This window comes from Ostrinia nubilalis, chromosome 8, assembly GCF_963855985.1.
Source record: "Ostrinia nubilalis chromosome 8, ilOstNubi1.1, whole genome shotgun sequence".
NCBI classification, from domain to species: Eukaryota; Metazoa; Arthropoda; class Insecta; order Lepidoptera; family Crambidae; genus Ostrinia; species Ostrinia nubilalis.
The window spans coordinates 5,084,295-5,205,796 of NC_087095.1; the positions used below are offsets into that span (position 1 = coordinate 5,084,295).

At 38.1% G+C, this 121,502-nt stretch overlaps 6 protein-coding genes across 6 annotated transcripts; 2 read left to right on the top strand and 4 right to left on the bottom strand.

Moving 5' to 3' along the window:
- The first annotated feature begins 308 nt into the window (after positions 1–308).
- LOC135073775 (membrane-associated protein Hem) lies at positions 309–6,050 on the top strand. Its single transcript, XM_063967946.1, has 2 exons — positions 309–502; positions 764–6,050. The coding sequence occupies exon 2, from the start codon at positions 765–767 to the stop codon at positions 4,140–4,142; it is 3,378 nt and encodes a 1,125-aa protein (XP_063824016.1). The 5' UTR covers positions 309–502; position 764; the 3' UTR covers positions 4,143–6,050.
- Positions 6,051–6,125: 75 nt separating this feature from the next.
- LOC135073794 (disintegrin and metalloproteinase domain-containing protein 10) lies at positions 6,126–75,811 on the bottom strand. The gene is made up of 17 exons (XM_063967973.1): positions 75,308–75,811; positions 53,196–53,395; positions 51,568–51,634; positions 39,776–39,967; positions 29,600–29,777; positions 28,293–28,452; positions 26,264–26,428; positions 25,460–25,631; positions 23,198–23,409; positions 22,074–22,234; positions 19,197–19,388; positions 17,471–17,640; positions 16,738–17,003; positions 14,280–14,512; positions 12,185–12,354; positions 10,836–10,927; positions 6,126–10,050 (listed from the first exon to the last, which is right to left on the bottom strand). Exons 1-17 carry the CDS (start codon positions 75,366–75,368, stop codon positions 10,045–10,047), a joined length of 2,697 nt encoding a protein of 898 aa, XP_063824043.1. The 5' UTR covers positions 75,369–75,811; the 3' UTR covers positions 6,126–10,044.
- Positions 75,812–81,758: 5,947 nt separating this feature from the next.
- On the bottom strand, positions 81,759–87,791 carry LOC135073776 (methylthioribose-1-phosphate isomerase). The gene is made up of 8 exons (XM_063967947.1): positions 87,744–87,791; positions 87,373–87,520; positions 87,134–87,232; positions 86,824–86,960; positions 86,315–86,523; positions 85,761–85,924; positions 84,333–84,534; positions 81,759–83,307 (listed from the first exon to the last, which is right to left on the bottom strand). Exons 2-8 carry the CDS (start codon positions 87,502–87,504, stop codon positions 83,171–83,173), a joined length of 1,080 nt encoding a protein of 359 aa, XP_063824017.1. The 5' UTR covers positions 87,505–87,520; positions 87,744–87,791; the 3' UTR covers positions 81,759–83,170.
- Positions 87,792–91,659: 3,868 nt separating this feature from the next.
- On the bottom strand, positions 91,660–95,871 carry LOC135073777 (uncharacterized). The gene is made up of 6 exons (XM_063967948.1): positions 95,122–95,871; positions 94,643–94,887; positions 94,368–94,421; positions 93,801–93,953; positions 93,243–93,329; positions 91,660–93,124 (listed from the first exon to the last, which is right to left on the bottom strand). Exons 1-6 carry the CDS (start codon positions 95,220–95,222, stop codon positions 92,826–92,828), a joined length of 939 nt encoding a protein of 312 aa, XP_063824018.1. The 5' UTR covers positions 95,223–95,871; the 3' UTR covers positions 91,660–92,825.
- A 2,483-nt stretch (positions 95,872–98,354) lies between these two features.
- On the top strand, positions 98,355–99,842 carry LOC135073778 (peptidyl-prolyl cis-trans isomerase-like). The gene is made up of 2 exons (XM_063967949.1): positions 98,355–98,528; positions 99,060–99,842. The coding sequence occupies exons 1-2, from the start codon at positions 98,460–98,462 to the stop codon at positions 99,486–99,488; spliced, it is 498 nt and encodes a 165-aa protein (XP_063824019.1). The 5' UTR covers positions 98,355–98,459; the 3' UTR covers positions 99,489–99,842.
- Positions 99,843–105,534: 5,692 nt separating this feature from the next.
- Positions 105,535–107,445, bottom strand: LOC135073779 (uncharacterized). Its single transcript, XM_063967950.1, has 3 exons — positions 107,381–107,445; positions 106,587–106,765; positions 105,535–106,160 (listed from the first exon to the last, which is right to left on the bottom strand). The coding sequence occupies exons 1-3, from the start codon at positions 107,421–107,423 to the stop codon at positions 105,915–105,917; spliced, it is 468 nt and encodes a 155-aa protein (XP_063824020.1). The 5' UTR covers positions 107,424–107,445; the 3' UTR covers positions 105,535–105,914.
- Between the last annotated feature and the right edge of the window lie 14,057 nt (positions 107,446–121,502).

Here is a 121,502-nt window from a genome sequence, read left to right on the forward strand (position 1 = left end):
CGTTACAAAACTTCGTTTTACTTACACATAGTATAAAATAAAAATAGTAATCATTAAAATATTGAAGGTTCCTATACTAGATATCGATATGCAATTACAACCCTAGCAAAGTATCGATAATCGATAAGTTATTACGAACGTCACTAATACTGTCAGAAAATAAGGCATTATGTTGGTAGCTCCGCCTGTAGTTTGTGCGGTTGGTAAAGATTTGCGGGTCGTTCTCTAAAATGCATATGTGTGCGTGAGCTCAAAAAATATCTATGGAGTGCCGTCTCTTACTCTTTTATGCTCTTTGCTGCCAACTGCAGAAAACTAAACGTCAATTAAGTGGTGAATGGCGTTTCGCAGGCACTCCCATTTGATAATTTAGTAATTTACCAAATAAATCTGCTTTTGTGCTTCTACATTGTAATATAATGAATATTACATCGAATTGATATATTGTGCCTAAATTATGAACAGTCTTGCATAGTGTGAGATTGCTGTTTATCCATTGAAGGTATGAATCAGGGCAGTGCAACATTTACTTTATTTATCGCTCTTTAATCGTGTTTTTGATGATTTCATACATTCTTGAAATAAGACAACACGTCGAAGACTTTATGTCGATACTAAATAACAAGAATTTTATGCTCATAGGGAGATATTCAAGGATATTGCGGATATTGCAAAATGCTATCCGACATGTACCGGGAATTCACAATTACGCATATCCTTGCCTTAAATAAATTGTTTACAAATGTATTCTGTTGCTTTTCAGAATGTCTACGATGTCGAGGTCTGTCCACATCAGCCAGCAGAAGCTGGCTGAGAAACTGATCATATTGAATGACCGGGGTATTGGGATGCTTACTAGGATTTACAATATCAAGAAGGCGTGTGGCGATGCGAAGTCGAAGCCCGCTTTTTTGTCCGACAAGGCCTTGGAGTCATCAATCAAACACATTGTAAGAAGATTTCCCAACATTGATGTCAAAGGACTCCAAGCTATCAACAACATAAGAAATGAAATAATCAAGTCCCTTTCACTGTATTACTATACTTTTGTTGATTTGTTGGACTTCAAAGACAATGTTGTTGAACTTTTAAATATTATTAATGCTTGCCAGGTAACATTAGATCTAACTTTGAATTTTGAACTTACAAAAAACTATTTAGATTTGGTCACAACTTATGTTTCTTTGATGATTTTGCTGTCCCGGGTTGAGGACCGGAAAGCAGTGCTGGGGCTTTTCAATGCTGCACATGAAATGGTTCATAACCAGATAGATCAAAGTTTCCCCCGTTTGGGTCAGCTGATCGTTGACTATGATGCACCACTCAAGAAGCTCTCTGAAGAATTTATACCCCACCAGAAGATATTGACCACTGCCTTGAACTCCCTGTGGCATGTGTATCCAGCTAGGAATTTGACTGCTGAACATTGGAGATCAGAGCAGAAGTTAAGTTTAGTGAGCAACCCTGCTCAGCTCCCTAAACCTTCTGAAACAAATACAATGTCATGTGAATACATCTCACTAGAATGTCTTGAGAGATATGTCATTTTTGGCCTAGCCCTTTGTCACCAGATGCTGCAACAAGAACATGCAAACAAAATGTGGGTCAGTGCTTTGGAGTCAGGGTGGGTGGTTGCTTTGTTTAGAGATGAAGTCATTTACATACACAGTTATATACAGGGCTTTTTTGATGGAATTAAGGGTTATGGTAAAAGAATATCTGAGGTAAAGGATTGCTACCATCATGCTGTGCAGAAAGCTGGATACAAACATAGAGAAAGGAGAAAATTCTTGAGAACAGCATTGAAAGAGCTGGGGCTTATCCTGTCTGATCAGCCTGGATTGATGGGCCCTAAAGCTTTGCTGGTGTTCATTGGGCTCTGCTATGCAAGGGATGAAGTATTCTGGCTCCTACGGCACAATGATAATCCACCCCAAAAAGTGAAAGGAAAAGCAGCTGAAGACCTAGTGGACCGTCAGCTACCTGAACTTCTGTTTCACATGGAAGAGTTGAGAGCTCTTGTTCGCAAATATACCCAAGTAATGCAGAGATACTATGTTCAATATTTATCTGGTTATGATGCTGTTGCATTGAACCTTATGATACAAAATCTGCAAGTGTGCCCAGAGGACGAGAGTGTTATTCTTTCTTCACTCTGTAACACTGCTGCTAATTTAAGTGTGAAGCAAGTGGAGGACAGTGAAATTTTTGATTTTAGAGCATTCCGCTTGGATTGGTTCAGATTGCAAGCATACACTTCACTTGCCAAAGCTCCATTAAATCTGGTGGACCAACGAGAGCTGGCACAGTACATTGATAAAATGGTCTTCCATACCAAAATGATTGACAACCTCGATGAAATGATGGTTGAAACATCAGATTTGTCCCTCTTTTGTTTTTATAGCAAGATATTTGAAAGCCAATTCCATTTGTGCCTAGAGTTTCCAGCACAAAACAGATACATAATTGCATTCCCCCTGATTTGCAGTCACTTCCAAAATTGTACTCATGAGTTATGTCCTGAGGAAAGACACCACATTCGGGAAAGAAGCCTGTCTGTTGTGAATATATTCTTAGAGGAAATGGCTAAAGAGGCAAAGAACATTATCACAACAATATGTGATGAACAATGCACAATGAGTGATAAACTGCTTCCTAAACATTGTGCACAAACTATTGCCCATTTGGCCAACAGAAAAAAGAAAGATAAGAATAAGAAAAATACCATAGACTTTGTTAAGCCAGGAGCTGAGAGTTACAGAAAGACAAGAGAAGAACTGACTACAATGGATAAACTACACATGGCACTAACAGAACTTTGCTATGCCATCAATTACTGCCAAACTGTCAATGTGTGGGAGTATACATTTGCACCCCGTGAATATTTACATCAGCATTTGGAAACTAGATTTTCAAAGGCCTTGGTGGGAATGGTTATGTTTAACCAAGATACAAGTGAAATTGCCAAACCATCTGAACTTCTAGTAAGTGTCAGAGCTTACATGAATGTGCTTCAGAGTGTTGAGAACTATGTTCACATAGACATCACAAGAGTCTTCAATAATTGTCTGTTACAACAAACACAAAGCATTGACAGCTATGGTGAAAAAACCATAGCATCCCTGTACACCCAATGGTACTCTGAAATATTACTTCGAAGAGTAAGTGCAGGAAGCATTTGCTTTTCAATGAATCAAAAAGCATTTGTGAGTCTCACAGCTGAAGGGGCAATCCCATTCAATGCTGAAGAATATTCAGACATCAATGAACTTCGCGCACTTGCTGAATTGATTGGCCCATATGGAATGAAATCTTTGAGTGAAACATTAATGTGGCATATATCTAGCCAAGTGCAAGAGCTCAAAAAGTTGGTAGTTCAAAACAAGGAAGTACTTCAGATGCTACGCACCAACTTTGATAAACCAGAGATAATGAGAGAGCAATTTAAAAGATTGCAGCATGTGGACAATGTGCTCCAAAGGATGACAATAATTGGTGTTATTTTGAGCTTCCGTCAAATAGCACAAGAATCTCTTTTAGATGTGTTGGAGAGAAGAATTCCATTCTTGATCAGTTCCATCAAAGATTTCCAACAGCAACTGCCTAGTGGAGACCCGATGCGCGTTATTTCAGAGATGTGCTCAGCCGCAGGACTGTCGTGCAAGGTCGACCCGACCTTAGCATCGGCGCTACGGCAACACAAAGCAGAAGCAGAGGAAGAGGAACATCTGGTTGTTTGCTTACTAATGGTGTTTGTCGCTGTTTCTCTACCCAGGCTGGCTCGCAGTGAAAGCTCGTTCTATAGACCATCTCTGGAAGGTCATGCCAATAACATACATTGCATTGCACCAGCTATCAATCATATATTTGGTGCGTTGTTCACGATATGCGGGCAGGGTGATATTGAGGACCGAATGAAGGAGTTTCTGGCTTTAGCGTCGTCTTCTTTGCTGCGCCTCGGTCAGGAAACTGATAAAGAAGCAATAAAAAACAGAGAATCGGTGTACTTGCTGCTAGATTTAATTGTACAAGAATCTCCATTCCTTACAATGGACTTGCTGGAATCATGCTTTCCATATGTTTTAATACGTAATGCTTATCACGAAGTTTATAAGCAGGAACAGATGCTTTTGCATTCATAATTAACTGTAAAGAGCAAAAAAAGACAGGATATTAATTGTCATTATTTGTAATTGATTTTAATAATGTTAATTTTATATCCATGTATGTATAGACACATTTCCAATGTAGTTATTAAGATGATTTATTTTCGACGAAAATGCATTTGAGATTAATATTGAAATATTGTTCTTCTCGTACGTACATACTATGTTATATAGACAACTAATTTGAATTCAACACAGTATTGTATTCCAAAAACATTTATGTAGGTTTAATGAGACTGGTAGAATATTCCGTTAAAAATATGAGATGATCCAAAACTTGTGAAAAACTAAATATCAAAGTACCTAAAGAAATGCTTTGTTTTATGGAAATAAACAATGTTTATGAAATTATGTTATAAGGAATTTATTTTGTATAAGAGTTTATAATATGTTTCCATTTATTGCGTTAGATATGAAATATTTTACCGACACACGTGAGCGCGATTAGCGCTGCGTGTGGTCTTGACTATTTAGGGCACCTTTGTCACATTTTATTACTAACATTAATCTAAAGTTATTTATAACCCACCTTTTATAGATTCAAGCCTCCTTACCAAAGACCTGCAGTTTAACAGAGTCGGTTCTTCTAATGAGCCTGCTGAATAAATGGCGTTTAGGGAGCGTATGATAACGTGCTTACGACCTTGATGACCCCTGCCGCAACGAGTAGTTTATCTGAAATTCGACTCTGTTAAAGCAGTAGGCCTTTATAACCTTGTTTATCGAATATGAGTAGCTGTGCGGGGTTATTTTCATTCAGCTATTCTTCCGATAAGCAATGATTATTCATAATGGGATATTTAAATGTATCGTAGGTTAATAAAAAGTACATTTTAGGAAAGATAATTTTTAGTTAAATACTATTAAGTCTATTAAAGTTTTTTTAAGCAAGCTAGATGTAGAATGGAAGTATTTTATGTGCGAGATTATTATATTCACGACCTAAGTGCAAAATATTGGATTTGTAATCTAATGTTTGCTATTGAATTCAATAAGTAGTTATTAATAGAACACATTGTCATAAAGGAGATGTGCTTGACTCATATAAAACTATATTCCATATCATTAATGATGAAATGTTTTCAATTTAAATAAGTTTATGTATGAGTAATATTATTTATACTTTGCTTGTAAGTACATTATGAGTTTGTCTAAGCAACACACAACAACTTATTACAATAAAGAATATTTATGTGAAACTACCATTTCACTTTTGTTAATGTCTATTGAGTCACCGAAGGTGTTAATTACTGTTGTCTCAATTATTTATGCTTCAAATACAACTAAGAATTATTTATATCAGTGGATGTCCAATTCGTCCCCACCATAAGCAAAATTGAAAAGAAGGGTTTTTTCGCTCTCTGCAGACAATAACATCTATTAGGTTGCAGGTTTTCACATTGTAATCCGTGGTTGTTGATTTCAATTAACACTATTACAACGACAATACACAATATAGAATTTTATACGAGCTACCTAAACTTTTTTGCATAAAATATGCTTTGTTAAGAGCTCTAGCATGCTGATTGATATAACGAAGTGTCCCGTTAAGCCTAGTCGCAGGTTACCGACTTTTAGTTGGCCGATAGTTGGGTCGAGCTGTTGATCAGTATGGAGATGTATGAAAATGCGCACATTATACACCGATTGGTATCGGCCGATTCTTCATGCAAATTCGAATCGGGCCCATCTATCGGACAACTAAAAGTTGGTGGTCTGCGGCTAAAGCAAAACTTCGCGCTCAGTTCACAACGATGCAATGTGTGTAGTGTGCTGAATGAATTTTGCAAAAAAAATGTGTGCTGGAGCCCTTAGATAGTGTATTATTTTGTACCTTGTATATATGAATACCACCTACGCATTTAATAAAATCATTTAATATAACACTGTTTCACTATTTTTTCCCTATAGTATTCCATAGTCAGCTCACAAGGGTAAATGACAAATGAAACTTCAGTGTTCATGTAAAATTTATTGTTTTTTTATTATTTTGAAATCACATGTTGTAACATTCATCTTGTTAATTAAAAATATTCACATTGTCATTTAAATAATCTATAACGGTAATCTAGCTTACACTTAGGAGAAATAATGCCATTGAGTACTATTAACGATGGAAATAAATGCAATCCATCAATTACACGATTGGTCAAGTCGCTCTACAACGGAAACATTACCCTCTCGGTTTACATACAAATATACATTATAGTACAGTTACGAGAATTTGCGTATTGTTTCAACATTCACTAATAAAATGGCATTAATATGGTATACTTATAAGATCCGACCCTTAACGTTAAATGTATAGAAATAATAAAAATACATCATGCTCTTTGGCTTGCACGACGGAAAGTAACTCTACGTAGTTGATTCATAATAAAAAATATCATTACTTATCAAAGAGATCAATTCAGCAGAACCGTACAACAAAATATTCGTCCGATATACATAATACAGGAGTTTTGTGATATGCAACTTTGTGTTCAAAACAAATATTTGTAAATTCAAATAAACAACAATATTTGTATTTGAGCCATCTCTACGCACAAAACTCATACACACAACTACAAAATAAAAAATGCATATTACAAAATTTCATTATTAGCAAGATTGAAAGATTTTTCTCAGTCTAATTTACATTTGATCATTTGGCAATACTGTTAAAATTTCGTATTTAATTACATAATACTTAAGATAAGTTTAAATAAAGTTTAATTAATTCAAAAAGTACATTAGCTGTCGTAGGAAGACTAAATGTAATTTTAAATGAATGTATTTTGAGCCCATACATTTACTAATACAAAGTTTATGGAAAGATTACAATGCGTTTTCTAATATCAAACTGAAAAGAGGACAAAACAAAGGAACAGGAATACAAATTGGTATAATGGCACCTCGACATTCCACTTACGTTAATATTAAATATGTTTAAAAATAAATTTATATAAAAATTATTACACTTACAGAGATTCGAATAAAACAATGCAGTATTTATACAGTACTCTAACATCGGTATGAACGATTACTTTTGTATGATATTTTTACATTGTAGCCTTTGTATACCTCTTCATTTATATACAAAAATATACATAAATGTCCGGTCGTAAGAGCAACACATTTATTTATTGAGTTATTCTCACTAGTTCGCGTGAACAGCATGCCGTCTCTAAAAGTATTTCCCGCTTCCGTAATATAAAAATAATTAATTTTATAGAACACCATATCGCTCGCCGGCAGCGGGCGTCGCGCTCGGCACTTTAGTATCGGATCGATTATTACTTTTTATTCGATTGAGCAAATAATTTATTATCTCTTAAAAACGTAATTACTGTATTCGTCGAATTCGGTGAACTTATTAGACATGTTGCGTGAATTACGTATGCAACAACCAGCAAATCTAAGTGCATTTAGAACTACTAACGACTGAGTCTGTAATGGTTTACACATCATCATTGGTAAATCATAAAAGCACTGACATCATAATTTGAATGTAGAAAATTTATGTTATTCGATTATGGAATGCTTGCCCGTCTATCCGAGTAAATGCTATATTTCTCTTGAGTCGTCTAATCTTTACGTAGTATGCGCTAGTCAGGAGACACCCTGAACCCATCGAAATAATAAAAACCGACGATGCAGAGCGCTACTCACTTCCAAACGATGTCAGTATTTTAAATATCCATCTGTATGTCGCTTACACTTGAGAGAAATGTACGTAATAGATGGAACTACTAAAATACGGATATCGTTGTAGAGAAGCCTTCATCACATACTTATACATGAGAACCTAGGCTCGAAAGTAGCTGTATCGAGTCGTGGATTATTCGAGAACTTAAATAAAATAACAATTCCCAATATAAATTGCTACGGTACATTTCAGCTATTTTTATTAGTCATTGATTTTAGTAAATCTAATACTATTATAATACTTCTTGGCAGTGCCGGCCCACCCCTAAGGGTTAGTAATCGTCGAAATAACGTCGAATTTATTTCAAGTATTATTTTCAACATGCTATGTTTTATTTGCCGTATCGTTATCTGGAATTTCCTATTATTAAAAATACTTTCATGAAATAGATCTTGAATATAGTCTGGAATCGACCGAATTCTACTATCACTTGTGCGTCTAGGTACGACATCGAAAACCGGTTAAGCATGAGCCGTATAATTTGATGACACAACTACCTATTTGTCGAAAGACATCAATTATACAAATACAGACAAAACAATATTGAAACTCTGGTCCTATTTTTACAATATTCATGGTATGTAATATAAACCTGCTATATCGATCGCACCAATAATGTAATTAGCTATCAAACACGTAGCTGTATGGAATTGTATTGTGATATGGCAGTGTCTCAGCTCTATGTCAACCATTGATCAACCATTTCATCAAGGTATTCGACAATCGCGTCGTCAGTTTCTCCTTTTGATATATTGTCAGTCTACTCTGTGATCATATACGAGTATGCTGACGTCAGAGCATTGTGTATATCCGTTATGGATCGTCTTTGTAGGCTTTATAGGGGAGGCACAGTTGACGTTATATTAAAACATAAAGTAGGTAGTAAGTTACGAGAAGACTAGCATAATGATGAAGCCGATCACTGTCACGCTATGGGTAAAAATACGTCATAGAAAGGGAGTATTAATAGTTCCTGTAAGTTTCTTGAAGGTTTTCAGAGCTCTACTACGCGATAACGACACGAGCTTGATAATGCTTATTCACAGTCACATGCTGGAACCTACACCTTGAGCTAGCCGATACATTAGTCTTTCAACATCAGGGAGGATACTAAAAGTGACCACTCTTCACTGGTCAGCTAGAGCAGTCACTGACTGCCGATGGATTGCAGAGATGTGACGCGTTAAAAAAACAATTGCACCGCACTGCTTACGGCGGGCGGCTACAAGCACTAGTCGCAGCGTGGCGTGGTGTGCTGACCGATAATAAGAGCCGCGGGCGCGCGAATTCCTTGCGGAGTTGCCTATGTCACATGCAGGAAATGTACGACGCTGATTATGGCTGTATCATCGAAGTGATCAACCTTGAGCTAGCCTTTAGTCTTTCAAAATCAGGGACGATACTAAAAGTGATCACTGTTCACCAGTTGTTGGGCTCCAGAGGCGTTAAAACAATTGTATTGCGCTGCTCACGGCTAGGAGCTGTCGCGGCGCGCGTGCAGCGTGAGCGTGGTCTGTGAGGCGACGGAGGCGCATGAATCCAGGGTAGAGGCACGCCCGCCGTATCCTTGAGCTATCCAACTTCAACATTGGGGACGATACTAAAAATGATCACTGTTCACCACTTAGTGTTTCGACTGTCGATGGGTTCTTACAGGCGTTAAGACAGTTGCATCATGGATGGCTAGGAGCTGTCGCGGCGCGCGTGCAGCGTGAGCGTGGTCTGTGAGGCGACGGAGGCGCGCGGGCGCACGTACAACGACGAAATAATTCTTGAGCTAGCCGATCCATTAGTCTTTCAAAATCAGGGACAATACTAAAAATGATCACTGTTCACCAGTCAGGTAGAACCGATGGGTTCCAGAAATGTGGCGGCGCGTTAAGACAGCAGCATCACGGTTATGAGCTATCGGCGCGCCCGCACTTGAGCTAGCCGAGTCATTAGTCTTTCAACAGGGACTGTTTTTGTGTTTACCAGTCATGCGCGACTACGATGGGTTCCAGAGGTGTCACGGGCGTTAAAACAATTGTATTGCGCTGCTCACGGCTAGGAGCTGTCGCGGCGCGCGTGCAGCGTGAGCGTGGTCTGTGAGGCGACGGAGGCGCGCGGGCGCACGTATCCTAATAGCAGCGGCACGCCCGGCGCGAGCGCGACCAGCTCCAGCGAGCCGCCCGCGCAGTACTCGTACTGTCAGACCTGCGTAATGGATATTAGTATTAATCGCGAGGCGGTAAGACTTAAATTACTGCGAGGAAAGTAGCGGGCCTCTATCTAAGAGCCTCCGCTAAAGCTCGGTCTATTCCACTTTGATCACCTGGCTTTGATGACCCAGGTGACCAAAGTGGACTTCCAGCAATAATTTAGTGTCCTTTGATCACCCACGGATACGATTCCCTGGGTAATCAAAGTGGACTCCAGTTAAATTATTATTTTAGTGTCCTTTGATCACCTACAAACAAATCACATCTCCTCTTAATAGTCACATGTCCTACTTTTCGACACACATCCTCCTAAGCGCCCGCGCGAGTATTAGCTCAGACTCTAAACTGGAAAACTATTTGTATTATGAATTCAATTGAAATATAGGACAGTGATATAAAATTACGACATTATTAGTCCAATTTAGAGCATACGCTAAAACTTGCACAAGCGCACACAGACGTGTCTGTATCGACAAATAATATGCAGAGTGGCGCGGATGCATGTACGGGTTTCAACACGCGTCACAGGGGCCATCCGCTCCGTGCAAAGTTTTAGCATAGGCCCTTATCAGACGCTTAGGGCGGCCCAACACATATTATGTCCAGATCGTGACGTCACTTGTTGCATATAAGTCGCGCTCGCACACTCACTGCGGGCGCCCATCGCTCAGTCGCGACAGCAATATAATTATGCGCGAGCGAAAAAGATGGGTAGCTTGGGGTCATTGGACAAAATTCTACGTGCTCACGGACCAGGCTTTAAAAGAAAAAGGAGCTTACCTTCTGCGCGGGTCGCATCTCGTACGACTGTGGATATGCGTTCGCGTATGGTTCACCTCGTGACCGCCCGCTCGGCCCGGGCGGGGCTGACGCTGTAAAGGATGAAATCGTTTAGTATAATAGCAACTGACTAATGATCAGTCTAGGAATATTACCTAATACTGAATTGGGTAACCAACACCAATAACGTCAAGACACAACTTCTTTAAAAAAACACTTCAATCAATCATCAATTTGTTACATAATTCGACTCTAAAATAGTTTGAAATCAATAACTAGTTAACCAATTCAGTTGAATTCAGCTAGTATAAAGTGACTAAATAATTCAGAAATGCTATACAATTGGTGCAATTTTACAATTCATTAAGTATAAATTGACAGTTGACAACAAACTTTATAACGTAGGGGGTGGGGTCGAGAAAGGGGCGCCTTAATCTTTATGACGTAGGGTAGGGGGCTGGTTCAAGACAGGGACGAGGCAACCTTTAAAATGCAGATGTAAAAAAAAAGAGGCGCGATAATTTTTGACGTAGGGGGTGGGGTCAAGAAAGGAGCTAGGTAAGCTGAATAATAACGCAGGAGGTCAAAAGGGCCTAAGTAATATTTATAGCGTAGAGCAGTGGTTCCCAAACTTATTTATTCTACTGCCCACTTTGAGAATAAATTATTTTTTGCGCCCCCCATTTTTGTAGTCAAGAGTCGAGCTCAGTCGGTGTCTAAGAGTCCTCCTAGTAGATGACGCCTCCCAAGCCTCTACACAACGTCCCGATTTTTTTTCTGGGTCTCTTACCGCCCCCCTTCAAGCCTGCAGCGCCCACAAGGGGGCGTTATCGCCCACTTTGGGAAAGACTGGCGTAGAGGGTAGGGTCAATAAAGGGGCGTGGTCAACTCACCGGGCGCGTCCCTATGCGCGTACGCAAGCGGCGCGGCGTATCCTTTATGCGTCCCTCTGCGCGTGACCCGTGGGATGCCGCATCCTCGCAGTGTGTTCAGGGGGCGTTATCGCCCACTTTGGGAAAGACTGGCGTAGAGGGTAAGGTCAATAAAGGGGCGTGGCAAACTCACCGGGCGCGTCCCTATGCGCGTACGCCGCCACTGTAGAGTAGGGACATGTCAATCGCCAGTGGTGATAACTGTTAAGTATAAAATCGATGGCCTAGCTTGACAAACTAGAGGTCTGTGCAACAATAAAGGGCGTGGTCAACTCACCAGGCGCGTCCCTATGCGCGTACGCCGCCACTGTAGAGTAGGGACATGTCAATTGCCAGTGGTGATAACTTTTAAGTATAAAATCGATGGCCTAGACAAACTAGAGGTCTGTTCAAGAACAAGGGGCGTGGCAAACTCACCGGGCGCGTCCCTATGCGCGTACGCAAGCGGCGCGGCGTATCCTTTGTGCGGGCGCGCGCGGCGGTGGCCGGGCCGCGGCGCCGCGCGTGCGTCCCTCTGCGCGTGACCGGTGGGATGCCGCATCCTTCGGAGTGTGTTCATCGGCCTTCGGAGCGTTTCGGATAGCCGTCTGTGGATAGATGATTGGATTATTATGCTGGAGGTACCGAGAGATAAGACTAAACATTACTTCTGGGTTGCAGCGCAGATTCAGCTTCACCTATGAAGCTAAATCTGCGTTTTCATGGCGATATACGACACAGTAGTAAACTAATTTACGTGTATAGCGCCATCTGTACCTACTTTGTCTCAATTTTGTTAATTGCAATTAAGTTTTAAACAAAACTTGTAGATGACGCTACTGTACAGAAACCGAGGGCTCAAAAACTGAACTCCGACAAACGTCGGAGTTCAGTTTTTGGATAGGCAGGCAGGCTTCGACACTACACTACTTAGACAAAGGCGAAGGATATTCGCCTTTGTCTAAGTAGTGTAGTGTCGAAGTAAAGTCATGTCGATATTCAGTAGTGTCGGAGTAACGTAATGTCGAAGTAACGTTTGTCGGAGTTCAGTTTTTGAGCCGAAACTGAGATCTGTATTATCCGCGACGACTGTGATAATATAATAATACAGCTCTTCAATGGTGTTACGAGCTCTGCAGTCTACTTTTAACGTCGATTGACGACAACAATATACAACTTTCAATACCGATCTTGAGTTTTTTATTCTCCTGTAAGTTCTAAATCACAATAGCGTCTTTAGAGCGTAGTCATCTAGCTATGGCCCGTACAACATCGACGCAGCGCTGGCTCAGTACAGGCGCTGGTGAATCGATGACGTAAGACGCTAGTGTGGGGGAGTCGTTGAGACTTTTATGACAATCTTGAGTATTCGATTCTTCTCCAAGTTTTGCAACTTGTTCCATGGTTGATCTTTCACCGACCTGGCCGGCGGCCGCTTGGGGTTGGACGAGGGCGTGTGCACGGCGCAGCACTTGACGAAGGCGCCGCAGCACACCACCAGCAGCACGCACCACGCCTGCACCGTCCCTCCCACACTGTGTCTATGGTGACCGCACCGACCTGGCCGGCGGCCGCTTGGGGTTGGACGAGGGCGTGTGCACGGCGCAGCACTTGACGAAGGCGCCGCAGCACACCACCAGCAGCACGCACCACGCCTGCACCGTCCCTCCCACACTGTGTCTATGGTGACCGCACCGACCTGGCCGGCGGCCGCTTGGGGTTGGACGAGGGCGTGTGCACGGCGCAGCACTTGACGAAGGCGCCGCAGCACACCACCAGCAGCACGCACCACGCCTGCACCGTCCCTCCCACACTGTGTCTATGGTGACCGCACCGACCTGGCCGGCGGCCGCTTGGGGTTGGACGAGGGCGTGTGCACGGCGCAGCACTTGACGAAGGCGCCGCAGCACACCACCAGCAGCACGCACCACGCCTGCACCGTCCCTCCCACACTGTGTCTATGGTGACCGCACCGACCTGGCCGGCGGCCGCTTGGGGTTGGACGAGGGCGTGTGCACGGCGCAGCACTTGACGAAGGCGCCGCAGCACACCACCAGCAGCACGCACCACGCCTGCACCGTCCCTCCCACACTGTGTCTATGGTGACCGCACCGACCTGGCCGGCGGCCGCTTGGGGTTGGACGAGGGCGTGTGCACGGCGCAGCACTTGACGAAGGCGCCGCAGCACACCACCAGCAGCACGCACCACGCCTGCACCGTCCCTCCCACACTGTGTCTATGGTGACCGCACCGACCTGGCCGGCGGCCGCTTGGGGTTGGACGAGGGCGTGTGCACGGCGCAGCACTTGACGAAGGCGCCGCAGCACACCACCAGCAGCACGCACCACGCCTGCACCGTCCCTCCCACACTGTGTCTATGGTGACCGCACCGACCTGGCCGGCGGCCGCTTGGGGTTGGACGAGGGCGTGTGCACGGCGCAGCACTTGACGAAGGCGCCGCAGCACACCACCAGCAGCACGCACCACGCCTGCACCGTCCCTCCCACACTGTGTCTATGGTGACCGCACCGACCTGGCCGGCGGCCGCTTGGGGTTGGACGAGGGCGTGTGCACGGCGCAGCACTTGACGAAGGCGCCGCAGCACACCACCAGCGCCACGCCGCCCAGCAGCACGCACCACCACTGCTCCGTCACCCACGCCTGCACCGTCTGCAGCGTGGCGCGGTTGAGGAGCAGGTTCTTGAGTCGGGCCAGCGGGCCTTCAGCGTCCACCGCGCGGCATTTGAGGAACACGTCGCAGTAGCCCTGGAAAAGAAAAGTTGTTCTTAGTTCTAGATTTGATTGAGAGATGGCGCTGTTAGGTCTTACATCGCGATATTACAAGGCTAAAAACAGTCATTAGTTTTCAACCGTATCTTCACAGCATAAAGTTCAAATTATCCAAGGCCTGGTTAAGGGATAATTAGATTTCAAACACAATTATTCGCCGTGGTTGTTGAATTCAAACTCAAATGGTTGTAAAATGTAGGCTACTTTTAACGTCCCAAATATAGCTTGTCCTAACACCACTTCGAGACAACATTATCAGCCAATACTGAGAAGTAGTCAACTTTTTTTAACTCATTATTTAACGTTCATAATTTAAAATAAAACATTTCATTCCACTTCATTTCAAAAGCTGAAGGAACTCATTCACCTTTAAAAGTAGCCCTACACACTTACTACCCGTTCGCGCTAAGTTTGCCGGTCCGTGGAATGCGCGTCCCCTCCTCCAACCGCGATTAAACGTAAATAATTATTCATAAAACGTAATTGAGTATTTTATTTTACTCAAATGCACAATTTTGATCCATATTAAAAAAAAATTTTTTTTTTTTTTTTCAATATAGTTTGCTAAAGTTATAGACGCATTCCTTCGAGTGACGTCATATCGCCAGCGGCAAACTTATCGCGAACGGATAGTACCTGGAAGTTATCACACGGCGACCCGGTCCGCAGGCTGATCCCGCCCGCGGGCAGCCCGACTCTTGCGCGAAGTCCGCGGTACTCTGACAGGAGTCCGGTCCAGGCCCGGTCTGACACGCAAGTTGACATGACGCTCGCCGGTCAACTATAGATTGTGTGACGCCGTCACCCGCACGTGTGGGCGAGAATTATAGGGAGCTATCTTCCTATCCGTCACCTTAGAAGTAACTATGTAGATACTAACCTGGAAGTTGTCACACGGCGATCCGGGCCGCAGGCTGATCCCGCCCGCGGGAAGCCCCACTCTATGCGCGAAGTCCGCCGTACTCCGACACGAGTCCGGTCCAGGCCCGGTCTGACACGCAAGTTGACATAACGCTCGACGATCCACCACGGACTGTGTGACCCTGTCCCCAGCACGTGTGGGCGAGGATTATAGGGAGCTATCTTCCTATCCGTCACCTTAGAAGTAGCCATCTAGAAGCTATCTTCCTATCAGTCACCTTAGAAGTAGCCATGTAGACACTAACCTGGAAGTTATCACACGGCGATCCCGGCCGCAGGCTGATCCCGCCCGCGGGAAGCCCCACTCTATGCGCGAAGTCCGCGGTACTCCGGCACGAGTCCGGTCCAGGTCCGGTCTGGCACGCAAGTTGACATAACGCTCGGCGATCCACCACGGATTGTGTGACGCCGTCGCCCGCACGTGTTGGTGAGGATTTTAGGGAGCTATCTTCCTATCCGTCACCTTAGAAGTAGCCATGTAGAAGATACTAACCTGGAAGTTATCACACGGCGACCCGGGCCGCAGGCTAATCCCGCCCGCGGGCAGCCCGACTCTATGCGCGAAGTCCGCGGTACTCCTGCACGAGTCCGGTCCGGGCCCAGTTTGACACGCAAGTTGACATAGCGCTCGCCGGTCCACTACAGATTGTGTGACCTAATCGCCGGAACGTGTGGGCGAGGATTATAGGGAGCTATCGTCCTATCAGTCACCTTAGAAGTAGCCATGTAGATACCAACCTGGAAGTTATCACACGGCGACCCGGGCCGCAGGCTGATCCCGACCGCGGGAAGCCCGACCCTATGCGCGAAGTCCGCGGTACTCCGGCACGAGTCCGGTCCAGGCCCGGTCTGACACGCAAGTTGACATAACGCTCGACGATCCACTACGGACTGTAACGTGTGACGCCGTCACCCGCACGTGTGGGCGAGGATTATAGGGAGCTATCTTCCTATCCTCCACCTTAAAAGTAGCCATGTAGATACTAACCTGGAAGTTATCACACGGCGATCCGGGCCGCAGGCTGATCCCGCCCGCGGGAAGCCCCACTCTATGCGCGAAGTCCGCGGTACTCCGGCACGAGTCCGGTCCAGGCCCGGTCTGACACGCAAGTTGACATAACGCCCGCCGGTCCACTACGGATTGTGTGACGCCGTCACCCGCACGTGTTGGCGAGGATTATAGGGAGCTATCTTCCTATCCGTCACCTTAGAAGTAGCCATGTAGAAGCTATCTTCCTATCAGTCACCTTCGAAGTAGCCATGTAGATACTATTACTAACCTGGAAGTTATCACACGGCGATCCGGGCCGCAGGCTGATCCCGCCCGCGGGAAGACCGACTCTATGCGCGAAGTCCGCAGTACTCCGACACGAGTCCGGTCCGGGCCCGGTCTGGCACGCAAGTTGACATAGCGCCCGGCGATCCACCACGGATTGTGTGACGCCGTCACCCGCACGTGTTGGTGATGACGATAGGAAGCATTCCTTCATGTTCCATGCCAAACAGATGGAGCCGCTGCACTCGCCGTTTATGCAGAGTTGCGTGCCTGAAACACAAGCAAAGAAAGTGATTAGATCGATCGACTAATTCCCCGTCAGTTTTGATCATAGCAATAAGATTATGATTGTAGTTTTAGAAAATGAGTCAAGTCAGGCGCTTTTGTCGTAGAACATCAATGTTCAATGTTGAGACTAGAGTTGCAATCACACAACAGAATACAGATGATATAATGTAACAAGCTGATTTTCAACAATATGCAAAGTTATTGCAAGACCAGTTAAGAGTTCATATCCAAAATAGAATAATGCTTTTCCTTCGTCTGCTAATTTCGTTATGGGTCCAATGACAATTTGACAATCCCTGAGGTGACCTTGCTGTCACTGGTTGGGTTTAAAGTCAATTTGTAACTTTTGGTTGGGCATGGCTTTTAATGTTCACCAAGAAAACACTGCTTAATCAAACCCACAAAATTATTCGCTTGTTTTTGTCGACGTCATAAAGCCCCTTACTCACCGTTATTACACTTGGTGTGGTTCGGCATGGCTCGCGGCTCAGGACACTCGGCGGAGGCGCCGGAGCAAAATGCCGCGTGACTACACTCGGTGGCTTCCCGGCACGTGACATTCGCACGCGCGTGCGTGAACTGGCACGTCTGCGACTGGCAGCACGGGCCTTGTGACGGACTGGGAAAGAAGATAATGATAAGTTACGAGGCTTGCGACGGGCTGAGGGGAAAAGTAATGATGTGGTAAGAGAGAATAACATCAGCAAGGACTTCTTCTAGTACATAGTATCATTTCAACCTCATGCCGTCCAATGCTGGACAAAGCCTCAAGGATTTTCACAATAACAAGTCCTACATTGAACCAGATTTGCACTGACCGGTCTAAGAAGTACACTCACTCACAGAACAAGAAGCTGCAGAATTCCGGGTGAAGCTCACTTCGGCCTGATCATCACTTTCTAAGATGTGAGATGAAGGCCAAGAGCTTTTCAGTTGTGGATAAAAACAAATGAAATAGAGGCTGTACCTAAGGTGACCGGTACCTAATGTAACTTCAAATCACTTACGCAAACTTACGCTTAAATAATGACGACGCTTTTATCGGTCTCATTAAACAATATCTGCGCTAAGAGCAATATCCTAGTTCAATAGTCTAGTAGTACCACAGAATAATAATAAGTACTTCGTACAGAAGTTTTACTTCGCGAAGGTATTTAAAAAAAATTATGCTCAATGTCATTAACAATACGGTGTAATTTAGCCTGTGTCAAGAGTCAAGCACCATTTTGTTGACAAACGTCAGTGATCGGCAGTAATTCGGCACTGCGCCGAAGCTATAGGGCTGACTTCGGTAAAATGATGTGACGTGTGGTGCCAAACTGCGGAAAATGGCGGAGGAAATACATGATTTAGTATGAATTAACATGAATAATATTAACTACTTATTTACCTCTCAGTGTCTTTAGGCAACTTAAAAAAGTACATTCTGTGTTTTTATTATTATTTAGGCAGTTAATTTTCTTTATTTTCTTCCATCATACACAAGAATACGCGTGCGTGAGTCAATGTTCGCTCGTATGTGAGGCCTTGTCGAATAGTATCCTGTAGGTGGGCCATCGTGCGTGATTTGTTTTCGATGTAAACTCGCGGAGATGAACAGGCCTGGTAGTACTTAGAAGTCTTTGCTCACATAGAATATACATGCGAGTATAATCTTACGCTATTGGGTAAATCAAAGTCACAATATAGCAAAAACCAGACTGGCAAACATACCTGCACTGAGTGTTAGCCTTCCTCGTGCCCCCTTTGGCAGTGACATTCTTCTCCTTATCAAACGAGCTGAGCTGGCGCGGGTAGCAGCAATGGTCCTTGCAGTCCTGCTCGTCGTACACAGTCGCTATCCTCGCTGACCTCAAGTTCAGTGATTGATTTGTACAATAAATCAATCACTGAACCAGTCACCACGTTTCTGAAGCACTATTATGTAACTGTGAGCAAACCTACCTGCACTGAGTGTTTGCCTTCCTCGTGCAGCCTTTGGCAGTGATATTCTTCTCTTTGTCGAAGGAGCTGAGCTGGCGCGGGTAGCAGCAGTGGTCCTTGCACTCCAGCTCGTCGTACACAGTCGCTATCCTCGCTGACCTCAAGTTCAGTGATTGATTTGTAGAATAAATCAATCACTGAACCAGTCACCACGTTTCTGGAGCACTATTATGTAACAGTGAGCAAACCTACCTGCACTGAGTGTTAGCTTTCCTCGTGCAGCCCTTGGCAGTGATGTTCTTCTCCTTGTCGAAGGAGCTGAGCTGGCGCGGGTAGCAGCAGTGGTCCTTGCACTCCAGCTCGTCATACCCGCAGTCGCACTCCTCGCCGACCTCCACGATTTTGTTGCCGCAAAATGCGCCCGCGCTCGCCGTGAGGCAGTTCCTTTTTTGAAAAAGAAATATTTTTTAATTTTTCTTTCATACTTTGCTGTGGAGTTATGGTTTCTGAGGATTTAAGATACCGATTGACATGATTTGGCATATAATCTGTCACTTAGCCGTTAGTTAATTAGTGTAGTTTATTTACTACACTGCACCGTCCCACCCGTGTAATTGACAGGAGGCGCCACCGTCAATACAGGATCGCTGGTTCCGATTTTCGCCACGTGGGAAACACTGAATTAATGTCACTTACAGGACGGCGCTGCTATCAAATTACTTAAATGTTATTCTGAGCTTTGTTACGTCTTGTTTGAATAGTGTAATTGGTACTACCGTTCTATTCATGAATAAATAAATAAAAAATAAATAAATCAATGCCGGGTTACTATTTCCGAACTTGGCCATTTGACGATTCAAAATCGTTCAACTATAACAATACTTATAAATAATCAATTTTCTTTATTAATGACCTCAATATTCGAAGCACACTGGCGCCAATATCGAGTAAATAAATATGATTTATTATGTGGTTTTAATAATAGCAGCATTTATGCGCATGGTTTAACTGTTATGCCAATTTGCATTGCCAAACAAAAATAGTCTTTAATTTCTACTGCCAAACATAAATTCAATTTTTAATAACCTAACTTCTAACAAGCATTACAATTAGCTAAGCTATTACATTTATAGCTTGCGGTTTACGAGCTGGGCTATAAAAACAAACTGGTTAGCAAAGGAAATATCTTTAGTCATGACCCCGTGTGGGGACCCGCGTATTAACGGCGACAGGTCGCTCAAAGGGCAGGCACTAACTGCCGATAATTACTTCCTGTTTTGACATAGAGCTTCCCGGTGGAACTGGAAAGATTTAGTGGGTAGAAAGTTGACGTTTTGTTGATGCGGGATTCATTGACTAACAACAGTAACAATAATTCAGACGCATGGAGACATTGTCCATTTCTTTGAGTTAAATTTATATACCGCTTTAGAAGAAATATGACCTTAGAAACTAATAGATAGTTAGATACCCCACAGACTAAAGATTTTTAGTCGGCCGATTGTTAGGCCGGGCTGTTAATCAGTATGAACATGTATAGAAGTGCGCAACACTACACCGATTTGGTATCGCTCGATTAAAAGTCTGCAGTCTAGTGTGAATTGTCCGGTGATTTCTCGTGGGCGTGATATCACGGCATACATAGATGCAACATTAATGCGACGAGCAAGCAGCATTATAAACTTTGCCGCGCCTAAGGAACCCCCTACACTAGCATCTTTCGACGTTCAGTTTTTCGCAAGTAACAAAACCCTCTCATCCCGCTGTGCTCAGCGTCGAATCAACGCTGCGCAGGCGCTAGCAAGACGACGCGCGAAAGACGCTAGTATCTTTGTCTTCGTCGCTAGACTCTTGGCAGAGTGGTCGTGGTCGTCACACCTGGTTTGGTGGCAAACTTCACAATCCGTCACCATTCCTCCTTCGTCGTAGCCTTTCTTGTACACTCGTGGAGTGGACCATTCATTGCGGTTTTGACCTGATCGGTCCAGCGTATGGGCAACCTGCCGCGCGCTCTTGTGCCTTCAACCTTCCCCTGCACGACAATTTGTTCAACAAGACGCTAGTATGAGAGAGGTCTAATAAATCCTTCCGATGAGGTGCCCTGAAGTTTTTCCCTAGTTAATAAAGGTATACCTCTTGCGGCCGTCGCGCACGGCGTCCAGCACGGCGCTGATGTTGCCGACGGGACGGTTAATGAGTACCACGTATATACTATACGTGGCACTCCCTGCCTCCTGCTGAATGCGCCCCCACCCGTTGTCAGTTACCTCACAGTTACAGAATGACAAGGACGAAGCAGCCGCTATGTATTGCAGGCAAGAAGGTTTCTTGCGTCCTGCCCTGCATAGAGTACGGCGGTCCTCATGGCGACATAGGTTGTAATGTCATGAGGACGTTAAGAATTAGTAATGAATGTAATACGTATGTTATCCCTACATTAAAATACAATGTTTATAAAAGCGGAACGTGGATCGTGTGTTACGCCTCCTTTAGACGTGATTAGAAAAGGTGGTGCAACGCCAAACCCTAAAATGTCATATCTCACTCACGCAAGCATGGTACGCGTTCGCCTGCACAAGCTTTATGACTGTGCTTACAACGCATTTCATACGAACTGTCGCGACCGCGAGTAGCGTCCGAGGTGTGGTTAAGTAGTAATAATAATAATAATAAATCTTTATTTCGTTACCAGAGGTTTGCTTATAATTAATAGTGATCGATGCCTCCTTTTAAGCTTAAAGAAGCCTGTGCCAAGAGACATCGCTCTTCCTTGGAATATTATGTGTGCTTAGATACAATATGTACTAAAATGTACTTATACAAAAATAAAAGTAAGCACTAATACTACATAAATATCAACGATACTAAGTTTTACTCTTTGTTTTTATATCTGCAGTAACTAAGTAGGGATGGGGCGCGCGTAGTGAGTGAAAGTATGTGTGAGTGAGTGTATGTGTGAGTGAGTGTATGTGTGTGTGTGTATGTGTGAGTGAGTGAGTGTATGTGTGAGTGTGTTTTTCTTTTTTAGTTTAGCTTAAGATTGTCTCAATGTCGTCATAAGATTTTGGTTTCAGTCATTTCATTAAAAGTTTTTTGCACTCGAAGTAAGTGTAGTAAGTAGTGGCATACCTCTTGCGGCCGTCGCGCACGGCGTCCAGCACGGCGCTGATGTTGCCGACGGAGCAGGACGAGAAGCGGCTGTTGTTGGGCCGGTCGCCGGAGGTCGCCGACGCGAACATTATGTAGTTGCCCGCCGCGCCGCCCGGCCGGCACTCAGATGGGTAGTCGTGCTGTACAACAATACATAATCTATATTATATCCTAGACTACATCTCACTCAACATCAGGTGCGATTGCGGTTAAATACCTGCCTTGTCTTGCATAAAAATATGTTTAAAAGTGAAAGTCACTGAATGACTGACTCACTCATCACGAAATCTCAGAAACTACAAGAGCGAGGAGTCTCCATGGAGGTTCCTTTTAGAACGTAGTTGCTCACTAAGAACGGATTTTACGAAACTCCACCCCTAAGAGGTTAAAATGGGATCCACGCGTACGTGGCCGCCAGTCGTTTATTATCGACTTTGTGGATATGAGGACCTGTTGTTGGTAGCGGTCTGCATCCAGCGCCATCATGCTACCTTTATGATGTCATCGGTCCACTTTGTGGAAGGACGTCCTACGCTGCGCATTCCGGTACATCGAGGCCTCACTCCAGAACCTTGACAACAACCGGACATTATGGAAATCATTGGGCTCTCCCAGGCCTCTGGGGCCTCTAGGCCTCTGCCTATCTTCAGCAGTGGACGTCCTATGGCTGAAATGATGATGAATATAAGAAAATTACAATCGCAATAAAAATACTTGACAGCTTAAGAACTAGCGCGGCGTAGCGTACGCGTATTCGCTTACGTTCTATTTCGCGTACGTAATGTTGCATCTCCGTAGACAGTGATCCATTGTTTCGAATGTAAGCTGCAAGTAGGCGTACGTCAAGTGTACAATGTCGCGTACGCATCGAGTACGTTACCGTGGACAGTGTCGCTTATTAAATATTTGGTGAGGTAGATTTCGATTATTTATTAATTGCTTTAAAATTAATAAACAGTTTGCTACGCGCAAAATGAGAGATTTCATTATGTGATACGTCTAAATATTGAACATCAAAGACAAGAGTCAAAGCAAGTATTGTTTCTTGATACTAATCGCAATCTATGTATGCAAAGTGCCCTGTTCTCAGCATAACAACTTACCGGTGATCCAAAGTTGTGTCCAATCTCGTGAGCCAACGTCAGCTGGCTCACTTTGGGCGGCACACGGCTGTTGTAGTTCACAAACGTTATGATGCCAGTGTTCAGAGAACGTTTGGTGCTCTGGTACATGCCGCCGATCGTCTCAGTGTAGGTTTTGTACTTCTCGCAAATGCCACCCGAAGCACCGCTTGCACTGGCCACCCATGCTAAGCCTTTAAAGAAATAATAAATAAGTATCAATATTGAAACACGGGATTAATCCCAACACTGCAACTCCTGTACAGCCAGGATCTACAGTTTGGTCTCCAGTGAAACAAAATCAGTGAAGGATAGTAGTCCTGGAGATAGCTTACTGTCTATCCAGAAATGATGCTAGGGTACATTGAACTTCTAACGTACTTATTATAAAATATTGCCAACAGTTTTTCTTAATGCAAATAAGGTCATTGAATTAATGATATTATTGTTCCATTGACATTTTAAGATAAAGAAAACAATAGTATTTCAATTAATTAAACGTATAGGAACCTCACACAACATGATTCATGTTACCCCCAAGTAAATGATAAGTAATTCCATTAAGGAAATAAATATTATTATCTTTAATGCATATTATATAACATAACTTTAATCTGAGTTTGTTCCGGCGTTTCTTCTCAGCACTTGCCATATGTTTGTCTCGAAGCGCTGGTAGGGCCCAAAAGATAAGGAGACATGTAAAGTGCCCCATAAGGGCTACCTTTTCTTTTTTTATTATTTTCTATTGACGTTCATAAGTGCCACTTGTGGTCTAAACTGAATAAATATTTTTGATTGATTGATTGATATGTATTTATTTAGACACGTTAGAGTAAACATTGTTGATAAAAACCCTTCAGTTTTTTAAACATTCGCTCTGAAGTACGCCCTTCGACCTTCGTAATGTTTATAAAAATACAATGCGATCGTTATTAAAATAATGGTCGTATGTGAAAAAAATATCCATTCTCGTATCGCTGTCTGCGCCATATCTCGAGTTGGAGCTATGACTCATGCCTTGGACTTCACGCGTTGAATCACTAAACAAGTTTATGCATAGGTGCCCCGTCAAGATGTAATCATACGTCTTATTGCACGGCACGACTCGCTATGAAACCTTAGCCATGTTATTATGACAGTTAATTTTAGCATTGTACAGGAAAAAGATAAGTAAGGATTTATAAAGGAGTTATACTCGTAGAAAAATACTATGTTTGTACTTTATTCACAAAAAAGTGACACAGTCATTGAAGATATACAAAATCGAAACAGCAATATTTAGGCGGTCTTATAGCTAGGAATCTCTTCCAAACAACCCAGAGATAGAGCAATTGTGTAAGGGGAAGATATAGCTAAAATAAATTATAGCTAAAGTACATACTTTAGCGTTTATTCTTTGCACTGAGACACTAACCGATATCTTGTCTGAACGCACTAAGAGGGTAAAAAGTAATGGCCCGTATGAGTTTAATGGCTCTTATCATAATGGACATGAGGGTAAACACAGCAAGCTATTTTGTTTTACAAATGCTGTATTTTAGATAGCACAATACATTACTCCCTCATAAATAGTGGCAATAAATTGGACCCTTTTTGTTAAGGCCTATAACGATCGAGTTATGAGAAAATATATTTTTCATCATCCAACTTATAGAAAATTTATATCTTGATTTTAATTATTTTAATTTTCATACAAATCGGATTTTATAAAATTTATTTTGTATGAAAATTAAAAATTTAAAATGATATTAAATTTCTGACTTCACCATACCATTTATATGCCTATGTTAACATGGGCTAGTGTCGGCTCATATACCCATTTACCTAACACCCTGTATAGATTAACAAAATTTGTGTAATTTTACATGCAATAGACCCAAGCCAAAGTAACAGAAGTGACAGTTATAATTCTGAAGTGGCTTTGCTCCGGCTATTTTACGTAGTTACTTCGCTCAGTGGAGCGATTTCCAAATTGCATTTTGTCAGAAATTTTACTTTGTCTATGGTGTCTAGTTATTATCTATCGACTGTAACAAAGAGAATTACATGCCACTTATACCACTTAGAGTAGGCGCACACTGTTGATTTTTCGTCGGCCGATAGTTTAGTCGGGCAGTTGATGAGTATGGGCATGTATGGGAGTGCGCACACTACGCCGATTCGATTTGGCCGATTCTTCATACAATTCAAAATCGGGCACAACTATCGGTAAACTAAAAATCAACGGTGTGCGCGCCTACTTACCGAGAGTGCCTCCAGTGAAGTCTCTGTATGTGAACACGTAAGCGAGGCAAAAATCCTCGTGGTTTCCCAGCGAGTGGAGATTCAGGAAGTTTGACACATCGATGTTCTCGAGACAGAACTGGTTGGTCTCAGTCGCGAAGTGAACCGAGTTGCACATGGAGTCATCGTCGATCTGTTTGGAAAAAAATACAAATAATCATTTTTTCTTTCTTTCTTTTTCAAATAATTAGTGAAAGAGAAACTGAAGAGGAAATACAGGTAAAGTCATTGTTGAAACAGACTTCCTAATTTGGAACCTTGACAATGGTGTATTGTTTATACACACATTTCGTATTTAAAATATATCACGGCCATTGTCATTCAATTAATTACGGCATGTCCGTGAATGCGTCTCGTTCCAAATAATGCACATGGTAATGACACCAAATTAAATATGTGGACCGCAGCCATATTTATTGCGAGCATAAAATAAACCAAAACGACATACGGGATTTGACACCACCAATCAATTTACGTGCTTTTTATGAGCTGTCAAAACGAGATTCTACCACAGCTTTTATATGGCAATACAAGCTAATGACGTAATTTTACCGACTCAATTGACTACTTTTTTTGCAATTGCAAAGCAATATAAAACGTAGATTCACCGTTCTTTGAAACCAGGATTATATGTTTAGAAAAGTTTTACATAAATACCCAATTTGAAATAGTAAGCTTTTAAAAATAATAACAAACATAATAAAACTTAGCATTTTACATTCGTTAGTCGTTCTCTCGGACATCGGTTGGAGTTAGCGTACGAACCTTGATCCTCTGGACCTCAAACTTAATGTTCCTGTGCTCCATGCGGCCGTCGAACTTGGTATCCCGGTAAATGTAGTTCACAGCTGTCACGTGATGCGAGATGAGGGACAGGATCTCTTCGCGAGTCTTCATGTCCACTTCGCTCTTTTTTGACGGGTCCCGGTGCTGCAAGACCAATGTTTTTTGTAAATGTACAGATAAAAAATCTACATATCGAAAAGTCATATTTCATTACTTGATTTAAACCTTTTATCACATAAAACTTGCAAGAGTTTTATAATAATTATGTATTGTAGTCATATTGATTGACATTAATTTGCTTCCTAAGCGCGTAACATCAAACCAGGTTAATCAAATATAAAAAATAATGACGAATGAAATATAGTTGGTAGGTAAAAACAGATTTGGCCATCAGATAAGTAATGTAACTTTCACTAAATCTCTCTCAGTTTATTATATTTGTTGGAGCAAACTCGAAATAAAATTCTAGATTAAGTAGGTAATTAATGCTACTTTTACTTGACTTCTAGACAAAGCTATTAAAGTAAATTGCTTATCCTTCGCACTAAGTATTTCTTTTAAGCGTCACTGAAAGCTCTTATTCGCTTAAACGTTATTGTAGCTGCCATAGAAAATACACGTTACTTAAACCGTTTTCCAGAAGACTAAACATACAATATTGAGCCGAGCCAACCGCTGGAAACTAAACAATGCATTATGAACCGTGCCCAGCCCCGGGCGACAACTCTCAGCGAGCGCAAACACTCACAATTGATACAATTAAAACCCGCTGCCTGCTTATTGACGTTTAATTTGCCAATTAGCCCCACTCGATACAAATGTGGGGCCTCCCTTCACGAGTCAAACGTCTTTGCGTATATTTCATGCTTAAAAACATACCCTTTGAGAATTAAGGACACCGAGTAATATTATTTATACATCGAGGCTCATATCTTGATGAAATACATTAGACGTGTGTGCGTTATGTTCTGAGCAATAAGGCACATGATCGTGCGCGGTCCCTTATTTCATTTCGGCAGGCACATACACGTGACTGGCCGCTTTTCAGCTGTCTTCCTGTTCGGACGATGGCCAAAGCCGAGGGTCGAGAGCAGGCGCCTAAGGCCCATTCCGATTTACCCCGATCCGTCCCACTAGAATTGGGCTCTGCGGCGCTTCTACATTCAGGGCACGCTTCTAGTTGAGTTTGCCTTTTGGTGGGGTGCCATAAGCACTCGACACGGCTCGATCCGCGCCCATTAATATTTGGTCCGACGGAAAAGAGTCGTGAAGTAAGGTTGGCAAGTAAGTACCCGAAAGTTATAGGACCCACATACAAAGAAATAGATTTATTTTCACCAATCTGAACCGTTTACGTTAAACTTTTAAGCTACGGATTGTTAGCTTTAAACAATTAAACCACGCCTTATTATAACATGCGACCCGACTAAAATTAACCACCACGGTTCCACTAAACACTACACATTTTATTCTTTGAACTATAACCTACATGCAAACCGTTCAATACTAGGATTGGGAAAGCCCTAACGCGGCGCAATATTCCCATGTCCCTAGCTGTCGCTACTATACTGTTGCGGTTATCCAGAGTCGTGCGTGCAAATATTCGCGGTTTTCTATAGATAAGTTACTGTTCCTGTACATTTGTAGAACTGCCAGTTTCTAGTGTTACAAAATGACATTCCCAACCGGCCTAATGCGTAGGTGCACTGAGTTACTGACTACAGCAATCGTAATAGCTGATTTGCACAAGTTTATCATATACATTTCCTAGTGACAAATGATAAAACATAATATAAACCTAACACATCTAGGTGACTAGGTTGAGAACTTGAGACACTGAAAAACGTGATCAGTCTACGCTACAGAGTTTCTAAAGCTATAATGTTACAAAAACAATTCGAGACAAAGGTCAAATTAGTGCCTAGGCGAACTAAATTACTAGTTAGATACTGGCCGTAACAAATCCTGTAGACTAATAATCCGCATTGGTGGAGCGTTCGATACTTACGTCGGGAAAGCCCTCTCTAACGTGCCGCCAAATGAGCGGGTCTGTTTGTATGTACAGCGAACACGTGTTGCGGTTGTCCAGTGTGGCCGTTGCGCGGCGAGCGCGCGAATGCTCGCCCGTGTTCGCCGCACGCGTGTACTTGTTGTGGAAATCCCAGTGCCTGTGAAATTGGAACGATTTGTTAGAATATTGCGACAGATAGTTCACGTGCTCGTTCGTTTTTGGAGCTGATCTAGTATCAAATCTACTAAGGCAAAAAAGTTGTGGTGGGGCAAATTGGTAACTAATATTTAATGATTTCTTTACATAAAAATAATCTCTACTAAACTTCACTTTTGGACAGTAACTTTGTAAGAGGTGGCAATTTTAAAGGGGTAATAGGCACTCGGGGCAATAAAAAATAGTCCAACCAAACTGAAAATAGCCCCTTTTTAACAGACGCCCCTCAAATGATATAATAATATGACATTTTCTATACTGTCAATAAATGTTAAGAAACAAAACAATCATCATCCAGCATCGTTGCTTTCAGACAACAGTATTTTTCTTTTCGACGCTGTTTTAAGATTCTTGAGTGATAGACACCTGGATGCGTTCAGCGCAGGACCGGCCGTTGTGGAAATCCTTGGGGAGGCCTTTGTCCAGCAGTGGACGTCATTTGGCTGGAACGATGAAGGTAAGTAAACTAATCCATGGGGGAGGCCTTTGTCCAGCAGTGGACGTCATTTGGCTGGAACGATGAAGGTAAGTAAACTAATCCATGGGGGAGGCCTTTGTCCAGCAGTGGACGTCATTTGGCTGGAACGATGGAGGTAGGTAAACTAATCCATGGGGGAGGCCTTTGTCCAGCAGTGGACGTCATTTGGCTGGAACGATGAAGGTAAGTAAACTAATCCATGGGGGAGGCCTTTGTCCAGCAGTGGACGTCATTTGGCTGGAACGATGGAGGTAGGTAAACTAATCCATGGGGGAGGCCTTTGTCCAGCAGTGGACGTCATTTGGCTGGAACGATGAAGGTAGGTAAACTGATCCATGGAGGAGGCCTTTGTCCAGCAGTGGACGTCATTTGGCTGGAACGATGAAGGTAGGTAAACTAATCCATGGGGGAGGCCTTTGTCCAGCAGTGGACGTCATTTGGCTGGAACGATGAAGGTAGGTAAACTAATCCATGGGGGAGGCCTTTGTGCAGCAGTGGACGTCATTTGGCTGGAACGATGAAGGTAGGTAAACTAATCCATGGGGGAGGCCTTTGTCTAGCAGTGGACGTCATTTGGCTGGAACGATGAAGGTAGGTAAACTTAGCTCACCTAGGCGGATCTTCCCTCAAGCTATTCGGGTGCGGTGGCGGCGAATGATGCGCGTGCGGCGCGGACGGCGGAGGGGGCGACGCGGGTGTGGTGGGGGGCTCCTCATCCACGCCCGAGTTCTGAATACGCTCCATCCACTGCACCACCTCGTCTGTGATACCACAGCCGCCTACGTGACCTGGACAATAGATAGACTCTTCAATAAAAGGCTTAAGATCCTGTTTATACTTTCTTTTTCTTCTTAACGTGACGACAACAAACCTACACAGTGTTAGCCAGTTAGGGATTTAGGTGATTCAAAAATGAATGGGCGATTAGATTGTGAGCCAGGCCCCTAGATCTCGAATGTCATACATATCTAAGGAGGTTTTTAGGAATACAGCGGAGAATCAATGTTCATTAACAATTCTGCGCTAACGTTACCTTTAAACGCTTAAGTGAGGAATTTTATCAAGCAAAAAACTAGTATTCTAAAGACATAACTTAAATTGTTAATGATAAATGATCGATAATCACGCAAAAAATATTATCGAAGGTTGCAATTCGCAATATTAATTATTTAAACAAGTTAATATTTACTCGTGCGCATTTGAAATAAATAGTTATCATAATAAATTATGAAGGTAAAATACACAACATCGTAAATTATCTTCAAATAGAAAATATTCAGAGATATCTTCACTTCCATCAAAACCGCAAAACTGTATCAATGGTAGGTAACAGATGCCCCGGCCCTAGATATCCTGCGGTCGCCCAGTAAGCCATTTAACAACCAATGGGCTAACTTTCAAGGGTACTTCGAATGGCAGCGATGGGGGACGAATAAAGTCGACCCATTGCATCGAGATGAAAAAAACTTCGACAAAGTGCTTAAGCGATGCGCTGCCAACTAAAACGTTCATAGCAATGGACGAAAGTTAGCACTCAAAAGAAGCACACTTGCACAATTCGTTAGTTCTAATATTAGCTAGACACTGATATTCAAGAATTATCAAGATTCGTATAGCGCGACTATGGTCAATGGTGTAAAGTTGTAACGGTGTAATACCCTATTTCCTGTAATAAATAAGTCTGACAAAAGTGTCTGAGTTTCTTCCGCCACTTCTCAGAATCAGCTGATAGGTTGTCCAGAAGTGTAGGTAACCTACCTATACAGGCTATACATATTTGGGACGTGGATATGGGACAAGGAATTTGAACAAAGAAATAAACGAACCTATTCATCAATAAGCATAACATTTTTTATTCGTCATTCAGTCAGAGGTCATTACAGTACCTAGGACGTCCATTCCGTGCAATACGTTCTGGTACCATACATTACTTGGATTACAATGATCCAGTAGCATCACACAATACCAAATAACGTCGTACGTGATACGAATACAATGAGACGATTTAGCGAGATTTATAATCCGCACGTACCTTCGGAATAAAGAATTAATTCTGTATGCCGTTTTTGTAAGACGGGTTAAGCAAATCTCCCGTAATAAATCATGGAATAAGTCGTGTGCGAGACAAAAGAGAGGTCTTAAGAATTCGAGCAGGTAAATAGATACATACGTCTCGACAATGAAAATTATTCATAAATAAGCATAAGGATTTCATAGTTTTCTTATCATAAGACACAGTTACCGATACCACTTTCGTAGTATGGACAAGTTATGCCACTAAAGAAAAAGCTCTGAACGATTGATCTACATCTAAATTCACCTAAATGTTATTTCAAGTATCGAAGAAAGGTTCAAATATTCTGAATAATAATATTGGATCTGATGATATTTTAAATTATTCATGACAAATTCCAAGTTGGCTACGAGTTAGCAAGTTGGGAGAAAAGAAAAATAGGAGGGCAACGTTCGAAGTTCGAAGCACTAGAGGTTGAATAAACAGCAACGCTGACGTCGCCTCGCTCCGTCAAGTTTCTGCTGTACTCGCTATGTGTTCGCAAGTTTGTTAAAATCTTGCATTTTCCATACAATTCACATTATTCATATTCAAAACAAGCATTAATTTGGTGACTTAGTCATGATTTTTAACTCGCTCATTTACAGCAAATTCGCACGCACATTCATCACTTCTTAAAGCGTACAGAAGAATGTTTTATATTACAATTAAAGCTCGCAGAAAAAGCGTAATGGCGCATAGAAAAGCACAATACAACCGAGGCGGTGGATTCTAAAATTAAAATACTGAATGGCAGGGGTGGTATTTTTCCCGTGTGTCGTGTAGAGCACATTGGTGCGCCCCGCATCCGTTGCGCTGCATTTTAACGAAGCCCGACTCCTGTGCCACCGACCGCCAGATAACGGAAATTACCGGCTGACGTTCACTATACCACATACACCACCACACTGATACCGCTAATGTGGACTCTATCACGCAGACTCAAGGCACACCAAGACTGCACAACAGCACCGTGCTTGCAAACATCTCGCAGCGCTAATACCTAACAACCATTCATATCTGATATTACGGGTTTAGGTTGAGACGGTAATTTGAAATTTTAATAGCTATCATTATGGAGAACATTTTCCGCAATACTAATCAATAAACAGTATTAAACAGCTCACTGAAAACTTACATCAATTGGTAAGTCCCAGTGTAATATAAATCAGTTTAAAAGACGATAACGTGTAATTGATACAATTATTGTAAAACTAATTACGCTTTTTATATCAATTACATGGAAACATGAAGGTATGACTTGGATCTGAGATTCTTTCATTATGATCATGATATAATTGAATTAGGTATTTCTGTTGTGGCAATTTATATTTTAGGATTAAATGGAGGAAAAATCTTTTAATTCGATATGTAGGTAGGTGGGCAAACAATTTCTGATATCATACTGGATTTACCATTAACGTAGGCAGGCTTATTTGTTTCTTTGAATATTTTACCTACTTTTACTTCCTGTCACATTTGGTTTATCCTGTTATGACAGTGAAATGTTGTAAATAAATAATAGTAAAATGACAGAGTTACTTTCTTAGTCTGTTTACTTTTGACACATACCCCCAGAACTGCTAATTTATTTATTTATTGATGCAAAACACTTGTAAGATTACAGAGCAATACAACTTTAATTGTGGTTGAGAAAGATAGATGGAAGATAGGTATTATTACAGACCAAATTAATATTTTAAATTGAGTCATATGAACAAAAGTTCTTACGGGAAACCCACAATTTATAACAGACCAAAACACGCAGACCATGCCGCGTGCAGGAGCCTAATGCAGGTTCCTTTACTCTAATCTAGTTTCTATAATTAATGCGGAATTCATTCCGCTAGCAGGTACATAAAACGAATGACAATTAGTCCAGCCTCCAATACCAATGGCGCGTACGCAATGTAATGTAGAGGGAAAGGCCAGCGAGCGACAAGTTCCAACAAGGGCCAGCCCAGATGAAATATGGCCTTAATTACCAACTCGGCGACACCCTAAAACACTCTGCATAGTTCACAGCATCGAGAACATGCCAGGTGGCAATGATAAACTGCTATTAATCTGCCATTTAATTATTTTCCAATACCTTCTACTTTTTGACTAAAGAAGAAAAGCAGGTTTTTGTATGTCTCTAAGTACACCGACATTTGCGTCGATTGCTTATACTTTTTGGCTGAGTTAAAAAGAAGAAAAGCAGGTTGTTGTATCTTTCTATGATCACCGATATTTTTCGTACCCTATCATTCGATTCGTAGACTCGTAGTACAGATTAGTTCTATTTATGATAATACAAAAATGCTGACTCTACATGTAAAATTAAGATTAGATTTCTTATTTATCAACATCATTACAGAAATCTCATGTGGCTGGCTAAAATAAAACCTAACGTAAACCGTAATGATGACAGTGCTGGATAAGTTTGATAAATCTGAAAGCTAACGATGTGTATTGAAGCTCTATTCCGAAGTTATTTATCTTAAAAAGAATTCTCCACAGGAGTCTGAAGAACATCTACTGAACCATCATAACATACGTTTGTGTAGTTAGTTACAATAATAAATGATAAGTATCTTGAGCAATTTAGTTTTATACTACACAAAATAATATTTACTTTGAGCGCGACTCTACCTAATAAAATCATGAAATGTATTGCTATTGATTTTCGACGTTGTTTCACTTTGTTAAATCTATTGTTACACGATAAAGGATGCTTGTTAGATATAAAATTGGAAAACGAATACGATAAAGGCATCAATGCAAAATTGCAAGGGTAATTGACTTCGCATAATATTCAATATTCGCTATGCAAAGCCGTCTAGTCGAAGCGTGCCGACAGTGAACTCTGCGGAGCACCTACTAAGCTACCTCCTGTTTGCATAGAACATGGCAGTGTTATCGAAGCAGTGCGGTTCCGGGACTTCTTGCTGAGTAAACAACCGCTAACGACGTCATTTTATTTTTCTTTTCACGGAGTTATAGTGCGGACTCTCGACAATTTTTCACGGTATTAAACGTTTTGGAGAGGGCGCGCCCGGGGAACTTGGCATTCTGCTACACATACGTGCATGAAGCGCCTAAATGAGATTGTATACGATTGTAATTTACGTTCGCATAACGGTACGCGAAGTTCGCGAGCACCAGCAAATTAATTTAGACATCCTGCACGCAGATTTCGTGGAAGATTGAAGTGTTCTGCTTGAAGTTGCTTTGCTTATTGAAACAACAAAATATCTCATCGCCCTTCTCACAACAGAGACTAATAACATTCGTGAATCCACTCGTCTAGACTAAATTGGATATCCTAACGACTGTAAGGATCAATTATAATAAATAACGAATAAAGCCACCGCAAATACGATTTGTTTGATAGTACTTAGGTTCGTACATAAATGATATTGTATTCGTAAAAATGTATTTGTTTGCCGTGGCCTGTATTGTCAGATTACTAAGTAGGTATGCTACGGGGAAGGGTCATAACAATAGCTAAGTCGGGGATATTTCCGGACAGCATAAATAAAACATGTGGAAGTTAGCGAATTAAACCGTGTGAGGTGGGCGTATCGTTTGTAACGGGAGTTCGGGCGCGACGCGACGCTGTAAATCTAAACTCCGCTGTGGGTAAAACCTACATACATTTATTACGAACTAGATTTCCGCCCGCGGCTTCGCCCGCGTGGAATTTTGTCTGTCACAGAAAAACTTTATCGCGCGCGTCCCTGTTTCAAAAACCGGGATAAAAACTATCCTATGTTCTTTCCCGGGACTCAAACTATCTCTATGCCAAATTTCATCAAAATCGGTTGCGAGGTTTAAGCGGGAAAGCGTAACAGACAGACAGACAGACAGAGTTACTTTCGCATTTATAATATTAGTTGGGATAGAACTAGAAAGCTTTGAACTCTTTTTTATATCGTTCAGTATTTTATTTGATGTGGGAGCAACTGGTCATCAAAATGACTAATGTTATTACAACGAAACCAATGAAATCTAATGAAATTGTTTTAATAACGAAATTAACATTGTAACATGTAAAATCTGTATAACATTACCATAAATCAGTTTAGATTACCCTAAATCCTAAGTTATTTACAACAACATTATTGTAATTCATCAATGTGGAATAATATTCTAATAATATATACTCAATTGTGAACTAAATACATAATGACAAAGCGAGGAGTAACAATGTTATCTTATTCGATTTACAATATGAATGGACCTTCACGTCTGTCGCAGGCAGCTAAATAAGTTATCTACTTTATAAGAAGCTAAGTTATTTCATATTCAAATAAAGGCCCCATAGAGACGCGTATAAAAGGGACCCACCCCCGTACGACTGTTCAATAACTCGTAATGAAAACAAATGTAGCTACGAACGCGACCCTTCCTGTTTACCAAAGCCTGCCTACCTATTTATTTCTTTTCGATCAAACGTAATTTTCGAAACAACAACCGAAGCAGACACAGCATAAATAAAAACATGACTTTATTAGGTATACTCTCGTATATTAAAGTTTCAATGTGTTCCCAACGTAATGTTGCGTTACAAACAACGCGAACGAATGTATGTACGAGTAACACAAAAGAAAAAGCTTTCGCTACCTGTTCTATTTCTGAAGTAGGATTAATAAAAATACAGCTTCAATTTTCGTAGTCGTCCTTATTTACATATTGTTTTGTTCGTATAACGAAAATAGTAAATATTATGAAAAAGCTATCAGCGTTGGCCTGGTATCTTGGTGGAGCTCGCTTAACAGGAAAGGAGATTGTATTTATGCAATTCAGCCGAGTCGTGTATTCAGGTGGATCGTTGTTGCTGCGGGTCGCGCACGGCGGAATTGCATCTACTACGGCGCGGTTGTAACGACAAAAATGCTAACACGGCAAGCGGGGGCGTGTTGTTGACGCGAAATTACCATTCCGGCCCGGCCTACGGACGAATGAATATGTAACATGGAATTTGGACTGGTTTGATGACATTGCGAACCGCGCTAAATTCCGCACACAGATATTCCATCGCTTCGTAAACAACGCTAAGATAAAGTATTTTAGGTCATTCACGGCGTCAATTGCGACAAACGATACGACGAGTCGAATGAGAATTGACAGCTGAGTAATGAATTTATGACAGTTGCGGCGGACAATAAACGGTCTGCGCGGTCTGTGATAAATTTGTGCGAATTTTCCGATGCAAGCGATGTTGCAATCAGCCGGTGACAGCACACGGAGCAAATGGGATTAAACTTTGTTAAACGACCTTGCGTTGCAATCCATTTGCCGCGCGACACGCTGCGGCGAAACTTCCACGCGAGATGCCTTCCATTCGCCCGGCTCGCCGGTTCCTGTCTACAAACTGTGCGCACTAAATTCTATAGATAATTCTGTTATTGCATGTCAGCAAGGCAAATTTAATCGCGGACCGTAATGAGATTACGCTGAGCAACTGGATTGCTCGTTTTGTACAATACGAAGCTTATTATGTAATTACTGGGCACAAATTAGACGACGTAATTGTAGTTCGTGATGGGAAAATCAATGTAACAACCGGATTATTACTGTCTTCGATCTATTTAATTGGCGTGTACAACTTGACGTCTTTATTATTGAAAAACTTATTACCTACTTACTTTACTTAAGTTAATAAATGTAGAGCTATGTTAATTTCTTTTGTTTCCTTTACTTACTAGACTGAAATGACAACCGACGCGATGACGTGAATAAGAAAAGACTCATCATTAAAATTTATTTTAGGCACAGAACATAGAAAGAGGTTCTATGTTACTTCTGTGATCTTAGGTATCTCAAAAACTGAAACACAAAAATCTCGCAATGATGGCTGTCGTATTGTTGATACACTCATATATTATTTAATTTACTGTAAAGCAACTTAGCAAGTTAAAGTTTATAGACAGGACATGTAACGCAAACAACCGATGGCCGATAGGGAGAAATAATCTCGAGTAGTGGTGACTCAAGGACAGCGTGTGACCACCGGCCGTTAGTTGGGCCTGGTAATGGCTCCCGATCGCAGGCTAGATAACAATCTATGGTCAGTTGCACGACCAGAATGTTGATGAAGGCTGTTAATAACGGCCAAATGGGGAATCAATTATCATCACGTTTAATGTAGTGCAGAGTTACAAATTCTCGTGCCGAAGAAGGCTGAATAGGAATCAGAGTGTGGCAGTAGTGCCACTACTTACATAACATAATGAAAATGCCAGCAATTCATTTTAGAAAAGGCACATTTCAAGAAAGGGTGTCTTTCTAAAGTGGAAATTTCATAGGACTTTCTAAAACCGATGTGTATTAAAGGAAAGGGACCTAAAGGAATATTTGACGGACAAAACTTTATAACCGAATTGACATTTTATCTTGCTGAATTTTGTATGGCCTGACTTATTACGTGAATTTATTCTCTTAGACATGGTAAATAATTGTAATTTAATTTCTCTTTGACATATACTAACTTTTTATTTTATAAGACATCTTGTAGCGTTGCAGTTTTGGCTGTTTTTCACAAATTGATTTTCTTTCTCGATATTTGGATTTAGGATACCACTAGCGACATCTATTGGCGTGATTTAGAATTAATTTGCAATAGATGGCGCTTTTTGCTCAGTCAATTCAAATATATTTTATTGAAACATTTCCTAATGTTTTTATTGTGATTATTCTATTTTTTAATAGAATATTTTCAGTGTTCAGGAGATTGTTTTCATCATGGTTTTTATTAGTATTTGTTTTTTTTTAATGGGCGGCGAAACGGAACCTCTCGCGACATCTCTATGAATCGCGGCTGTCAGTTGAGCTGTCAAATCACTTTGGAATTTTGGTCGATCTTGCGCAACCGCAATTTTATTGTTTTCTGGGATGTAGTTCCCTGTGTTTCAAATCGTGGAATGCAGAATGCATCCACGATAATTTCTTAATATATTTTTAAAATGATCACACATGAGGTAAGTTCCCGTCGGAGAATTTATTTATTTTTCGTGATTGATAATTTTCGTATTCCAGTACGTGGTATTTCATGTCATCGTTTCTTTCAGAAATTCCCTGAATCCTGTTCAGATGAGGGTATTGGGATGCTGGAGACTGTGAGTGAAGCTCAGATTAGCGAACGGTCTTCGTAAGTATTTCTTTCCCATTGCGGTTTTTTTTCATAACCTAATGCCACGTTCCACATGTGATCCTGACACTCGTGTTTTTCGTTTCAGATGCGGGAATTTCAGATTTTACAATATTTTGTAGTTTATACAATTTCATATTTTACGATTTTACATTTCATATTTTAGATATTTCAATATTTCATATTGATTTCTATAATTATTACTCCTTTCTGAACTGCTGATCTCTTCGCATTTCCTCCTTGTCATCAAACCTCTGTCTCTGCAAGAGTTTGAACGCTTACCTGTCAAAGAGATGCAAGAGCTTCACCTGGCACTGCGCGCTTGAGGCCGTGGAGGACGCTGCTTGTAACCTAAAAGTGTGCGAGACCCGTTGGACCCCGGAAGAAGAGAGGAACGTTCAGGGTAACGGCTTATAACCGCATGGCTTCCAAGGTACCCACTTTTCCATCCTTCAAGTAGGAGTCTTTCCGACCTGACATCGCGCAGTTATCTTAACTAGTAGAGTCTTTTAATATTTAGGCTGAGTTTTAAGAAATTTGTAGTGGCGATAATATTCACCAAACCGAACCTAATTAACGACCCTGAATCCCTTGAGATTGGCACTATTACAGTAGTTATTATAATATCGTAATTGTTAACCATATAGGAGCATACGAGATAAAAATAAATGGTGTCAATTGAGAGGGAGCTGTTTTATTTACATTTTCTAATTTCACACAAGGAACGGTAACTTATATAAATTTCTGCAAGCCGGACAACCTCTTTTTCACGTGCAGACAACTCACCATCTTCTCAGTCTGCACCGGTGGCGGTTCAATTCCAGTCACCAAGCCGCCAGGAAAAAATCCATTTTCTTGCAATCTAATAATATTTAATTGATTTTTGTTAACTCTCAATTCTATGAAATTTGTTTCTGAATTGTATTTAAATTTGTATGTCTGAAAGGACTAAAAGTGCGATTATAATATTGTTCATATTTTCATCCTTTGTTACCACTTTTTAAGCAAATAAATTATTTCTATTTCTATTTCAAGGTTTTCCATGATTAGCAAGTTCCTATTGTAGTCTTTCTTACCATGTTGTCTCCGGAGGACATAGGCCGGTGACGTCACCGTCTCGGTAGATGACGGAATGGGCGTGCGCATGTCATTGGGCAGAAAATATCTTCTCGGGAATAGCTATACAAGTCTCAATCAAACTTCGATGGATAGGTGTTGTATAATAGTTACATTTTGGGGAAGGGACATTTCAGGAAAGCGAATTATTGGGAAATGAACCTTTCTGGAAGGGTTGATTTTGTGAAACGGCTACATTAGGAAAAGGGAAACCTGAAGGTTTTGCTAGAAAGTTGGTCAGTATCAACTTACCATGTCTCCGGTGCGCGTAGGGGTCGGTGACGTCACCGTCCCGGTAGATCACGGAGTGGATGCGCGTGCGCAAGCCTTTGGTTGAGCGGATAGTAGCAATACTAGTTGCACAAAAACAGGGAATAGCCACAGACGTTACGTTCAAATATCGATGGATGGTTGTTTTACGATAGGTCCTACATTTCGAGACAAAGTCCTACATTTTGAAACTTTTTCTTATCTTGACTTACCATGTCTCCGGTGCGCGTAGGGGTCGGTGACGTCACCGTCCCGGTAGATGACAGAGTGGATGCGCGTGCGCGTGCCATTGGGCGGGAAGTAGCGGCGCGCGTGCTCCACGTAGAACGCGCCGTCGTGCGCGATGATCTTCCCCTCGAAAACGCCGTCCGTCACCGAACCGAACACCTTTGATTGTGGGTCGTCTGTGAAAAGAATTTGGGTTTAGTATACGTTGAAGTTTGGGCGGATAGTGTGTGTGAAAGGTCTTTAAAGCCTGCATCATGAGAGATGTAGGTATTCAAGGATATGAGTGCAAGTCTTCTGGAAAAAAGTTTACTGATAATAATAAATTGCCATTAAATTATACATTTTCCCAGCCTTGTGAGTGTCCATTCTCAATACTTAAAATATGATTTGAATTTTTGAACTCTCTAACTACCCTATCTAATCAACCAAAGCAAGCTTTATTTTTAAGCTTGTAAGCCTTGGACTTGCTCTGTAAGCTTCTCTACAAATAAATAAGTAAATAGGGTTTCTTTGTTATTCTGGGAATCAAACTCAGAAACTCTCCGAAAAGTCAGCAGATAGTTTTTTGGAACTCTATATTTTGATTGTCATCTTTCTACCCCTTTCTATATTATTCACGGCAAATTTCCACCCGATTGTCGCAATGTACACTACGAGACGTCCAAGATAGTTAGGGCGCTTGATGAAGTTTGCAATCCTACCAGCAATTTTAATCCGAAGGATTACTATAAACTATTGACTTAAAGAAAAGGGGTGGCGTGAACTTTAGAAATGAAATGCAAAGCGTACTTTACGACAACCAAGTGAGTTACGAGCAGTAAAATGGATATCGCACCACTTACTCATTTTACTGGTTATTTATTCGACTGTTGGCTTCGGTCTGTGATTTTGACGTGTCGGGGGCTGATAATAAATGTTTAAGACGCATTATGGGGGTTTATGTAGCTGTGTCAATCCATATTGAAATTGAAATTAGCAGTATTTTTTATATGTGAATAAAAACAATAAAAGTCTAACTTTTATTCTGTATCGAGGGATGTGTAATATAGCGACAGACACGGCGAATAGTAGGGAATTTAGTGCAAGAACCCCTCCACTTTGGTATAGAAGGGTCATTTTTGCACCAGTTGTTCTTTGGGTGCTCCTGAGTAGATTTCCGTCGGTAGACATCGGGAGCCCCCCCTGTGGTAGCAGGGGGAGGGGGGGCAAGTTTCCTTCTGCCGCGCTTCACTTTAAGGCCCATATCTTCAAAACTATGGGTATTAGGGCAAGTGTGGTGTCATTTTCGGATAATTAAAGGATGGCGAATTCATTTCTAGAACAAACTTTTTGCCTTTTCATACAAAAAAATAGAAATATGGAGTAAAATTCACAAAAACCAAAAAGTACTTTTTTAAATAAACGTCGTTTACTTTTAAACCACTGGAGATAATCTAATAAAAAAAATATGTCCTGAAAGCTACATTTATCAGGATTATAAATATGTACCATTGTATGGTACTTTTTTTTAAAAAAGTAGGTGAAAAAAATTTTTTCTTCAGGACACAGCGGGCGAATTTTAATGCGCGTCGGAAAAAAATATTTATTTTATCCATGAATTCATACTATTTGGTTCATAAGCAAGTAAAGATTATAATTTTAGAATTTATTTAGAGTTCCTGGCACATCATGCTACCATGATTTGTATTTTTTCTTCAATAAATTTTGAACTCTATGTGTAAGACATAAGGTTGAAAATAGTTTAATTACATTGTTTTAATGAAAATATCATAAGAAGAAAGCACTAAATAAAGAACTTTAATTTGTCTAAACGTCTAATGATTATTATTATTATTTTAATTAACATTTTTATTTCTACATACTATTGTACCAGTGATAACGGAAAGGTAAGTGTGAGGAAAGTGAGGATTGATTATTATCATAGTACGGGAGATTATTTTTAACACAAAGGCTACGGCTGAGACCATTATAGTTGTTTTTTCAGACAGCACCAGCTTCTGCACTACTTCTTGCACTTACATCTCACCATTTCCAGGCAAGCTTCGGCAGCTACGGGCAAATCGGTCCATGTAGGCTCCATGTTGCTATAGACTCTGGTCCACACCCAACCAGTCGGATAAAGGGAAGACTGAGTCGGTTGCTTGCAACTGATCCTATACGCGAACCCTTTGAATTACTGCCAGTAGCCAATGCTGATACAAAGCTGTCTGGGTTATTTTATGTAGGGTCACACCTAAGCGTAGTCCACAGCGACCCATTAGGATCTTTATTCTCCCTTTTTTATTCTTGGATTTGGATGATAGATCCAAAAAAATCCTATCCATTAGTAAAGTGAATTAAGCGTTTGAGTGAAAGCCACCTAATAGTCTTCTGATGCCGGATATGCTGACCCAAGCAGACCCATCCTTACAGTATTAAGTGTTTCATGGACTCCACATTGTATTCCACATGCTCGAGAGCTTCTGTTGTTAGGCCCATTTTTTGGGACATGTGATTCGTTCCATAATGCCCAGTTTGCGTACCTGTAATTGCTTGGGCATACCTTTGAAAAGTTTTCATGACCCTGTATTTCCCTTTAGGAATGATTTGGAGAGGCTTATATCGTTGGGAGCTTTCCCATTCAGCCCTGTTATTCTTGGATATGGCCATATTATGGCCATGAGGTACCTAAGCTTTTAGATAAAGGTACTATCAGTTCTGACCCAATAGGTATCGTCTCTGACCCTTGTCTCGCTAGACTGTCGGCTCTCTCATTGCATTCGATCCGTGTATGTCCAGGTATCCCACATTAGGGACACTTTGTCATGCCTTCAGAGTTTGTTCATCTTTAAGATTGCATCTAGAATACCTAATTCTAGACTCAACCTTCACTGAGGCGATGGTTTTGTTTGAGTGCTGCCTGGCTGTGGCTAAGGATGTAAATATTGCGTTTCTTACGCCCCTGTTTTTAATGCACACATAATTATAGCGTAGAATTCAGCTTGAAATACTGTAGCAAACCTCCTTAAACGTTCACTGTGTTTATTACTACATGCTTGACTATGAACGAGTGCTGTAAGTGCCCACCGACCTAGGCAGTTTTGTATCAGTATATCAAGGGCAGTAATTATGTCCTTATGATTTTTTCAAATTATTTAAAATTTAGTTGGTTCAAGGGGTTCGCGTATAGGGTCAGTTGCAACTTGCAAGCAACCGACTCAGTCTTCCCTTTACCCGACTGGTTGGGGGTGGACCAGAATCGATAGCAACATGGAGCCTACATGGACCAATTGCCTGTAGCTGCCGAAGTTTGCCTGGAAAGAAGTAGCGCAGAAGCTGGTGCTGTCTGAAAAAAAAAACAACTATAATGGTCACAGCCGTAGCCTTTGTGCTAAAAATAATCTCCCGTACTATGATAATATCAATCCTCTCTTTCTTCACACTTACCTTTCCGTTATCACTGGTATAATAGTATGTAGAAATAAAAATGTTAATTAAAATAACAATAATAATCATTAGACGTTTAGACAAATTCAAGTTCTTTATTTAGTGCTTTCTTCTTATGATATTTTCAATAATAAAATGTATTTAAACTATTTTCAACCTTATGTCTTACACATAGAGTTCAAAATTTATTGAAGAAAAAATACAAATCATGGTAGCATGATGTGCCAGGAACTCTAAATAAATTCTAAAATAATAATCTTAACTTGCTTATGAACCAAATAGTATGAATTCATGGATAAAATAAATATTTTTTTCCGACGCGCATTAAAATTCGCCCGCTGTGTCCTGAAGAAAAAATTTTTTTCACCTACTTTTTTAAAAAAAAGTACCATACAATGGTACATATTTATAATCCTGATAAATGTAGCTTTCAGGACATATTTTTTTTATTAGATTATCTCCAGTGGTTTAAAAGTAAACGACGTTTATTTAAAAAAGTACTTTTTGGTTTTTGTGAATTTTACTCCATATTTCTATTTTTTTGTATGAAAAGGCAAAAAGTTTGTTCTAGAAATGAATTCGCCATCCTTTAATTATCCGAAAATGACACCACACTTGCCCTAATACCCATAGTTTTGAAGATATGGGCCTTAAAGTGAAGCGCGGCAGAAGGAAACTTGCCCCCCCTCCCCCTGCTACCACAGGGGGGGCTCCCGATGTCTACCGACGGAAATCTACTCAGGAGCACCCAAAGAACAACTGGTGCAAAAATGAGCCTTCTATACCAAAGTGGAGGGGTCTCCATACAAATCATTGCACTAAATTCCCTACTAGAAATCTAAGGTAGAGCCGTAAGCTAAAATCAGTTCCGCGTTGCATAAAACGCATGAAATCATGAATAAACTCGCGATAGGTCGAAAATTAACGCGGGCGTAGCCGCGGGCAGAAGCTAGTTAGGTAGATAGTGTATTTTGGTTTATGACAAATGGTATGTTCATGATTATAATTCACCGCACTTTATACGAATAAATACAACTTATTTATATGTTAGTAATAATTTATTGAATAAATATTCATGTTTATTTATTACTCAAGAATATTGTTACGGTCTCATTCACCTAAATTATAGTTGTTACAATACAACGTTATTATTTATTTATCGTTTGTAATTAAGGAAGACAGAATGACGATTTAAATTAATATGGTTTACTAATAAACCCACTTGCTCATTAATAGAACTAAAACTAATATCAATAAGTAATAAATCAAACGATAAATCAGCGCCGTACTAATTCAGAATTTCATTTTACTAACACTATTTCGTCGTAATATTATTAGGAATTTAGGTCTCAAACTTTAGTTGTACAAACGACACGGGCGTATCAAGCTAAATACTGTAGCATCTTATGTAGTGATAATAAATGTGATTTTGCAACAAAACTGTCAAAAACAATAAAGCCGCAGTTCCTAAAACAGAAAACAATATACAATCGAGTTGTTCGCAATATCCCCAACACGTGTTGAGCTGGTCCGAGGTTCCATACTTATTGGTCGGCGGGGGCATGTCAGTGACGTGTTGATTAAACGTGGCCTATGCCTGCACTGGATGGGCAACTAAGCTCAGCTCGTGTTCTTAATTCTTGTAGAGCTTAGTGCACAACTACATCGGCCGCCCGTATTCACAAACGATACTTGTTTAAATGAAGCAGCAAATCGAACGCACAGTGTTGAATATAGCTCTGTGATTGGTTCGTGTGTCACCCTGTGCATCCACGCGCACTCAGTGTGAACTGTGAGACCTCATAGTAATGTTTACGGGCGTTAGTTTCTATCGCAAATACAATGTTGATTCAACTAAACGTGGCCTATTCCTGCACTGGATGGGCAGCTAAGCTCAGATCGAGTTCTTAATTCTTGTAGAGCTTAGTTCACAACCACAGACGCATGTCGAATTGGTACATTGAGGGCAGGGCCCTTTCCCACGACAATCCAGTTTTGTCGGATCCCGTAGTGCCGTAATTAGGGAGCTGCAGGATTATGCAAAATTGGACAGTCGTGTGAACACACAAGAGTATGTTTGAAATTCGAATTCCAAATCGAATTTTTGCAGGACACTACAAACGGGATGTTCATGTATAAACGGGATCCTGCAAAAACGGTATGTCTTCATGGGAAAGAGCCCTTAGTACACAACCACATTAGCTGCAAGTCGAATTGGTGAAGTATACTTAGGTTTCTATCGCAACCATACCTAGTCACATGCTCAAACATTACACGCACTGCATTCGTGAATAATTGATTTACAACTGTATAAATCAATTACGTAATCTGGGGGCACGGCAGTGCCCCCACCAAGTCGAGCAAAAAAGCGGCACGGCCGTACCATCCTTTTCTCGAAGCAATTCAGGCCATTTTCGACCGCCTGTAACTTCGTTGTGGATAAAACTAGAAGGCTGAATTTTCATTAGCTACGCAGGCATTGTAAAGACACGGTATATTTAAAATTTCATTCAATTTGAACCAGTAGTTTAAGAATTATAACGGGTCAAAGTTACTTAATTTTGTCACTCACTGACTGACTCACTGACTCACCGATCATCAAAACTCTAAGGCACTTCTAGCAGACCTAGAAGCTTCAAATTTGGAATATAAGTAGTGTTTGGTGTATGAATCAAGGAAAAACTAAAATATTTGGGGGCACGGTAGTGCAACCGCCAAGTCGAGTAAAATTTTTCAATTTCGGTCCAGTTTTCTAGATACATAACTGCTGTCTACAAAATACAAAAAGAAATGAGATTTGGGGGCACGGTAGTGCAACCGCCAAGTCGAGTAAAATTTTTCAATTTCGGTCCAGTTTTCTAGATACATAACTGCTGTCTACAAAATACAAAAATAAATGAGATCCCATCAAAAACAATACTTGTCAAAAAAACCAAGTCTCGCAACTCAGTTGTTCTACGGTAAAAAGTTGTGAGATCCATGTAATACCAAGTCCAGGCCAGGAAATCTTTAACGTTTTACATAAATATATTGACTTGGTCATCGCATGAAAACACGTGTAAATAAAATTATTTAGTGCGATGGCCAAGTCAATAATTTATGTAAAACGTTAAAGATTTCCTGGCCTGGACTTGGTATTACATGGATCTCACAACTTTTTACCGTAGAACAACTGAGTTGCGAGACTTGGTTTTTTTGACAAGTAGTATTGTTTTTGATGGGATTTTCTTTACGAGTTCATAATTGTTGTGATTCATTTTCTTCGTTTGAAACTTGATTTCAAGATTTTACTTGTAACTAAAATTCAGTCTTCAAAACTTTACGATTAGAAATAGTTTTATCAGCTGACTGTTAGTTTCTTGTTGTTCATGCCCGCAAACATAAAGTTAACTACAAATTTCTTAAAAGTTCTGAAAATTAAGTTTTCTTTTATGGAATCCTTCATACAAAACGGCGAATTCATAATCATAAAAACACTTACAAAATTTATTTGCACGAAATACAAAGGGCTGCGCTTTTGTTCAACTCTACTCAACTGAAGTTTTATTGAGTTTACAAGTCACATTAAATTGTTATTTAAACTTTAAAACTTAAAGACTTCGGTATCACGCTCTGGGAGAACTTCGAATAATTTCTCGTCAAACGTTCAAAGGCTAAATGGAAGCCGTTTTGCGCAAGATCGAAACAATAAGGTCACGTGAAGGGTCACATTGTTGTAGTTTAATCAGATTTTTTTATCAAACAATCGTTCGGGGACGCTTTCCATTGTCAATGTTATTCGACTGCCTAAGGATAAGTAATTACGAGGCGTTCAAGATATTTGAGTTGGCTGGCTGGTAAGTAAGCTGATAATAAAATTGTTTTGCGATAGGAAATTTTGATTATAATGATGGCTTCCTTGTTTGCGTGGAGCTTTTGTAAGCGTTACTCAAATTGATAACAAGCAGGAAATGGGTGTAAGTTTTGTGTGGTAGTAAAACCGTTATAGAATTTAATGACGATGTCGTGCGGCAATGTGGGGTTAATAAAAGTAATGATTGTGACTCATTTGGTTGTTAGGCACTTAGGCAGGTGACGGGGACAGGGGAACAGTCGGGGAACTATCAGCTGAGCGCGGAACTTGTAATGCATTGGAAGCGGAGAGCACGTGTGAGCTCACACGCGTGGCGCCGATGCATTATTCACGCTTCGATCAAGCTCAATGTAAACTAATTCATGCGGCAAAACGCTGTAATACGTCAGTTATCATCAACTGAGGAAAAACCTAGACATTTTAATAGATAACATCTAATGAACTATACCCGTTTGATGAGATTTCATCAAGTTGTTTTGACGTGAAATTCCAATTACACTGGAAAATTGTACTCTGACAGATAGATATAGGGTTTTCCTCAATCAAGTTTCCTGGGATGTTTACACCCAAATCTGTTATGAAAATCCCTGGCAAGTTCAATATAACATGGGAACTTCTACATGCCAGATTTTACGAATTAAACATAGTTATAATAGCTATGTAACCCAAGAAATTGTAAGCAATATCGACGAGAAAGTAACGTAACGTGGTGATAAGAGCACGTGAACATTTTGCACGGGAAAGTCGAGCTTATTATTTAAAAATCACGCACGAGTTGTTGCATGATTCATTAATTGCATTTGGTATAAATGTTGCTTGATGCATTATGGAAACTATTTTTAGTGATGAGATGGTGTAAGATTTTTTTGCGTAGGTTTTTACGGAGTGATAATAATTATACATTACATCATCTTGGTCTATCCAATTCCCAGGTTTATGCTACGATTGCGCCTCATTGATCTTACGTCTGTCTTTTAGATAGATAAACTAATATCGTTGTTCCTTCGAATTTTACGTTACCCCATAACTATTAGCTCGCCATTCGTATTGTGCGAGACAATTTGTTCGAATGACAATGGCTGGCGTCGATATTGTCGAGGCCACCGCTCCGAGAATGTCGAAACGGCGAGCAAGAGCTCAATAAATTTGCACCTGCTTGTCATTATATTATTCGACGAAAGAGACGACGATTGCTTGCCCATTGTTCCTACTAAACCATTTTATAAACGAGAATTAACAACGAGCGATTTGTTAATCCTGTGGTCTATCCCTGGTCCCTACATAATATTTATAATATCAGATCCAAAATTACGAAGGTATGGCAAGTAAAATAGGAAAGAGACGTGAAATGTTTTCCGCACAAACCGCAGGGCCCGAAAATGTTTTCAGTAAAATTTAAGAGCGGTGGCAGAAAAATTCGCGTACATTTTCTGAAGTCAAGAGAGCCGGCAGTCGGCGTACCTACTTTATTTTATCATTGAGTAATTTTATTTACCTCGCCGATGTACTGAAGAATTTACGGGAAACGTATTTATTTTACATCCCCGATACTCTGTGAGTGATATGCGTGTGCTAACAGAAAATAAATTCGACGTTTTATCTATTTCTATTTTGTAAAACAGGATAATTTAACGTTTAACCCGAGGTTTACTTTACTCACTAATGCTTTACGTTTACGTGCGCTTGAAGCTTGAAAGCATAGATGCGTAAACAAAGCGTGCATCGAAATGTTTAGAGAGGGTTTATCGACGATCAACAAACTGTGAAATTAGATCAGGTGCGAGACTCGTGAGCTTTTATGATTTTCATATCAAAAACAGACCAATGTGTGTTACCTATACTCCAGTGGAGAATTTTCCGTACATTTTCATCCGTTTATTGAACAAAAATCGTAAACGCTCAATTAATTACAAAATATGTATAGGCTCAATATTTTTCACAACAGATTCTTAAAAATAAGTACACAATATTTTTGGTATAAAAGTACGAACCTACGTTCGAAAATTTTTATTACACAATCAATGTATACAATTTCGTATGCTTGGAGAGCAGTTTTTAGCTTTTTCTGTATCCATAAAAAGTTTGAAGTTTAACTCGCGGTTGCGACCTTCCCAACCAATATCAAGCCTGAAAACATCCCTAAGGTATGGTAAATAACATTTTCTGGATCGTTGGTTCGAATGGTAAACCCCGACAATTACATTTGCAGTGTTTTACCCATTCTGGTGGCGAATGGCGAGTCCACGGTAAGTCGGTAAGTGCATCCATCGCTGGCCGCGCGCGTAAGTAGGGCGACGAACTGCGATCGATGCGCCCGCCCTCCGTACAACTTTATCCATTTACACTGTACCAAACTTTAGCGATCATAACAGCCGATGTATTCCGACAGTATCACAATACGCACCATTGGTGATGTATCAAGTATAACAATATTCAATTTAACTTGGTATTTTTCTTCGCAGAAAACTTTGCTGGTGCCAGTCGGCGAGGAGTTCGTAATAACGAACCGACTCCAAGACGCGGACGGTCTACTTATTATCAACCGACTTCAAAAAAGGAGGAGGTTCTCAATTCGACCCGTATGTTTTTTTTTTTTTTCTATGTTTGTTACGCGATAACTCCGCCAATTATGAACCGATTTGAACAAATCTTTTTTCGGCGTATAGGTAATACCTCAAGGGTGGTCCCATTTAAATTTAATAATAAAAAAAACAACCCCCAAGGGTGGAAAACTGGGGATGAACTTTTTTATACGCAATATCTCCGCCGATTAAAAACCAATTTGAACGATTATTTTTTTGTTGAATAGGTATTATCAAAAGGGTGGTTTCATGCGAATTTGAAGAAAATATTTCACCCCCAAGGGTGGAAAATTGGGGATGAACTTTTTTATACGCAATATCTCCGCCGATTATGAACCAATTTTTTTTGGTCTCAGTGTACTGCCTACCTTCAGTGGTAACATCAAGGTAATAATTAGTTAACTAAAAAGCAAGAAATAAGTAAAATTTTATAAAAAAAAATAAAACCGACTCCAAAAAACCTACACTAAAACGTAGAAAAATAATTACTAATTACCTACTTATTTATTAGGACGAATTATTAATATTTATGTAGGTATACCATGATTGATACTTTTGGAGTCGGTGCAGGCAAACTTTACATGTTTCATAATCTTGGCACCGACTCCAGAAGTATCAATCATGGTATACCTACATAAATATTAATAATTCGTCCTAATAAATAAGTAGGTAATTAGTAATTATTTTTCTACGTTTTAGTGTAGGTTTTTTGGAGTCGGTTTTATTTTTTTTTATTTTCATTTTAAACTTTTTCAGCCAACCAGACTGCAAGGGTTATCTCTGATATAAACTCCGGTTTCCGACAATCATTCATTTCTCTTCACTTCAATACAGAGTCGAGGATGCTTTGTAAGCGCAATGCCGACGCGAGCCGTAAACAAAATGTTATGAATCTTTTCCATGATTTACATATTTCGCGAATCAAGAATGCTGTGTAAATTTCCAACGCAGTAATTATTTACATTGCACCGAGCAGGCGAGCGGCGGGCGGGCGGCCCGCGCCCTCCGTCGACGTTAAAAGTCGAGTGGCCGCCGAAAGCTCCCAATTAGCTGGGACTTTGACGCCAGTAATTGCGAAAAGAAATATGTTTTAGTGCTCTCGAGGAATTATTAATGTTGACAAGAGGATCGTCCAGTCCTCCCCAGTCCCCATTCGCTGTCGACCAAACGCGAGGCGGGAGCGTTTAGCCCTGTTTGATTAAAGAGAAACACAATCGCCGTCGACATACCCGGAGCGGGGACTTATTAAATTTCCCCCCGGGCAAACAATGGCGGTCTATCTTGGGTGTAGATAACAGCGATGTTCCTAAGGGTACAATGGGTGCCGAGTTGCGGGTGCCAGTCTGCCGTGGGCTCGTCTGTCTTGTTGGGACGAGCACTCAGTTCTAAACTGTTCGAGCGCTACCTCCACTTTAAGTTATTTTCCACAGTACCTCAATTCATTTGCCGCTAACCAAAACCATAACACGCTCTGTTGTTTTGCAATTACCGCAAATTGTTGCTAAGGTCCGGTTCTGTCTAGACGAGTTAGATAAATGTTGTTCTTAGGCTATGACCTCAGAAGCTTGAATGGCTCAATTAACTATTGTATTTCTAAAATATGAGGGTAGTTGTAGTTGAAATAAGTGAAAATTTTCTCAACCAGTACAATTTTCATTAAAATTGTAATCTTAAAAAGTCGCAGTTTTACACCTCTAATCTTCTCATTCTAAAAGCAACACGCACGAAGTACTTGGTAAACATTGCATTTATAATTAAGTCTGACTTTCAGCATCGCTGTAAGCTAAGCTTTTCATTAAATCTAGATACTTTAAAAAATCTCTGCGCTAGATTAAATAAGCCCTTAATAAATACAGTCATAGAGGTTAATAAACTTACAAACAGTGTAATAAAATACATAGTCTCTTTTGCTTACCAGCCAATTCGCCGTGATAGAGATGTGACGTATCGACATCGTGGAGCTGACCTTGTGTGCCTTCGACCTGTGAAAAAGATTTAATTAGCAGTCAAACAACATAAATGGAGGCACTACGTTATTTTTTGATTACAACGTTTGGACTTTGTGGCCTCAAATCGTATCACCAGTAATCATATTAAGGAAAACAGTAATCAGCCGTACCACAGGCCGTACTCGGGGCAAAATAAATTCATGAAATGTTTTAAAAATAAAGCACACGTTTTAATTAATTGGGTGTTTCACTGCTATTATTTAAAAAATAACACATTCCAATTTCATTTATTCGAATGTTAATGAATTTTATTACTGTTAAATTAAACTTCTGATAATTAATAAATCTGTACATTAATAAAGTGAGGAGAGGCTAATTAATAGATAAAATTTTGGGATGAATTATGGATCTAAGTTTCTTGGAATCCAAACAAAGGGTAGAAAATGAACTCAGTATGTATTAAAATATTATCACATTGATTAAATGCTGAGTAAGTACGTATTTTTGTTTTACAATATTACCCATAGTTAAGATAATACCATTTTCTATTAGATAGGAGATAAAATTGCGTAGCGAGTTGCGACGCGCCATCGTGATGTCTACAGGTATTTTGTGATTGTATGTGAATTTTATGTTTTTAGATGTATAGTAATGAAAAGGGACAGCTGTTCATTCAACTTATCAACAAGATTCTTGCGAAAAACAATATTCGAGTTCAATTGGGTACATTTAGATACCGAGCTGAACTCTCAGTTTAAATTAAAACAGATGGGCGACTGTGGTTTTCTTTGTATGTAGTATCCTGTTAAAGTCGCCGCAAAAATCACACACGTCCCTCGGAAATCGTAAATAGAAGCACAGAGGTGCACGTCCGATGAGACGTGACCGCAAGTACCACTCCTCGTTCCTCACATCTGTGGTCACCCGCCCAGACTTACTCTGCATAGGGATTACCAAATCCACCTATTGCTCGCTACTCGATTTTAGGATTGAGTAATTATTCCACTTTGTTCACCTGGATGATATCACCTGGGAGAAGAAAGTAGATTTTTAGTGTCCTCATGTCACCTCGGAACCTTATGCTTCATTTTCCAGGTGAATTGAGTCGATTAAAGCGGTCGCCATTGTTCAACTAGGAATTAATTTACCCAGGTGAACATATGCGAAAACATGAGTGCAATAATTCCTAGGTGAACAAAGGCTACTTACTGCTTTAGTCAAATCAATTCACCTGGGTGAAATGGTTCCGAGGTGAAATGAATACACTAAAAATTCCAATTTCTTCACCCTTCACCTGGGCTAACCAGGTGATATCACCCAGGTGAACAAAGTGGAATAATCGAGTGTAGAGCAGATAAGTCAAATAGCAAACAATAAGGTCTGCATGCTCTTAGCACACAGTAAGAATTTCAGGTAGAGTCGACAAACTGCGAGCAGAAGCACCAACGTCACCTCATGCGATTATACAACGCATCCCAATAGCATACGGCCATTTGCATGCGTTACGGCATTTTTCTTTCTCTGTGTCGTCTACGGCTTACGCTCACCTTTGCCTTTACTTTGAAAACGCGTAGCTATAACATGGAAATCTTACCTTAAAGTCGTCTGTGAAAGCTGATAGGTCCCTTCGCAACCGTAGGTGGAACCTTCTGCTGTGCGCTCGGAAATGGAGATGCAGGTCAGCTGGCGCGTCTGTGGAGCGCCGCGTTCGCAAGTGCTGCTCGTGTATCGCTCGCGAGTCATAGTCGAGCGGCTCGTAGTGGCGGATGTATTCGTTTAGCTCACGGTATGATGCTGCAACAAAGGAGACAAGGACTTTAGTATGAGCAAAACGTATGACTACATTTTGTAATGTAACAGAGCTCAATCATAATATCATCCATATAGTATAAGCGCTAGTCAAGATACAAATTATAATAGACACTAGAAAATACATATTTTGTTGGTAAAAGAAAGGTTCAAAGCCCACTAAATACAGCAGATTTTTCAAGTGAATAAATCGAAATTAAGATCGGCCGGGTTCAGAGTTCAACGACCAGTTATAAATTAATATTTATGATATTCGTAATACCTATCATTTACGTTTGAGATGTCTGAGTTTATATCAAATAAACTCAATTTACTTTTAAATGAGTACCTAAAGTTATTCACGATGAGCTTTACGGCGAAAAGGTCTTAATCTGTGTAGATGGCAAAAGCAGCTTCTATTATAAGCAAGAATAAAAAGACTGAGATAAAGGTGATGCGGATGAATTAGAACAAAGGATCCCCTTACAAACACACGAAACCTCTGAAAAATACGACCAACTTTTCTTTCCAACTCCAACAGAAAATGCAATTCCATTTCTTAGGATAATAAATAGATCTCGGAACGGACATCGATCGAGTGTTTTTATACAAGTAGGCCAATTTGAACGCCACTAAATCTTAATTCGATTCAGGCCACGCCACGGGATTGGCAGAATCTTTTTCAATGTCAATCGGTAGAGGTTGAAAGCGTAAAAACCCAATACTTTACAAAACTTCCGAATATCTGAAATAGATACTTTCAGTTTCATAAAAATGAAAACAACAAAATCAGAAATTCAACCGTACCATAAAAGAAAATATCAAAAGTTTATTCGTGGAATCAATCCTCTGGAGTAATAAATAGAGCTATCTATTTCTTCCTACAGCACTTGTCCCGAATACATAAAAGCGGTATGAATATTATGCTAATGGGGTTTATAAAGTCATCACGGTGCTCAGAAGTCGAACGGACCGGCAAGCCACTGCACCAAAACTCAATTTTCAGACTGTAAATCTTGAGTTTGATTAAACGACACTTGAGCAGAATTCGATTTTCTCAGTTCGAATTTTTCCGTAACGTTAATTATAAACTTTCCGGGACCCAAAATGACATTCAAGTCGGGGACAATGGGCGTAACTTTGTCGAACTCAAATTCATTGGTACGGTAACAGTTGCCGTTTCACACTTCATTCATCTCAAATCTAAATATCATTGGGACCGAGAAAAAAACGAAAGGAAGTCACATGGCGAGACGAAATGCAAGTGTGCACCACGTGTTGTATTTTACACTTGCAGTTGCCATGTTGATGTGTTTGCTGAACAGTCTTCAATAAAATATTAAATTGGACCGCACGAACTAGTTTCTTAGTAGAGGAAGGCTTCGTGAATTTATTGTGTGCGAGGTGTCCAGTAGCAAATATGAAAGTAGTTACGTGGCGAGCGCGCCAAGCACGTAACCCAAGCCCGAACAAATAAATAGCCCATTTATTCTAGTTAGGCCTTCGTTCCAAGAAAATGCAGCATGAGGAAATGATAGCGCGGCGTTGTATGGAAGAGATTAAAACCCGCTGCAATACTGACTCGGGTGGATAGTGATGTGCAGCGGGACATAAGTTACGACACAGCTGCAGTTGAATGCAATCCGAATGCGCGAGACGGGAACCGAGGCTGATTTATTTAACATGCCATTTGAAACTGATTCCCTTATTCGAGATCTCAAATAAAATATGCAACTGGTAGAGTTTTAACGCTAAACGCCAGGGTATACAGAAAATACGCATTTAATACATATTTATAAAACAGGTTAATAATATGAGAATATAATCAGCGATAAATGAATGAAATATGAATGCAGCTCAACCCCTTCCTATTTATGCAGTATTCTACATATTGCAAGCAAATTAAAATAATAACACAGCTTTGATATGCATACTATTTAAATTGGCGTGTTATTTTAATCAGCTGAATACTTGTATTTTTAGATTATATTTTTATTAATATAAGGTCGAGTTTATCACAGCGCCTACGCATAAATCATGGCGAGCTTGAAAAAAATAAATCATCCGATTTTAAAATGGCCGTAGTCGAGGCCGTAGTCCAATAAGTTATCAATCATTCATCGCAGCCTGTTCTGCCTCGGCAGCATTTGCGGCGACTCTCGGCTGGATTATTTACACATCCACGTTTATTTGTTCGGTCATACAGAGGGGTTTTTGCTATGAGCGCGTGTCAGTGGGTCAGTGGGACAGGACCACCCCCACCCCATCCGAAAGTAGTCACAAAGCCAGGCTTAATGCCAGCGCAATGTACAGGTTCTTTTAACTAACTAGCCAGTTAAGTGCATTTGCTTTCGCAAGTTGCTTAGTCGGGCAATAAATAGAAAATCTGCATAATCGTTCTTGTGATACTGCCCCGATGCCTTAAATACTGTATTTGCTTCGTGAGTGAATACCCCGATTGTTTATTGAAGCGTTTAGCTAACCGCAATTTAGGTCTAGGTTAATTAATGTGCTTTGCTGTAAATTACATTGTGTTAACTAACAATTTTACGTAACTAACAGGTAAACAATGTAAATACACGAGATGGGTAATTGTTTAATGATTGTTTGCGCGAAACAAAGAATAGTTGATGTGGTATGGATTACTTTGGTACTTGATGATGCCTTTTAGTGCCAGCAATAATAAAGGGGTCCGTGAGCACAATGCCTGACACCGACGAGGGTCAAAAGCAATTTAATTAGTCAAGTGTAGTTTAGCAGCACCAAATGAGGAGACGGCGGAGTGGAGACTTCTCGCAAACTTTAACAATGTCCTCTTGCGTTAGGCAACTTGTCGATGCTCAGACATGCCCAAACAACTCTTACTGGCACGTTGTAACTTACCGAAATTCATTGGATTAATTATCACATGCTACCAATACGTTGTTAGGTAATTGAAATTAATTTAGCAAATGTCTTTATTTGTAATTTGGTTTTACCTCTAAAGCTCTATGAAGCAAAAGGGTAACTGCAAGGCGAGTTAAGAGAAGCTAAGTTTTGGTAAAATATAATACCCTAATGATACTTGAAAAAGTTTACAAGACAGGGGGATCGATTAGGAAAAGTCTATGTATTATGTTATTTAGATAAAAATCGCATTCACCATCATACAAATGATAGATTTATTCCCCGTGTCGTTTTTGATCAACAAATCCCATTATAATGCTATGTGCTGTGATGCAATTAACATCCTTCAGAGTCCCATGTTTTGCGATTAATTACTGAATAAGTAGTAAACTAGAAATTATTGTTAAAATAAAATGTCCCACAATCTTTTAAAGTTACAATAAACACTAACCGCAAACGAAAGATTAAACATCACTTGACGTCACTGAATGCAGAGTTCACTGCGGTTTCCCTTGGGTACAGTGGTCGGCATATCAGCTGAGATAACTTCATTTATGGCATGTATGACGTGGTGATAAGAGCCGTAAGTCACCTCCAATGTTACACCCGACACGTTCCCTGTCTGTACCTGAAACTGTACGTGACGACCCAATGTTTGGAAGTGAGAGCGAGCAGGACTCCCAAAGGGATTAGGGATTACCCGGCTGTCCCTCGGGATTGCAAACTTTGTTCAGTGCGAGGGTTTTAACTTTTCTTGTTGTTCTGAAATCGCTCATAATTACATGTTTTCAAAGTTTATTATACTTAAAATAAGAACACCGCACAGGCACAGCACGCGCATCTTTGTTTATTTTATGTTACTAATAATTTTATTTGATGCGATTTTTTGCGACAATCCTGAACGGTTTAGTGCACATCACCGAACAAAGCAGACCCATTTAATTAAACTACGGGTTTCTGAGCACGAAGGGTTATAAATAGTTAATTTTATCTGAACTAAGATAAACATCCACTGTTTAATACAATCCTGGGTAATGAAACGCCACTCAAGTAGCGTAGTGTCCTTTTCGTCGCTTCAATAACACTAACTTTAGACAAGTTTTGAAAGGGTTGACTGTTTTATACTGTTTCCAACAGATTGTAAGTGGATAAAGAAATGTAATTAGTTGGCAGTGAACAGAAAGTGTTTACGCCATCACAAACCGAGCCGGAGCGAAAAGTACCCAAGGGACGGTGGCAATTACTTAGCGACCAGTTACGATACAAGCTTTCCCTCCAAGAAGCCACTTCTATATTAACCATCCTTTCTATTGACTGGTATCACACAAAAACGACATCGATACATGTTATTTATTGAACGGGATTTGAGCTTTAAACACTGATTACACACTTTCAAAAACTCGTAGTACCTACCTAAATTGAAAGAAATGAAAACAGTTTTATGAATAGAAATCACGAAATCGGGTTTAAAAATATTGACTTCACACGTGCAGTTACACAATACACTGAAACCTAATCCAGTTTGTTGCGATTGCATTCTTGACTATAACATCTACCAGAATTTCGGAATCAGCGTAAACAACATTGCTGTTTAAAATAAAAATATTGTACCTAACCTACCTACGTCACCATTTCAGAAGCGCAGTGGTATACAATACGATTCGAGGGAAGTGAGTACCAGAATTGCTCAATCGGCGAACAACAAATACTGATAGAAAGCAACGACCGTGCCATACGACCTAATTGATATACTGTGTACAGAACGTAGCGAATTTGAACTGCTGCTCATCCAATTAAACTGACGTAAAACCAATCCCAAGAGCCGCTGCTACTAGCCTCCCCGTTTTATTTGTTAAAAGTTTGTTTAAACAACGCTCCTAGCTCAGCTCCCAGTTGTTACAGCTTTTAATTATTTTTATTGTAGGGAGCAAATTATTTTCAGACCAACGCTTGTGAACAAGGAACTTATTAATTTTGTCTAACATTATTAAAGCGAAAGTTTGTGCGGACGTATGTTTGTAACTACATTTCATGCTTGAACTACTGAACATTTGCGTTGATAGGGATAAGGATAAGTAATCACATCACACATTTTATAAAAATGAAAGAATTTTAAATATATGCCGTATTTCGTTATCTCAAACACCAGCTGTTATTAAATAGGTAATCATACCTTACATGCAATGAACACAAAGGTATTCTCTTCCATAATTATTATGCATGGAAAATGCTGTAACAAACCCTTGGTCGAAGGGGGAGCCAGGCAATTGAAGAGAACTGATGAACTGAGCTGACTCAGCTGGGTACACAAATTATGTTTTACAATATTTGCTTTTGTGTTTGAAGACTGAAGGAATTACAAAATCCATCACGTCCACATAATTTTCTGCACCATCGACATCGAGTGCATATTAGATTGACAGCGATAAGTTAGTGTTGAGCAGTCGTTCTAGATTACAAACTACCTAATGGGTTCTTACATCGCACAGTTGGTTAGCTGGCAAGATTACCCGGGTAATTTTAAGCGGTAAGCGAGAGTACAATATAGGCATTTACAAGTGGCGAAGTTTCTTACTTTGTCATTGCAGAAACGATCGTGTGTCGATAATATTGTTGTGCGCTTCAGAAAGCGTATGGTGTAAAGTCACTTCGTTCGTTTCGCAAGGACACAGTGTCGACATGTGTCGCTAATTGCCCCGCAGCTCTTGGGCAGAGCGTCCCGCGACTTACACGCGAACATTGTCCTTAAGTAAATTGCTTTCGTTGGCGAAACTGTGCTTTATTGCGCCGATGTGTTACGTGTAATGGCTTGCATTTACTTACAGTCAGTTGTGAACACGTAAAGAATAGGTTCGTTTAATCATACCTTCTCGCACAGGTGTTTTAAATGAGCTTAAGGAAGAATAGTAAATTGTTTTTAATACAAGAGACTGTCGGCTGTATTCGAGTAAACCCTCGCATCGCAGGTCAAAATTGGTATAATCGTAAGATTCTAATTCTGACGTATGGGCAGTTGGGCACAGAATGGTGTGGGTTGGAAGTTGCAACAAATGAAGTCGCTTACATTGAGTTGAGTCACATTATACCATATTCGTCGGTACCAGATATTCTTCGGTACCAGACACAAATAAGCTTTTAATTATCACAATAAATGAAGATCTCAATAACTGTTACAAATGGTGTCAGCCAAATCCGAAACTGATTTTTTACAGCTGCGAATAACTAAAACCGTATGTGAAAAATCCAAAAAGATAATCTCATATTTAACGTTGTCGTGAAACGCGATGCGGCGTCAATGTGATACCGCGCTTTTCATCTCGGAACACGTTTTAAAGCGACTGCGAAAGAATCCGATATTACATATGTAAGGGAGGTGGTGCCATTGTGCGCGCCAGATAGTGCGGGATTGTACGGAACCAGGAAGCGCTGATCTCGAGCCGCTCAGCTCTAGTGACCCAATTATTCTTACAACGCTTTAGATAAAAATAAATCTCTTATAACCTGAGTTCTATCACTATGTTACGTGGTTGAACCAATTTGCTGTATTTTACAGCCCGAAACAAATTTTATTATTAGTCTCTTATTCAATTATGTAGGAACAATTTGAAGAAATGTCTGCTAAAGTTAATATAACTCAGAAGACAGACAGTATTGAACTACAAATTGGAATAAATAAAGTATGGACTTGGTAATAGTAAATATTTTCCATTGTAAAGTCTTTTGTTTGTATTAGAGGCTCAAAGAGAAGCAATTTTACACAAAGCTTAATGGACTAGTCATTTAAACTAAAATTCGGTCAAAATTGTTCCAATAAAACTATCAAACAACATTTTCGCTGTATAATCTGTACATAATATCGAAATTTATTATTTTAAGCTTTATTGCAGAACGTGCTCCGATCCGATCGACTCAATAATTTATGTAAAACAAAATTTGCTGACTTAACTAATACTTACATTATCCGAATATTTAGAAAGAAAGAAAGAAAGAGTTAGTGTCAGTGTGAGTAATTAATTAGTTTCAAGTGCTTAAATTGTGTCTTAATGAGGTCATTTAACAAAGAAATCTAAGGTAGATACATAAGTATGTGATTATTAACGACTCCATAATGTTTGCTAAGCGTTTATATTGGTAATCGCGACTAAGTTAAAAAGTAACGATTCAGCACAGCCACCGAATCGTTTGTTTATGTTTACATGCGCGCCTAAACGCGCCGCTGCCCGCCCACGGACAACGGGCGGGCGGGGTCATCGACCGCGCACCACCTATGTATCTATTTGTATGTATTGTTACGGTCAAAGTGATAAATGTGAAAATTATGAATAATCGCCGGTTATTATGAATAATTACCGCATGATTTGGTAAATGTGATTAATATGAGGTCATTTATGTGTGTATAAAACTAAATAGGCGGCTTAGGGGTGGCCCAAGGGCCACCCCCGCCGCACCTTAACTTATTTTTCACTTTAAATCAAAACATTATGTTATAGGCATCATGGAAAAGTAATATTATGCAAGAAACATTCCAAACTCATTATGCCAAATTATATTAATATATGATATCAAAACGTTCAAAAGTTTGGCTGTACACGAGCACGTACACAATATGTTGTTGTCTTTTATGAAATTTGTTAGTACTAAAGTTGAATTATTAAATAATCACTGTTAAATGTGATTAATTTATCACTTTTACCGCGGCTGTTGGTAATTATTCATAATAACCGGTTATTATTAATAATTTTCAATTTATCACATTAACCGTAACATGTATACTCTTGATTTCATCTCGCGCATACATAGATCGATCAGCAAACGCAGTTGAATCCGCGGTCTATACAACCCCATCAGCCAAATAATGTTCATGTAATGTTGATTGGTTAATTTAAAGCAAGAAAAACTTTCCTATTACTACAGCAATAAAACAGCGACTCGAGCTACCAAGAAGAAACTACTTAAACTTATTGTCAAGCTATCAAATAAAAACTGAGTGCGATTGTAATAAATAAGCAAGAGAAACTCAGTAATGGCATGTTTATAAACAGGACACAACGAAGAATTGATTGAACCGTACTTACGATTGATATCGCATTCATTAATAGCCGTTGAAAGTTCCTAGAAATGTGATAACAATGTTTTATTAACATTTACAAATGCAATAAATAATAACGTACTATTCATCTCCATTCAATAACCTCTATCAAGACAAAGAAAAGAAACGCTATTATTTCGCTCTCCAGTTAAACAACGCTTCAAACAGTTTATTCAGTGGATTATGGGATCATAATTTTTAACAACATCGTTTAGCTGAAAACAGAATGTAGAAAGAAATAATGGAAGGCGTCTCAACGCCAAGTGACATCGCATTTGTGTGCAAACTTCATTATAAAGTTGCATAATGGTGCCGTTAGAGGTCTGGCTTGCTGTGCTGCCAAGATGAGTTTCTAAGACAGAAAAATTGCGTGAGTCAATAGCTTTATTATCATAAGCCGGTGACCGAGACGTCTGTGCGTCGTGTGCCGTCTCGGATTCTCATTCAGTGCATTTAATATGAGTGACAGTATCCGTTGTCACAGTCACTGTGGCTTATTGCCACTGCCCATTATAACTCGAGCTACCAACTGCCCGGCCCCTCAACTTCGTAATTAGTCCCCCGCCCGGTTTAATGGCCAGAGATTGCAGACCTGCATCTACGGCTTGAAGGTTCAATCTTGCAGGTTGACTAAGATGACTCACATGCAGTTTATTTAAGACGCCGACTCTACAATTTGTCAAGTGAGCTTTATATTCTCACTCGAATTTAGAATTTATGTTAAAGGACAGAATACACCTAGCATAATATCTTTTTCATTCGAATTGAACATTAAATCAGTCATCAAGTTTAATTGCGACAGATGCTCCATAAATCTCGACTGGAGACAAGCGAAACCCTCTGTAAACTAAACTTAGCGAGCGGAAATTGACAAGATTGGTGGCAGTTGATGCGCGAAGAGAGATCGAAATTGACCTCTTATCAGAAATTAAAGCGGTACATGTATATGTTGCAAGTACGAGTATTAGCGATACCGTTACCCATAAAAATACAAGGGAAAAAATGTGCTGGCAAGGATAGTAGGGGCGAGATCGTATCGTAGGTACAATAGATTAAAGATATCGCCGCTGGGTTGGAGTCTACCGCGTCATGCTCGACGGAGCGTGCCTGGCTTCCAAGGCTGTAACACGCTTTAGAGCCCGCCTCAATCTAAACAGCCCTGAGTAATAGATTTTTCTAACCACACAAGAGACTCCAGATGATTCGTTCTTCACGTGTTTTATGAGGTCAACAGCTTTCGCTATTTACATTGGAAGCGAACTTTTTTGCAGGCAGATAAAGAAGACCACATAATGAGGCTTGAGATTCCGCAATCACTAAAACACATCTATAGCTCTTCAACTGTGAATAGAGTTTCTAATCGTTTAACTATTGAGTAAATTACATAAAGTCCAAACTAACACAGAATGGATTCTAAAGAAAACTATGAGGATATATTTTTTAAGGTTTCCAACATAACCAGAATTGTTGCATTTTTACCAAAACGACCTTCCGCCTGTAGTATGCGTGCTCTTGACTCACTGAGCGAAGGCTAGCACGCATTGGCCTAATTATTCGGCAGTTATGTTTTAAGCCTCGGAAAATTACCCTACATCGACCAATGTGTTTGCGTCAGCGTACAATCTTAGCTAACGCTTTAACAGCTTCTTTGAACTGGTCAGTGTAGAGAAACTTAATGAGAAAAAGTATGACCCAAATTAGTAGACCTGTTTAATCGGTCTAGCCTAGACTAGAGCTAGACTAATGTCTTCCTATAAAAATAACAGTCCTATCAGAGGTCTTCAGTTACGATGACGAATCGATGACCTCACACAAAACCTTTGTAGTGGGTGTTACATACATACTATAACAGGAAAATTAGAGTAATAAATTATGATTTATTCATACGGTGCTCTGAATTAGGTCAAATATATAGAAATGACGAGTGCATGGTTTATTTCAGAGAAACGCAGCAAACGATAGATTTCCTGCAACACAAAAATGAGTTGCGCGAAATGATTCATACTTTATCTTTGAGCTAATATGAGACGAATTCGACGAACCGAACCGTTGCAAATAATTCCAAGCACATTAAACTAAACACTGTAGCATCTTATGTAGTTGTCATAAGTGCGATTTTGCATCTAAAATGTATAGTCCAGATGTGCCTTCAAGCGGCTAATCCTCGTTGTGTATTTTGGCAGATTTGTGGAAAGCCAGTTGCTCGGACCGTGCAGTGTCATTGCTCCTTGTAGCGTGCATTAAGCATAACCCATTCAGGGATTACGCGCGTCGGGCGCTGCTCGGGAGAGCCGGGACACAGGGGATGCCACTTCGCGCGGGTGCCAGTTGCACTAACTGTTTGCTTCGGGCCATTTTGGAGATTTCGCTTGACTATAGCACTGTTCTTTGTTGCCGTTTAACGGCAAGTACAGTTTGGAAACAATGTTTAAAAGGCTTGCTGTTTGCCAGTAATCCTGAGATAATAATATGTTTCATAATCGATATGGAGCAAGTCAAAGAACAATCAGTCAAAACTAATAAGGATCTACGGAATATCTACTACCTACGGAAATTATAATAATATTCATTTTAGAAATAAAGCGCAGAAACAAAGAAGGAGTAAAGGTACTGATTTTACTGTGAACATGAAACAGGTAAGGTGGGAATATTGATGTAGGTAAGTACATCATGAATACATAATGGTCAATAATAGCTTATTGTATCCTACTCTAGTATCTTGTATGTAAGTCGTGCAATTTTGTAATTATGGGGTTTAATAAAATGACGCGCATTACTGAGAAAATTTAATAGTGCGGCGGCAATTACGAGAAGTACTGAATCACGTCAGTTATTGTGAGGTTTTACGCTATTTTATTTTAAAGTAAACTGGTAAGTATATATGTAGTCATCAGAAGAAGAGTAAAAAGAAAATAACTTTATTTTAACAAAGATAAGAGGTTTATACAATCAACATTTATACAGATAACATTACAACAGCGGTTATTTTGGCTTAGTTGAGCAAATTCTGTGTCATGATTATCACAGTGTCATTGAAATTACTATTTCCTGTCACACGGTTCTGTATAACAGTTTTATCTCGAAAAGCTTTAGCGTGTACGACTGCTAACCGCACCGGACATTATATTTGTTCTCTTTTTATTTAAAGTATCAACGAATAAATTAATTTAACATTATGATAAAACCCCCAAAACACAGAGATGAATATTTTTATCCACAGCGTTTTTTCCATCAACGTAACTAACATTTGCGTGAGATATGGACTTGCTTGCCTTTCTTGGCGCCCAAGTAACATTGAAATAATTGAAGTATCGCCGTAACAGCGTGCGAAACAGGCGTTTATGGATAGTGCTGTTATATAACATTACACCGCGAGACAATGACACGATACAGTACGGAGCTGTGCAGGCGCATCGCAGTAACATCCAATGAGGATCATTTCGATTTTTAGCTGTGAATGCAGATTTATAGGGCTAAGAAATCCTTAATACACAGTGCAAAAATTTTTGTTCTACGACAAAAATTGACGAAGTTATGGCCAAATTACTAAAAAAGTTCACTGACCGCCCGGCGCGGGGACGATGACGTCATTATATCCGATCCGAACGCTGCCGGCGTACTGCGTGGATAGAAAATATATTTTTCTAGCCAAATTATCAGTTTTAGAGAAAAACTTGTAATGACATTTATTCATCAGAATAAAGTAAGCTATCGATAGGTAATTTTTAAAAATGGAAATTGTGAAAAATAACGCAAAAAATCCATACGCTCATACGATTCAATGGCACGCAGAGACGCGATTGGGGTCTCCGCGGTGGTATATTTGGCGATTTATTCAAATAAAGTGTACATAAGTGTTGTTAGAGTCATATCTTCTTCCAAGTAAAATATAAAAATGTATAAGTATTAATTTATTTACTTCTAACAATAAGGTACATAACTTCTAACAATAAGACATTGCTATGAAAATCATTTCGATGTACACTTAATACTAGAGATGAAACGGATATCCGGTAACTATCCGGTAGGCCGGATATCCGGCCTAAATTTACTATCCGGCCGGATACCGGATAGTAACTCACCATCCGGCCGGATATAGGATATTAAAAAACTACGACAATTTCCTATTAATAAAATGAAATACATTAAATCTTTGGGGTAAATAAATATCAATAAAATGGCTTATAATAATGACGGCTTTTATTTAAAGTCCAAAAAGTTACAAAAAAGCCATATTAAGGCCTTTCAAAAAACTAATTTCTTTTTTAATCTCTAATGACGAATACATAAATGGTAAATATCTGTTAATGTCAAAATATTGCCAAATAAATTTTCGCTATTCAATCACACACTCACGATGGCAACCAAAATCGCCCGAATTAATCTGCCCCCTAGACAAGTGGCAAAATCTGACATTCTATTCGGATGAATTCGATTTTCGAAAAGTGACTAGTCTAGTCTACTAATAGACCCACTGATCGCGTTCGAAACACCTGTGCGGCGCTAAACTCGTCACGACATGCAACGAGACAATGGGCCAACTATCCGGCCGCCGGATATCCGGCTATCCGGCCTAGCAGCTGGCCGGATATCCGGTATCCGGTATCCGGCCAAACAACTATCCGTTTCATCACTACTTAATACCTACCTGTTATTTAGTTTTTCTGAGTTAAACCTACACACCTACGTCTATCTATTCGCCGTTCCGCCTATGACTTATCCCCCCCCCCCCCCCCAGGCCAGAAACTGGGTATTAGCATCATATTATGTATTATTATGTTCAATACAAACAATCATTAAGTTACACTCACCCCAACCGCGTCTCCGCATTGCATCGAATCCTATGAAAATGTGGTTTTTGGATATAGCAATACTTATTTTTCACAATTTTTATTTTTAAAAATTACTGGTCGATAGGTTACTTTATTTTGAAGAATAAATGTTATTAAAAGTTTTTTTCTAAAACTGATAGTTTAGCCGGAAAAAAATATTTTCCATCCCATTAGTACGCCGGCTGCGCTCGATTCGGATATAATGACGTCACGCGGCCTTGCGTACGTTGACTTTTAGCGGCAAAAACGGCCTATGTTTATTACTTAATATCTTCGTAAGTAATGGTCCGATTTGGATAATTCAAAAAGATATATCTTTCTTATGTCTTAAAGATTAACGTAGATACTAGTTTTATTGAATTTTCTACAACAGTACTGATCCTCATTCTCATTGCATCCGTAGTAATTGCCTCCGAGCTAGATGCTGACTGAGTCACGAACGAACACGACAAAAAGTACACATTAATTAAAGACATAAAGGCAATTCTGTTATATGAACTGGTGTTTTAACGAGGATTCGTTAAGACTTTTAGACCCAAGTCATGGTGGAAGCAAGTGTTCACCATTCTGGTACATCATCTTGCTTTTATGTGCCATTATCTTGATCGATTTCATATCGCCTATCGTATGTGGTCAGAATTACTGGTTCTGCAACGTAGCTAAATAAAAAATTGACTTAGTTTCATACTGATGAAAGTCGTAGTGAGTCATACGCGTCATCTCAAACGCTATGAATGTGTTTACCGCGGCACAACACTCTGAAATAGTGAAAATCAGAATAATTTGCACAATTTAAGAGGTTATTTACCAACAAATACATTTCATTATTCGCCTTTCCAATAAAAGTTTAACGGCACCTAGTCCTAGACACCAGATTACAATAATTAATATCAAAATTGTAGCTCTACGATGCCATCGGCATGCTTGCGTTGAAAAAGGGTTTCAAAGAGCGAACTTTCTTTGAAGTCCTTTCAGCCAAATCGTTTGAATTCTTTCTTTTACGAAATGATAAAGTACAACATGTTGGAAGTCAAGGAACCGTTCAGTGCTACTAAGATATTTTAATTGGAAACATTTTTTCGTGGCCGAAACAACGATTCAACTCCAGCGTTCATATCAGAAAGTTACTTTACAAAAATATCTAAATAGGTAGATACTTCTTAAACGGATCGTTAAAAAGTTATGGCAGCTATATTGGGCTACTTCTTCCATAAAGATTTTACGACTGAGCCTGTACAGATTGATGTCGACTTGAAATGATTGCTCGGCTTATTGTTAACTTGAGATTGTGAAAATTCGTACAGTCGTCAGATTTCGTAACAATAATGCAATTGGGTTAAGTTTTCTGTTTCTGTCAGTTCGTAATTAATCGACTTTGGCGAAATAAAATCTAGATCAGCCAGGCTGAACTCAAAGTGTCTCGACTCAATAATAAGGCGCGCCTATCGAGTATAAATCATGTTGGTCCATTTTAGGAGTGACATTTATGGGTGGTTAATCTTTCAACGACGAGGCTGTTCCGGCGATGGTTTCCTCGTCTGTCACCGGGTCGCATGCGCGCGCGCCTGGTGTTTATAACCCGCACACGTCACACGTCACTGTGGTCGTGACCTCGCCGGTTCAACGAACGCTCCGTCAGCCCGTCACCGTCACTGGTCACACTCGCTCCTCGGTTGCGAAGCGTCACCTTACGCGTGAGATACTCATTTATGATTGGACTGTCACAGCCGGCAGTTAAATTAGTTACGATAGGGACAACAAAGACTATTTTTAAAGCACTTCGGATTCGCCTTTTGAAAGTTTTCCTTTTGTGTGCTTCATTAAAACCGGATGTTTCATGAATTTTAACAGCATTTCCTGGATCTTTTAATTTGGGATACTGCCTCGTCTGATAGCCGCCAGAGAGAAAATAGATCTTCGGCCGGACATCAAGTTCGCCAAGTAACCAAAAAAAATGTTACTGACTAAACATTATCATAAGCCAAAACAGCGATCAACTGTGTGGGTTTTTTGTTTGGAATAATACCATAGTATGTATCAAGGTCCATATACCTACTATACACGGCAAAAAATCCCTTACTTTGTATTGTATCAAGCCAATAAGCGGTTCGACAAGTTTACCAGTAATAACTTAGTCATTCATTAGCAATGGCCGATTTTTCACGTCGTGATGATGAAATATTACTGTCGATCGTTCCTACCTACTTTAATAAATTGCCTACTATGTCGTTGCCGTCCATTCTGCCATTACGAGTCGTTCCAAAGATTTATTTTTTATTCAACGTTATATTGCCTCGTTTCTTTTTACCGAAGTGATTCATAATAAGTACAAACGCGAACGGAACTTAACGCATAACAAATGAATTACGAACATTTGTTAATAGCTATCTTCATTGTTAACATGTCAGTTTGGCGTTAATCAAAGTTTTTAGCTATTAATTTAATTAACTTGTAATTAGGTACTGTGTAAAACAATCATTCTGATTATTTGGACATCAACACTAAACTGTAAACATAATACCCAATGTAATTCCGTCGAAGGTTTACTGCATTCTGTTCGTCTAATCGTCTATTAGTCAAAAGGAAACCTAACTGATTTTAAAACCCTAAAAATAAATACGGCAATTGGTATTCCGTCGAGTAGATAATAAATGTCACGCCCCTCGTGTTTGCAAACCCAAAGGATGCAGATAGATATTCAAAATGGGCACTTCCTCCCGGATTAACTCTGGTAATGACAAGCAACGTGGATGTGATGTTGCTTTGCATAGTATGAATTTAAATGAGGGGATTATTTAATTTTAGAAAACTATTACTGATATTTATTTATGAACTATGGTTATCATTAACATCATTGCACGTACTATTATCTACTTAAGCACACTGGCATAGCTTTAAGTAAACACAAGTTCAATTTCAATTAAATTGTACTAAAGATGTCTTAAGTGTATTGGATTCTTCTTCTATGTATGTATCAGTCTCAGACACGCCACATCCTCAGCCAAAGTCCTTACCAATACGTCTGCTGACGACACAGCTGTCAATGGCAAGTATGCCATGCACATTATTCTGCATAATGAACCTCAATCGGTGCCAGCATTATAGTAACGCTGGGTATAATGGTCATAGGAATGTAAGTTGCAGTGGTGTTTCTAAATTACTACATGTTACAACAAAATGCGCGGATAATAGCATTTCAAACAAGCAACTGCCCAAGGCTCATTTTATGACGTTTAGGTCTCTCAAGTAGACTCAAAGCATAAAGCTTGGATCGGCTTGACGCCGCAAAAACACTTATGAACAGCCTTCTGTTTTGGGCTAAGATAACATTGGAAACCGTCTAATAAGTAGGTAGGTACGTCATAAAATCTATTCAGACTACGAGCTACTAGAGGATTGGCATCTAGCTATACTGAGAAACCATTTTGACTCCTTGGTAAATGACTAACATCATGAACTCAAGGTTCCAATGGGCAAACCGGAAATTGGCAATTTCGTTGACTTCCGTGCAAAAAGGTAAAATACACTCAAATCAACTGACAACAAATCCATTTACTAATGGATAGAACTGAATTCTCAAGACTGAAAATGAAAAGATCGTATCCAAATAGACGCCAGCATCGTTGGTTCTGTAGTTCTGTACCATACTATACAATAATTACTGTCCATTTCCAGCTATAACAGCCGCACTCATTTACAGGACAGACGTCAAACTAAGTTACGAAACAAGAAAACTAAACTTGGGAAACACGAAGCTAAATTTTGGAATAATAGCGTACAAATGATGTTACCTAGTTGGATTCCTATTTTTTTAATGCGGACCGTCACAATTTTTTTGATAAAGAGACACTTTTGCGTTCGGACCATAATAGTCATAATGAGGATGAGATTTAAATTTCATTACATTATTTTTTAAAGTCTCAAAGGACAGTGCCAATCCATGTATGGAAGTTGGACCAAGTGCTGCCCAGAATGAAACCATAGTGCATTTTGTTCCTCAGGCCAATACTAATTTGTAAACCGGAGTGCACTAAAATCTATCCCTGGAGTTAAGAGAAAAAAGAGTTTTGTTTTGAATTATTTACATACAAAATATCATCGATGTATACGTACTACGCATAAGATTTCGCGATTGTGGCATTAAATAATACTCGCTATGTTGAACTTAACCATACTGCATCCGTACACCTTACTTTAGTACGACTTCGACATTCTTTTTATACGATCTAACGCTGTTTTAATTGTTTGGTAAGTTGACAGAAATTCATTATTTCCAAAATAAAGCAAGAAGTTTTAGTTCTCTATCCTTGCAAAAAATCAATTTATTGGTGTATTACAATCGATTATTGAAGTTATTGTAAGCTAAAACTTCTTGCTCCATTTTGGAAATAATTAATTTCTGTCAACTAACCAAACTACTGTAACAGCGCTTGATCGCTTATAAAGAATGTCGAAGTCGTACTAAAGTAAGGTGTACGGATGCAGTATGGTTAAGTTCAACATAGCGAGTGTTATTTAATGCCACAATCGCGAAATCTTATGCGTAGTACGTATACATCGATGATATTTTGTATGTAAATAATTCAAAACAAAACTCTTTTTTTCTCTTAACTCCAGGGATAGATTTCAGTGCTCTTTGGTTTACACATTAGTATAGGCCTGAGGAACAAAATGCACTATGGGTTGATTCTGGGCAACACTTGGTCCAGACCCTGGCACTATCCTTTCATTAATAAAAATAATGGAAATAAGCGTATACGCCACGTTGAAAATTTCGTCGAATTCGAGAAAGCATAGCATAAACATTGCGTGCGCAGTAAACGGGCGCTAAAAAACAATAATATTTTTGCAATAGGCAGTAGAACATAATAATGAAGACGTGTATTGGTGGAGTTCATTTAATATACTAGCTCTATCTAGAGCTAAACTGCTCTTTAATGTTGTTGTTTGAAAAAATCAAATTAAACCAAAGAAAATAAGCACGAAAGGAACAATAAATACTAAAACCAAACTTTACCAAACATGCTGAATAAAAATATTTTTCAGCTGGTGAACTGAAATATACCTACCGGAATTAAAAGGAAATAATCAAGACACGACTTTTTTTGAAGCGTTCTATTTACTTAGCCTTCGATGATAATAAGGCGTGGCGTGTACTGCTGACACATCATGTCCAAAATCTTTCTTACGACTTGTATTAATTCGTTAGATTTTTTTTAAATCTCAATGCTTCAAAAATACGCCTCTAGGTAATGTGCAAATCATAGGCAGCTTTCGAGTGCTCGTTTTATAAAAGTAGGTGGGTTGACGAGTGAGTAAGGCGTCAGATTTATCGTGACTCAGAATTTCGGAACAGGTTTTAGCACCGCAAAGTCGAATATATCGGGCAAGACAGCGCGGAGCTGAGTGAGTTTTAATGCGTGGAACGACCTGACACCACGGCAAGCTAAAACTGTGTGGTCTTAAGTACTTCTAATAGATGCTGTTTTCCAACAAAAATGTGTTGTCTGATGTGCTGTCAACTATACAGTACAAAATGAGCATAAATTGGTTCAATAAAAAATGATCTCTGGGTCATTCCATGACAAATGTTACCGAGGGTGAAAAACTAAATACATATGTTCTTTTCGCATTAAATCTGATGAATTTTGAAAGTAAACATTCCAAATTATAATGTGCAACAAAAAAAATCTGAAAGAAACAAGTAATTTTTAAGTTATTAGTCTTCAAAGTCTATACTTAAGTCAACTGTCTGAATGATCATTTTCTCTCTAATTTATTGGTAATACGATTTAAAAAAAACTATCAATCTGTGAAACGTTTTGCCACTGTATGATTCGAGGGTATTTATCATAGTATTGGTAGATAGCGTCATAGTCCCAAAAAAATAGATAATCATCAAGTTTTAAGTGTGTTTTCTTGTTACTTCGGCGATGTAACACCCGAAACAGAAAAACAGGTATTTGTTTTATTATTGTACCTTACACATGGATTAGAGTAACAATATTTGGTAAAAGTAAGGCCATGGTAGTAATGATTTCAAACACTAACTAATATCTGAGCATGATACTAATTTAGTATGTTTCTTTCTTGATTAAAAACTGTAACACCCGAAACGTTTCGGGTATTACATTTTTATTTATATGTCGATAATGTGTGTATATTGCTTGGAGAAGTGAAAAAGTATTACTGTGAGGGTCCTTTGACCTCCCACTAGCGCTGGCATCGGAAAAGGAGTCATATTTCTCAATTTAAGACTTTTTTGAAATGTCGACTTAACACTAAAATTAAGGTATTGCTAAAAAGTGTCGATGTTTGACATTTCCAATAAATATCGTAATTAGAAATTAAAGTAATGCTATTTCAAGCCAAAAACAATAGAAAAAGCTATATTCTGAGGAAAAATTAAACTTGAACTTTGTATATTTTTTAAAAAAAGCTGCTTCGTAATTTCAAACCAGAATTCGCTCTATTTGTGTTTATTTGTTGTACTCCTTATTTTGTAGTACCTAGAGACTAATAAAACACCGATTTTATCGATAAAACGAGTTGAATTTTCGTACTCGTAACACCCGAAACAGAACCATTGTAACACCCGAAACAAAGAAAAAATTTATAAAAAAATAGTAAAACGTTTTATTTAACAGTGATTGTATGTTACATGGTTTGTAAATGTCATACTTCAGAAGTCCTGTAAGTTTTAGGTATGATTCCTTAAGAATATTCGCTAAATTTCGAGTAAATGCAGCAACAGTCAGAACATAGAGGCAAAATCTCGTAACGCCCGAAACGCACACTGTTCGACTCATATTTTCGTTATCCTACATCCTAAGCTGTACAAACTTTATTATTAAGATAAAACAACTAAAAACGGACAGATTAAGGCACTAACATTATTAAAATACTATTTCAAAATACATGAAATTGTTGAATATGTGTGTACGAACGTAACACCCGAAACGATGGAATGACCCCTCTACAAGCAGACAAAAAAAAAATTAATTGTTAGTCTGTGGCTAAAGTCTGATGGTTTGACTGATTTAATGAAAGTTACAAAATATTTTTATGGACCTATCAAATCTTGAATCTATCCTTGTCATAAACAGTTTAGCTGTTCCTAATTATTGGGTTTAGTTCTACACAGAGTTGCCTTTCTCATTAATTTGGCAATGTTGATCTAGCTGGATGAACTTACATCAGAGATTATACCTACATTTTTACTGCAAACTCACCTTTTTAACTTACGTAAGATGCCACAGTGTTTACTTTTATGTGCTGTTGCTGTTGTTTGTAAGTTACATGTCGTCATAATTTATTATTAAAACTGGATGACTAAATTTAAGTGATTTCTACTGAATATGAATTACAAACATAAAATATTTTACCTCTTTCATATTATTATAAACAATTATCCTGTTGTAGTTATTTCCAATTTTTTATTTCAATATTTCATTATAATAATCTTCTTGTTTTGCGCACATAATAGAGGATTAAAGGCAAAACAAACAAACCTATGATTTTTTTAGTTTTCTCTTATTTTATTTATTTATTATTATACTAGCTTTCCGCCCGCGGCTTCGCCCGCGTGGAATTTTTACTGTCACAGAAAAACTTTATCAAAAACTGGGATAAAAATTAAAAACTATCCTATGTCCTTTTACTACAGTAGCTGTTACATCTTTTATTTAAGTAGTCTAGTGTCTTAAATCCTCTTGAGGTTTGTCCAGACACTATTGTTCTCTATACAAATAAAATAAATGTTTTAGTATGTACATATAAGCATTCTTTGATATTATACCATTTACTCGGCATTTGATTCTTTTTATTTAATGATGATAAACAACTTTTTTGACAAAATAATCGGATTAGCCTCTAGCCCGGCAATACACTTATTTATTCATGTTGTATTAATTGACTGATAAGAGCACAGAAAACCCTATTAATTACTTAGTAAACGATTTCAATATTAAATTGAGTCTGTGATTAAGGAAATATAACCACAATCAATCTGTTAATGAATGGCTACGATAATTTAATGAAGTCGCTATTTACCTCTACGATTAGGTAATTGTTTATGTAGTTCATTAAATCAAAAGTTATTTTCTGTCTGTGGCAGTACTAGTAGTGTGGAATACTGGCTATGGTTTTTTTTCAGCTAGACAAAATAGCAACAGCTTGAATAAGTTTTTTTTTATGGGACAGGAGGCAAATGAGAGTCTACAAATGTAGTGATTTTGTTTACAATCTGTTTTGTTTTATTTTCAATAGAATTTTCAAGGGCTTCATGAAATAGATTTTGATAAAAGCATAGATTAATCATATCTTAGTTATAGTAAGAAAGAAAAGTGAGGAGTGAGTGAATTTAAGTTGATAGTTGAGACTAGGCTGGGCTTTATTAAACTAAGGATATTTTTATGAAAATTATTTTACTAATAACTTTCTCAGCTTCATAAAATATAACGTAATTAGATTTACCTAAATACTTATGTCTCCCAATTATTAAATTACATGTTATTTTACATTTATTAGAGCAGTAGTAGTAGCAATGTCAGTTGTGTTTGACCAAACCAAGATTTCTATTTCAGCTTAGATCACAAATAAAAAATATGTCTTCATTTGAAACTAGATGACAATCAGTGCATTAAAAGGAAAGGCTAAAAGATTTCTTAAATTAAATTATGCTCATTATTTCTGTGTACTTGAATTTTAAATAGCTCTCAGCTAATTTGGACATGGTCAATATCTCTTGCCTCTAGCTAGAGTGAATGAACATGATCTTGAAATTAAAAGCTGACTACTGTGTGTATCAAGTTACAAAATAGGCCTGTGTTGTGACTAGTGCTGAAATCTGGTATTACTGTAGAGTCTACAGTAATACCAGATGTAGACATTGAAAGGAAGTCATAGCCCTACTCAATTTCACAATATTTACTGATCTTGATAAATCAAATTAAACTTTATTTTACACATGAAATTCAATATCATAGAGAGCTTATTTCATACTGAACAAAATACCTAATGAGAACGAGCCAAATCGACACCTTTTATTTATTGTCAGTGGTGACTGGTGAGCAGGCACCAAGTGTAAAATATACAAAGGATGTTACTTACCACTTTCAATATACGGCAGAGCAAGAAGTAAGAAAACTATGTATCCAATTTCACTGAACATTGTCGCTTCCAAACACACACTTTTTGTATTACTAAGTCATTGCACATAGAATACAGCTGATTTTCAAACCACACAAAACCTTTGTCTGTTTTCGACAGAAACGCATGCGCGAACAAACAATATTTTTTATTTACAATACAATAATTTATTATTTCGACACACTTAGCACGAATTCAAAGAACAACTTAGTCACTTCAATCATTTACACTGAATCCGAAACAAATTACCAACTTATGAATCGTTTCCTTCTCGAGTGGTGTGAACCGATCAATCCACACAGCAACATCCATTAAACTCAAACAAAGAACTAACGAATACACAAGCTTTATCAATGCAACATGTTTATCGTTTTTAAGATACTATTCTTATCCTAATTAATTAAAATTAAACTAAGTTTCTCAACGTCCCTACAACCTGACATATTGGAAATAATTTTCCACAGACTAAAGTTTGTTTTTTTTAATGACGAGACCAACAAAGAAATACAGATTCACTCTCTGTATGTCATAGACAATAACAAAATCGTTACTTTTTGTTGTTATCAGTGTAACGTTATTTTACAAATAGTTTATACCGCCTGTTTCAGGTTTCACGGTAAAAATTTCACCTGTAAATAAACCACTTTTCATCTCAGACAAAAGTAACACTTAGAGATTACTGACTGAAACTTTATCAGACTTCCCTCACATAACTCAAGTTATAGCCCGACCAGGAACATAAAAACCCTCGCCATGTTGCGGAAAACTAATGGTACTAATTTCTTTTAATGGCAACAGTAACTGAAAACTTCATTGACATGTCACCTTGCATGTCAGTCTATTGCTGTCAAAGTGTAAACAAACTTTATTTTAAATGTACGCAACTGATTTTGTGAATTAAATTGCTAAAATCTTTTTATAGTCGTGAAAGAAAAGTGGTTAACAATGTGTTAAAGTATTTGTCGAAGAGAAATACTAAGGGTTCGGACAATATTTTCATTGAATAATGTTTCCGACAAAGGTTGTCAAATTGACTGACATGTTTATCGTATAGTACAGTCCACTATGAAAATTAGCTGTGGTTTGTTTCAACTACCTATTCTAAAAAAAATTGTCACTTTCTAAGTGTTGAATTTTATGGAATGAAGAATGTTCACTAATTTTGTTTTTTAGCTTTCTGTATTCTCTGTAAAAAATAAAAAATACACGTGAAAGAATTATTTCGATACGTCAATTAGTTTCCAAGATATTGAATTTTAAAAGTGCGGGCGGCGGCCGGCCCGCCATTTTATGCGCGTGACGTCATATTACAACGACTGGCTCATATTTGTATGGGTGGAATCTTGCAAGCTGAATTAAGACCCAGTTCCAGGCAACCGATTAAGCTGAAATTTCGCAAACACATGTGATTTGGATGACCATGCAATATTATGATGACATGGAGCTGATCTGATGATGGAGCTGGAAGGTGGCCATAGGAACTCTATAATAAAACGACTTAAATGCATCGAGTTTGGGCTCGTTCGTTTTGTATTGATGAGTATTTTAATTCTATATAGTAATCGGGGTCTAATGATGGAGCTGGAAGGTAATTCGCAATAAAACGACACAATCGCATCAAGTTTGGATTTGGTTCAATTTTAATTTCTGTGATGGGTCTGGGTCTTAATATGTATAATAAGTTTGTATTTACAAAAAAAAAATATTTAAGTATGTTTATATCCGTTTTCTTGTGAGCGGACGCTGTGAATGTACGTCACACGGGGTCACGTGACCGTCGGCGGGACTCAATATTTAAGCGAACTTTGAATGCCTATAAAATCATAACTACTGGGTATTTTTGAATGAAATAAAAACTAATGTATTTGTAAATGTAAAAGCTTAACTGTAACATAGGTTTCAAGTGATTTTGCATACCTAGTAACATTCTCAATTGGGAAAGAAGTAACTACCGAGTTTGAAGCGTTCATGAGCAGACATTGCGGTTGAATATTCAAGTTCTGAATTTGATTATTGATGAATAATAAAATAAATCCTACTAGCTCGATTGATGGTTTCATTTAATTTATTTAAACCAGGTTACCTATAATAATATTTTTTCTTTAATTTATGAAAATATCAAATTAACCCGTAATCCCGAATCCTGATACATAAAGTTAGCCTATTAATTTAGCACAATTTTGTATAATAAAATAAATCCTACTAGCTCGATTGATGGTTTCATTTAATTTATTTAAACCAGGTTACCTATAATAATATTTTTTCTTTAATTTATGAAAATATCAAATTAACCCGTAATCCCGAATCCTGATACATAAAGTTAGCCTATTAATTTAGCACAGCTACGCGGGCTACAAAAGCTAGATCTGCGATGCTGGCCGCTCCGGGCTTCGCCCTACGCGGCGCTCGGCCTGCGGCCTCGCATTCGGAGCTCGGCCTTCGGCCTCGCAAAAATTACACGGGGCTAGTTTTTGTTTGTCGCGGTGCTCTTGTGCTTTTTTGACGCAACACAAGTAAATCTATGGCGACTGTCGGGATTTGAACCATCGCTCGGCCTTCGGCCTCGCCTTTCTGTCTGTCACTGGGCTCTAGTCCTTTTTTGACGCATTAAAAATAAATCTATGGCGACTCACAGGCTTCAAACTATCGCTCGGCCTTCGGCCTCGCCTTTTTCCACGTTAGCTAAGCCCCCCTGCATACAATTTGTATGGAAAATTTAGTTTCTTTAGGAAAACGGGTGAACGCTTGGCGGCCATCTTAGATTTCCAAAATTTTGCATTTTTCCCTTAATCTGGACCATTTTCCGCGCCGAACCCCATTTTTACTTTTTTTCTAACTTCACCCAATCCCGAATTACATTTCCTTCAAACCAGCCATGTCCTGAAATTTTGAAATCCTGTAACTCTCAGTGTTACCAGGTGATCGAGTTGAAAATGGTCAAATGTCATTAGTTTGACCTATTTGCAGGAGGCGTCATCCAAATTTCTGACCGGAAGTCGTTATTTCCATTTTTTACATTTTTTGACTAAATCTTCCAAAGTATGGCAACACTGGAAATTTTTGTTTTCCCAAACGATACTCCTTGACAAACTACGTAATCGCCCCATACAACTCGACTTTCCCAAATGTTGCCAACTGCCCGAAAAATGCATTTGAAAAATCAGAAATCTGAAACTTTTTACAAAATGGCCGCTCACTCGGTCGCCATCTTGATTTTCTGACATTTCGGATTTTTCCCATAGTCTGGATCGTATAACCGACCAAACCACATTTTTGGATTTGTTCTGCCATATCTCCTTCTGTCCGCCGTCCTTAACTTTAAAGACACCCATGTCGAAAAAAATACTTCTCCCCGTAGCTCCCAGTGTTGCCAGGTGATCGAGATGAAAATGGTCAAATGTCATTTGCACGACCCCTTTGCAGGAGGCGTCATCCAAATTTTTGACCGGAAGTCGTTATTTCTACTTTCGACATTTTTGGACCAAATCTCCCAAAGTGTGGCAACACTGGAGAAATTTCTTCACCCAAGCGACACCTCTCGACAAGACACACAACCGCCTCATACAACTCAACTTTCCATAGTGTTGCCAACACCTCGAAAAATGAATTCCAAAATTTGGAAATTTTCAACTTTTTACAAAATGGCCGCCCACGCCTCCGCCATCTTGAATTTTTGACATTTCGGATTTTTCCCATAATCTGGGTCGTATATCCGACCAAACGTCATTTTTATTTCTTTTCTGCCATAATTCTTTCTGTCTGTCACTAACTTTAAAGACACCCATGTCGCAAAAAAATCTTTTCCCCATAACTTTCAGTGTTGCCAGACTTTTTTCATAAAAATGGTGAAATGTCATTCGGGTCCCCAAATGTCACCAGACTGCATTCCAAGTTTATGGAATTTTTGGAAATTTCCATTTTCTACTATCCGGGGCCGTGGTGGAAAATTTTCTTCCAAAATGGTAGTTTTTTCCGGTTCATGGCAACACTCGAATAATAGACCAACAATCGCCCGGAACATTGTACCCCACTCCGGTGTCGCCATCTACCGAAAAATTGCTGTCAAACTTTGGGAATTTTTATGCTCGCAACAAAATGGCCGACGGCTCAGCCGCCATCTTGTTTTTTGATAATCTGTGAATGTGGCTCTTAAGAAGACTATACATGTCACAAATACTCAAAAGAATTTTTCAAAAACAATTGCGCATCAAAAAGTTACAACTCCCCAAAAACACCCCTGAAAACGCGTTTTCAATCCAAGATGGCGGCGCGGCCATTTTGTTTTTCCGTTTTTTTCCTACATTTTTGAACACACCTTGGCAACCCCAACCAACCACCAAAAAAGAAAAAATTCAGGACCAAAAACAAAAAAGTTGATGTTTCAAAAATTTCCGCCATATTGTTTTTTGGTTCAAAAAATGTAAAAAACCTGGGTGTCAAAAAATCTAGTTTAATCTTTAATCTAATCTAGGTACGACTGTCGGTCAGGCTATACCTACATTTTGTATAATACTTAAAAGTACTTTCATAGTTATTTTGTTAACTGCTATCCCAAACTGAGGCGTCTAACTTTACTAGAAGTATGTAATTTACTGTACATAACTGGCATAAGTAAAGTGTGTATTAAAATCTTTCTTAGAACCTTGTCCTGACATCTGCAGGTCTCCAGCTTCCTCATTGGCCCTGGAGCAATTCCAAGTATACCATAAATAAAAGCCTAATTAAAGTCATCAAACGTCTCAGTCATTAATTTAGAGCCACTAGAACTTCATAACTATGAGTTGTTTTTTGTGTGTAAGCTCACGTAAGGATATGTGTCCCCAGCTGACACATCTGTATCTTTGTAAATATTTATGCTACGATAATGTATTATACCTCAAAAATTACAGTCGAATCCAATTAGTAGGCTCTCCCATTTTCAAGACTCAAATACTGTTAAAACCACGATCAAAAAACTATGTGCGAGTATCTCCAGCTGACACATCTGTATCTATCAATGTTTTATACCTACAGTGTGTCCGGGCATGTAGTGATCAAACTTTAAGGGCGAAATCTAGGGACAATTTTATCGATAAAAATACTTCCAATTTCGGGCTTAATCAATTTATCGCAAAATTACAAGGATTTAAGTTTTTAATTTTTAGTTTTCACCTCTTCCTTCAAAAACAAGTGAAAGCGTGGGTAGCTTAACATTATTAAGCAAATATTTTATATCATGCGATAGCCAATAAAATTATCTTTTAGTCGAAGTAGAAAACAGACACAAGTTTCATACATTTTATGGGAGTAAGAATGGATTTAATTAGTAAAATACATGATTTTTTTCACTTCTTTTTCAGTTATTTTCATTTTTCCAACACAAGAAAAACCAGGTCGTTAAAGTATGTTTTATTTGCATTGTATTATTAGTGTTTGAGTTATTCTACAAAACGAATGTAAATTTATTAGTCTACGTCTATTAGTTTCGACGCAATTGTTGAACAAAGATACCCCTTCCCAGCCGGTTGCATAGAGCTGCTAACATGCGAAAATGCACTGCCTGAAAGAATCACACAACCTATTCCGACGCGCTATGGAACCGGCTGAGAAGGGGTATCTTTGTTCAACAATTACGTCGAAACTAATAGACGTAGACTAATAAATTTACATTCGTTTTGTAGAATAGCTCAAATACTAATAATACAATGTAAAAAAAACATACTTTAACGACCTGGTTTTTCTTGTGTTGGAAAATAACTGAAAAAGAAGTGAAAAAAATCATGTATTTTTCTAATTAAATCCATTCTTACTCCCATAAAAGTATGAAACTTGTGTCTGTTTTCTACTTCGACTAAAAGATAATTTTATTGGCTATCGCATGATATAAAATATTTGCTTATTAATGTTAAGCTACCCACGTTTTCACTTGTTTTTGAAGGAAGAGGTGAAAACTAAAAAATAAAAACTTAAATCCTTGTAATTTTGCGATAAATGGGTCAAGCCCCAAATTTGAAGTATTTTTATCGATAAAATTGTCTCTAGATTTCGCCCTTAAAGTTTGATCACTACATGCCCGGACACATGTATATCCATGTGCGACATTATTGAGTAGGTACTAATGAGAGTACTTACCTACTTACTTGAATGAGTAGGTAGGTAGATAGATTCCTACGGCAATGGGGCGGTGTGGAAAGGGTTGTATTTTTGTTTAGTCTCTACTCAATGCCATCAGCGTATTCACTCCACTACTGCAGGAACCTACTAGCTGCTAAGATTTAAGTTATGCCTGTACCAATAGTCAGTTAGTCGGACAGTGCAGGACCAGTCGTTATGGAAATCTTTGGGGGAAGCCTGTTGGAAAGGCCTCCCCTCCTTTGTTCTGCAGTAGACGTCATTTGGCTGAAACGGAGAACGGAATGTTAATAAAACAATGTTATGTAATATCGGTAGCTACATATTTTATTACATTATAAATAAGTTAACGCTTTTTAGACCTTAATCGGTTGGTTTAGTAAAATGTTAGTACTGTAACTATCACTTGAACCAATAAATTTGCTCGACTCTAGGACATGAGGCAAACACTCAAACTCAAGACCTAACTCCAGTATAATATGATCATAATGATATGTTCAAACTCATAATATAAAATTATAAATACTATTTTAAAACTTTGAGCCACTATCTTGACAAAGAGAATGGGTAACTGGCCATGACCATATGAAACGTTTTTATTTTGTCTGTATTATGTAGTTCGCAAAAATACGATAAGTCTCATCACAGAGACAGTGCACTACAGTGGTCTCATTACACTGAATGGTGATGCCACCCCTACCGCATCATTCCTCTATCGCAGGACCTCAAGTCAGTCTGATTATACTGCAACAGGTTGTGTGATTGCAAACTTTTTTTTAATTTTACCACACAAGGCAAGATTTGGCCGTTTGAAAATTAATTACAAAGGATTACCTATGACTTGGTAACTGAAAACTGGCGTATCTACTAATCGCAGTATTTAAAGTTTGTGCAAGCACTGACTGGCCTGACAGCAGTTAAGTTACCACCCTATGCTTTAAGCTTAGTAAGGTTAATTTTCAAATGATATTTTTGCATTATGAAAATGATAAGGGAATTAAATAATCATAAATTATTTTAATTGGAAGCACACTTTGCAGTATTTGACACAATAACACACAATGTATGATTCTGTCATATTAATCGACATTAATGATTGGCTAAAATCGTGTGTGGTTGATCCAAAAAAGAGCTTTATTCAAGCAAAATATAAGTAAATTTTCTTTGGAGCAACCATCCGCATCTCACTAATATTGTTTCATTGTCAACATGTAATATTATTATAACTCCTGTAGTAATAAAACTAGTATTTCGAAGCACATTGTAAACGAATTAATTAATATGCAGTACAAAAATATGTGTATAAATCACACTTTATGCGAGTAACAATCGTATATTAGTTTATTTAAATAATGGCATTACACACTTTATTGCCATAATAATATAATAAACATTAAATAAGGCATATTCAGATACATTGGCGATATTTGTAGCAATTAATTTCTTTAAAATTAGGCTTGTTCACCATCTATACGAATTATGACATTATTTTCTATGATGGTCTAAAATCGGCATATTTTGGAGTATGTAAGTCCATATTAATGTATTTCATAATTATTTTGAATCCCATTTATTCGAATTGAATTTTCATCATGTGTTTTTATAGATTTAAGAAAATTATTTGCACAATTTGGACAGCAAAAGTCTCCACAATAGTTCTACTATTTGAAGATAGACAGTGAAACAAGCCATCGGTAGAATAGGTAAACGCTATCATTTAGCTATGGGCAATTGGTATTTAGGAATTTCCTCCTTTAGTTGACTAGGTGTAAATACGCCCTTTTCTGTGATGATGCCGGTGATTAAGCTTGCTGGAGTGACGTCAAAGGACGGATTCCAGCAATTGATACCTGAAATAAAATTAAATTGAGGTGTTAACATGGTGGCACAAATTGTTAAAAAAAAACTAGATACAACCCGATCGAGCTAACTGCGCGCTGCGTACCTAGCTGGAATGCGACTCTCCCTCCCACTTACCTATACCCGCACACCTCGCGTTCGCTCCGTCTGTATCAGACCGTCGATGTGACGTCACGGCTGCCAGTTTCGCAGTTAACTCGACCGGGTTGTACAAGTATAGAGTATAACTGCGGTAATGAATTGATAAGGGAAGGGGGACATTTGACGTTACAAAAGTACACCCTTTAGCACTGCTCTACTACCTAACCTAATGAGTTAGAGTAGGCGCACACCGTTGATTTTTAGTTGGCCGATAGTTGTGCCCGATTTCAAATTGTATGAAGAATCGGCCAAATCGAATCGGCGTAGTGTGCGCACTCCCATACTGATCAACTGCCCGACTGAACTATCGGCCGACGAAAAATCAACGGTGTGCGCCTACTCTTAAGCGCTTTACCTAAACCTACTTGTAGCTCATTAATTTACAAAAATCTGTATTCGGTACTGTTATTTAGTGGCAAATTTTAATAATACAATCCAAATACGCTTCGTTTTCCGGTACGTGTCCTGCACTCCAGAACCTTGCTGCTCTATCGGCCGTCAGTTTTGCGTACTATGTGCCCTGCCCATTGCCACTTCAGCTGCTTCAGCTTGCTAATCCGTCGGGCTACGTCAGTGACTTAAGTTCGTTTACGGATCTCCTCATTTCTGATTTGATCTCGTAAAGAAACACCGAGCCTAGCAAGAAACATAGCCCTTTCCATAGCACGCTGAGCAACTTTGAGCTTCTTTAAGAGCACGTGGGAACGCAGCGTTGGACGTCCACCCACAAGGTGGACCGATGACCTGACAAAGGTAGCAGGAAGGCGCTGGATGCAGGCCGCTACCAACCGTGCGATGTGGAAGTCATTGGGGAAGGCCTATGTTCAGCAGTGGACGTCCTGTGGCTGAAATTATGATGAATCCAAATACGCACCTGGCGCGGCGATCCTATGCTCCCCAATGTGGGTCATTTCCCTATCAGGCCGCTCCTCGATTTTGATCCTGTCGCCCGAAGTCAGCGCCATGTCGATGGAGCTCAGTGGCGCCGCCACGTAGAAAGGCACCTCGTGGTGTCGCGCCACTATTGCTATTTGGTACGTTCCGATTTTGTTCGCGGTGTCACCGTTAGCAGCAACCTGGAAGGTTTAACGTATAGATTAATAAAATGATTTATTTCTACTTTAGCTTTTGAATAAATATCGTTATAGAAAAATAATTATGTTTGGAAGAAATTTTGAGAAAGATGTTAGTCGCAATTTAGTAGTTGGTTGTTACAGCAGTACCAATAGGGTTAATCTTTGCCCCTTTACTCGGTAGAGAGATAATTCAGATAAATATTATAAAATTACGTAGCAGACTTCACATAGAAGCAGCAGCAAACGACGTGTCGCAAAATTACTGGTTTCTAAGTCGTCAAAAGGTATCTTTCAGATACAAAGAAAACAGTTATACTATAAGCTTGGCCTATTGCATTTAATATACACGGATTGAAGAGAAATAACAAAGACAACATAAAGCATTCCAAAATAAAAGTCGTCTCATTTGTTACAGGTGGCATGTTGTATTAATTTATTAATCATAGCTTTTTTATTATTACATTATCTAAACAACATTAAATGGTTTAAAAATGAAAAACATGTAAAATAGTATAAGGTATTATTTATTATATTTATAGAAAATATAAAAGAAAATTCAAAACAGAAAGTTCTTTATAGATACTCAAACTTTATCTCATCTAATATGAATTAATGGTAGTCTAGAATCTATTCATGCTTGTCTCACACGACATTAGTAGTAAATGTTTATAATAAGTCTAAACTATGTTCTACGGACCATTACACAGTCCTTTCAGCAGTCATGCTTGTGCCTGAAAACAAAAACATGTGCATGTGCAATCAGTTTATTTAATGAACATAATAGATTGGTAAAGGGAAGGAAAACTTGATTATGTATTAGATAACACTTACCATGTTATTATGATGTTAATTATTGAAAGTCACTAGAAAAGAAAGGCCCAGTCTTTGTTATTTCCTAGTGATTGTTGATAAATATTAAGTTTTTTTTTATCAATAAATGTTTTTAATTCCATCACTCAAAATCGTTATCGAAAGATCACTTTATACTTCTATTTTCATTGAAATGTGTGAGTAGGATCACTATGCATTAGTGAATCTAAATTTTTAAAGTTTGCATTATTATAAGTTTTAGTTTTCTCGAGGATGACGTCATATATTGCTGTTCTTCGGCAATATGACGTAATAAAGTTGAACTTTTTTAGTATGATAGCATAATAAATTAAAATAATGACAAATTACAGAAGAGGTAATTTGTCTCTTACATTTTTAAAGTACATAATACATACCCGGTCAGCCCCCACGACTACTGCAGTAATATTCCTCGAGTGCATCAAAGCTGACACCATGCTATCTACTATAAGAGTGGCAGGTATCTTCTCATGGACTAACTCATAAGCAGTTAACCTCGCGCCTTGATTGTACGGTCGAGTTTCCGTGCAGTATACATGCTCTAAAACAATAATAATCAAGTAAGTACATATAGCAGATAATTGGCATAGATTTTCCTCATATAAAGTACTAGCTTTCCGCCTGCGGCTTCGACCGCGTGGAATTTTATTTGTCATAGAAAAACTTTATCGCGCGCGTCCCTGTTTCAAAAACGGGGATAAAAAATATTCTATGTCCTTTCCCAGGACTCAAACTATCTCTATGCCAAATTTAATTAAAATCGCTTCAGTAGTTTAGGCGTGAAAGCAAGACAGACAGAGAGATAGACAGAGTTACTTTCGCATTTATAATATTAGTATAGATTGAATCAGAATCTCGACACTAGAGGAAATTTTATAAATATGCACTATGTACTTTTAGGGCAGTTTTAAAATGTCTAAAGATGCCTTACCAAGCCTCTTAGATTCAAACAATGACCGTATCACCCCGAGGGCAGTTCCGTAGCCAGCCGTGGCCAGGCTACCGGTGTTGCAATGAGTGAGTATACGAACTTGGCCGTCTCCTTCTAACCTGTGCAGTATCGCTTCTGACCCGAACTTTCCAATAGCTTTATTGTCTTCTATATCTTTGGTGAGCATACTTTCTATACTAGTAATAAATCTGAAATATTAGAAATACATATTTTAAAAACATTATTTAGAATTAAATTAACTAAAACAATATTTTAATTTCTACTTTATTTTGCATAAAAAATTGTTAGAAGTGTATTTAAAAAAGTTATTTTCATACCTAAACTATCTATTTAATAGTCGCAAAGAGCAGATTAATAAATTAAATGATGAAATTTTAATGTGAATGCTGCTTTGAAACATAGAATAATAAATCAATTGGAATTTGTTACAACCAAGCCAAATACATTTCAATAGTCAATATGATGTAACCAAGGACAGAAGCACACACCTGTCTTTGAACTCACTAGGTGAGACATTTTCATCAGCACTTAGAGTATTTGCTAAATTTATCAGTTCGTCGGCTGCCAATTTTATGTTCACAGCTGTTGGCCTTGCCGATACCAGATAATTGAGCTTGCCTTCAATCTGCAATTACAAGATATATTTTAGGAGCTTTCATAACCTATAATGCCAGAATAACATGTAAGTTTCTTGAATAAATTGAGTAGCAATTTTGAACTTTATTCATTGCATACAAGGTTGCCAAGTAATTCTAAATCTCAGCTAATAAAGAAGTTAGATTAACTTGAACTACTGACCTCTTGCCGCATGACTTTCTTATCATCTATCTCCTCCTTGAGCAACTCTACGGCTAGAGATAAGCACCCGACTATGGCTATCGCGGGAGCTCCTCGGACCTACCAAGATTTGAAATATTAACAATGAAATCTAATAGGTATTCATATAAATTCATGTTAACCATATTTACTGTAATTTGTACAAATATAATCTATTTATCTGATAGATTTTAGAATTTCGCCAAACTAACCTATCTTACCTGCATTTTATTAATAACTTTCCAACCATCTTCAACACCCTGTACTTTTACGTATCTGGTTTGTAAAGGCAGTAACAACTGGTCTAGGATTTCAAGATTTCCACGTCTATATCTAATAGATTCTAGACTCATTTTGTCTCAAGTAAACCTAAAAAAGAAATACTCATCTAGATTTAATCGTTCAAATGTAAACATTGGAGACTAAAAAGATAAGATTTATCTCCTAAAATTTGAGTTTAGATTCAAGTGTTGAGATAAATATTATACAACACTTTGATACTTGTAAATTATTAATTTGTTAATCCACGTTAGTAAAACTGAATTTTAATTGCAGAATGTAGAAAAATAATAAAATAGTAAAAAATATTCACCGAAGACACGATAAAACTAGACTACTATTTGAACGTTTCAATGGTTTGACACTGACATTGACAAATGTTGGTGGCACAACTGGCAAACACAATCGGTATTAAAAAAAACGTTTACCGGTATGGGTAAAGCAATCCAGCCTCCACTATGAGCCTCCAGCTGCAGCTAAACAAAATAATGTTTATAGTTTCATTGTATTTTTGTCGCTATTATACTATTGTGGTATAAATTGATTAATAAAATAAAAGAGCTAAATGACCAACAGTGAACCCGCGCGCTTATAAGCATTCTATTAAACCTATTCTTACTCATAATTCTTTTCTAAGTTAAGATTATGGCGAAATGGTTTCAATTTAGAAAGTTAAATTACGCGGAGAATAAAATCAATGAAAAAGGTTTCACTTTCCAAGAATGAAAACTTTTTGTTACTTTTTGTGTTTCATGGGAAATGACCATAGAGTTATTAACTATGGAAATGACGTCCGTATTTCATGTTCTATTCTCTATGCTCACCTTTAGGTGTTGCTTGTATTTTGTTCAATTTATTTAAAAAGTACCAAATGTATTGTGTTCTCCGTAACGCTCAAACATTATACGATACTCAAAAATAATTTATCAATGAAATTAATGATCCATGAATGTTCTGACTCATTCAGTTTGTGTGCAATCATCTATAGTCTGGTCCGGGAGCACGTAGAATTTTGTCTAATGACCCCAAGCTACCCATCAAAGAGCATAAAAGAGTAAGAGACGGCACTCCATAGATATTTTTTGAGCTCACGCACACATATGCATTTTAGAGAACGACCCGCAAATCTTTACCAACCGCACAAACTACGGGCGGAGCTACCAACATAATGCCTTATTTTCTGACAGTATTAGTGACGTTCGTAATAACTTATCGATTATCGATACTTTGCTAGGGTTGTAATTGCATATCGATATCTAGTATAGGAACCTTCAATATTTTAATGATTACTATTTTTATTTTATACTATGTGTAAGTAAAACGAAGTTTTGTAACGTAAATTATTTATTTCGAAATAAAATAGGTATATTACAATAAGTATTGAACATGACATAGCAGTTGTAGGCATGAGGAATTATTGAAAATTATAACAAAGTACAGAAATGATAATTTTGTAAACTTTTATTTTCACAACTTTTTCTAAGAAAAAATAGGATTTTTATTTATAAACATCTTTAATTTTCTTATCAGCTGATCGAACCTCAGCCTCAAGATTACTTTTCAATGCTTTGTTGCTGTGCTTTTTTACTTTTGTCAGCAAAATTGTTTTCACTTTTTATGAAGCTGTCATTAATGATTTTACAACTTTTTCTTAGAAAAAGGTAACTTAATATTTTAAACATCTTATCATAAATGTCTTTATTATGTTGTTGACATTTAAACCAACTAAAATTACAATTTGTACTCAACATTAAGAAAATGAATTTTCCAACATTTTCCATATATATCTGGTCGGCAATATGGTCATGATAAAATTGTTTAGCTTCATTTACGGTGGTACATAATTGAATTGTTGGATAAACGAGACTTTTTTTATCATGCCACCATTCGCGAAGAGATATATATGCATACAAATCATTGTCAACAGGAGTTTTCACGCTCAAACACTCTTCACAAATTAAACAAGAACTGTTCTGTAATAGTTTGGCAGCTAAATACCCGCTTACATATACTACTGGTTGGTTTTCAAGGCTACACAAATTTTCAATGGGCTGTTCTAAGTTTTCAGGGTCCGGGATAGACAACACAGGATAAAATTCAGTGTCTGTGGAATCTTGAACATTAATTTTTATTTCTGTTGTTTTTAAATTAGTTTTTAAAATGTCTTTATATTCCAGCATATGTTTATTGTTGTCTGCTTCACAATGAGGATCAGTACTGTTGTAGAAAATTCAATAAAACTAGTATCTACGTTAATCTTTAAGACATAAGAAAGATATATCTTTTTGAATTATCCAAATCGGACCATTACTTACGAAGATATTAAGTAATAAACATAGGCCGTTTTGCCGCTAAAAGTCAACGTACGCAGGGCCGCGTGACGTCACTATATCCGAATCGAGCGCAGCCGGCGTACTATTGGGATGGAAAATATTTTTTTCCAGCTAAACTATCAGTTTTAGAAAAAAACTTTTAATAACATTTATTCATCAAAATAAAGTAACCTATCGACCAGTAATTTTTAAAAATAAAAATTGTGAAAAATAAGTATCGCTATGTCCAAAAACCACATTTTTATAGGATTCGATGGAATGCGGAGACGCGGTTGGGGTGAGTGTAACTTTATGATTGTTTGTATTGAACATAATAATACATAATATGAGTGCTAATACCCAGTTTCTGGCCTAGGGGGGGGGAGGGGAGGGGATAAGTCATACCCAGCTTATAGCCTGGGGGGGGGGGGGGCTAGCCTTACCCAGCTTCTGGGAGGGGGGGGGGGGGGTGTAAGTCACTAGGGGCACAGAATAAGTAATAGTACAGGTACAGAAGGATTACTCCGCAAGACGAAAAATAATTAATATACTTATTTGTAATGAGGTATGTATGTAGGTAAGTACGCATTCATTATGGAAAACCTTGGGAGAGGCCTTTGTCCAGCAGTGGACGTCATTAATTTGCTGAATCGAACGAACGCATTCTGAGCAGTAGTCATGGTAGGTTAGGTTCCTATACTATGCTAAGAATTATTGATTACCTACATGGCCAACATATCTTTCAGCATCTTTGGGAAGCGAAAAAAGAGATAAATCCGGTAGATTTCTTTTCGAATTTAAACACCCGAACGCCGCATAATAATATTTCTTTCTCTTTATGTCCATTTTGTAATAATACTTCGATCATAGAATTAGGTACTACAACGCACGCCAGCGTCCTGACGGGCGCGCGCGTGACACTCGACTGATATAATACCCGCCGCCGCGGCGGGGCGCTTCGCTGTAGGTAATTATCGGATGTACCGCGCGGAGTGAGCCAGGCCTGCTAGGGGGAGTCATACCCAACTTATGCTTATGGCCTGGGGGGAGGGGCAAGCCTTACCCAGATTCTGGCCTGGGAGAGGGGGGGAGGGGGGGGGGGGGGGGTAAATCATATCTGACTTCTGGCCGAGGGGGGTCATGCCCAGCTTATGACCTGGGGAGAGGAGAGGGACGGGTGAGTCATACCCAGCTTCTAGGCTAAGATTAAATAGATTTCCAGGAGGGAGCAGCTGGCCCGCCCATGGGAACGGCGAATAGATAGGTAGGTACGTAGGTTTAACTCAGAAAAACTAAATAACAGGTAGGTATTGCGTGTACATCGAAATGATCTTCATAGCAATGTCTTGTAGCTAGGCAGAGTGTATCTGCCTCAGCTATAATTACTTATTGTTAGAAGTAAATAAATTAATATTTATACATTTTTATATTTTACTTGGACGAAGATATGACTCTAACAACACTTATGAACACTTTATTTGAATAAATCGCCAAAATAAATAAACCACCGCGGAGACCCTAATCGCGTCTCCGCGTTCCATTGAATCGTATGAGCGTATGGATTTTTTGCGATATTTAACACAATTTCTATTTAAAAAAATTACCTATCGATAGCTTACTTTATTCTGATGAATAAATGTCATAACAAGTTTTTCTCTAAAACTGATAGTTTGGCTAGAAAAAAATATTTTCTATCCACGCAGTACGCCGGCAGCGTTCGGATCGGATATAATGACGTCATCGGTCCCGCGCCGGGCGGTCAGTGAACTTTTTTAGTAATTTGGCCATAACTTCGTCAATTTTTGTCGTAGAACAAAAATTTTTGGACAGTATATTAAGGATTTCTTAGACTTATAAATCTGCATTCACAGCTAAAAATCGAAATGATCCTCATTAGCACTTCTGCTATGAGGCACTTTCAGCCCAGTAACCATGCTTGTTTTAAGCGCTGCAGTAAAGTGCGTGATAGTGGGATTTCTATTGGTTACACTGTGTTGCCTAATGATTCCCAGAGAGTCTTGGTTAAACTGTCTAAGGTTCATATATTTAAACCCTTCATTCTTTAACTTTTCCCAAATATCGTTTAAGGATTTGATAGATATTTGATATCCCTTTACGCATTTAACATTTTTTAGTATCGTGTTTTCTGCTGTTATAAATTTTATGGTTTTTAACTTATCAGTATAAAAGGTCCAAGACTCAATGTGATTACTTGATGTGGAAACATTTTCCCGGATCCCTTTCTTTACGTCATTTAAAGATGATGGACCATTTGTACAATCAAATAGTTTATCTAACTGTTCAATCACAAATGCTGTATCATTGCAATCAGAAACTTCTTTCCATGCCATCATTTTTAAAATAGCTGCCACGGTATTACTCAGAGCATGCGCAGCATACTTCACCCTCATCTTAGTTTTGAATGTTGGATTTACAATGGTACTATTCAGTTTTTTAAAATTTAAAAAATTTCTGTTGTGTTCTTCTGCAACTACCAAATGCCTCCATTGTGCAATTTTTCCATCGAAAGACATATTTCCACTTTTAAAGAAATTGTTTCGTAATGATTTGAACAAGTGAGGGATGTCATAGATTATAAAAATTTTGTCATTATTTACAGAGAAAAAGTTGCTATCTATGCCTTGTCCACAGTTTCTTTTTAACATGTTAAGAGCTCCTATATTTGTAGATCCCTGATCACAAACTGTTGTTAGAACCATAAATCCGATTTCTTTTAATTTTTTGATGATGTCCGATATAATTTTTGCCAGTTTTGCTGTTGATATTGTGCCTTCCACAAAATAGTGCGCAATATATTGTTTGTATTTATGTTTAGCACCCTGTATCATAAACACTAACGCATGGTCTGCAATTTTCTTTTCTCGTCCCATGTTCTCGCCCTCTCCATAATCCACGTAGCCATCCACTTTATCAGCAATTTCGTTATAAATTATCCGTTTCTTTAACGCCATCTCGTCAAATATTAACGAGCAATATTTATTTTCCTTTGGCATACTTGATGCTTTTGCCTCTAACATATCAATTATATTTTTATTTATACCAGGCTCCATTGGTATATTTTTTTAAATCCTTTGGAGCGTTTTAGTGCTTGGTAGCGTAAACAGCTTTTGCATATAGCGGTATGCTTTAGGGGACCGTTTAAATATAGCCAAAGCATATATTTTGTTGGCTAAAGTCCACCTTTTTCCTTGTGACTTTTTTTTGTTATTCTGCACTACATCCTTTACTAACGATGTCAGCACTTCCGAATCTAACTTGTCTAAATTCACTCTTGACTTCGCTATATTCCTTATTGTTTTTTTTGCATTTTGTAACTGTCGCCAAAGCCTCTTCTCTTTAATTGTAAATGTTGATGAAGTGTCTGTAATAAAAACATTTCCATTAGTAAAAAAAACAACATTAAAGCAAATTGAATTGAATATTGGTTAATTAATCAGCAATTTTACTTAGTTTTTTAAATTATGTATGTTTTATCTTACCTTTCATTTCAATGTTTTTCTTAGGTCTTTTATAACTGTGGACTAATATTTCTGCCTGTGCATCTTGATGGCAAATGTTTTTATCATCTGAAATATTATAAATATGCAAATAAGTTTAAAATTTATTTTGTTGTTTTATGAAACATATTATTTCCAAATCAATCAATCATTATCAAGTTTTAAAAAAATGCAAAGACAGGATAATGATAGCTCTTCTCATAAAATATGAAGCGTGGGCCCACCTTCAATAACAATGACATAATATTAAATTAAAGGCATTTAGAGGTTTTAATGTTCTGCATTCTGGATGCGGTCTGCGGGTATGTCAAGACAATCTGTAAGTGGTCGTGATAAGGCAATCAGTCACGTGTGCTTTGCGTTCTTTGTTCGTATCCGCACGGTCAAATCGCATTAATATAAAATGTACAGAAACCTAGAATGTTGTACATATAAGTTCATTTTGACCTGACTGCAGACTGCAGAACGCATCCAGGGTGGCATTCTTTAGTTTGAGGGAAGGCATATTTTAGAAGGTAAATAATTAGTTTGTACACTTACCATGAGTAATGGGTTTATAGGTCATATGTTCTGGTGCATTGGAAGTAGAAGGAAGAGGTTCAAAAGTTGTTTTCGCAGAAATACCAGAATCTGGTATATCCACAGCTCCCAAACATGTTGAATTTAGTTGTTTGGTTGTAGTTGTAAGGGGAACTGAAAGCAGATAATGAAATGTGAATTGGGTAATAAAATGTCATGTTCTTTTCTTACCCAACTTTAGGGTACAATCAGTCTAGTACATGTCTTGCTCACATTAAAAATTACTAGCTTATAAATATTATTAAACTAGCTGACCTGGCTAATTAATGTAGATTGCCTAAAATTTTTCAAATTGGTCCGGTACTTTTTTTGAAGAATTTGTATTACACAAATTACTAAAGTCCCTCTAACTCAACACACATTCTAAGCTAAATTGTGTTACGAGTGGGTTTACTACAATATTCAAGCTGTGGGGTTCTAACCCGCACTTTAGGCTATCTTGGCTTCGAGTTACGGAGCCGATCAAATACAAAAAAACAATTAAATATTTCCTTTTTATATTATTAGTATAATTTTAGATAAACATACCTCGTTCAACTGGATTTGACTTCTTTGGAATGCAATATGAATGATCATAAAGAACTGTAACAAAGTATAGATATAATTAATAATTGAAATTATATATTATTTATTGATAAGCATACAACACATGTTTGTGGTTACAAAGAAAGAACCTTGTTAAATTGCAATCGGTTGGTTTGTTTTGGAAACCAAAGAAAATTAATTAAGACATCTAAATAATTCAGAAAAATTGATAGATAGTAAATTAAATTTAAAAAAAATAATTGAAGTCATCATCATACCTGTCTTGAGGTTTTCTTTATTGGAGTCTTTTACATGAAGAGGAAACTCTGTCAAAACTTCATCTGGCAAGATGGGATTGCTCAATTCCAGTGTTGGAATAGCTGAGTTCTTCAGCCGAGTTCCTTTGGCATTGAAGGATTCAGGAGTGAAGTGCCCACCACAAACAAACTTCAGTTGGTGTAACTTTTCAATAGGTACATATGCTAAGTCTTCTATGCCAGCATTTTTAACCCACATTCGACAACTGAAATAAGAAATACCTATTAGAAAAGAAAAAGAATAACAAACTGAAATTTATTCATCAACTAATTTCTTTTAGTATTGTTATGCAATTCATTTACAGAGTACGAAACAAAATACTGAAATTAAAAATTGGTTATGGTTATTTACTGTATGATTAAAAATATTAATCCCAGCCTTTAAGTTTACACAATCAGTAAAATTATCTTGTAATAAATGAGTGTTATTAGAAACTTACCGGTCAGAATCCAGAGGAAACCTACTCAAAAGTAAGGGTGATCCACCACGACTTCGCCTCTTATTACAAATAACGCACTTCTTGTTGTTTCTACTCTCCATTATCAGTAGAAGCCTAAAATGAAATAGGTATTAATTAAACAAAGCCTATAATTTCTCTCCAACCAGTGTCAATGCCCTGGTTCATGCATTTACCAGTTTTGAAAGTACATTTACATTTTCATCACATAGGGTTGTTTTTAATGAAAAATAGATTTGTAATAGATCTAATATTTCAAGTAAGTAGATAACATACCCATTAAACAGAAAAGTAAATAAGAGTTTAAACTTCTGTAGAAGTTGAAACACAGCTTATTTAAAAGAGTCTCTATCTCACAAAAAACATAACACTGAACAGCAAACTTTATCACGCCCGATACGGAGGAACTTAATCAACTCAACGTAAACGACAGAAAAGTTTATTTACAGTAATATTGCACCAAATCTGAAAAAATAACTTCACACGAATCAATTCGCCGGTTTAAAACTCAAACTCAATTGACAGACATTTTTTTTCATTTGTCAAACTAACAATACTACCAACATAAGGACACTAACAATTATTTTTAGTATGGTGGTATTGATCCGCGGGTTCCCCTGCTATAGTGAAATCAATCCAAAATGCACTTTATTACTTAAGGGATAAGGTTGTATATCAATTGCTACATATAGAGACTAGTTTTTGTATGAGAAGTGTCTACCCACTGCTACCCATCCTTATCGCTCGCGCGTAATGAGGGCTATCGTTTTTATACTTAACAGTTGGCACCCCTGGCGATTGACAGGACCTTACTCTACAGTGGCGCCATCTTGATGAGTGCAAATGCGATAGTCCTCCTACCACTTTAGCGCTCACCAGTTGGTGCCACTGTCTTCGCTACTAGCATGAAGCTACAGATAAAAATGGAGGCCACACTCCGAATACCTACTTGAAGCACAAACTAAGTATCACTATCTCGCTCTCTGTGGGCAGACTCGCTCTTTCTAAATAAACAAAAAATATAAAATTGCTCAAACTCAATGAAACCAATGTAAAATCTTTATTTCTTGACATAGGTATTATTAAAAATGATAAGTTTGATTACTGGTAAAACGTTTTAGGAAGAAATTACTGTAAAAAATGTGAAAAATGTTTACAATGATCCAATGTCGGAAATCACGAAATAAACACTTACGCGTGGAATCTTATGTCACTTCCAGGACACCACGAACTACCGCAACCACGCACTACAAAATTTTGCACCAATTCTTGTGATAAAACAATGATTATTTCCTGTAAACAATCTCAAACGAAATTAACTGCTTAATAAACAAAATAGTAAACAACCGCCATGATGGGCCGGATTGGGCCGATGTTGCCACATGGTACCGATTACCCAGGAATTGGGATTGTAATTCCCTGATTCGCCAACACATTAAGCCTAAATGGCCGACAATTTTGTGATTTTTTATTTAACTAGGAAATCTTAGTTTCAAATATTAATTATTTATTTGTTTAACTTCTGATTTGGTTAGTGAATTGGCTATTTCGAAGAATTTACAAGGAGATTTAAATCAGAAGATAGCAATACTACAGTTCACTAAAAAGAGAGGTAGGGCCGCAGAGAGCGAGATAGATACAGGGTGTTACTTTGCATTCTTGCCATATTTACAGAGGTTACTATATTACTGATACTGAACACAAATCCGTAAAAAAATAATGCCCGAAAAATTTTTATTTTAATCTTGATTATTTTATTTTATCGACAATCTGTTAAACACACCACTAATTATCGTAACGCATGCACATCACTTGTTGGCGATGGCGATGGAGACTTTTTTACTTTTTATTGTATTTTTAAATATCTATTGCAATCTATTGTCTTTAAAATGTCTTTTTGACACTTGTAAAAAACTGAGAAATCCATCAATCACAAATCACGTTATAAATAATACAAAAATGTCTGAAGCGTATTCAAACAACGAATAATTTAATCAAAATGGTGCTTGGAGTGTCTGCAAGACGTCTTAGACGAAATGCTTGATGACGTACCCTTAGCGTTACACCAAATGCTCTACTACCAGCAGGATGGTGCTCCCCCACAATAAGGACGTCAAGTGCGCGAATAATACGTTTGGTGAACAGTGGATTGGACGAGGGGTCCAGTAGCTTGGCCACCACGATCCTCGGACCTGACACCAATGGATTTTTGGAGTGACTTGAAACGACTGGTATGCGCAGAAGAGATAAACAGTGTTAAACGCGTTACACGAAAGGATTGTTTTAGTGAAACTGTGAGACAAAACGTTTATGTGTTGCGAAAACTAAAGCGAAAAACCTACGCTTCGCAGTGCTAGACTGTGCCTTGATCAGATGATCAGAACGGAGGCCACTTTGAACACTTGCTTCGCAGTATGTAAACTTTGTAAGTAGGAACTTTTTAATAAATAATTAATTGTGAATAAGGTGATTTCATTTCATACTTAATTTATTAATTTGTAAAAATAGGGTACAATGTTATAAATTAATTAAAACCCTAATAATTATTACGTATTTTTGACGGTCCTAAGCCCGTAAAGTAGAAAGGGAAATCTGAAATCAACTGAAGATTTGATTGATTTTAAAATAATTATTATGACTGGATAAAAAGGCTGGTACCCAGAGCCATAAATCAACAGATTATTAAGAACTAGGCCACGCCCACTAGGTTTATTCCACTTGCACCTGTAGAACGTGCGAGACAAAATTGGTTTACTCCAATTTGTACTGAAAAACCAAATTTACTAAAATCTTAGTGTACTTTCTTTATGGGAGTCTCTTGTTTATCTTAAATAATAGGAATTGTTCCCTACTTTTATCTCTGTGAATATGGCAAGAATGCAAAGTAACACGATGTATAAGTAGGTATTTGACTCAAGTTTTTGTTCCAACTCTGCCCTCCATTTTTATCTTTAGCTTCATGGCTACTAGCAAGTGACAGGACCTTACTCTACAGTGGCGCTAACTGGTGAGCGCTAAAACGATAGCCCTCATTATGTTGCTGTAGTTATTTCCTCGTGGATCTGAAATAAAGTTGTGAATTTACATATTGTTTCCATCGCATTAAAAGTATTTTTATTGTTTTAAAATATTGTTTTAAAAAAATTATTACAGGAAGTAAAATTCAAAAGTAAAGTTACACAAGTGTAACATTCCGTTCTCATTTATTTTACTTGCGCTGGCATCCCACAAAGCCATTTCCGCCCGACATTGACGAGAGACGCATCGTCATTGTGGTAACGCGAACCGATTAATTTAGTGGAATTACAAAAATAAGCAAGATGGCTTTGCCACGAGTCTTTATGGATGTTGCTGCCGACGGGTCATCAATGGGAAGAATTGTCGTTGAGGTCAGTCCTTATATTCTACAGAAATAATAAATCAAATCAATTGTGGTTCCGGCCGGCGTGATTTGACCACGCTATTCTCGAAGCTTTCATCATGTCCTCTGCCTCTTCAATGACTATACAGTTTTAAGTTGTGATATAGCTATAATCTCGTAATTAGCAGTAATACTTTCCTTAGATTTATTACATGAGTAGTCTCGTAGGTGGTGTGCGGGATAGCATGTGATTGCCCATTCGTTATTAATTGTCGGTAGGTAACAGAGATACAACTAGCCATTTGAAGGTCATTATATCGGAGAAGGATAGTAACTAAGATAATGGAATCTACCGCTGTTGATATAAATTGTCGCAAGTGTTTACAATCATAGATACTTATGTTTTTAGCGAATGCAACCACACCTTTTTATCCGAAGCGTGGCTGTTTAGTCATTGCGTTTGCGAGTCATATGTTCTTGTCAAGTGTGAAAAAACCGAGTAGCAACGCGCGTGTCTTGCAAGTTTTTTATTTAAAACGTATCGTGTTTCTTGTTACAGCTGAGAACAGATGTGACCCCCAAGACCTGTGAAAACTTCCGGGCCTTATGCACTGGCGAGAAGGGTTTCGGTTACAAGGGCTCCACCTTCCACCGCGTCATCCCCAACTTCATGCTGCAGGGCGGCGACTTCACGAACCACAACGGCACCGGCGGCAAGTCCATCTACGGCGAGAAGTTCGCCGACGAGAACTTCGTGCTGAAGCACACCGGCCCCGGCGTGCTGTCCATGGCCAACGCCGGGCCCAACACCAACGGCTCCCAGTTCTTTGTCACCACCGTCAAGACCTCCTGGCTGGACGGCAGGCACGTCGTCTTCGGAAACGTTGTCGAGGGCATGGACGTTGTCAAACAAGTCGAAGCCCTCGGCTCCCAGTCCGGCAAGCCTTCGAAGAAAGTTGTCATCGCTGACTGTGGACAGCTATCCTAAGTTAATTCTGTAATATGAACGCGTAATACAATATTTTAAGTTTAACACAATGTCCTCCTAAGTAATACCTTCCCAGTCATAAAGAAATACATTTAAAGTTTAACTATGGGTCATTCCAATTATGTTAAATAAATTTTATGCAATGTTTAGGTCGCAACTAGGAATTGCATTTATTTCTGTGCATTGTTTATTCATAATAAATTAATATACATTACACTTGTATAATTGATAGATATTTGACGTTCTAGATATCTTTGTGGCTAGCTATTAGGAGTCTGCTATAAGCTGATTGCCATTTTTGTAATGTCACTCTCATTTTTAACACTTGTATTGAATATAAATTTAAAATGAGAACTTTGTTGTTTTAGTCATTTCATCAATTTCAATGAGGATCATTTCGATTTTTAGCTGTGAATGCAGATTTATAGGGCTAAGAAATCCTTAATATACAGTCCAAAAAATAGAAAAAATTTTTGTTCTACGACAAAAATTGACGAAGTTATGGCCAAATTACTAAAAAAGTTCACTGACCGCCCGGCGCGGGAACGATGACGTCACTATATCCGATCCGAACGCTGCCGGCGTACTGCGTGGATAGAAAATATTTTTTTCTAGCCAAACTGTCAGTTTTAGAGAAAAACTTGTAATGACATTTATTCATCAGAATAAAGTAAGCTATCGATAGATAATTTAAAAAAATAGAAATTGTGAAAAATATTGCAAAAAATCCATACGCTCATACGATTCAATGGAACGCGGAGACGCGATTGGGGTCTCCGCGGTGGTATATTTGGCGATTTATTCAAATAAAGTGTTCATAAGTGTTGTTAGTCATATCTTCTTCCAAGTAAAATATAAAAATGTATAAGTATTAATTTATTTACTTCTAACAATAAGGTATTATAGCTGAGGCAGATACACTCTGCCTAGGCTACAAGCAAGACATTGCTATGAAGATCATTTCGATGTACACGCAATACCTACCTGTTATTTAGTTTTTCTGAGTTTAACCTACGTACCTACCTATCTATTCGCCGTTCCCATGGGCGGGCCAGCTGCTGCAGGAAAGGACAGCTGCTCCCTCCTGGAAATTATATAATCTTAGCCTAGAAGAAGCTGGGTATGACTCCCCCGCCCCCCTCCTCTCCCCAGGTCATAAACTGGGCATGACTTCCCCCTCGCTCGGATAGAAGTTGGGTATGATTTACCCCCCCTCCCAGGCCAGAAACTGGGTATGACTTGACCCCCCCCCTCTCCCAGGCCAGAAGCTGGGTAAGGCTAGCCCCTCCCCCCAGCCCATAAGCATAAGCTGGGTATGACTTACCCCCCCTAGGCCAGAACCAGAAACTGGTTATGACTTGATCCCCCCCTCCCATCAGGCCAAAAGCTGGGTAAGGCTAGCCCTTCCCCCCAGTCCATAAGCATAAGCTAGGTATGACTCCCCCTCGGCCAGAAGCTGGGTATGACTTAACCCCCCCCCCCCCCCCCCCCGGCCAGAAACTGGGTATGACTTGCCTCTCCCCCTCTCCCACCAAGGCCAGAAGCTGGGTAAGGCTTGCCTCTCCCCCAGGCTAAAAGCTGGGTATTACTTATTCCCCCCCCGCCAGAAACTGGTTATTAGCACTCATATTATGTATTATTACGTTCAATACAAACAATCATAAAGTTACACTCGCCCCAACCGCGTCTCCGCATTCCATCGAATCCTATGAAAATGTGGTCTTTGGACATAGCGATACTTATTTTTCACAATTTTTATTTTTAAAAATTACTGATCGATGGGTTTGAATAAATGTTATTAAAAGTTTTTTTCTAAAACTGATAGTTTAGCTGGAAAAAAATATTTTCCATCCCAATAGTACGCCGGCTGCGCTCGATTCGGATATAGTGACGTCACGCGGCCCTGCGTACGTTGACTTTTAGCGGCAAAAACGGCCTATGTTTATTACTTAATATCTTCGTAAGTAATGGTCCGATTTGGATAATTCAAAAAGATATATCTTTCTTATGTCTTAAAGATTAACGTAGGTACTCGTTTTATTGCATTTTCTACAACAGTACTGTTCCTGATAAATACCTAGTAGGTACCAATAATAAAATTGGTACAGATAGAGTCAGATAGACAATGGTTGGGTAGGAACATTTTTTTATTCAAAAAGTTAGTAGGTAGGTAATCTACACATTAAAAATAGCTTCTGTAAAACTCGTGAAAATTTTCAGTTTCGCAATCGCGAAGTTCACGTAACCATTACGATTCGAGTAATGTGGTATTCTGTGCCGAAATAATTTCACGCATAAACTTGTATTATTTAGTAGGTGGTAGGAATTCCGGTGACCACTGTACAAAGGTACCTTGTTAACACCTACAAAATACGAGTAACGTGTCTTATCGACATACATGTTGCGTACCTTTTTTTGTTTTTTTTTTACGGGGAAAAAAACATGTTGCGTATACCTACTACAAGGTATCCAATCATACTCATTTTCATGCACAGCAGTACAAGAGGCGAACTTAATGCCGTATGGCATTCTCTACTAGTAAACCTTTAGTCCTTCAAACAGCTTACTTAGCTACCAAGAAAAAAGTAAATGCTAGTCTACGTCTAAATCCCTTTTAACTAAGTGATTGGTAAAGTTGTAATCAATAAGTCTAAACGGCTGTCTCATAAAATTTACGACTTCAGTACCTACCTATCTACCTAATGTTTAGTTGACGAGTCCTAGTTTTTACTTATTTTATTTCTTGCTTGCTCAGCTCCCAGGCTAGCGTTCCAGCAGTAAGACAAGAATAAATGTAATAAACGCATCACAGATATAAATACATTATCCAGGGCGTGTGCTAAATTCCATCTTAATCTGTTCAGCCGATTTTGCATGCCAGATAACTAAAACACGTTAACTACTTACCTACCTATTTATAAAAATAAATGATAAGTAGGTATGTAGTTATTATCTTGGATACAAGATCAGGTTTTGAAGATGCCTATGTAGTAGGTATCTAAATATGAGCACAATTATTGTAGTAAGTAATAATTTATCTCTGTGATAATTAAAAAAACTAACACAATTCCTTTTTTAGGGTTATTACACATTTACACAATGCATCGCGTCATAATTATTCATAATTCATAGAGAATTTTCATATGCCTATCGGAACTTAGTAGAGAGGTAAGTAGATGGAGTTTGAAGGTGAAATAAATACGCGTAAACTGATTCATAATAATTTATTTAATCATTTCTACATAAAGCCGGAGTGATTTGCATAAGTATTTAAATGTCTAATTGGCACCAAATTGAGTCTTTTGCCAACTAAATTACATTGGTCAGAATTAAATAACGAAACCGAATCCTTATAAATAATAAATTAGACTCGATTCTAATTTAATCTTGTTATCCACCAAGTTAATATGCTGAAAAGATAATCTTAAAATGAAATTTTTTTTAAACATATACCTACTTAAATGACCGTGTTTAGGTTTCAAACACCTATTAGATTAATTAATTGTTCCCTGTATCTTGTGATGCAAATAAAATACAATCAATTACATAAATTAGCGTCAATTTTATTGCTCAGCTAAACTTAACAGAAAATTATTAATAATGTTTTATTATAATTTATAAATTAAAATTAACTATATTTGATTTTTAACCTTACTGAATAATGTCGAAATTATTGTAGGACATACATGACCTACCTACACACTACCTTGTATTTTCCTATCTACGTATTAATTAATATAACTTAAGTACCTACTTACCTAATGCTCAAAATGACCTAATAAGGGAAGAAATAATGATAATTTTAATTTGATAAAATGTACTTAAATACATATTTTTTTGTAACATTCGAATTATTGAGCATTTATGTCATAAAGAAACATTATCTTCAAGTGTTACGTTTGAAAGTAACCTAGTTATTAATAAATATGTCATTATTTGTTTTACGAGTTATAATTTTAAAATTTTTAAACGAGTCTAGGACCACGGATTTTAATATGAAGTTAAAATATTATCTAAGGCAGATTAATAAAATCACATACGAATGCAATGGTATCAAGAAGGTAAACTCCGATTTGAGAATATTTTCATGACACTCGTTCACGATCGTTTTCTAATGCATAATGCATCAAGTACCTACATAAAAACGAGAACTAAGTAGGTACGAGAAGGTAGCCTAGTACCTACCTAACTTCTGTTACTATGAGAAATAGAACTTAATTGAGTAGTTGACTAACTTTTAATCTAAATAAATGGTAAGCAATAAGGTGAAGTAAATTTTTATTTTAGTTTTTGGTTATCAATTAATTTTGATTAAGTTCAAGAATTATTAAAAATTGGATACTTGTGTAACGAAATGTCTAGGCGGCTATAAGTTACTTCCTGAAGGTCACGTTAACAGCGGTCAAAGGTCAAACTCGGGTGTTAAACTTTCTCAATTCGTTAGACTGTTTCTACGGTTCGTAGTTACGTATTAGGTGTCACGTGGCCTAGTTGTTAATACCACATACAATGGATGTGAACACCACATACCTACACTACATACCTGTGGAAAACTAGCTAGCGAAACGACTGTGTAGCGGCTTACGTATAGCTAATAGCTTGTCTAGTAGACACTTGGCCCTGACGATAGGTTATGACCCTTAATGGGGACATCGGAAAAGTAATTATTAGTTTTCATGGCTGTGATATTAAATATGAATTTATTGTATATTATAGAATGTTTTCAATGTCAGGGTTAACTTTACCGCATAACTGTGCTTTTCCTAGAAAAATCTATCTAAGTTAAGTAGGGGAACCTGTTGTACTTAGGCCAGTTTTTCGAATTTTGATTTTTTGAAAAATAATGGTGATAGTTAAACTTGTCTAGTGCAGTTATATTTAAAGATCATTTAATTAACTACATAATTCATTCATAAAATTGTGTATAATTTTAAAAATTTGGGCATACTAGCTGCTAGAAAAAAAAAGGGAAAACTGTCCTAGGTACAACAAACCAGATGTACCTTGGACCGTGTACGTTGTACCTATTTAAATTTAAATAAATGCTTATATTCGCTTCAATTTGTTAATTTTCTGTTAAATTATTATTTGAAATACCAATTATTACAGTTATTAGCAACAATATCTAAGTAAAAGTATTTTTTAAAAAAGATCCTCATCCATATTTTTTGTACTAATTATTTTTCACAATTTTTTGGCAACAAATCACTTAAGTTTAAGCCGGCTCTCCAGTCCATGTTTAGCCTTACACAATCAACAAAAATATGACAATATTCAACATTTTTTCTAGAAAATTTTGATGAATGTTGATATGTTATGTCGTGTAGGACAAAATACGCGCTGGAATGGCTTTAACTTGCAATCTAGTTTTTTTTTATTTCTTATCATTTAACTTAAATTCTAGCAAAATATCCATTAAAACCGCTTTATCAACAAAAATAATCTTAAAAAAGTCATATGAAGATACATTAAACGTAAATTTAAAAAACATTAGAAATTAAAAAAATATATATCAAAAACAGACTTTAAATTGCTGTTTTGAGGTCTTCGGGGCATTGTTTCTTTAACAGTATAATATGTTTTTTTTATTACAATAAAATTCTCATTAAAACGTAATGAAAATCAGTGACCAAGGTACATCGCTAGTTGGGTGGTCAAGGTACAACATTACGACTACTTCACTTAATAAGCATAATAAACCCACTTCCATTTGAGCTTAGGATCTGAAACTCATATCGTCCAGTAGCTAGATATATAAAGATTATGTTCTAACTATAACCGTTTTGTCAAACATGCAACATTTTTCATAAATTGACATGAAGTAAACCTCCAAAATCTCACTGCGTCAGTGTAAAATATTAAATTACCATTTTTTCTTGTACTTGCACGGCGTCGGCGAATCTTAGCTAACTTCACGTTAATGTTGACAAATAACGTATGTAATACCCTAGACAACTTTTCATAAAACCGCATAATTTAAGAAATATATACAATTGTTTTAGGTACAACTCTGTCCAAGGTTCAACAGGTTCCCCTACTAACTAACTAGACGTATTTAAATTACGTCCAATTATTAAAATTTGATTATGAAGATTGATGAAGCCGATATTTGGTTACCAGTCTCACTATGAGACTGCAAATATGAACTAAAGTACGAGTAGGTAAGTATAGTTTTATCTGGTGCTAGAAAGACAAAAAAGTTATAAAAATGGCAACGACCACACCAGCGCTATTGATTATGGTTTTATTGAGACTGACGCTTAACTCTTCCCACGTCGAAAATCAAATATGAGTCATCTCTATAAAGTAAAGTCAATGGACAAAGATTCGCTATGATGACATCACTCCGCAAGATTCCACGCGATCTCTTTTACCTGAACAGTCTTGATTCCAACCTCAATTTGTTTTTCTAGCTTAAAAGGGCGATCATAAAATGAGGGCGAGGACGATGGTGACTAAAGAGGTTAGGGCGGTGACAGGCCGCCAGGGGGCGCCCGAGTCGTAGTTGCAAAGAGATGTGGTGCAGCATGAGGTGCATGCATGCAGTTTCGTCCTCTCTCCTATGATGATGCAGCCAGGTTCACAGTGCTTCGTGCAGTTGCGTTCGAGCGCCCACATCTTCAAGCCGGTGGTAGAGTTTTCGGTTGATGTTGTGTAGGAGAACCGTTTTACCTGCGACAAAGTCTGCGTAAGCTTTCAAAATAATAACTTGTGTTGGGATCAGTGTTAGTGGGCTGTTGATAGGTAGGTTACCGTAGATAAACAATGTAGAGTTGTAGGTAGAGCTACCTTAAATACAGAAAACTGGTGTTTTAGTAAACGAAGTATTATCTACACTACAGTCTGCAGTAGTAGTAGTATAGTATGTGATATTAAACTCGGATTGCGTCTAAAGTGTTTTCTGACAGTAGTTTGGAGACACTAGCTTATAGGTGTTGCTATGTCCATCCAGAGGAACGATGTAGGTAAGTAATAAAAACTGATCATTCACAAATCATTATCAGTAACACGACCTTCTCTAATTTGCATCAAATGGAGGATTTGGCCTACAAGCTGTTGAAGAGGCCTGATGCTAACTTAAATACCCTCGCCTCTTACCATGCACATCCGCCTGTCATTGTTGCACTTGTGTATCAGCGCGGAGTTGTTCTGCCTGAGGTCCGCACACTTGTCCTCAGGCACCTCCGCGAGGCAGCGGTAGCACCACAGCTCATTGTTGGGGCGTGCGGCCGCGGATGTCACGTGGACGCTGTCTCGGAGGAGGTCGCATCCCCCTTCTGGAAATTGGAGACGTCACTTTTTGAATATGTCCATGAAATACAGTATGTCGTAGGAGAACAGAATAGTAGATAATTATGCTTATTTAGAATGTTATTGGCATTAGAAGGGCCCTTAACTTTGTTTAATAACAGCTACTAAGATGCAACTAATTGGTAAAAAGGTATATTGCATGAAAGTTGCGTACACATAATGAAGTAGCTAGAACCGTAGACGTATTTAGCTGTTATTTGACTAAATTCACTAATGTTACATTATGTATTTGTTCTATGTTATATTGATAACGGCAATTTTAATATTGATACATAATACCTACTAATTAATCTACCTACTCTATCGCATTGGGGAAACGTGTAATATTATGAGGTATGATTGTTAATAAAAATAAATACTTCATTATTTTGTAACATAACACTTTCTTCAAGTCAGGTGAGCATCATAACAAAAGGGCTCCGAGCCATAGACAACAAGATTTGACGTTTGCGAACACAGACTAATGAAGGTTACGAGAGAAAATGCAGTTGTACGGGTGCGTTTCTTGGACACTGATGAGGTGGGTGGTGAAGGTTGAATTGGGAGATAGATGATGATGATGAAAGTGCATTGTAACATACCTGGGGTGAAGATTGAAAACACGAGCAGCAGGAGACAGCGCATGTTGTTTGCAGTGAGCACGGCGCATGCCCCAGCATCTCTATCGATCGCACGGGGGGCCAGGGAGGGGGGCGACCTGTTGCGATCCCGGCTGGCCCCGCCCACGTTTTATCTCACCCCCCTCGCACCCCCAGAACACTTTGATCGGGGAAAACAATCTCAACTTTCCGATTTCTTCGGAAAATTAAAAAGTTTCGCTCGGTTGCGGGCCTCTCCAGACGCGGGTAATTATTAGGATCCGAACAATTTGGGTTAATGAACTGGGCTATCAATTTGAATGTACTCTGCTATTGTTATGCCCATAATGTAATATGGAGCACGAGTCTTTATTAAATTACCTAGATCAAAAACATTCAGTAAAGTTTGTGCAGCTCATGAGCGAGTAGCGAATAGCTTATACATAATGTATAGCACTTTGCTGAAAAAAATACGATGTCCTTAACTAACTACGAGTAGACTCGTACGTGTAGTATTTAGATACCTAGTCCTACACGCATTGGCAATATAACTTTCAGTTTATCAAAGTTCTGTTAGAGTGAATTTGAGTAAATCGTGTTTATAATTATAAACTTTCAGAAAGGGTTCTTTGTGGAACTTACAGCCAATTACAGTTTCAATATTACGAAAACATAAAATATTCATGTCACTGGTAATTTAACAAAATAAAGCTACTGACTATTCAAACAATATAATATCGTTATTCGAATTTCAGTTACATTTTATATGTGAGTGTTACTGAAAATATATCGAGACATGATTGACCTTGTTTCCATTTTGTGAGCTCGTAGCTAACAGTTTGATAATGTTTTTGAATTGACATTGCACAAGCACATTTCTGTAGATTACTGTTGATATTAAAAACATCCGACCGTTGCCTTATTAAAAGAAGTAGAAGAAGAAGAAGAAGATATTAAAAACATGTTTTTACTTACTTTACTTTTGTTGCTTTTTATGGTAGTTTTTCTTAGACACTAGCATTCTTCAGTTCAGCTTGTCGCTAAATATGTTGTTAGCTGTTATCAGTTACCTCCTTCCAAGTAAGTACTTTCAAGTGTTTTTGAATAAATGAGTAGCAAATTAGCAATCTTTTTATAGTGACTTTAATTAAATATTAGTTTCTTTAGTTTTTGATGTGGCTTACCTATAATTAGTAATAAGTGCATCAATCTTCTTCTGATTCTTAAGAAGATTAAAAGAATTAACTATTAACCCTGAATCATTTCAATTTTACTGTGTATTTAACTGCTGAATTTCAGCTCAAAACCTCTTTAATAATTCACGGGCAAAGAGAGGCATTTGCAGCTCCAAGGATTGGTTTAAATTACACGTGCCCTGTTAACTACAATCGTAGTTATTAATGCGTTATGATATACTTACTAATTAGAGTGTAAAGTTAGTTAGACAACTATTTTAATAAAGGAGAGATCCGCCCTTGAGTTAACGGAGGGTATGGTAAGTGGTCAAGGCAACGTAATATCGTAATACCTATGTTATAATGTGCTTTTTTGCGTGCTTTTCATCTCCTGAAAGTTACGTAGTGTGCGTTTTTTCATCATTTCCCGTTTATGGCTATAAAGAAAGTGCACGAAAATACGCAACAAAAAAAACTATACAGTTAGACGCAATACAGTTTTTTTTGTTGCGAAATAAAAAAGAAATAGAAATCTATTAAATCAAGTACACTTAAAAAGCTTTTATTTTTCATATCTATTTCGCATTCTTTCAGACTAAGTTGGAAAATTTATATCAACTTCACTTTCATAATCAAACGTTATAAAAAATAACAAGGCCCCTTACTTCTCATTACTGAATTACTTTATTCAGTTTCCTCAGAAGTCGGTAATGGAGATGGCGAATATTTGCTCGGGTCGTGTTTACAAAGGACTGGGAATAAGGTGAGGTCCTCTTACGACCCTGTACAGTTACAAGCAGAAATAAGTATTATTTTTTAGATCATGCAACAGGTATACATTAAGGGAGATCGAGGTGCGATATTGACGATTTTTTGGAACTTATTAACTCTAGCGAGGTCGTAACAGTGCGCGTTTTAGTTCAAGTCTCGAGCCAACAAATACGCGCTGTTGCTACTTGCTGAATAGTTAATCGCTTTCCATAAATCCACAATGTCTCAACTCTCCTCGGTCTCTTCTACCTATGATAAACTGCAGCGTGAATGTTGTTGAATTTGAGTTCTTCTGGTGCTCAAATACAACAGCATTTTAAATAAATAGGTACGATAAACATTTTAGAAAAGAAACTGTGCAAAGACCTTTTTCAGTACCTAGCTAGAAAGCTTTAGAGTTAGCTTTTTTATTAGAAATTCGAATGCTTCTAAATGCGAATGCGAGTGAAACTAGGACAACGGAAAAAGGAAAGTAACACGAGAGCTTTAAATATTTTTCAGGCATAAAAGACTTTATCACCACACATTAAACGAAATGTAAGTTTATTCTGACTACATTATGCTCACCTTAATAATACACATAAAATCATAAATCTTTATGTTTAATATCTTCGACTGTACATATAGGGTTGTACAATAGCTCTTGTGGTTATGGTTTGTATTGCTAACATGAATGACTAGGGAAGTAATGTTGAAACAGCTGGGGCGGAAAACTCGTGCATTAATGTTTTAAATGACGTTTTATTTTACATCATACCTACATTGGTAAGAGCATAATTACAGCTTTTGTTTGTGCCCGGGAAAGATAGTTTACATTTTCGTAATGAACATCACTTTCTTTACTTAGAATTTAAGTATTTTCTTCAACTATAAGGTACAAGAGTAGGTAGATACAAAAAAAATAAGGAACAAAATTTTGGTCAACATCATAAATCATGTTACTTTATTGTAATAAGGGGAATAGAGAGAAAACTAAAATGAAATAGACCTGATAATTTATAAAAAAGCAAAAAATAAAACATCATGTTTAATATAAAATTATAATGATCATGATAGAGACTATAATGTAAATATTACACAAGTTAACCGAATATCATGCTAACAATGCACAAAAGTAAGTTGCGGTTGTATTTTGACAAAGCTAAATTGCTTTTAATGTTTATTTTTCGTTTCCATGGATTACATCCGTGAAAATATACAAAATTTAGTGTCCATAAACTATGTAGACTGTATCAATAGTTATGAATAACGTTTATTAGTAGGTATCAATATTAGTGAAAAGTATTTAGTTCAATGTAATTGTAGATTTATAGCTGTGATAGAAAACCATTTTTATCACTGTAAACTGACTGATAAATAGTGGATTGCATGAGTATAGGTCTGGTATAGGATTGATCGCTCTATCAATTTAGTTTATTGTATAACTACCCTTGACGGCACATTAAGCTAAATATTGTGCATGATAATATTATGTGGTTGTATTATGGGCAATATCAACAAAAATTATAGTCGCCTATGTTTTCGAATTAGTAGTAATACTTTTTCAACAATTATACCCATTATGGTCTATTTTGCAAATCGCTAGACCTGAAATACAAACGCTACAAGATATTCAATTTATGCATATACATTGCCCTGGCCGAGTAAGAGGATTGGAAGGGTTTAGGCGATATAGAATACAAATATAGGACAGGCATATATGATAGAACCTTTCAGGGTATGGACACAATTTTATGATAAGATTTGCATATTAATATGTCTATTTGATTGTCCGCCGACCCTAGGCAGATAGATCGGAGTTGTTTGGTAAAAACGAGATGTATCTCTTTGGGGAAAATCGCTGGTTAAAAAATAAGTTATTTGAACTTGATGTTATTTATCATTGTTTATTCATACTTACTCTTATGTATTTTAAACGATGCATTTTAGATGCGATAGTTCTTTTCGATCTTTCAGTAGTTATTATAATTTCTTAGCGATTTTCTTTCAGTAGTTTTTCATTTTGCCTGTAATTGTAATAGAGTAGGTACTTATATAAAGTATTAATCTACTAATTTTAATTGTTTCTCAGTATTATTTTCTATCTTTATAACAACGTTTATCTATGAGGGCTTCACTTTATTGTAGGGTTAGCAATTTGGCTACTGGAACCGTCTTCAAAGAATTTTTTGCTCAGCTAAGATCAGAAGCAAAAGTTTTGATGAAGGTGACTTTGTTTAACATAATCCGTCCTTTATTTGCCCTTTAAATTTGTTTTGTGTTGTAAACCTAAGTACAGACAACGGCACATGAAGCTATACACGGTGGTCTCTATGCCCACAGTAGTAGAGGTGATTTTGCAATAAAAACGTATGTTCTGACGTGCTGGTACGTTAGGGATGGTCACAGCGTAAAGTTTCCTTATTCATGACAATTCATGAGAAGATTAAACCGTTCACTTAGTACGATTTCTTTGGAAGGCTGTAAACATTTTATGGACTACGAATGGGATTCCTTTTAGATGTTTTTTGTTCTATGTTTAGAACTTAAAAGACTGTATTTAATTTTCGAGTGAAGTAAAAAAATAATAATTAAAGTGATAAATAATTGTGTTTTGCTCTCGGGCTTGTCACGGTATTGCAGGCTCGAATCCATCTAATTGCCTGAAGGAAAAAACTTCAGAGGGTACCTACTTACATTAAGGTTGGGTTGCACCATCTTACTTTACCTTTAACAAACGTCAAAAATTTGTCAAACTCCATACTAAAAGCACCGGTTATCTTCATTTACATAGTTTAACGGTAGTTAAAGTTAGGTGGTGCAACTCAGCGTAAGTCTGATATCTGTATTGTCTGACACCATGGTTTTTAAAGTCTACACGAAAATAAATTAGGTGTAAGCGACGCATTACACAGCAGAACATTCAAATAACACTAGCAAATGCAGTCTGATTGCCGTGGGCATTTCTCGCTCTACAACAAGTCGCCGAGAGCATCTTCGAGCCACCCGGGCACCTTATTAAATTAATACGGCACTTTGTCCCAGTGTAATATCAATCTCAAGGCATTGAAATACGCACTAATGTTACTTGACTGCTGTAACAAGCAGCTCCTGCATTGAAGACAGACGCAAATTAGTAACAGCGTTAGTGTCGATGTAATACATCATATTTGCATCGTGCTATTAGGAATATTTCGCAGCTTACGGTTTTGCTGATTACTTCTAAAAGGTATCAGGAAGGCGCTGGATGCAGGCCGCTACCAACCGTGCGATGTGGAAGTCATTGGAGGAGGCCTATGTTCAACAGTGGACGTCCTGTGGCTGAAATAATGATTATACCTATTCTAGTATAGTTCGTTCGTTTCAGTCAAATAGGTATGTACGAGTATAACCTAAAAATATAATTTATATTTTATCTATGCAGATAACGGTACATCACAGGCTGTGGCTACAAAATGCGGTTGTGATAGTGCTATGCAGATAAACGTGTGGTCGTTGCTGTGCTGTGTCTGTAAATAAATTATTATTAATTACTAACTAATAGATTACGAATGACGAACTTTCATCACATGTTAATTTATAAGTATTTTCATCAAGAAGTGGCAACATGATTTAAGTTAATCTTTCGAACTATTCGTCAACATTCTTTATCTTTTCGTTAAAAGATGTAAATTGTGTATTCAAATTGCTTTGCTCAACATTCAGGTTTGGTCCATTACCGACGCAAACTGTAATGATGAACAAATAACGACATTAAAACTCTAAGCGCCGTAATCCCGGTTGGTTGTGCCTCGTTCAGTGTTAATTTTGTAATAATTTGATTACCTCCCGTTGTTTTATCAAACCTTGTTTATAGACAAACAAACTGAAAACTTGGAGCTAGGCCCAAATTAATTCTGGAGGTCACGGTGCCTCATAATTTACGAGCAAATAATGAAATGGACCGAGAATCTGTAATTAATTTGATAAAATATTGCCGGCGACTTTTTGATAGACTTTGAGAAAGATTTCCTTTGTATTGCGTATCAATTTTCAGGACTAAAAGCTTTATCAATTACCTAGAGGGTTTGAGGCAAGTGACGTTATCATACCATTTTGCAGGTGAAGGTGACGTGGAAATGAATTCTGTTTGACAGAATAATCGACTTTAATTAGGTTTACATTATGAAACGAAGCTGAAAACTTGTCTCAAACACAAGCACCTCGAAAATTCTTAATACTTAACTTGAACCAATTTTAATATTACTATTAAAATCGGTTTAAAGTGACGAAACTGTATCTCAATATTAACATAAAATGTTGGTGCCATTGTCAAATAAGGACAGACAATAAATAGATCTTGTTAGATAGTTAGGGGAGATGGGCCCAAAGCGGGTAACTTAAGGTTTGTGTCAATAAAAAAGACGTTACTGCAGTTGCAAAGTTATATATTTTTAATAATTCGTACAAGTATGTATTAAACTTTGTAATAAAAACTAAAAATCAACTCTCTTGTAACAAATCACTTCAAAAATTTAAGAACTAATCAGTCGGTCATTTTACCCGGTTTGCCCGCAGGGGGTGCCCAAAGCGGGTATGGCCCCTGGGGCAAAACGGGTCGAGACTGGGCAAGGCGAGTTACTGACGTTGGCTTTGGCTTTCTTAATGTTAGTTGGGGATATCTCTTTTCAAAGGCTTTACACCAATCTTCTCCAGCAGTTTGACTTTTGAAAGGGTGCGGAATTCTATTGCTCTCTGCATATTGATATACGTGAGATAAAAATCCGATTTTGTCAGACCAAAAAAAAAGATTATCCATGTGAAACAAGACTTCTATCAATTCAGATTCTTGTTCAGCCAAAACAACAAAAATTACCTATGAAACTACCATTTTTGTATCCATATATAATTAGAATAAGAATAAGAAGCGGTTACCCGTTTTACCCATACCCGCTTTGCCCAAAAGATACTTTTTCACGTTTTGTAAAATAATCTCAAAATCTTTATAAGAAATGTTGCTCAAACAATAAGAATTCTACGCTGTTTTAATGCAGAATAATACACAAGTAACAGATTCAACACAACTTTAAACAGAATGAAGTAATTCATATTCACATATCTTGATATTTTTTTGTAAAACAGGCAAATAAAAACATTCGCGTCTCGGAGCTCCACCGCGCGTCGCCGATGTTTCGGCCAAACTGATTCGTGTCGAAACGAGTTCGGGCGTTGCCACGAAACGCACACATGTGCACAATCGGCTTGTATACGTGAATAACGAAGACTACCCGCTTTGGGCGGTATACCCGCTTTGGGCTCACCTCCCCTACCTACGTAATTCTTACAGAAGGTGAAGACCACCTCGTAACTCTGTATTTGTATATTTTAGCGCTCTATTAGACGTCACCTATAAATAACCAAAGACATAAAAGCAAGTTTAGTGCATTACACAGACAAGCTGTAAATCTACAGACTATCACGGTAGAATGATGTCATCGTTATACCTTATTCGCATGTAACCGAAGCACCTTGATTTGGTTTCCGTGAAAAAATTCTGTGAAAAGAAAATGTTACCATTTTCCGGGCATGACATGGTAACATTTTCGGATGTGGCAAAGTGAACATAGGGTATATAGATGTGATTTTATTCTTAGAGGGAATTTAGGGCCGGGTTCTGGGCCGGCGGCGTGGAGTATCAAGTAGGTAACAAGATTTGGACCCTCACAATCGCACCATTACCCACGCTACAGGGAATCCAATTCACTATATTGTGTGCGTTCCTTTATTTTCTGATTCACTTCCAGCCACCACCGTTTATCTTGTTTGTAACACTGCGCAAGACTCGTCGGCATTTGGTTTTTTGAATATCTTAACATTGTCTTGGTATGCTCTTAGCATTTCCATGCTGGGAAAACTATCTGAAATTTTCAAGCCAAGCTAAAGCTAAAACAGACATGTGTTTTTTTTTTATTGTAAGCACGGACAAATATACACCAAGTTAAACCTAACTTTTGAAAATTTAGTGCATTTTAAACAAAAAATACAATAAGTAGGTGCTTGATCTAGTTTATAAATGAAGTGTCCTCCACCTCCTAAAAGTTGACTGATGAAATGTACTGTATTACGCCCGTATTAAAAAACATTACTATGAGGTCTCACAGTGCGCGTGGACGCACAGGATGATCCACGAACCAATCACAGAGCTCTATTCAACGCTGTACGTTCGATTTGCTGCTTCACTTAAGCAAGCATCGTTTGTGAATACGGGCGTTACTGTACTTTGTACAACATACAAGTTAGGGTATCAAAATCAAAATCAAAAATATTTACTCAGTTTAGACCACAAGCGGTACTTATGAACGTCAAAATGTAGTAAAAAATAAAAAAGAAAAGGTAGCCCTTATGGGGCACTTTACATGTCTCCTTATCTTTTGGGCCCTACCAGCGCTTCGAGACAAACATATGGCAAGTGCTGAGAAGAAACGACGGAACAAACTCAGTCACAACTAATTGCCAGGAATTATCTAACGTTAAGAAGAATAACCAAATTCAAGTACATCAAATATGTGCAGACTGAACTGACCACGTATCTATCTATCTCCTTTATAACATAACTTTTTCAGGCTGCGACAATTACAGTCACCATGTAAGTGAGTAAGTGTGTAAATCCTTACTTATTTACTTGCCGCTTCGTGTAAGTCGTCCCATTAATTCCGACCTTGGCAATGTCGTCTGCGGTCGGCCAATGTTACGTGAATAGATTATAACCCCGATGCGGCGTACATTATACTATCTTCATTATGCAATCGCTACCTGTATCCAATCAGACATTGTTTTTGTTGCAAAATAACGTTCTTTACAATTACATAAGTCTTAGTTTACCTATGTGTTGACGTTTTTACATGCTTGCTTGAAGATTTGACATCATCAAACAACTATATTAAATACAGAAGACTCACTTTAAGTATGACGGCACATAACGGTTTTCAGGTAAATATTACATTTATATTAATTATAAAAGTTAGTCAGTATGGACTGCTATTAGTTTTAAATTATAGTATTTCGTGATAGCTTCGATATGTGAAAACAGTAGTGTAGCTTAGGTACTCTACACCAATATTAATGTATGTAAATGTATTTTGCAAGTAGAAATTCAATGAACACATCGTATTCAAGGAAGTTTAAATTTTATCCTGTTTATTGCCGATAAATGGAACAATATAGACATTATAACAAAATAATCCTGTAAGTTACAATATTAGACTTGTTACTAGATGTAAAATGTAGAGTCAAAAGGCATCTGAAGTATGTGATTGATAACCCACGGAATTTAACTAAACAAACATTGTAGATGGTTGAATCATTGTCTGCTAAAAGCTAGCCAATAAAGCTAGTCAATTTCGTTAATCATTAATTGGAACATGATCCACCGTAAAGTAGCGGCAGGCAGTAGAATCGTTTCCAAAGATTACAATCTGGTTGGATTAAATTACGTCATACCTACATTTATAACTTCAGCGCACGTTAATAATGTAATGTTTTATCGAAGTCATTTAACTCATTTGGTTTTACTTTGAAGTTTAAAAGTGTAATTATGGTATCAGGTTGTGTATAATTTAAATTGTATTGCTATTTTGCCCTGCTATTTTCAAATAAGAGCAAATATTATTATATCCACGATCCGGAAGACGCAGTGTGGACAAACCTCCCAATAGGTGGACCAAAGATTTGTTTAAGGTCGCGGGTATACCTGGATGCGGACAGCGCTGGACCGTTTGTTGTGAAAATCCTTGGGGAAGGCCTTTAAGCCTAGGCCTTAAGGCTGACAATAGTGACTGAGTTTCTTGCGCTGCTTCTTTTCATCACTGGACCATTTATTGTCCCGAAGCAGTGGTAGGATTAATACTGGAACGTGTAAAAGGGCTTTTTAAAAGCCTGTTTGCAAAAATAAATTAATGAGTTTTTATGAGCTTTTGTCCAGTAGTGGACGTTAGCAGCTGAAACGAACAAACGAAAAATTATCATATTACTTTATAAACCCTTAAACCTTTTTATTAGACGTAAGCCTACCATATAATGTGTATTTATGCCCGGGCGAGCGGGCAGGTACTTGCCGGCTAATGGGCAATAAACGAAATCTCGGGGGCAAATTTCATTAGTGGCGATTGTTGAGGAGCGGCGACCGCACAGAATTGCCCCGGGCTCAGCCACTAGACACTTCGGCTTACTAGATTCATTTGGAAAAGCTTTTTTGAGTTCTTGCTTATTGTCCGCCTACACTTTTGTACTTAAAATCTCGAAGCTTTTTACTTGATGATCTTTTTCATGACTGTAGGGTAGGGTAGTTATTGATTGATTTTAAAGCTACTGAAAATTTAATTTTACAGCAAATTAAAATCTAACTCGGTTTTCAGGGTTAGAATGAAGTGTTTAAGAAGCTATAGTTAAATAAATACCTATGTCTTGGAATTACGATTGAGTTGAAGGTGTCAATAACCTAATTTACTTAAATATGAGGACATAGTTTATTATCTACCATTCTACTGTACTACGATACAAGACTTGCATTATTTGTACCTTTAGGGATGATGCCCAATGTTTCAGCAACCTTCATAAATCCAGCTTCATAAAGCAGGCTAAATGATTATTTGTCAAGGTTCATCTATGCTAATGGGATTCCGAGTGCAAATTAAATCAAATGTTGGTGCCGGAGGTGTGACCGCACTGATTGTTTTCCAAACAGCTGCCGGTTGACGGACACTTAGCAAACACGACTGTTTGTTGATCGTTCTTTAATTTGCTGTCCTTCCTTTTTACTGGCTGGAGTAAAAAAATACTTTCAGTTTTTTTTCAGTTCCGCCAACTGAACATTTATTATTGTGGTAAACCCATTTCCTATAAATACAAGTATAGAGGTGTTTAGCTTAAATTAGTTGGAAGGGTTAATTATTAGTTATATTGAATTACGTTATTCACTTTATAAAAACAATATTTCATGCTTATTAAGTCGTTTCGTTTGGGTACTACCAATGACAAGTTCAATAACAAAGATAATTTGAACAAGTAATAGAAGAAATAGTTTTCTTATTTTATTTAAGATTCTTTTGGTCTTTTTTGCTTGGTTTTGGTTCTTAGCTGAGTTTTAATTTTTGTAAGCCCATAAGAAAAAAAAAAGCAAAAGTACACTAAAAATCTTCAACAAAACAAACAATACCCCAATACCAGCATGCAAGCTGTTTATTTATTCATCCTTTCCCAGGTCTTACGTCTCCATTATAATGTCAGTCGATTTGAAGGCATTATCAGCTTGTTAGACCTGAATTGTGAATGTGGAAAGAGACACGTGTCTGGCGACGACTTTTATCGACTGACAAATGCTCCACTGAAGCGGGTCGGCTGTCTTTAAATTTTGTATTGGATGGAGTGTTACTAAACTGTCAAGTTAGACGCCTATTTCTACACTGAAAAAAACATGGTTTGAAAGAAAGAAAGAAAGATAGAAAGAAAGAAAGAAAGAAAAAGTATTTAAAATGCAAGTACAAAATAAAATAACAAATAGTTTGGTTCTGTTTACACAAAAAAGTGACTTGCGAATTGCGTTATACTCTAACTACTAACTTTAGTTATGAAGAATAAAATAAAATGTGTAAACAAAACTATTTTGTGTACAGTGCTAAACCTGGTTTGGTTATACCTAGGTTAACATTTTTTTCAGTGTAGTCCCAAATTAGAGTATGATTGCAATTTAGATTCTCTAAAGACTAATTTACACATACAAAGGCTGAGTTGCACCACCTAACTTTAACGCTAACTATAACCGGTGTCTTTTGTATGGAGTTTGACAGATTTTTGACGTTTGTTATAGTTAAAGTAAGATGGTGCAACCCAGCATTACTTACTCGTACATTCACACACTCACACACACACACACACAGACACACACACACACACATGCACACACTTACAAACAGTGAGAATCGACCGTTATTCAAATATTTAAAAAACTGTAAGAATTTGCTTCTGTAAAAAACTTTTCTACTGAAATCTAAAAAAAAAATGATTTTATTTTGCATACTAGTGTTAAAGATTACCTATGTACTTAAATTATCGTAACCAGTGTAAGAAGAGCGGGGCCTCCTGCCACAGGTATATCCATATACTTACTAGGTAGGCCCCAGCCTCAGATTAATGTAAGTACTTGCTTGTAAAAGTAAATAAAAAGATTTTTTTTTAAAAGAAAGATTTTTTTTTTATTATTTGCATCTTGCAGAATTCTGCTATTGATGGGTAAAGTAGACCGTAGTGCGAAATATTGAAATGTATAACTGAAGCAACCTAACACTGAATCTAGTACTCTTAATAAATGGGATAAAAATTTGCTACTTCTAGCAATAAATGTGAGCTACATTTATACCACATCAATAAGATTCAATAGGCTAGTTGCCTAAAAAATTTTTTTTAGTCCGTAATGTTTAATATCAAAAAATATTGGACACATATAATTTTATTTGTCAATCTAACAAATAATTACATAGTTATGGTGCGTTGAAGTTGCGCACGACGTCACAACGTGCGGCATTTTTAAGCAAGCGTTGACGTCACGGGCCTCTTCTTATGAACTTTGGGGCGCTTTATCTCTTTAAATTTTCATTAGTTTGAAAAAGTGAAAAATACGTGTAGAGTATTTTTTGATAAGTTAACTGACGGACTAATTAAAACTCTTGCTTTTTGACCCAGGCAACATCCCCATTACGTTCTACTACCAATACAATAAACAATGTAGATGAAAAATATAAACATATTATTTTCTTACATCCCTTAACTACTTTTGACTTGTTTTACGTTTATTGAAAGTTGATTTTTTTATGTGACAGGAGGCAAACAAGCAGACGGATCACCTGAAATTCACAAATTCTAGTTAAGGCTCACATGTCGGGCTGATTGAATTAATTAACTAATCAAACGGAACCAATTAGTCAAATTCCTACAACAAATGAAGCCGTTCTAGTAGAAGCGAAGTTCAGACAGCGTAGATTTACGGCAAATACGATAAAACCTGCGAGCAATTCCTGTAGTTACATAGTAAAATATGGAAGGTGTACTTACTGGGTCTTTTTATTATTAGACTCTCTAATTTGCATTCGTAAAGCGCCAGTAAATATTTATGGATGCAACCATTGAGTAGGCCTACTTACTTGATTCCTCATGACTACCTACATTAAATGTAAATTTTAAATATGCTAACTAGTCCAGTCATTTGTTAGTTTTACCAAAAGACTGGAAGTTGAAATAATTGTAACCTAATGGAAGTTTTCTTTGTTTATTGGCTAAGCCCAGGAATTTACCATAAAAACTTCATAAATATTCTACGACTTTACTTACTTACTTTACTGTGGTATAGAACACTGACTGGAGCCTGGATATTTAGTTCCCTTTCGTATTGCACTTTTCGCTCTCAAAGCGCCTGTCACTCCCGAGTTGCTAGTTGAACGGCTAGTTGGAAAATCCCAGTTTTCGAGGAAATAATCCGCAGTCTAAAATACTCGCAATTCTTCCTTTGAAAAGTTTCACCTTTGATCTATTTGAAAAAAAAAATGAATTTTAATTTGAATTTGAATCTTATTTATAATAAGATTCATTTTATTTATTAATATCCAAGCTGTAAGTGCTGTAACTATTGTGAACAGCTCTACAAATCCAAACTAATATTATAAAGCTGAAGAGTTTGTTTGTCCGACTGGTCTGATTTGAAAGAATATTGTTTGTTTTGGATAGCCAATTTATTGAGGAAGGCTTTAGGCGATATAACATCACCCTACACCCAATAAAGGGCGGAGCAGTAAAGAAAAATGTTGCAAAAACGGGAACGCGTACGAAGTCGCGGGCATAACTAAGTAGCTTATTAATATACAAGCTGTAAGTAACTAATTGTGAACAGCTCTACAAATGTTTCTCATATAAATTCAGTGCTCTACAATAATTTACGTTGTAAACTTTCACGTCAATTAGAACTTGATAAAATAATTAACTTGAACTTTAATTATGGAGCTTCAGGTATCGATCGATCAGTGTTTAATTAAGGCCTATTGCGAGGCCGAGTGTGAAATGTAAAAAGTATCTACATTAAAACTGATTATTCAAAGTAAGTGAGTACCTACTCAACAAAATTAAAAACAGGGAAAGTCAACGCGAAAGATGATTGAAGTATGACCTAAAAAGAT

Coding starts and splice junctions, on each gene's coding strand:
- LOC135073776 (XM_063967947.1), bottom strand. CDS start 87,504: ATGAGTCTAGAATCTATTAGATATAGACGTGGAAATCTTGAAATCCTA. Junction 87,233..87,372: donor AAGTTATTAATAAAATGCAG/GTAAGATAGGTT, acceptor AAATCTTGGTAG/GTCCGAGGAGCTCCCGCGAT. Junction 85,925..86,314: donor GTTTGAATCTAAGAGGCTTG/GTAAGGCATCTT, acceptor TTATTGTTTTAG/AGCATGTATACTGCACGGAA.
- LOC135073778 (XM_063967949.1), top strand. CDS start 98,460: ATGGCTTTGCCACGAGTCTTTATGGATGTTGCTGCCGACGGGTCATCA. Junction 98,529..99,059: donor TGGGAAGAATTGTCGTTGAG/GTCAGTCCTTAT, acceptor TTCTTGTTACAG/CTGAGAACAGATGTGACCCC.
- LOC135073777 (XM_063967948.1), bottom strand. CDS start 95,222: ATGGAGAGTAGAAACAACAAGAAGTGCGTTATTTGTAATAAGAGGCGA. Junction 94,888..95,121: donor TTTCCTCTGGATTCTGACCG/GTAAGTTTCTAA, acceptor TTCTTATTTCAG/TTGTCGAATGTGGGTTAAAA. Junction 94,422..94,642: donor TAAAGAAAACCTCAAGACAG/GTATGATGATGA, acceptor ACTTTGTTACAG/TTCTTTATGATCATTCATAT.
- LOC135073794 (XM_063967973.1), bottom strand. CDS start 75,368: ATGTTCAGTGAAATTGGATACATAGTTTTCTTACTTCTTGCTCTGCCG. Junction 53,396..75,307: donor TCTGCCGTATATTGAAAGTG/GTAAGTAACATC, acceptor CCTTTGTTGCAG/CATCATACCGTGAGCTAAAC. Junction 23,410..25,459: donor CTTCACTGGAGGCACTCTCG/GTAAGTAGGCGC, acceptor ATTTCTTTAAAG/GCTTAGCATGGGTGGCCAGT.
- LOC135073775 (XM_063967946.1), top strand. CDS start 765: ATGTCTACGATGTCGAGGTCTGTCCACATCAGCCAGCAGAAGCTGGCT.
- LOC135073779 (XM_063967950.1), bottom strand. CDS start 107,423: ATGCGCTGTCTCCTGCTGCTCGTGTTTTCAATCTTCACCCCAG. Junction 106,766..107,380: donor GTTTTCAATCTTCACCCCAG/GTATGTTACAAT, acceptor TCCAATTTCCAG/AAGGGGGATGCGACCTCCTC. Junction 106,161..106,586: donor ATGACAGGCGGATGTGCATG/GTAAGAGGCGAG, acceptor ACTTTGTCGCAG/GTAAAACGGTTCTCCTACAC.